Source organism: Xenopus laevis, chromosome 5L, assembly GCF_017654675.1.
Source record: "Xenopus laevis strain J_2021 chromosome 5L, Xenopus_laevis_v10.1, whole genome shotgun sequence".
Lineage (NCBI taxonomy): Eukaryota > Metazoa > Chordata > Amphibia > Anura > Pipidae > Xenopus > Xenopus laevis.
In genome coordinates, this window is record NC_054379.1 from 114,099,609 (window position 1) to 114,241,480 (window position 141,872).

Genomic DNA, 141,872 nt, shown 5'->3' on the forward strand with positions numbered 1-141,872 from the left:
TCACTAGGGCCGTCTTTAGGAGAGTCTCCTGAAGATGGCCCTAGTGAGGGTGCCGAAACGTTGGGAATAAATATATACATATATATATAGATAGATAGATAGATAGATAGATAGTCAAATACAAGAGTCACAATATATTTAAGACAGAGACATTTTGTGCATACTGCTACTGAAAAATGCCTTACCCTTTAAACAAAACAGGGATTGTTTGTCCATATATTGCAATATATTTAAACCGGCCAACTACGTCAAAGTCATCCCATATCTGGCCAGTCCCACGCTCAATTCTATCTGACCCATTAAGAATTCTATTGCTTAACCATACATTCTACAAAGGGACTAGGTTTTACCTGCAACCCACTAGCTGCTTTCAAAGCAAAACTCCCATACTTGGCTGCCCTTTTATTAGACATATATATATCTATTGTGGTAGAGTGACAAGGAAAAGGAGGAAAAAAGGTCACTCTAGCCTTTAGTTTCTCCCCAGGGACTGAGATAGGCTCAAGGAAGGGAATTATGAAACAGAGAATCAGTGCTCTGTTTAAAGACTTTAGTAGCCAGCCGGGCCGGAACTAGGGGTAGGCAGAGTAGGAACGTGCCTTGGGCGCAAAGCTGGGGGGGGGCGCCAGGCATGTACCTGCTCTGACACCTACCCCATTGTCCGGTCCCATCTCTCCCAACTTGCACGCATATATTTTTGGAATTGCGCCTTTGCGCATGTGCGCACAAAGTTTCGCGCATGCGCGCCAGAGCGCCTAGGGCGCCTGGCTGGGTTGGCCCGGCTCTGGTAGCCGGGGACTCCATTCTGCAGATCCAGACCAGACGTTGGAGTTCACCTTCCACAGGAAAGCTGTCCTGTGGAAAGACTATTTAAAGTTAATTAGAATGGGATAGTGTGTCTCTCAGCAGGACACAGCAGGTAGGAGACCTGGCTGTGTTAGGAACTCCCAGAGGAGCTGGGGGTGCTGCCTGTTAGCGCATGAAGCAGAGGGAGCCTGTGACCCTGACAAAGTTGTGCCAGGAGGCTGAACAATCACCACCAGGAAGTGTGAGTACAGGGGTAAGACACAACATTGTTTTGTTTGCTGGTAGTCCACAAGGGGCCCAGCCTAGTCAGGGACTGCTCCAAAGTTTGAAGGTAGTGCCCAGTGGGCTAGGTTTTATTTTATGATTTGTTTGTATGATACAATGGTCACCCCTTTGTCTGTGGATAATGGACTGTTTAAGTTTAAAAAGGGAAAATAAACTGCTGTTTTCCTTGAAGAAGCTGTGTGTCCCTGTCTTTCTTCTCCTTTGTCCTATGCTGCCTAAGGCCTCGAAGAGGCCACAGCGTTAGTCATTCAATAAAACATTTTTATTTATAGATATTCTAAATTTTGGACATGGCACCCAGGCACATTTGAACTAAGTATCGAGAGTGCCAACTCCTCTATGGATGGTTTTATATATATATATATATATAAAACTTTCCCACGATCCTTGATAAAGGCCCCAATGTGGGCCGAAACGTTGGACACGAGAGTGATGTTTTGAATAATCACGTTTGATTTGAAACTTTATTCGTAGTGCTGGTCCATTGTGAAAGTTACATATTATTATTGACCGAAGCACCCACTTTGAACCTTGGAAGAAAGAGTGCAGGTACTTAAAGAACATAATATATATATATATATATATATATATATATATATATATATATATTAGTAAATGGACCCGCACTCTAATGTTTTCATGAAGAAAATTGATAAACTTTATTCACAGATGCATATCCAACGTTTCGGTCCACACTGGGACCTTTGTCAAGGATAAATGGCAAGTGTACAGACAAGTGTTTAAATCCCTTTTGAAATTGGCGCCAAGCATGACGTCATAGCTAGGAAAAACCCTATAGTAAGCAATCAAAACATTCGTATAGTAGTAAATACAAAAATTGTATGTAATACATACAATTCACCACTGGGTGTCACCATTGTGCAGATGGTGGTAGTGCTCAAATGAAACAAAAGTGTCCTTTTTAAAAGCATCCATTCAAGAAGAATTCATGAACAATCTGCAAAGTTATACAAACTTATTATTATGTTGCTAGTTTCAGGCAAATACAAAAAAGATACAAACTTAACTCATTTTCAATAATGTTGCATTAATGTTGAATGCCTATACTCAACAAAAAATTGCTTCATAGTCAATACATTTTTAATATACAACCGCTCGTCGCTACGTTTTTAACTCATATTTGCCTAGGCACGATGGTAGTGGAAGAGGCCTATTCAGGTAAGAAAACAGCTGAGTACCAATTGCCCATTAAGACCTTTAGGTGTCACACAGCCGTGTTCGTGTATCCAAAAGGCTTCTCTTTGCAAGAGCTCCTTATTGTTATCACCCCCTCTTGCTCTGGCTGGTACCTGAATCTGAATGCTGCTGGGCTATGCTTTGCCTCTGCCCAATGTCAGGCCACTAGCTGCTGGGCAATGTCTTGTTTTTTACCTTTAGCTTTGTCTTCTCTTTCTGGGTCTAATGCAGCCCTGATGCTTGCTCTATGCATGCCAATTTGCTCTTTGAGCATTCTGACAGTCTTGCCACAATAGATTAGTCCACAGGGACATTTGATTAAATAAACCACAAACGTGGTTGTGCATGTCATCCTGTGCCGAATGTCATACCGTTTTCCTGTGCGTGGGTGTAAAAAATGACCACCCAAAATGAGACTACTGCACATCACACATCCTGAGCATTTATACACTCCCGGTCGTGGCGAAAGAAAATGTTGTGCTTGTGTGCTAGAATATTTATCTACGGGATCCAAGGGACTTCTCTTTTAAGGAGCTCCCCCGTCAGTAACTGAACTAAGGTCTATGCGGTAATTTTTTACCTAACATATCCTCACTTTTAACCAGTTCCCAATGTTTTAACACACATTCACATGTTAATTTGGAACTCTCGCCATACTGGCACACATAGTACATGTCTTTTTTGTCACTATGTCCACTGGTTGTTTTAGCCTCTAGTAAAACTTCATCACGATTAAGGCTTAAAGGAGAAGGAAACCCCCTGGGCACAAAAACCCTCCCCCCTCCCCTGTGTTGCTTCCCCTCCCTCCTCCCCCCTAGCCTACCTGTCCCGCTGGGCAAATGCCCCTAACTTGTTACTTACCCCTCTGCGCAGGTCCAGTCCACGGAGTTCACAGCGGCCATTTTCTCCAAAGCAATCTTCTTCCTGCTTTGACCGGCGTTTTTGGCGCATGTGCGTTAGGAGCAATTCGCCGGTACGGATCTACTGCGCATGCGCCAAAAGTCACGAAGTTTTCCAATTTCACTATATACTATCCCTGTCTTTTGTCATATATCTTAGCCACATTTCAACCCAAACCCGCCCAACCAGCGGTAGACCCACAGGTCCCCACAAGTTTTGCATCCACATGCACATCACTAGTTGGCACCTACTCAGACAGCCTGGTTTTAGCAATGAAACAAAAATATGTCCTCCAAAAACAGAATGCCTACTGATGCTTGAAATGTTGGAGATTCAATCTCTGTGGTGACTCTGCAGAGACAAAAGCCCAGTTAATTTAAATAGTTAGTGACTTTTGGCCATGCCCATTGTACCCCCAACCTGCATGTTTGTGAGGGTTTTTTACTTGGGGGGGCTGTTAGTGATTTTCAGTGGTGGAGATAACCTTTAATTAAAGTGCAAATTACAGGTGGGGGGCAATGACGGGGCTGTTATTGCAGGTGACCAGGTGATAGAGGGTTGAATCAGTTGAGAATCTGGGTCTGTAATCTGATTCTGAGACCACTGTATGGATTCAACACTCATTGTGACTGATGGCTTTTGGATGCACTTCTGGGACTTTGAGTCAATTAGCAAAATCAGTTAATACAGACTGTACTCTGTACATCTATAAAAAAATCTATAAATATATATACTAGACAATAATATATACCATACTGATTTCCATTTCATCAACATTTTGTTTAACTTTCTGCCACTTTAAACAGCTTAATTTATGGTGAGCCCAAAATATTTAGTGTGGTGCACCTGAAACTTTCTGGTTTGGACAACAAAAGGAGGAATTCCTACAGTAAAGCATTCTAAAGATAGGTTTATGACAGGGGTGTCCAAATTTTTTGTAACGAGGGCCAGATTTAGCGAGGTGAAATGTGTGGGGGAAGACCATTCAGCCTGACATTCTTTGAACCATTAACATAATTTAACTCATTTAAACAAGGCATCGCGTAGCCATAGCAATAATATTTGGGTACATTAGTGAAATGATCTGCCACTTGGTCTATACTGCTGCCTGTGTGCTGAAGGTGTTAGCAATAGACACGTACAGGCACGTAGTGACGTGCCGCTCTCGCATCCTTCTTTATTTTACTGTACTGGCATGTCAGTACGTCTATTGCACCTTCAGCAATAAAGAAGTATGCGACGCATCACTATGTGCCAGTGGTGTATATTGCCAACACCTTCAGCACACAGGCAGCAGTATAGACCAAGTGGTAGATCATTTCACTAATGTGCCCAAATATTACTGCTACGGCTACGTGATTCCTGATTGTACTGTGCTGGAGGGCCGTATTATTATTAATTTCATGATGGAGGCTGAGGGCCGGTGTAAATTTGAAAATGGGCCGCAATTGGCCCCCGGGCCTGACTTTGGACATGCCTGGTTTATGGGAATCATCAGTAATTTATATGATGTATAGTATCGTAACTTGCAGTTAGGTCAATAGATGGCAGCAGCACACAAGGCTGTTGATGTTTAGGACCCTAAGACGTTTCCAGGTCCAGGAACCTTTATAATGCATTTGGAAAAGAAGAGCCTCATTGGTTTGTTGAACATCCGAGGTGGACAAATCTCAAGCCTGAAATAGGAGCTTTCCCAGTCCTGGTCTGGGCGGAGCTTGCTGTTGTCTATTGAAATTGGCTAGTGTGTCAGGTTAGACTTGTTGATTAAAGGCAGTAAACCTAGTATCAGAGGCATCAGTTGCCCCACCCAAGAGGTTAGTGGGGGTTGGGACTTTGGTGATGAAGCCAAAGTTAGGGATAACAGTATAGAGGCTTAGGTAATTATCAGGTTCTGACCTCCTGGTACAGATAAGGGAAATAGAACCTTGCTCCAGGCCTGGACTGGCAATCTGTGGGTTCTGGCAAATGCCAGAGGGGCTGCTATAAGGTGCCATAGAAAGTCAGTATTTAGTGGGCTGGTGAGGACTGTTTGGGCCTCTATATGGGCTTTTTGGGCCTCTGTGTACCTGAAATGCCAGGGCCTATTTTAATTCTCAGTCCGGACCTGGCTCCTTCAAACACATAGTTACATAGTTACATAGTTAAATTGGGTTGAAAAAAGACAAAGTCCATCAAGTTCAACCCCTCCAAATGAAAACCCAGCATCCATACACATACCCCTCCCTACTTTTAATTAAATTCTATATACCCATACCTATACTAACTATAGAGCTTAGTATCACAATAGCCTTTGATTTTATGTCTGTCCAAAAAATCATGTCTGTCCAAGAACACATGTTCTTTGAGAACACACTAAACATAGAGCATTTTTTGGAACCCCAGGCATCACTTTGAGCATATACCCCACATCTTTCGAGACAGACCCACTCATTTGTGTACATTGGGGGGGCAAAGCTGTGTGGGGTAGTGGCAGCATTCATAGTAGTAGGTGCACGTATGTGTTTGGTGGGCCCATGGGGGAGATTTATTAACCTCTTACAACAACTTGTGCCCAGGGACAAAAAAACTTTTTATTCTTGGTGAGTTGTCAGCAATACCCACCCCAACCAAAGCCTCAGCTCCCAAAAGTGATTGTTCTTTTATCACTTTACTAGAGCTCATGCTTATGCAAGGGAACAAAAAAAAAAGTTGTCAGCAATACCCACTACCACCAGCACTTCAGCCTTCGACTCTCAATATTTGATCAACATTTTTCTTCTCTTTTTTTTGCCAGGAAACATATTTTCAATGTTGAGTTGCTAAAAATACCTCCAGCCACCAAAGCCTCTGTTCCTATTTTCACCAAAAAGTAGCTCTGATTTTTATGTACATATTAGAACAGATAAAAATGTGACACTGTACAGTGCAAACAGCAGATAATTTTAAGATATTGGGATGTATCCTAGGAGACCCAAGCTGACAATGAATTTAATTTTAAATATGAAATCATTGGCATTTACACTAGTAATATATTTTAACAAATTAAATTGGCACTGTGTTTCTAAATCTGACAGGCCACAGGTTTCAAGCTGGGCCGCATTCATATCCATCCTGGGCCGCATGTGGACCGCAGGTTGGACACCCCAGATCTAGGTCATAACCCACATACTTTAATCCACTATACCCTGGTATAATAAAAAGTGTTTATGCCAGCAAAATTTTGGGCACATTAGACTAGCAATTGTTACTTCTATTATTATTACTAATGTATTTTTAAAGCACCAACATATTTTGCAGCAATGTACAATAAATGGGTGTATGTATTGATCATAAAGATTACTTGCAAAAATACCAATCTACGAGCCAATAGACAATCAAAACCAATAGTAGTGGTGTAATTAATTTTAAGTGAACACGCAGTAATAAACATCACATATAGATACACCTAAACTACCCCTGACATATAGATGTACTTTGGTTGAGTTGGATGAGGATAGCATTTGTACTTTAGTAAATATGTCCCAAGGTATGGACCGCTTGGAACATGAAGAAGCCTCCTGTATTAAAGGGCAACCTTAGCGCATAAGTCTAGTGATTTCTGTTCAATAGCCAAATTTAGTATGTATAGCTGTTCGTCTTCAACAGTGTGTTTGTGTGTAAGTACCTGGCCTTCATTAAAATGCTGGAGAGGTTTATTTCAACCTTTTTGCATTCCATTCCACTATGGACATGTTTTGGAATGTGCATGAGCTCTGCTGGCATGTGAAGGGTTAAAACACCTGGCTGATTTAGGAGGAGGGGTCTGTATGGAGTTTCTTTGCAGGAGGAGCAGTGGCATGCCTATGTGCTTGTCAGAGAAGGTGTGCACTGTTTAAAAACAGAGCATTTGCCTCTTCAGTGCATAACACAAAGGTTTGCTGGGTGTAGTTACATTGTGCAATTCTCTGCTGATCAGAATCCTGTTGCTTTTGATGGGTGAAGCACACAAAGATGGACACCGGGCATTACTCAATCCAGGAGAGGAAAATGAAATGGTAAGTAACCTTGTAAAGTTGGCCCAGAAGCCTTACCTTAAGGATACCTTTTGTTCTCTTATGGAATATTTTCTTGATTAAGAGATAATTTATGCTTATGTAATGGCAAACCCTTAGTACAGTATTCACTTGTTAATGCTGCTATTGTAAGAATGTGGTTGCAATAAGCAGGGTCCAAGAGGTATATAAACAAATTTATCCCAAGTGTCTATCTATCCAAGGCATAGTTTACACTTACAGTTCTAAAATAAAGATTCTGTTGGATGTTGTTCGTAAAGGAAACTGAAAAGCTGCAGTTTGCCTCGCTGTATGTGAGCAGTAAATCCCAGATGCTGAGCTGGCACTGTGAGATCACTTGCTTGGTAATTTTCTGTGACTGCCGACTAAGAACTGCCTAAGGTGCTAAACTGTATGAACTAGCTGAACTTGCTGCGTTCGATCTCTAGATTACCAGGTTGCACCAAGAGAGAAGTAACTTGGTATGTGATTAAAAATAGGTTACCATGATTTTGCCTTCATTTTGACTTCATTTAATCTATGCAGAATAAATCTTAATCTTGTTATTTAAATTTAGAAGAATTGGTCTATGCTCCACTGAAAATAGCATTTGTTTTGTCTTTAGTAAATACATTTTTCTCAACAATACTTTTTCTGGACCACAGTCTGAGAGAACATTAAAGAATATTCAGAATTACTCAAGATTACAGAATCATTAGAATCCTGTTAATTTGATATGGATTGCCAATCCAGAGATTTAGAAGATGAACTCAGTTCTTATAGTGAAATTCCAATCTTCTAAATAATTTCTAAAAGGACAAGTACAGACGGGTGGCTTGGCCTGCAGGATTCTGCTTTTTAACATGTGCACACCAGCAGCTGAATGCAGGGCCTTCCCCATAAGGGCAGAACTACACAGAAGATTTTATTGCATGTAGTTGGATCGACATATAGCTTCCTACAAGTTGTAGGTTTATACAAAATATGGGACTGAAAAAAATCTAATCTGTGAACTACAGGAATGGCTGGCAATTTAACATGATTGCCAGAAGGGAATACTACATTGCTGCATTTTCATCTAACAAGATAGAAGCCTGACAAATTTTTATTTTGTAATTGAAATACATTGACTTGGATGCAGACACACCAGACGAAGAAGCCATCTGATTTTATCTGATCAGATTTTATTGCATCTATAAATTACCATGAATTTACATTACATTAAGATCATGTAGGTTAGATAAAGTCTGACCCACAAAATCTCACCTCTTATGGTGGGTACCTGTACCTGATTTAGATAGATGCATCTTGCACTTAATCGTTGTGCTCATGCTGCAAAAACTTTACATTTTGTTACTGATCATAAGGACTAGGCCCTGAATTCTGATGTACAGCAAAACACATCTGAATACCTTGCAACCAGAATGCAGGGCAAGTGTCTGATCTGTACATTGATATTATTATTATTATTATTATTATTAATAATAATAATAATAATAATAACATGTATTTTTAGAGTGCATGGATGGTTATCTACAGATGCCCCTGATGCAATTTCCCCTTCCTCTTTCACTTAGGATTTGCGTCTAGGACACTGCTCCACTATTTACTTTGGGCCAAATTTAAAATCTTGAGGGAAGTCCCTTTAGTAGGCAGCAAACACAGAGTTCCTTTGTACCACACTCCCACTGCCCTAAGCTTCTTGTCTGACCAGGGCCGGAACTAGAGTTAGACAGAACAGGCAGCTGTCTAGGCCTAGGCCTAGGCTTCCTTGCTTCTTGCCAAATTAGCAAATTAGCACATTCTGCTAGAATTGATTATTCAAAGTAGATGCAAGTGCATTATGTAAGGCATTTTAATGGGTACAGTTTTGTTCCCATTTTTGTACCTTGTGCACATTAATCAGCCCTAATATGTCTTTACATGTTACACCCAGAGCAAGTCATGACTCCACCCATTTTTGCACAAGGATCATCCCTTCTGCTGGCAATTACAGAACTGTCCATCATGATGACACCTTGTCCCTAAATACCCTGATGCCTTTGTATTCACATTTGCTGTATAATATATGAAGTCATCATCTCTGTGCTTTCTATTAGATACAGTATTAGCTATTTTGGTGATTGGTGATCAGTCTCTGGATGAATAATGATGTTAGCATAATTTAAATTGCCTATCTCTATTGTGAAAACTTGTTGCCAATTTCCCTGTATGAGTTGACTCACTGAAAATATATTGCAAATATTTTTGAACTGGAATTTCTTCTAAATACAGAGCTTGCTCTATAGCTGCCATAAAGGACTACAGTCTCACAAATATTTCTCCCACAATTTACTTTTCTTAATTGAGCAAAATTTGTACATTTCAACATGCTACCAAATTAAAAATGTAATTTGGGTAGTCTGCAGGATATTTCAGCATGTAAAACGCAGGAGGTAATTAGGCAAGGATTATTTGCACACATGATCAACAATCTAATATTAGCAACAGAATTTTTAACACAAAAAACCGTTTATATTAGAATTACTACAGAAAAGGCATTTTAGAATGGTGAGGCTGAGCGACAAAATCTTTTCATTTGAATGACAAATATTGAAATACAGACACACTTTGCCTCTGTTTACATTATCAAAATAAACCGTGTCAAGAAGTGTTTGTGTTAGGATTTTGGTCTGTTTGTTTGTTTTCCAAGTTCGTTAGAGATCTGGCATAGCTGTGTACATTTGTGGGTCAAGTGGTGTTTACTGCTTTACAGCTAATGAGTATTTGCATGCTCACAGCTAAAAGCAGTATATTCAGGACAAAGAAAAGAGTATAAGGCAGTTAAAGGACCAGTAACATCAAAAAATTAAATTGTTTTAAAGTCATAAAAATATAATGCAGTGTTGCCCTGCACTAGTAAAACTGCTGTGTTTTCTTCAGAAACACTACTATTATTTATATAAATAAACTGTTGTGTAGCCATGGGGGCAGCCATTCAAAGGAGAAAAGGCTCAAGTTACACAGCAGACAGCAGATAAGCTCTGTCTGTCTAATGGTGTTATTTGTTATCCATTATCTATCCTGTGCCATTTAGCCGTTTTTCAATTTCCGCCATTGCTACACAGCAGCTTGTTTATATGAACTATAGTAGTGTTTCTGAAGCAAACACATCCGTTTTACCAGTGCAGGGCAAAACTACATGATATTTTCATTACTTTAAAACACTTTCAGTTTTTGGTGTTACTGTTCCTTTAAGGTGATGACACATGGGCACATAGTGCTCGACAATTCCTTGCCATTGGGGATCCCCTCTGGAAAAACACCCAAATCATGTAATTGTGTGAAATTTCTTCCTTCTGCATATTAACCTAAAAATGAGGGTGTCAGTATTCTAATGGCACATATAACATCTCTGCCCCTGAAAACTCTGTAAATTAAGATCTGCTGCTGTAACAGCATAGGCATCAGATGGGCAGGGGCCATAATGCAAAGGGGGGGCCAATGATAGGAAGGGGCCTTCCACTCGCGTGAAGGGGTGGATTGGTGTATTTGTAGTAAAGGCATCAGACTTGGCTGGTATATTACCAGCTAGGTATAATACTGGCCTGTTGGCAACCCTAGAATAAAGGCACAGAGGTACAATCTCATATTGTTAGGAGACAATAGATGAGAGCTATGTTATGGGAATTTGCAATGTAAAAGAAAATATTTGTATACATATGATTTATTCATAGATGCATTGGTGCACATTTAAGGTGACCATATACTGCTGATCCTTAAGTTTAAGGTATATGGCAGAAGGGCCTAAAAGGACAGATAACATATGATGGCCCATATAGGGTATAGCCCCATTTCTTTTGTTCAGGCTGGAATAATCAGAACTGTATTTAGTGAAGAGAACACTCAGCTCCTCCTTACTTCATCATTATCTGATCAACAAACTGAAATGCATACTGACACATCAAAACACAAATACTGCATTTTTTTTTTAAACACAAGTAAGTGCATTTTTTAAGTGTAAAGGAAAGCGATTCTGATAAAACACAGATGTGAATGCTGGTGGGTACACCTAGGAAGAATAAAATGCTCTTAGTTTTGATCAAACATGTGTCTCAAATGTGCGTTAATAATGTACAAAACACGCCCGGGTAGTTCAGAGCTAGTGTCTGAACTTGTTTAACACACAGGGGCAGATGTATTAAGGGTCGAATATCGAGGGTTAATTAACCCTCGATATTCGACTAGGAACTAAAATCCTTCGACTTCGAATATCGAAGTCGAAGGATTTAGCGCAAATGCTGCGATCGAACGAGCAAAGGATTATTCCTTCGATCGAACGATTAAATCCTTCGAATCGAACGATTCGAAGGATTTTAATACAACGATCGAAGGAATATCCTTCGATCAAAAAAACTTAGACAAGCCTATGGGGACCTTCCCCATAGGCTAACATTGACTTCGGTAGCTTTTAGCTGCCGAAGTAGGGGGTCAAAGTTTTTTTTAAAGAGGCAGTACTTCGACTATCGAATGGTCGAATAGTCGAATGATTTTTAGTTCGAATCGTTCGATTCGTAGTCGTAGTCGAAGGTCGAAGTAGCCCATTCGATGGTCGAAGTAGCCCAAAAAACACATTTTTTTTTTAAACACAAGTAAGTGCATTTTTTAAGTGTAAAGGAAAGCGATTCTGATAAAACACAGATGTGAATGCTGGTGGGTACACCTAGGAAGAATAAAATGCTCTTAGTTTTGATCAAACATGTGTCTCAAATGTGCGTTAATAATGTACAAAACACGCCCGGGTAGTTCAGAGCTAGTGTCTGAACTTGTTTAACACACAGGGGCAGATGTATTAAGGGTCGAATATCGAGGGTTAATTAACCCTCGATATTCGACTAGGAACTAAAATCCTTCGACTTCGAATATCGAAGTCGAAGGATTTAGCGCAAATGCTGCGATCGAACGAGCAAAGGATTATTCCTTCGATCGAACGATTAAAGCCTTCGAATCGAACGATTCGAAGGATTTTAATACAACGATCGAAGGAATATCCTTCGATCAAAAAAACTTAGACAAGCCTATGGGGACCTTCCCCATAGGCTAACATTGACTTCGGTAGCTTTTAGCTGCCGAAGTAGGGGGTCAAAGTTTTTTTTAAAGAGGCAGTACTTCGACTATCGAATGGTCGAATAGTCGAATGATTTTTAGTTCGAATCGTTCGATTCGTAGTCGTAGTCGTAGTCGAAGGTCGAAGTAGCCCATTCGATGGTCGAAGTAGCCCAAAAAACACTTCGAAATTCGAAGTTTTTTTACTTCGAATCCTTCACTCGAGCTTCATGAATCGGCCCCACAGACTTGGCAAAATACAACCTCCAATTCCATACACAGGTTTTCAGTTTATATTTGTTTCCTATCAAATAATTACAAAAATCACTGTATTCTGAATAGTTTATCTGTTATTCTGCTAAGTGGGTCTGCTGTGTCCACTACTACAAAAAGTTTAATTTCTGAAGTGGACTCACATTTTGTACAAGTTTCACTTTGTTATTATTGCTACCAGGTCTTTAAAAACAAAGCTTTATTTCTGGTTATTACATTTCAAAAATTATTGGTTGACTTCAATGGTGCTTAAAGGAATTGTTCACCTTTGAGTATGATGTAGATGGCGATATTCTGAGACAATTTGCAGTTGGTTTTAATTTTTTTACAATTTGTGGTTTTTGTCTCCAGTTTCAGCTTCTGCAACTTCAAATTCAGCAAATTTCATCAATCTGGTTGCTAAGCTCCAAATTTCCCTAGCAACCACATATTGATTTGAATTAGAGACTGGAATATGAAATGGAGAGGGCCTAGATAGAAAGATGAGTAATATAAAGAAGAAATAACAATACATGTGTAGCCTTACAGAGCATTTGTTTTTTTAGATGGGGTCATTGACCACCATTTGAAAGCTGGAAAGAGTCAGAAGAAGAAGGCAAATAATTCAAAAACTATAAAAAAAAATATGAAGGCCAATTGAAAACATGGTTAGAATTGGCAATTCTATAACATACTAAAAGTTAACAAAAAGGTAATCACCCTTTATCACCCCTTTAAGATACATTGTCGCATATATATTTTTTGCTTTGGTGGTTAGTTAATGGTGATTTAAGTACTTCCCATCCCCCAAGTGCTAATAGAAATTTAAGCTGTTGATTAAAATTCTTTTGCAGTACTTTGCAGAATGCACGATTTAGTATTTTCTTTTAGCTTATTAAATGAGATTATAATGCTTTAAGTCACATGTTTGTTGCAATTCTGCTTCATGTGTTAATATATTTTGATATATTTAAGTTATGCACCACCGGTGAGCACTTTATTATATTGCTTATTGCATACTTACAGATTAACTTAAATCTTTCAGAATTCTCTGAACTATTTATTGTCCTTTGTGCTTGGCAGATTACATTCATAAGGGATCAGTCTCCTAATGATTTCTGGGAAAGAGGAATGTACAGGAGTGTGTGTAATGTCTCTTTACCAGGTTAAATTATGAATATCATTTTGCCATAGGAATTTATGTAGGATCTACAGAATGGTATGGCATAAACAACCCCTAAGGGGTGGGCAAGACATGTGGGGGCACATTTACTAAGCTCGAGCGAAGGATTCGAAGTAAAAAACCTTCGAATTTCAACGTTTTTTTTGGGTACTTCGACCTTCAACTACGACTTTGAATCGAACGATTTGAACTAAAAATCGTTCGACTATTTGACCATTCAATAGATTCGAAGTACTGTCTCTTTAAAAAAAACTTTGACTACCTACTTCAGCACTTTAAACCTACCGAGCTACAATGTTAGCCTATGGGGACCTTCCCCGTAAGCTTTCTAAGCTTTTTTTGATCTAAGAAAAATCCTTTGGTCGATGGATTAAAATCCTTCAAATCGTTCGTTTAGAAGGATTTAATTGTTCGATCAAAGTATTTGCGGTAAATCCTTCGACTTCGATATTCGAAGTCAAAGGATTTTACTTCGATGGTCGAATATCAAGGGTTAATTAACCCTTGATAAAATCGACCCTTAGTAAATGTGCCCCATGGTGTAAGAGAGCCCAGCCTGTATTTTTATATACAATTAACCCTGTTTAGTGATAAAGTGGGCCCATAACTCCATGGGCAGATCCTGTCTATACAGTATGCAAGTCTCTTTATATACAATATACACTGGTGTTTAGTAAATCTGTTTTGTTTTTTAATGGTCTCTCTGATATGTTTTATGGGGGACACAGGGGGGGCCTGTGCAGGGGTGCTTGTTGAAATTGCTAAGGATTTTAGTCCTCCTTGTGTGTAACAGGATAAAAAGAAGAACCTCTTGTTAAACAGCACAATAACAGGTCATCGCAGTGCTTGTAGCCATTTCTCCTCTATGGGTGCCTATAATTTCCCTAGACGAGTCTGCTTCTACTTAATCTAATTACTGTCGGAATGGCCAAAGCTCCTCCCTTCCTTCCAGCTTAAATAACTTCCTGCAATTAACTTTATTGACAATAAAAATGTAGCCTTGAACAGTGAAAACAAGAAACATTATATATATAGTATTGACATATTCTATAGTGCTTTACAGAAGTTATTCATCATTCAGGTGCTTAAAAGGTCCCTATCACATTCCTATGTAGCCAACTAGCCTTCCTTTATGTTTTTGAGTGTGGGAGGAAACCTGTACAACATTTTCACCTCCTTACAGATGGTGCCCTGTATGGAAATGGAAACCATTGTACTACCTGGCTGCCTAGTATAGCACAATCTACAGCATTCTACAGTTTATCCCAATTCAAAAGGAAGATTTCTCAGAATCAGCATTTTAATTTAATTTAATTTGTTACTTCTAGTTTTGACAGGTCTAAGCAAGCAGGCTTCAGAAATTATCAAAACCCATAAATCCTTCCAGAGGTGGCTATTTAGATAACATAATGGTTTCCTATTGGACATGCAGAAATAAATAAATTGCCCAGAAACTGAAAGTTTTGATTTCTCTTACGTATTTTACCATTATTTGTCCTTTTCTCAATTTCCATATAGAAGTTCCTGCTTAATACTGTATACTGGCCAGGATAGAGTGCAGTCATTTAATGTTTACCACTTCTGAGTCTTGTGACAAGGCCTGTCTGATTCAGTTATTCAGGACATTTACCTGGTTACCATGATCTAGCCCAGCATCTTCTTGTCTTATGCAAGTAGGTGTTATGAACTGGATCTTCATGTTAAAGGGAAGTTAAGTGTTAAAGTGACATTTCTCTAAAATGAGTATCAAATATGAGGAAACACTTGAGGGAAGGTTTATCAATGTCATGTTTTTTCCTTTGTTCAGTTTATGTTACAAATGTTGTTTTCCCTCCAGGTTAAATTTGTTTCAACATTCATGAAAAGTCAGTAGATTTTTTTTTTTTTTTTAACCATTATAATAAATCGGATCTGAGGTGGTGAAAGCTGTTTATAACCTACAGAAAGAACATTTTTCTCAGGTGTCTTAGTATGGGAAAAATTTTTATCATATTTAAGTCAAATCTTACACATTTTTCATAAATGTGACCTCTGGTGTAGTTCAAAGCCATGTAAGAAGTGTAGGAAAATATTATCAATAATAATACTATAAGATCATTAGTAATATACTGCAGTAATAATAATGTATAAGATCATTAATAGTATACTGTAGTATTTTTAAACTCATTTTTTTCAACAAGTCCTCAACCACTAAGCAGTTTTTAATTCTAGCCTTAGGTTGTTGGAAAGTCTTTAACATACACACCCATACTATTTTATATAACTATGTGTAGGGATGTCTTTACCATTGAAGTAAAAATAATTGCAAAACACTGAATAAAGAATGCTTTTTATGTTTTCAGGACATATTTGGATACAGGACTCACATTTGTCGAAAAGTTCTTTGTATTATTGGGTACATTTTCTCACTGGGGTTCCTCCTGCTTTTGTTCTACTGGAAGCCTGAATGGCATGTGTGGGCCAACTATGTTCCATGCTCCCTTGAGGAAGCCAGTGTTGTATTACTCAAAACAACAGTAAGTTGCTTGTATTTACTGCTTATTTTAAGTATATTTGTGTTAATGGTTGAACAAAAGTATATAAGAAGCTCTGCTAACTGGTATCTAGACAGCGTAGACATATCTTCAGCTAACAGTTTCCTTTAGGAAATAAAACTTTTATAAAATATGCTCTCAAATATTTTCTCAAAGTTTTGTCATGCAGTCTTCAATATATTCTCCTATGCTCACAATTTCATTGTGTATTGGGATAGAACATTTTATAATCCATTATAATACACAAAAGCCATGAATATCCTGTAAATTATATCCTTATAAACTGTTCTGATGTCATTTCTGTCACATGACACACTGAAACTTGTTTATTATAATAAATAAAGTACCGCCAGTTGCAAAATATGAGGATATTAGAAGTTACCTTGGAGTTCCATGACCTGTATAAAAACACTCGGCCTTCGGCCTTGTTTGTTTATGTGGTCATGAAACTCCTCTGTAATTTATAATATCCTTATAATTTACAAGAGGGGGTACTTTATTCACTATATTATGCTCAAGTTGATACACAATGCAAATTTAAAAAATGTTTACCTTATCCTTAGTTGCCAGCTGTTCCTAATTTCTAAATTTCCTGTGACGGTCCCTCTTTTAATTTTGTACCCAAAATCGTGTTGCCGTAAGCCAGTTTTTAATGACCAACTGCACAGATGTAGTTCAGCATTGATAGAAATGGAAGACAAATGTTAATGGCTTCTTTCACATGGTAAACTATAGGTCTCTACTCCACTGAGTAAACCAGCACCAAGCAGGGCCGGACTTACATAGAGGGTGCCCCTAGGCCCACTGCCGTTCGTCGCCCTTGCCCCCTCCCCTTTATTTGTGCAAATTTTCATCATCAATGGGGAAATTTAAAAAATGATTGTATCTCCAGCGCATCCCCAGTGTTTTTAAACCAATGTAGGTGTGGTTGGGCAGCATGCCGCCCCCCTAAAATCTTGCCCGGGCCTAGGTGGCCTTTCCACAAATCCGGGCCTGGCACCAAGGCCTTTATGTGCCTCCAGTATATGCAGCCTAGGGGTCTGCTTTTTTTTCAATAATATACTACTTTAGTTTGCTTTTTCACCCAGGTCTGCACACTTTGAGGCAAATTCACGAAACGCAAATTCGCCAGAGTGACGTCATTTTGTTACTTATGGGCGCTGGTGTAAATTCGTTAGCGAAGTAGACCTACTCTAGCGCTACTTCGCACCCTTACGCCAGGTGAAGTTGCTCTATGGCGAAGGGACGTAACTACGCTAATTCACTAACTTGCGGATTTTACGAAATGTTACCTATTGCGCCAGACTTGCCTTTGCCACCTCAGACCAGGCAAAGTGCAATAGAGTATATAGGGCTTGCTTCATAAAAAGTTGACATTTTTTCTAAGTCCCAAAAAACGTTGGCGTCTTTAACTTTTTTTAAGGGTGATAGGCTGAAAAAGGTCGTAAATTTTTTTGGGGGCACCCTCCTTCCCTCCTACATTTCCTAATATATGGCACCTAAACTATACAGTGGGCACATTTATAGGGCGAAATAACAACTCTATTTTATTTTATGAAGCTTTCCCAGGCTTGTGTAGTGTAATGTATTTGCTGCTACATATACTTCCATCGTACTTTAACCTGGCACCGTATCCAAATAAGGCATTGCTAGCGTAACTTCGCTATGCTTGACGAATTAATACTAGCGCAACTTTGCTACCTTTCGCCACCCTGAGCGCAACTTCAGATTTTAGTGAATTAGCGGTGCCCTTGCGAAACTTCGCCTGGCGAAGTGCAGCAAAGGCGTCGCTAGCGTATTTTCGACGCTTAATGAATTTGCCCCTTTGTGTCCAGAATTCTTGTCCTGTGATGATGGAGGTAGCCTAAAATACAGAACCACATATGCCAGTTTTAAATTGATTACATTTTTATTAGATTAACTCTTTGCTCTACTATAATGCAATAATTGATCTGAAAGATAGTCACAGTTTACCCATCTATGATTTTTTAAAATAGTTTTATTATCCATTATGCTCTGTCTGAGCAGTCTTCTGTTGATAATCCTATTGTTATGTAAAAGTGGGATTACACTATTTTGATACAGGCAAGGAGATGCTCTCCTCACTACCAATGCAAAATCATGCCCAACTGCCCCTTGATTTCCTGTAATTTGTGTGTGACCTACAGTATGTCTAATTTTGTGTTTCTCTTACAGGATGAATTTAAACAGACCTCATGGAAAAAAGTGAAGTGGATCCAACTCTCATCTAAAGATTTCATTGCTTACAGTGCAGCTACCAAAGACCCAGATTCAAATATTAACAAGGCAATAATAAAGCCAGATCTCAAAGTAAGTAAATGTTATCAGTTTAAGTTTGATATCTGAGCCTGCTACTGTATTTGCATGAGATCAGTAATTCTGCATAGGAAACTGTTTACTGTTTATTATTCATTAAAATGGTCCATATTATCTTCAGAAAAAACTTTTTAAATACATCTTTACATCTTTACATCTTTGTGAATGATGGGGCACCTATGTAAAGCAATGGGTAAAGTGTGAGAATTCTATAAAACAATAAGATTTGTACCAACATATTGTTCTAAAAATACAAATAGGAATTAATTATTTCCCATATATAGCAAAAGCTTTAGCAAAAATTGTTTCTGTAATCAGTTGTTGTACGTACAACCATTAAATAGGAGAGCTGTCTGATCCCAACCACACAGTGCGCAGATCCATCCATGCTTCTAGTTCATGAGAATGAAAACGAACGTAATTAATCTGGAAAAGTATTAAAACGGGAAAAGGTATATGGCATGATTAATGCTCTAGTACTATCAATTTCCTTTTTGTATATGGCATAGTTAATGGAACATTCTAAATAAATCCTAGTATGCCAGTTGATATGAGATGATTGTGGTGACATTACTGAGACAATGCTTGTGAGAAGTAGAAAGACAATTGTCGTAACCTGTGCAGTATAGACGCCATAGGACATTCATTGTCACAAGAAATGTGCCATGTGCTCTGAAAGCCCTTATTAGGCATACCCTGTATTCATTATTTATTTCTTAGGCTGATTATGTGGAAAAAAGGGGTTCTTCACTTTCACAAACACCTGGACAAATCTCTACGGGACTAGGCAAATATTTGCCTGGCAAGCAAGACATTTCAGCTTGCTGGGATGTCAGTTTTGTCGATAATGTCAATATGTCTTTTTGGCTTTAGCTCCAAACCTACCTTAATATCTGTGTATCAAAAGGGATGAAAATACAGTGTATGGTATTGCTAAAGAATCACTTTGGGTTCCAAATGGCCAAAGATTTCTTCATTCTACTGTAGTAGCAATGTAAAATATTTGAAATACAACACTTCAAATGAGGATTATCTGTCTTTTGAAACCTTTAAGGTTATTTTAAGAGAACATGCCATAAAATATAACAACCTTCTGTTTGTCTGTTAGCCAAGAAGGAAGGCGATATGTTGAAAACAAGAAACATATAACACTTTTCTGTATTGCTCTAAGCAAACATTGTTTTTAGCTGTAAATGACAATGGTTTATTTTAATTAAAGTATCATTTTAACCATCTAAATATAATTTTTTTATCAAAAGTAGTTTATACTGAATGAGATCTGTTGCTATGTAATTGTATATGTAAATATTGAATGTGAAGCATTGTTTAAAGGTTTTTGACCAGTATTCATGTGTATGTTTGCATGTGTCTGCACATTATGAAAGCTAGCACTGCACAATAGAAGCCAGCAGTGCCCACTGCAAAAGGCAGCCTATCATCCTCCCCAGCAGCCATATTAGCTGCCACATATATAGTTAAATAGTTACATAGTTAAATTGGGTTGAAAAAAGACAAAGTCTACACACCCCTCCAAATGAAAACCAGCATCCATACACACACCCCTCTCTACTTTCACATAAATGATATATACCCTTATCTATACTAACTATAGAGTTTAGTATCACAATAGCCTTTGATATTATGTCTATCCAAGAAATCATCCTAGCCCTTCTTAAAGATATTAACAGGATCAGCCATCACAACATCAACCGGCATTGCATTCCACAACCTCACTGTCCTCACTGTGAAGAACCCTCTACGTTGCTTCAAATTAAAGTTCTTTTCTTCTAGTCTAAAGGGGTGGCCTCTGGTACGGTGATCCTCTTTATGGGTAAAAGGTCCCCTGCTATTTGTCTATAATGTCCTTTAATGTACTTGTAAAGTGTAATCATGTCCCCTCGCAAGCACCTTTTTTCCAGAGAAAACAACCCCAACCTTGACAGTCTACCCTCATAATTTAAGTCTTTAACCAGTTTAGTTGCACTTAGTCTCTGCACTCTCTCCAGTTCATTTATATCTCTCTTAAGGACTGGAGTCCAAAACTGCACTGCATGCTCCAGATGAGGCCTTACTAGGGACCTATAAAGAGGCATAATTATGTTTTCATCTCTTGAGTTAATGCCCTTTTTTACGCAAGACAGAACTTTATTTGCTGTAGTAGTCACAGAATGACACTGCCCAGAATTAGACAACTTGTTATCTTGCTGCCCAGTTTCCCAACTTAGACAAATCACTCTGCAAAGTGGCAGCATCCTGCATGGAACCTATAGTTCTGCACAATTTAGTATCATCTGCAAAAATAGAAACAGTACTTTCAATGAAAAGCAAGGGACCTAGTACAGAGCCCTGCGTTACTCCACTAATAACACTGGTCCAAATAGAAAATGTTCCATTTACCACCACTCTTTGTAGTCTATCTTTTAGCCAGTTCTCTATCCAGGTACAAATACTATGTTCCAGGCCAACATTCCTTAATTTAACCAGTAACCTTCTGTGTAGCACTGTATCAAATGCTTTAGCAAAGTCTAAGTAAATCACATCCACTGCCATCCCAGAATCAAGGTCTCTACTTACCTTCTCATGAAAAGAAATTAAGTTAGTCTGGCACGATCTATTACACATAAAACCATGCTGGCACAAACTCATAGTATTATGATTTGCTATGAAGTCCAGTATCTTATCCTTTATTCTTTATCCTCGTTCTTCATTTGTGTAGACAGATGAAAAATATGTGTTCAGAATCTGCGTTTTTTGTTTGTTTTCATCAAGCAGCTGACCCCCCTCTGATATTAAAGGTCCCACCCCTTACTGCTTCATTTTTGTACAATTAACATATTTAAAAAACAATTTTGGATTCTTTCTACTGTTTGCTTCAATATCCTTTTCCATATCAATTTTAGCTTGCTTTATAGCTTTTTTGCATGATTTATTGACCTCCTTGTTCCATATAAATGATTTGGCTGTCCCAGCCAACTTGAAAGTCTTAAAAGCATGTCTTTTCTTACCCACCTCAACACCAACACTTCTATTGAACCAAAAAGGTTTTGTGAAGTTCCTTGCTTACAAGGGGAATATACTGACATGTATATTTATTAAGCAGCATTTTAAAGACTTTAAATTTTTGTTCTGTGTTTAACCCTGTGAAAAGCATTTCCCACTTCATATGTTTCAGAGATGCCCTTATACTGTCAAAGTTTGCACGTCTGAAATTTAGTGTTTTAGTTACTCCCTTATAGAATTGCTTCTGCAACAGAATCTCAAAGGAGACCATGTTATGATCACTATTCCCTTAATGCTCACCCACACAAATGCTAGAGATGAGTTCAGTATTATTAGTTATTACAAGGTCCAAAAGAGAGTTATTCCTAGTAGGTTCTTGAACGAGCTGGAATAAAAAGTTGTCATTCAGCATATTTACAAACCTACTAGCTTTTTCTGTCTTGGCAACATCATTACCCCAGTCAATGTCTGGATAATTGAAGTCACCCATAGCAACAACTTGGCCCAGCTGTGAAGCTGCTTCTATCCGCAAAAGTAGCTGGGCTTCATACTCGTCACTTATACAAGTTGGTTAATAGCATACACCAGGGCTGTTTAACCCCTCTGTCCCTCCTAAAAAGGCTGTAACCATTTAAATTTACAGTCCAGTCACATGTTTCATCCCACCAGGTCTCAGTGATACCAATTATATCATAATTTTTAGATCATGCAATTAATTCTAGGTCTCCCATTTTAACTGACAAACTCCGTGCATTTGCCAGCATACAGCGGAGGTTACTACTTTTACTTTTGAAATTTGCATTACTTAGTGGAGAATTATATGTTAAGTTAGTATTATTCTATTTTCCTTGTAACAGAGGGACCTCCTTAGCCGGTAAACTCACTCCTCCCCCATAACCCCTTACTAATCCCACTGCCCCATCTACCCTAGCTTCCCTATAATTCTTTATCTCACTCACCCATTCCTCGCCGAGTTTAAACACTCCTCCAGCTATGCTGGCTGCTAATCACCTGCACATCAGAAAGCCTACTGCTCACTTATTTTAATCAGTAATACAGATTGCATGATGGGTTTCCTTCCCCTTTAAGGCACCAAACAAATATTTAAACATTAAAAAATATGCTTTCCCTTCAAAATAAATTTATGCAAGCTTAACAGACCTGGAGGTGGGGTGGGTTTGCTTCTCTCTCCCCGCTGTACTTTTAAAGTTCTTCCACCTGTTCCCTCCCTATCATTCTCCTCATTTGAGGCTCACTGCATTAGGCTCTTTTCTCCGGTTTCACTCTGCATTGCTGTTATATATCGACCACCAGGACCAACTGCACAATTTCTGGACAACTTTGCTGCCTGGCTTCCTTACTTTCTTTCATCTAACATACCATCCATCATATTAGGTGACTTTAATATACCCGTTAACAACATTAACAACTCTTCTGTCTCTAAACTTCTTTCACTAACCTCCTCCCTAGGCTTATCTTTGTGCTCAGACTCCCCCTCTCACTCCAATGGTAATGCTCTGGATCTCATATTTACCAGACTCTGTTCAACCACCAATTTTACTAACTCACCATTTCCCCTCTCTGATCACAATATGCTCACATTTCAACTCTCACTAATTCCCTCCTCACCCCCTGCTATTCCCCAAACACGTACTTACCGTGACTTGCAAGCTATAGACGTGTCACATCTCTCTTCTTCCTTTGACTCTCTTCACTCTAATATCTCAGCCATCTCATGTCCTAATGTGGCTACCTCTGTCTACTATAGTACTCTCACCACTGCCCTAAATGAGCTTGCTCCTATAAAAACTAAACGTTCTAGACCCAAACCACTTCAACCTTGGCATACTGCTCATACAAAAGCGCTCCAAAGACATTCACGTGCACTTGAGCGTCGCTGGCGCAAATCCCGTTCAGAATCAGACTTTTGGAGCTACAAATCTGCCCTGCGCTCCTTTAACACCAGCCTCTTCCAAGCCAAACAAACATACTTTACTTCACTCATTAACTCCCTTTCTAAAAAACCAGCACAACTTTTCTCCACCTTTAACACTCTCCTTTCCCCTTCTCCACCCCCTCCATGCACATCTGTCTCTGCTCAAGATATTGCTGAGCACTTCAAAAACAAAATTGACACTATCAGAAGGGACATTACACTACTCAACCCCCCTAGACTTCCACCACCCTCCCTCCACACTCCCCAGTCCCTCCTGTGCTCCTTCACCCCTGTCACTGATGAGGAAGTCTCAAAGCTTCTGGCCTCTTCTCACCTTACCACCTGCCCGCTTGATCCAATTCCCTCAAAACTTCTCCGCAATACCAATCCTTGTCTAATCAAAGCCTTAACTCACCTATTTAATCTTTCCCTCTCAACTGGACTGTTTCCTTCTCAACTAAAACATGCTCTTGTCACCCCCATTCTGAAAAAACCCTCTCTTGATCCCTCCAATCTTGACAACCTCCGACCTATCTCTCTGCTACCTTTCATCTCTAAACTACTTGAGCGCCTAGTCTACAACCGACTTACCTCATTCCTCTCTGACAATAACCTGCTGGACCCCCTACAATCTGGTTTTAAGCCACAACACTCCACGGAAACTGCCCTGACTCGACTGACTAATGACCTTTTAACCGCTAAAGCCAACAATCACTTCTCACTACTAATACTGCTTGATCTCTCAGCCGCATTTGACACTGTAGATCACCCTCTCCTCCTCCAGTCCCTCCAGTCACTTGGCCTTCGTGACACAGCCCTGTCCTGGTTCTCTTCTTACATCACCAATCGTTCCTTCAGTGTCTCCTACAATGGAGTAGCATCTTCTCCCCTACCTCTTTCTGTTGGAGTTCCCCAAGGCTCTGTCCTGGGACCATTACTATTCTCCCTCTATACTTCCTCCCTTGGCAAATTAATAAATTCTTATGGTTTCCACTACCACCTCTATGCTGACGATACTCAGATCTATCTCTCATCTCCTGATCTCAACCCAGAACTCCTAACTCGCGTCTCCTCCTGCCTGTCCGCTATCTCTACCTGGATGTCACAACGCTACCTTAAATTAAACCTCTCTAAAACTGAAATGGTTCTCTTTCCTCCAACTAACACCAGTAGCATCCCCGAAGTATCCATCATAGTTAACAATTCCACTATCACCCCCTCTCCCCAGGCCCGGTGCCTTGGGGTTATCCTAGATTCTGCCCTGTCATTCACTCCTCATATCCAGTCACTTATTAAATCTTGTCACTTCCACCTAAGGAACATATCCAAAATACGATCATTTATCACCCAAGACGCTGCCAAAATTCTTATTCACTCTCTCATCATATCGCGTCTAGACTACTGTAACTCTCTTTTAATTGGCCTCCCCCTCCAGAGACTGTCACCTCTCCAGTCCATAATGAACACTGCTGCGAGGCTCATACACCTCAGCAACCGCTCCTCCTCTGCCTCGCCATTCTGTCAATCCCTGCACTGGCTTCCATTACCTTTCAGAATCAAATTCAAATTAATGACACTGACTTTCAAAGCACTTCATAACTCTGCCCCACCCTACATCTCTGAACTCATCTCTATATACTCACCCACTCGCTTACTACGCTCCTCTACTGACCTGCTACTCAACTCTTCTCTCATTACCTCCTCACATGCTCGCATTCAAGACTTTGCAAGGGCTGCACCCCTCCTCTGGAACGCTCTCCCACGGTCTGTCCGACTTTCTCCCAACCTTTCTACTTTCAAGAAATCTCTGAAAACGCACTTCTTTCGAGAAGCCTACCCTCACTCTGCTTAACTACCAAACGCAATACCACATTTCTCACCCACTTAATTCGATCTTGCCCACTCCCACACCTTGTGTATTACTCCCTTCCCTTTAGACTGTATGCCTATGCATAGGGCCTTCCTCACCTTTTTGTACCTGTATTGATTATGATGTTTGTTACTCCATATATTCTATGTATGTAATTCATGTGATGTAGTTGTATAATCACATTTACTTTACAGTGCTACGCAATATGTCAGCGCTATATAAATACATGTTAATAATAATAATAATATCACTTATAAGGTAAATTAGTAAACATTAAGATTTCTGTACGCTTAAATGGGAATATTGAAAATAACATTCATTTTTCATTTTGTATAATTGATACCATACATATACTTATACATATGTGTACATAGATCAGGGTCACGCCCGCTGGCCCAGATCCGCACCTTGATTTTCTTCCTGCCAAGACTGGCAAAAACACAGTGCGCGTGGTGGGGTTGTTCCTGAGACAGAAGCCCCAGGGAGGGAGGGGGGCTGGAGGGATGGCCCTGAGGCAGAAACCCCGTGGGCCCCCTAGTCCTCTTTATAGGCAGGATGCTGCACACTGGGGAGCTACTCTCACAGGTAATTGGGGCCATTGTCTTTGAAGCTGTGACCAGAGGTGGCCTAGTTCAGTGGACCGGTGGTTAAGGATGCCTGCTTAAAGGGGATGTAATGAAAAAATAGACAGTATATCCACTAAACTTTAATTAAAAAATGGGTACTTGCTCTGACTGCTGCGGATAGGAAACTTCAGATGGTCCCTAACTGCTCTGCAGGAAAACAATCATACTTTCAAATGATCACAGAACTTGAGCAGCTTTGTTGTTTCCCTGTAGAGCAGCTGGCGACCATGTAGAGATTTGTATCCACAACCCCAGTGCAGTTTGCATATTCGGCTTATTAATAAGTCTTGTTGTATCAGCTTTTATGTTAGATATTATTTGACTTGTGCTGGTTTGATCATTTATGACGATCCCTAAGCGTAACCTCCCAACTGAAGCCCAGACCACACTGAGCATGTGCATGGTCTTGGTCTTGCAAAGTTGTTTAACATAGTTACAAGATGACAGCCTCCTGTGGCCAACTTTGAAAACATAAATCATTTGTTTAATTAGGCTTCTGGTGCAGTAAGTTCATGTTTATTTTTTATTATACAAAATTCAGCATTTCTAGCATTATTTTATTTTGGACTTTAGTTCCCCTTTAAGAAGGTTATGCAAGATCTGACTGAGGGAAGGAACTGGATAAGCAAGATACAGTATAGGACAATTAACTTTAAGTAGTGGTATGACGTGTAAAAGAAGGGAAAATTCCATAGCACAGAAAGGAAATAATTAAGGCCAATAAATCATGGACTAACAGCTGCTTAAGTAAACTGGATGTCAGCAGCTTAGCCAGGAAAACATGGTGGGTATGTTTTGCAAAAGCCCAGTAAGAATGCTGAGTGGTTAGGTTATGAGTTTAGTATGATTAGCATATATTCATTGTTTCTGAAGAAAATACTTCAAAGACTAAAGAGGTGGTGTAAAAGGTGAATAATGAAAAAATCTATAATAAAAACAATGATTTGGTGAGTAATACAGTTATTAATTGTTTAGGTGCATAGTAAAGTAAGATACCAATAAAGCTAAGAGCTAAGAGTATAACTTTTTCCAATGCTGCATCACAGAACAGCTTTTCTGTGGCAATAAACCAAGTTAAAAATTTTTTTTATCCTAAGCACATTGGTTATAAAAAATTCCACACAACTGTAAATCCATTTATTTGGTAATTTATCAAATTACTTGAGGGACCAGTTTTTCTCATAAATAGTACAGGTATGGAATCTATTTTCCGGAATGCTTGGGACCAGGGGGTTTCCAGATTAGGGATGTATCTGTAATTTGGATCTCTATACCTTAAGTCTACTAAAAATAAATCCCTTTGACAACAGTTTGTGTGTAGATGCTATTACACTTTGGAGCTGCTTCTTTTTTTTCCAAAAAAATGCACTTGCTTGGAGTGGTACTGATATATATCCTCCAAGAATATATATAGTATAGTAGTATCACCTAGCAAAGACAGAGAGTTATTATTAACTGTATCCCACAAAATTAGTTTTATTCTTGTATCATGGCCATTCTTGCTTGCCCCAAGTATCATAATGATCAGGACCCCACATGGGATGGACTGCTACCATGTGGTATTGAAAAATTCCGGCCTGACCAACTTTTCTGAACTAACTAGTGCATGCCATTATTTTTATAAAGTACTCTTCATCTACTGTATAATATCATTTTCATCCTTGATTTTTGCACTGGGTTTGCATGTAATGACATTACCAATTGTGAAGGTATATCAAATATCCAGTCCCCATGCAGCTCACTAGAATCTAACTGCAAAGTATCAGCAGTCAAGCATGGCGATAATGACAGTGAAGAGGCACTCCACACACAAAAAACACATCCATTTGGGAGGGTTGGTGTATCTGTGTACAGGACAAAGCATTCTGTTCCACCCACCAACTTGACCCCAAGGTATTGTTTAAAAAATGTCAGACAGCGGCACTAGGGCAGTATGCTGGTATCCTCCCTGACGATGGCCCTGCAGGCAGGTGTAGAAACCTGTTTACCCATTATCACCCTGAGACTTTTAGTCAAAGGAGTTGGAAGGCATATAATGCTTTAAGGTGAGGTTGGCTACTGGCAAAAAAAGTTTTTGTGGCAATGGGAATCTCTTATTGCAAATGATATATTACATTGCATTATTATATTACATTACTCCCTAAGTTCCTACAAGTTCAGTGCACATATTAAGGTACAAACCTACAGGCAGAATGCTTTTATATAAGTCCTGGAATTATAAGATGATTCCTAATATTATTATATGATGTTTTCATGTACAAGATACTGGTGCACACAGATTCAGTATGTGGTTTGTTATTGTCAGATCTGCTGCATGAGCAGGCTGATGGGGGTGTTTTGCATGAGAAGGCAGTTCAGCCAAATAATGTGGTTACAATGGCTTTCTGGTTGAACACAGGACATGCTGCCCTTTTGCATATGGGACAATGCCTAGCAACACATACATTATGTACTAAATTATACAGAACCACAGACTGCTTACTGGGAAAGTGTGGTGAGAGTTGAATGCTTAAGAAAATAGAGGTAACATTGTAAAATGACACAAAAAAAGAAGAAGCAGAACAAGCAGGGTTGCTACCTTAAACAAATGACACTTAACCATTCTAACTAGAAAAGCAGATACTGGTCTTTCCAATATCACCTATAATGTGTGGTTCAGACAATAGACTATAACGTACGCCCGCTCGCACCATAAAGGAACCGGCACTGGAAAAATTCAGACGCATGTGGCGGGCGTCCCCGCTAAAGGCACGGTTCACCCCCGCATGCCAATGAGTGGACCACTAGACCACCAGGGTAACTATTCGTTACAAATTCTGTGTGTATTTTTACATCCCATCCCATGTTCACTCTACCTGTTATGCTATATGTCTGTAAAAATAGCCTGATATATTATTCTTACCCCTTTTTAAATGTTATTGTGTCAAAGTAATTTCTGTTGGTTTCCACTTTTCACTTAGGTTCGATATATACAGGTTCAGAAAATCCGTTACATTTGGGATAACAGTGAAAAGCAGTTTACAAAAGCTGGGTATGTTTTTTATGTTTGTCTCTCCACTACCCCTTAACCCAATATAAAATATTTGTGATTCTATTGTACTGAAATTATCATTGCAGAATTCTTGAGGACCACTACTCTTGTGCATCTATACATTCAATGTTTGAGTCTGGGGTTGCAGCAGAGGAAGAAGGTATAAGGTAAGAAGGTATTAAAGATAAATACAAAAATAAAAAGTATATTATAATAATAAAAATAATAATAATAATAATAATAATAATAATGAATGAAAACAAGAATAAAAAGTGTGTACCTAAAAGTTTGGAAATTTTATGGAAGTATTATTGACTGATGTGTGTGCATGAAAATGCATTTCCTGGTATCTACGTGATTATTTTGGTTTCCTTCCTGTCAAACAATAGAAGGTTTATCTTGTTTTATGCACGGCATTGTATACTGTTGAGATCAGACTATTGTTTCACAAAACAAAGTAGGATCAATTACACTTTACCAGACCATCTCCTTCAGGTTAATAGCATGTTATCTAATGAAAGATATGTACCTCACCCATAAGACAAAAGATTTCCATATGCTGAAAGATCCTATCGTACTGTGAGGTCACAAATGAGTGAAATCTTTCCTCATATATGGCTTGTTCCGCTTAAACAGATTCTAAGAGTATGCATAGTTAGGCTATGGCCAGATGGGGCAGAAACCAGCCTGCCAAAATTTGCAGGATGATTTCAGCCCCCAACTGCTAGCCAAATCATCTTATCTGCTCTGTAAGCCTTGGGTCGGCTCCTGAGCGAACAGACTCGGTGGATTTTGAAGAAGAAATGCAAGACTTTGTGTTCGCAACCGAGAAAATGTTTGATTTTTTAGTTCATGACAGACTGCTATAATGCCCTGTTAAATGCAAAAGTGGCATACTCTGTATGAAATGATTCTAACTGATACCATTTTTTTTATTTGCAGAAGACTTATATGTGGACCCAATATCATTGATGTAGGAATTATTCCAATATGGAAACTACTGGTTAAAGAGGTAAAAAAAACAGTAAAATAAATCACATCACAAAATAATAATTAAAACCATTGTTTTGCTCAGCACAGGATTCATTTTGTAAAAATTATATACATGTGAGCAGAATAATAATACGGTAGTAGACATTTGGGCTTGTGCTGCTGTGAGGTTAGGCGAGTGCCACCTAGAAATATGAAAGCAGCCAGCAGGGGGCAGCTGACCAGTGTTATTTGATTAAAATGGAAGAGATCGCCTTCTCATAAATCTGAGATAATAGGTTTCCAGATAACAGATTCCTTACCTGTATCTAATACAAGTGCTGGGAATCAAATAATTCATGCAGTATTTGTACATATTTTATTGCCAAATGGTAGCATTTATGTAGACTGGCAGCCTACATAAGGCTCTGTTTGGCAGTACACTTGGTTTTTGTACCACTAAAACTTGCCTCCAAGCCAGGAACTGAAAAATGTGCACCTGCTTTGAGGCCACTGGGAGCAACATCCAAGAGGTCGGAGAGCAACATGTTGCACACAAGCCACTGGTTGGGGATCACTGCTGGATACAAAAAGAGAGAATGAAGACTTGTCCTGCACTTGGGCATTTTTTCTGCATCCTGATCTCTCTCTTTTTATATACTAAAGAAAAAGTCCAGATGATGAGTATGAAACGTACCTTAGCAGCAACTTATTTGACTCTTTTTGGAGTGCAGCATTACATTTTTCTTGGTGTATGACATATGCATATAGACCTCCTATTAATCAGATAGGAAAGCAAAGAGGGACATTTTTAGTTAACATGGGTGAAGTCCAGTTTTAGCTTTTTTTTCCTTGAATACTGAGACACCTAGTTCTACTGTATATACATATTTGCATACAAATGGTAAGTGCCTGATTTTTGCTAGTTAGTTTAAGGCAAATGTATTAGGATTCTTTGCTAAATTATAAGTATCACACATTATATCATCTAGAAGTATCACTGTGTGGGAAACTGCTCAATAACTTTGAGTCTTTGCAGATGTAGTCTAGAATATACTTGTAATTGTGCATTTTAATACCTGCTTTCTGCAAACAGGTATGTATATATTGCTTTTAATATCAGGTATTTTATATTCATAAATTTAGCACAATATAGAAATTAATTTTAATGCATAAGGTATTTTGTTTTAACCTTTAAACACTTTTAAAATGCGATACTTCTTTAATTGTCATCCTTGTGCAGGTCCTAAATCCATTCTACGTGTTCCAGCTCTTTAGTGTGTGTCTTTGGTTTGCTGAAGAATATATTGAATATTCAGTAGCCATTATACTCATGTCGCTAATTTGCATTGTTTTATCAGTGTACACACTACGGCAGGTAAGGTTTTCATATTACATAATTCATATTTATTTTCTTCTATTTGTTGGTGTGTTTTTTTGTTAGTAGAGAAATACATTATAATGGGTATTGCTGCATCAGAAACCCTTGCCAAATAATAACTTGCCATACATTTTCTAAAGTACATTACCTTTACGAACCTGGACATTGTACATTTTATGTGGATTTGCAAATTTGTTGAAACCAATAATTGCAGCATGTTCTATCCGGTACATTTCGAGCCATTCAAGTTATTTCAGCCTACAACAAAATACTTAATCCTTTCTGATACCAGTTTGTTTCCTGCCAAAACTATTCACCATTCTCTGGTGACTTAATAAAATGCCATGACCATGTGAGCAATATTATGCAATCATGTTTTACTGTCCTAGGCAGCCGCAATGTATTCAAATTAATATACAACTGAAAAACCATCTTTTTGTTCACAGATGATGCAATTTGTCTTTTTGTGTTCTAAAATGTAAATATATGCAAATTAAAGTTTGAATTTGTTTTGGTATAAGGATTCAGTATTTGTCTGAATCTATAAGTTGTAGATTTGTTGCTTCCCAATAATAAAGGTCTGATGACCTTGTCGACTTGTGTGCTGCTATTATTAGAACCCTTGTTAAATTATGTTTGCCCCTAGTATGATGTAGGAAGTGCAGCCGGTCTTCACTTGCTGTTTTTTTTGTGATTTCCTAGTTATAGTCCTTTGGTCAACTTCAAAATAAAAATCCTATTGGTCAATTTAGCATCTAAGGGCTAGGTTTTATTGTTATTATTATATGTTATTAATACAACATGCACTTTTTATTCAGACTCTTTTCTATTCATAGTCTAGTAAAGTCAGTTCTTGTTATATGTCCCAGTTAAGATGGGTATATATGTAGACGTTCACTTATTTGGCGAGGCCAGCGGGGTCCACATATCTGGGACAGTTAGCTGTTGACTTGTTTTGGAGTTGTTCAGTTGGCAGCTTATATTAGACTATCAATGTACAGATTTACTGTAGCTTTAAGCACCAGAATGGAGAGGTGCAAAACAACAAATGTTTTTTATGGAAACCATGCACACACAGACACATACAAGAAATACTCCTATATAACTGAATGTGTAACATATTATACATCTTTGTTTTTTCCAATGTTCAGCAATCAGTAAAACTCCACAAACTAGTTGAATCTCATAATAATATCACAGTTTCAGTATATGGAGAAGACAGAGGTAAGCATATAATTAATTAGGTGGGTGTGTATTAGCTACATTCTGTTAGTGTACACTTCTTTGTTTTATTCCAGAAATCTTTGTTCAATAGTAAATAATTAAATCCTAACAGCGTGTACCTAGACTGGACTGCAAAGAAATCTTCAGAGGGACCCTGGTGCAACTTTAAACTACAACAAACCCATACTCCTGGCCACTTGAATGTCCAGCCAGCCAGCCATCCATGCACACATCCTCTCGTTCACCACCGCTTCACTATGCACCCAGTGAGAGGAAGTTTTCTTAAAGCTATAGAGGAAGGGACCATAGGGTCTGCTTTCTCTATAGTTATGCCACTGAATTATAATAATTGTTACTCTTTATAATAGGAGCATGAACCTGGTACTGTGTCCATTTTGTTTTGTGCTTTGCACTATTAACATACAGAATAAGCAATAATAATACTACTGTATGATGGTATAATGGCTTGCTGTGTTGTGTACTGGTAATACTGATAATCCTCTGGACATTCAAATAAATGACTACTCCAAAACTCCAGGGGGAGAGAGTGATTTATTCCAAAGGAGTAAACCTAGTTTTGTATTATGTTGGATTATACACTTTTAAATAAACCTCAGGCCTTTCTTCCCTTATATCTTTTCTGCAGGAATATTTGAGCTGGAATCTCGGCATTTAGCTCCTGGCGACATTCTTGTGATTAAAAGAAACACCCTTTTACCATGTGATGCTCTTCTTATTAAAGGAGGGTGCATAGTTAATGAAAGTATGCTTACAGGTATCACAATTATTTGGTTATTTTTTTGTTGCAAAACAATAGGATGGTTACATTCTCTTAGTTCACGGACATGCCATAGTATTTCAGAACAATTGTAATATATAGATCTCATCCATAATTATAGGTTATCCATTGCTAGTGTATGTTCTGTGTTAGCAGTGATTGTAGCAGAAAGAAATAGAATTAAAAATGCAGCAGGGCTAATTACTCTAGGTTCCTTCATAAAATATATAATGTTATCAGTCTAGTGATGGGCTAATCTGACCTGTTTAAAAATTTGCAGAACAGCGAAACTTCGGCAAAATGCATTGAAGTCTATGGACGACAATATTTTTTGACACACAACAATTTGCACAACAAATTTTTGACGAGCGACAAATGTTTCCACCCATTAAAGTATATGGGTGTCGTTTTCGCTGGGAAACGTGGTTAAAATTTTCTCTCATATCACAGGGTATCATGTCAATGGCACTTTTCCTTCGTGGCATATATCAACTTGACCATTTATCTTCATTAGACATTTTCTGCAAATGGGATTCGTTATCTGGAAACCCATTATCTAAAAAGTTCTGAAATACGGAAAGACCATGTACCATAGACTCCATTATAATCAAATAATCCACATTTTTAAAACTATTTCCTTTTTTCTGTAATAATAAAACAGTAACTTGTACTTTATCCAAACTAAGATATAATTAATCCTTCATTGAGTCAAAACCAGTATATTGGGTTTATTTAATGTTTACATGATTTTCTAGTAGACTTACAAACTGAACCAGTTGCTAGCCTGTGGGCCTATGGGGACCTGTTGGGTCCACAAATTTTGGCTATGTAAACCCAAGCGCCCCAAACTCACAGCAATAAGCTGCCAAATCTGTCTAGAGGGGCAGAGTCAACAGCTTTTATTGGCCCCTGTATGGGCAGCTTAATGTATATAAAATATACAAAGTAGATGAAACGTGGCAAAAAAATACTGTAGATGCATTTATAAAATGAAACCCTTTTTTATACGTTGTACAGGTGAGAGTATTCCAGTAACCAAGACTCCCCTGCCTAACACAGATAATACTGAGCCATGGAAAGTTCACAGCATACATGATTACAAAAGGCACATTCTTTTCTGTGGAACTCAAGTCATCCAGGTTAAAGCTTCTCATAATAGCCCAGTGAAAGCAGTTGTACTGAGAACAGGTAACAATATAATTCTTTGTGGATTTAGGATAAAACAGAGGTTGGTGTTTTTTGCACGTTGGAGTATGAAGAAAAAACTGCTTTGAATTCTTGCATAGGTGATAAGATCGTTCGTTTTTTTGATAAGATATATTTTTGAATTATTACTCAAGCTTTTTATGATCATTGTTTTGTCTGCAATAAAACATGTTTTTCAATAGTTTTTCTCTTGCATTTTAGGGTTTAACACTGCCAAAGGTGATCTTGTGCGATCCATCCTCTACCCTAAACCAGTGAATTATAAGCTGTACCGAGATGCTGTTATATTTCTTTGCACACTTATTGGAACTGCCTTTATTGGAATGATCTATGCAGTCTGCGTATTTTCTCTATCTGGGGTAATTTAGCTATATATTTAAAATATGATTTACCTTTAACTTTTTGCCTTAGTGTAAGCCAACCAGCTAACCTTGACGTCTGAAAAATCAAGAAATAATTTGTCCGATATATAAATAGTGGGCAACCAACTTTAGCAACCAAACAGTGATTAGATTTTTTTTTAGCCAGCTGCAGGTAGATTGGTTGCTATGGCTTACTACTACAGTTTTTTTAAATGAGTGTATTGTGTTTTTTCAATAGAGCATTATTTTCTTGTGTTTTTGTGTAGAAACATTTTACTGAATTTACTAACCCAGCTCAAGAACAGCATATGAGCATGCATGTACACACCAATGAATTACATTTTATTCAACTTGCACTGACATTGAGTATTAATAGGTAATCAGAGGCAGCTCTGTACTTACCAAACTTTTGTTAACAAACATCCTTACTATTAAGAGTGCAAGTGGAGTGCAAAGTGCAATTCTGAGTTCAAGTCACCATGTTTTTTAACCCACAATGCAGTGTTTTTTTCTCTTGAAAATGCCAGCATCATTTTGGTTCCCGGGTGCAATGCACCTGATGCAATTGAGGTTGATGCATTAAAACAAGAGCAGTTATGCATATACAGTGACGCAAATCGGACACTATTCCACAAAAAAATCTTCAGTGTTTTTCTACATTCAATTCTTTGGGAGTAATTTCGCTGGGTTTACTAATGTAGACCGCTGTGGAAACTGTGGAGCTGCTGCTATCTTTAATTGGCAGTGTATTACTTTAATTAATACTATTATTTCATTTAATTTATCATTCTCATTCATTGGGGCCCAGAAATCATGGTGCACAATACTACAACTTGTTTTTCAAAAAGTTGGGATGCGCGCTACGCAATATGTTGGCGCTATATAAATAAATGTTAAGGGTTCTTACAGACGAGCGTTTGAAGCTACGCTCCTTTGCATTCTGTTTTTATGCGCTCAGCCGAAGGGGAGCACAGGAGTAGACGCATTCAGTTTTTTTCAATGGGGCTGTACTCACACAGGCAAATGTAGGCGCCGAACGCAGGTTGAGACTCAACATGCTGCATTTTTCCTGCGTTCGGCACCTACATGCGCCTGTGTGAGTACAGCTCCATTGAAAAAAACTGAACGAGTCTACCCCTGTGCTCCCCTGCGGCTGAACGCATAAAAACGGAACGCAGCGGAGCGCAGCTTCAAACGCTCGTCTGTAAGAGCCCTAATAATAATAATGGGATGATTTCCAAATCATTCAAACCCTGTATTTAATTGCACAAAGTACAAAGTACAAAAATACAAAGACAACATATCAAATGTTGAAACTGAGAAATGTTATTGTGTTCTGAAAAATCTGTGTTCATTGTGAATTTGATGCAAGATACATGTTTCAAAAAGGTTGTGACAGGGGCAACAAAAGACTGGGAAAGTTCATAATGCTAAAATCCCAGAGAGAGGCTTGGTTTCTCAGATAAAAGAGAAAAGATGGGGTGGGTACCAATATTGCAGCAATATTGTTTCTCAACATAAAATTGCAAAGAATTTGGGGATGCATTATCTACAGTATCATTATATGTAAACTCTTTCTCTTTCACTATTGGTCAGTCTGCTGCTGGCGAGGTGGTACTGAAGGCTCTGGATGTCATCACCATTGCAGTTCCTCCTGCCCTGCCTGCTGCACTCACTGCAGGGATAATGTATGCCCAGAAAAGACTTGAGAAAGCAGGAATCTTCTGTATCAGCCCACAAAGGATCAACCTGTGCGGAACGCTAAACCTTTTCTGCTTTGATAAGGTAGGCAATGGAAAAGTGTGTTTATAGCAAAAGAAAAGCTTTAATAAAGAATGAATGGTCACATGGATTGAGATGAATAAAGGCATTTTGTAGCGATATCAAATATACAAGTTATTGTTTGCACTGCACTTTGATAGGTGCTCTACTTAAGGATGAAACTAAGCAATCAGAAACTAGAACAGGCTGACAGTGATCTCTACCTCATCTCTCCTCCTTATTATTTCGTCTCAATCTGTCTATCCAGGGGCTAGTTAGAACAAGAGCAATACTCATATTAAGTACACCATTTAATACACTCCTTGTGAATACATTATTCCAGCTTTAATATTGTGAGCCCCTGTTGCTTCCTTATCATGATTGGACCATACATTTTAAATATTGCATTGTCTATATATCCATGTATTATGGTGGTTGATTGTTTTGCATTTTAAACCTGTTTTATATTTGTATGCAAATGCAGTGTTGGGACCTGCAGTACCTCCCCCTAAATCCCCCAATGCTCACAATACCAGACACCAAGGGGTAGATTTATCAAAGAGTGAAATTAGAGATCTCCACAGTCCGCAGAGTGAAATACTGCCTCTCTCCATTCATTTCTATGAGATTTTTAAAGGCGCATTTATTAAATGGTGAATTTTCACTATTACCCTTTGATGAATACACCTTTAAAAATCCCATGAAAATGAATGGAGAGAGGCAGTATTTCACTCTGAGGACTGTGGAGATCTCTAACTACACTCTTTGATAAATCTACCTTAAGGTTGGGAAGAAAAGGTTGCAGTCAATGTTCCATCTGTGTGTACAAATAATTGTAGCAAATTTTTATATTTATCCTGGCCTAAGTACACAGTTTTTAAAAATGCACACACAAGTTTAAAATATGCACACAAAATATTTTTTTGGTACACATAGTTAAAAAGGAATTTTAAGTTCAGTTTAACATATGTTAACACATACAGATATATATTATAACATCCCCATTTGTAAATAATAAACAGCAGTAACCAACTCTACCAACCCTCCAAGAGAACCAACTCTGAACATAGGCGTGGAGCCTGGGTCCAGTCTACTATCCAAGTCCCTATCCGAAGTTATGCATCTCCCCCAGAACCCTATCCACTTTTACTAAGCTTGCCCTGCAGACCAACTGTGAAGCGTTTAGGGACCCTTGGTTAATACTGTGAGAATGGCAGCAGGTTCACTTCCCCCATTGAAAGTTAATAGGTGAAATCTGATTGGCTGTTCATAGCTCTGCCCACTTTTGGACATCCAACATATATCATCTTTTAATTCAGGTTGACCCCATGACTGTGTGATTCAAGTTTGATGAGTGTAGCCTCAAAGCTGTAAGAGTGGCAGCAATTTAAATTTCCTCATTGAAAGTTAAGGGGTGAAATTTGATTGGCTGTTATTGGCTCCTTCCACTTTTAGGCATCCAACAAATATCGGCTTTTCATTTGGGTTGACACTATGACTATGTGATCCAAGTTTGGTGAGTGTGGCTGTAACTTTGGCAGCAGTTCAGATTTTCCCATTAAAGTCAACGGGGGTAATTTACTAACCTGAAAAAATTTGCCAGCCGAAAATTCGCTCAGGCAACGCTAATTTACAAAAATGCGAAGTTGCATCCAGGGAGCTGAACCCTGGCGAATTTTCGCTAGCGTTACGTCAGAAATCGAAGAGAAGATGCGCTAGCGTTCAATTATGCCTAGTGCAACTTCGTTAGAGATCTTCACTCAGGCTAATTTGCATATGGCGGGAAATTATAAAGTTAAATGGATGTATATGTTGCAGCAAATACATTAAATTACATAAGTCCAGGGAACCTTAATAAAGAAAATATAGTTGTTATAATGCCCTACACATGAGCCCACTGTATAGTTTGGGTTCCGTATGTTGGAAAATGTATGGGGGAACCTGGTTACCCAAAAAACATTGTTAAAGACTTTTGCAGGCTATCACTCTGAAAAAAGGAAAAGACGCCAGCGTTTTTTGGGACTTAGAAAATTTTTCACAAAAATTGGAGTCTTATGCACTCCATTGTACTTCACCTGGTCTGAGCTGGCGAAGGCAAGTCTGGTGAAAGAGGTAACGTTCAGTAAATCCCCATCTTGAATTTGCGGGGTTATGTCCATTCGCCAGAGTGAAAATTCGCTGGGGTTAGAGTGCGAAGCAACGCTAACGTCTATTTCCTTTGCTAAATCAGTGAAGTAATGAAATGACATCACGCTGGCGAATCATCGGCAGCGTTAGTCACCTCACCCTTTAGTAAATGTGCCCCAAAGGGTGGCATTTGATTAGCTTTTGGCTCCTCCCACTTTGGGTCATACAAAGAATGTTTCTGTTTCATTTATGGGTGAACCCATGATTGTTAGTCAAGTTTGGTGAGTGTAGCTTCAAAGTTGTAAGAGTGGCAGCAGTTTTAATATCTTTCCTGTCAAAGTAAATGGAAAAATTGGGGTGTTCCCACAAAAATATGGAGTACGGGATCGCTTAGAAAAGCACAAGCAACCTGCTTTGCGATAGGATGAAGAAGTGTGGACATTTTGGCTGCTGTACCCCTAAAACTGTAGAAGAAGAAGCATTTAGAATATGGGGACATTTAAAATAATAAGAAGCGGAAGAATAAGCTGAAGTCGAAGCAAAGTATTTTGGTTTTCCAAGAGCAATCATTTTCTGCCCCTATTTAAAAGCTAAAAAAGAGGTATAAGACGTAGGCAAGTAATTCAAAAACTATTGAGAAAAAGAAAAGTTGCTAAAAAACACAGACATTTTACAGATATTGTTAACTTAAAGGCTAACTCCCCATTCAAAGTACTGGGGAAAAAGGGAAAAATGCTGCAAAACCGTATCGGTTAATATAATCTACCCTTCCTGTTTTTTTCTTTTTTTTCATCACAGACTCTACAACAGCAATAATTATCGGTTACCTTTCTCTCTTGCCTATGTCATGAGTAATTATTCCACCTGATTGAGCTAATAAATGTCTAGCTATGCAGGTTTCTATGTATGAAGCAACTGAAGGGACATCATATTCCCATTTCAAGAAAAGGAGACAGTTGTTTACATAGTAGTTGTAATGAGTGGAGTTTTGCCATTTGACTTTAATGGGTGAAAAAATTTGTCACTCGTAAACGGGTCAGATTCACCCATCACTACAGCAGTTAAAAGGGTCCTCTACCCAAAATAAAATTCTAAGCAACCTTCCAATATACATATATTACAAATGCCCAGTCTTCTGAAGGAGAACTGACTCCTGTTGCATTGTTTTGAGAGTCAAAGCCAAAGAAAGAAACAAATACTGCTTTGCAATTTTACATTTTACAATCACATTTACAAATAACTTTAAAATGATTGAAAATATTAAATAAATTGATATTGAGAAAGTTGCATTCTTTTGTTATGCAAGAAAAAATGTTTTGGGTGGAGATAATATAGAAGAAAAATGAAATAAGCACTTGTAAATGTTTGTGTTTATAAATAAATTACTTAATGCCTAGCACAGTTTGAAATCTATGTATTTATTTTTAGACTGGAACCTTAACAGAAGATGGGCTGGATCTTTGGGGTGTAGTTCCTGCCAATGGCTACAGGTATGTGTAATAATGCGTGTGAACATTCAACAGATATTTAAATAATCATTTGTTGTACACTGTTGTTCATAAGTAGGTTTTGAGGTGTTGGTTTTGTTATACTATGATTATTGAAAGCAATTAAGAAATAGGTCATTCATGTAACCTTTTGAAATTAGAGCTGGTTGTACCGTTATAAATTGGAAAAGTCTTAAAGGGAATATAAGAAAATTAATTGGTGTGAACTTTTTCAGAGTGGTCCACTTTTTCAATTTACAATCATTTTTTTTTCTTGTATTGGAGACCCTAACTATCTACCATGCACTGTCTATGCACTTCATGTATTCAATTTAACCTTGGATTGCTGATTTTCAGTTGATCCAAAATCCTGCTAATAAACTACTTAAAATAGGAAATTAACGGAAATTGCAAAAGTGCTCAGAGAAGCACTTTGCATCAATTCATTTTTATGAGTTTAGATCTTCGCTAAAGTCCATCAGAAGGGTATTGTCTATCCATGTTTATTACTATATGTGGGTAAAACTAAAGACCCGTTAAAAAAAAATATAGAAGAATAGGTTACAAAAAGAGATACAGTTTTGGGACCCATTATCCGGAAATCCATTATCCAGAAAGCTCCGAATCACTTACTGAAAAACCATAATGGATTTGTAGCAGTTTAAACTTTTTTTCACAATGAATTTACATATTTATGATACCGTTTGTAAGTTTGTCAAAATATGATCTACTATTCTTTTTCACGGTAGCCATACCAATACATGACCCTCATGGTATCTAAGCAGTTAGCATTGATCTTTAGGTTTTATCATTGTTTTTATTAATCTAAGCTCAATGTTATTTGCTTGAAAACAGATTTCAGAATGTAATTATGTTATCGTCAGACCCCAGCCTCCCATGGGGACCACTCTTTGGAGCTATGGCAACATGCCACTCGCTAATTGTTCTAGATGACAATGTACAAGGAGACCCACTGGACCAGAAGATGTTTGAATCTACTTGCTGGGTAAATTTTCTACTGTAATATTGCACTTTTATACCTCTTAACTACACACTACATTTGCCTAAACACTGAAGCTTGCATTTTAACACATGGCCCATTCAATTATCTGCATCCAAATGTTCATGTCAGACCACACACAGTCTGTCAAAGTTGCAGGAAGACTTTTATAACTTTGAAATGGAAGGTCCAAGCTGACACTGTCCTATCTTAATTAGCACAAATTAATTCAAGTATGGGTCACACAAAGGTTAAACCACTATAGGAACCAGTTCAAGTTATCCACTATGTCTAAGGCAAATCGCACTGCATCAGCAATTTGATAAGATTTTCATGCTTACTATTCCCCGGTTACTCCTTCGCTCCAAAACTGGTTTACTCAAGTGTAGGCAGTTCTTTGGGCTACTTAAAGCCCAGCATGGTAACTTTAAATGCGTTTGATATGTGGTGGTCTTTCCCATCACAGAATGCCAATGCACGTTTCACCCTCTTAGGTTTGCGGACTTCTTCCGGGCTTGACAAGGAGAGTGCTGCTTTGTAGGCTACTATTTGGTTTTGCTTTAAGACCAAAAATTTTTTCTGTGAGGACTACATTCCTATTGTGAGTTCTAGAATCATAAGATAGATAGATATGACTAGGTAGCCAAGCTTCTGTTTGTACACAATGGAAGTAAAGTTCCACATACATGACCCCCAAGAGATAGAAATCTGAGTAGACACTGATCATTCCCATGAAGCCATGAGTCAGATCTATTATAAGGGTTTTATCTGCAATTCATCAAAATATATTGATTTAATTTATTAACAGTAAATAAAACCAATTGTATTGTTTTGCCACCAATATGGATTCATGCAGCTTAGTTACAATCAAGTACAAGCTACTGTTTTTATAGACAAAAAGGAAATCATTTTAAAAATTATTTGCGCAAAGGACAATGAAAGCCAAAAAATGTATATAAGTTACATTACTGCCCCTCATGTGTAGTTTGCTTATCAGCAGCCTGACTCTCTGCTTCCTTCCCTATGTTTGTATAAATACAGTACATATAACACATTTGCATAAGATTTTCATCAAGTTTTTCTTTGTGAAAAACTGGATATGAGGGCTTACGCATGAGCAGATGAGAGTACCCAAGCCCTGCTCATGCACAGTAATCTACCAATCTTTCTCTGTATATAGATGATGTTCAGGTCACATGATGCTCCTGAACATCATCACTGACCTTTCTTGATCCCACGTGTATCGTTGTCAAAAGAATGATAGTTTGTAATGCATTTTCCTTTAATGATGACTGAGACACAGGCTTTCCCCCTACTTACATCTTTTAATGTTTACCACTTGGCCAGAATAAATGGTTAAACTAAATAGAGAAAAAGAATCCAATTTTAGGTGTGTAAAATGATTTATACCAGAAGAAAAAGTGCAAAAATTTTGTAAACAAAATAACTTTTTAAAATAAACTTGTGTGTTTCTTCTTGTGCATGCATCTCAGAAATTAGCATTATTTATAATGGGAGTCATGCTTTACAAAGAGCTAAGTACATTATTTATTAAAGGAAAACTTTACCCCCCCCCCTTAGAGGGGAACTATTGCGAAAATTAATTCAGGAGTTTGGTGTCAGATGAATGATCCAATATATCATATGGGAGCTCCTTTTGCCTAGAAGATGTATTCAAGTTCACCAGAAATCCTGTCTCTCTACATGCAGAATTTGTGCAAAAGGCAGTTATTTTTTTAGATTTAGTTTTTACTGGAATCAGTTATTTGAGTGAGCTCTAATACATCTGAGAGGAAAGAGAGCCCTATCTGACACCCAACTGCTGCATGAAGACAGAATGAAGAGACACAGATGGTGAGAAAGGAATAGTGAATATAAACTTGATTATTTCAGAAACAATGCAGAATTTTTAATTGATTGTATTTAGAAAGTTTCTTACTTCAGTATGAGGAAGCATATATAACATTTTATAGGTCCTTTAAGCAACAGTTCATATCATATTAAGTGGCATATTAAAGAATCTTACCAAACTGGAATATATATCTAAGTATTATTATTGCCCTTTTACATCTCTTAAGTTGAACCACCATTTTGTGATGGTTCCTGTGCTGCCTCAGAGATCACCTGACCAATAACTGAAACAGGAAGAAGTGTGGAAGTAAAAGACAGAAAATCACATTTTCACGTATTTTTCTGACTTTTTCAACCGATTTTCATGATTTTCTCGTAATTTTCACCCGAAGACTCCGAAATCTTTGGGTTATTGCCCGAAACCCAGCGCACATCAAAGAATCATTGGGACTTCTCCCATTGACTTATATGTAACCTCGACAGGTCTGAGATGCCGGATTTTCAGATTCTGACTTTTCCACCCTCGGGGTTTAATAAATTCTGAAAAATTTGTGATTTTTTAAAAGTCAGATTTTATTAAAAAATCACAAATTCTTCATGATTTTTGCATTCGGAGTTTAGTAAATAACCCCCTAAGTGTATGGTGGCATGGTCTCCGCTGTCTCATCAACAGGAATAATCACTTTCTAAATACTTTACTACAATAACATTTTAAACAAGAAAATCTCCTGACAAAATTTACATTATTGACATAATTTTCTCCAGGTACTTGAAGATCCACAGGAAGATAACATGACAGAGAATACGCAACAAAGAATAGTAAAACCTGGTCTCAATACAAGCAGTGTAAGAAATATGATTACTATTTAATTAGTATTTACTGCATGCACCTTAATAGTCTAACATCAGGAAACTGTCATATGTGTTGTCTCATATATGAAGCATAACTGCAGTTGCGGTACTTACAGCCACAGCCGCGCTTTGCATTTGTTTGGATGAATTTCATGCAGTTAGGTACCGTATATACTCGCGTATAAGCCGAGTTTTTCAGCACTGAAAATGTGCTGAAAAAGTCTACCTCGGCTTATACGCGAGTCTCTCCCTGCTGCGTGCTCGTTCACTATTTCCTGTGCCTGTCCGCACAGCAAAGATGTACAGTATAGCATTCTGAGTAATGCTGCTGAAGTGCTGGGACAGGCTGAATAGCATGACAGGCGTGCGCGCCTAACTCACACTGATCCATGCGCGATAGAGCAGGCTGCGTGCAGTTTCAGGCAGAAAACTGGCGGCCATGATGTCATGACATTGCGCATGTTACGTTCCGGCGCCCATGCGCTAAGAGAGGCGCGGTGCCCTTCTTCAATGGCGCCTTCTCGATGCGAAAACAGCCGTTGCTCTCCCTGTCAGTGATCGCTTTCTCCCTCAGGCATAGTACGGTAAGCATGGGGAGCACTACGCTACACTACTGTAGGAGAGAGAGAGGGGAAGGAAGCTGTTCTGCTGCAGAGCAGTGCTTTTGACACTAGGAAGAAAGAGCTGAGGCTGAGCTCAGCACTGAGAAGACAGTGTGGCTACTTTTTTTGCAGGGGGAGGGGGGAGCAGCTTTTAGTAAAATGTAGCTGTGAAGGCAAAAGTGTAGTATAGGCTTATACACGAGTCAATACAGGTTCCCAGTTTTCCTAGGTAAAATTAGGTACCTCGGCTTATACGCGGGTCGGCTTATACACGAGTATATACGGTTATTGCCAAATGGGAACCTGATTGTAGCTTCAGAGTTCCCACTGCTGGCTGTGTCAAATGCACCTAATCTGGGTCAATTTCTTGTGTTTTAACACATCAGAAACAATTGTGTCAACTGCAACTCTACCTGGGGGAGAAATGACACTGAAATTATGGGGGGAAAAGCTGCATTGTGAATTAAAAACACAAGTTGCACCCGATATTGGACTTTAGTAAGTAAGCCTTATAAAGTTCCCCCTCTAAACTGCATAAAAGAAGCCTAGAAAGTGTTATATAACAATATACAATACAAATACTACTGAAATTTCAAGTCAACTTGTTATTTTGGTGTTAATATCTTAAGTGAAGTTGCTAAATCCATAAAATGTGTTTGCAGCTTGTTTTTCATTCCATATCTTAAAATGTTGAAATATTTTTATACAATATACATCTAGTTATTTATTTGTTCATTCAACAATTTTGTGCTAGGAATCAGTGAACAATAGGTTTTCCTTGTGTTGTTCAGAAAGTACAAACTTACAGTATATAGAAGTTTATGTAGAACTAATAAAGCAGAAACATATAGTAGTAAAAGTAGTCAAAGCTTAAAGGAGAACTAAAGTGTAACTAAAGAAGTAGCTAGAAATGTTGTACATTATGTTTTGGCTTTCTATACCAGCCCAAGGCAACCACAGCCCTCTAGCAGTAAAGATCTGTGTCTCCAAAAATGCCCCAGTATCTCCCCATCTTCTTTTCTGCTGATTCACTGCACATGTTCTGTGCTGCTGTCACTTACTGAGCTTAGGAACTGACAAAATATACAGTACACATAGAATAGAAATGTCACAATATAAGGCAGATTAGTAATTAATACAGATAATTACTACATGGCAGCACAGAAACCAGTACAACTAGCATCAGAATTTAATAATCAGCCCTGTAGCATCATCTTACATTACAGACCAACCTCATTTTCTGCTTGATAATTTGTGACAACCCCTAAGCTTAGCTTCTCAACAGCTGCTCATAGAACACTGATCATGTGAGTGTTTCGCAGACACTTTCCAAGATGGTGCCCCCTTGTGACAAGTTTGAAGTCCTGGATCATTGCTGCTATTGAAAAGCTGAAACTTTAAACTGGTGCAATACCTTCAGTATATAAAATATGGCATTTTAGCCATATTCATTTTTAGAGTTTAGTTCTAGTGATGGGCGAATTTGCGCCATTTTGCTTCGCCGGAAAACGGCAAAACTGCGCCGAAATTTTTTTTCCGCCAGCGTCGAAAAAAAACAGACGCCGGGCGTTTCGGCAATTTATTCGCTGGCGGCGAATCGTGCTAATTTGCTGCAAATTCGCGCCTGGCGAATAAATCCACACATAACTATTTAGTTCTCCTTTAAAACAAATAGCAGAACTGGTATATGGTAGATATTGCATAAATCTGACATCAAATAAAGTGATAGATTCCTTTCACTTGTTTCTAAATTCATACATTACATGCTATGTATCTCCTGTTTCCCTAGGATGCAATTGAAGGCATTGTTATTCTACAACAGTTCCCATTCTCCTCTTCACTGCAGAGGATGTCTGTAATCACACAAGTTCTGAATGGTGATGAATATGCAGTTTACATGAAGGGTGCTCCAGAGATGGTGGCTTCATTCTGCAAAACAGAATCTGGTTAGCTGTCTTACAATTTTTTAAATAGTAGAGTCTCCTATCCTAACTATCTAGGCTGTACAGTATGCTGTCAATTACGACTAGTGCCAGGAGTGGGTAATTTCTGATACCTGTTAAATGCACAAATCACACTTCACACAAGTGCAATTATAAATTAGAGCCTTTTTTTAAAAAAAATCAGGCCAGCCAAAGTCTACAAATATAATATTTTCTGTAAATTCAGAATCAGGACACATCACACATTTTTCACAATGACCCCAGGGAAGCCAAGGTCCTGAAGTGGTGCAAAAATATAAATGTGGGGATTAGTTGACAATCTGTAATCTTCATCCATTTGGGAACCTGTGGCACTATTTGAATATGAAAGTACACAACTTCATTGCCAATCTGCCAGGAAGAATGTATCCAACAGTCATCAAAACGTGTTCATACTTATTCCAAAACTGTTATTTCTGCAGAAGGAGAAACACAAAATATTGTGTTTAAAGGTGGCCATAGATGTAGAGATCGACAAATGAGCGGATCTCTCCTAGATATGCCCAGATTGAAGTGGGCAATATCGGGCTGATCCGATCGTGGGCCCTAGGGCCCAACGATGGGATCATAATGTCTCCAATACAGGTGGTCGGATCACGGGACTGCATAAACGCATAGATGCGGCCGCGATCTGACAGAAGCTTTTAAAATGCCCGATCGAAAGTCGGCCAGATATCAATCGGGGAAGCTCGTCAGAGAGCCCCTCACACTGGCCAATAAGCTGCCGACTCGGTCTGTTGGCAGCTTTTATCGCACCGGGTATTGGGGCCTTTAGTTTATATATAATGGGCCAGATTCAGTTCATTGAGAAGAAGCTATATCATGGTGAAAACTCATGGCCAGTTTTTCCCCGTAGACTTCAATAGAGTTTTCAAGTGATAAATCATGAGATACGTTTTTCTGAATTCGATTGCATCTCGAATTGAATCTCGTCCATGATTTTTCACATGATAAACCTTTTCTCACAGAATTGAATCTGTGTATTTAAGCAACAAGTGTATTTCAGGTTTTAACCCTTCTTGTGATTATTTTCAAACATAAACCATTAAGTTTAAGAAACATTTCAGTGATTTCAAATAAAAATATCAAAGGGAAAAAAAATTCAGTGTTGGATTTCCAACAGCCATCAAACTAAAATTTGAATAAAAAAATTCAGCTGGTAAAACTTTGTGAAAGAACTTTGTGAAGAGTCATGGAAAATAAGGAGTTTATGGAGTCATGGAAAAGAAATGAAACAATATAATTTCTGTGATGGTTATTTTTTATCACAAACTAACTCAACTGAGTGTTTTAGATTCAAGTGTTTTTATAAATATGTTAGTAAAAAGATCAACTTTCAAATTAGTAAACAGGCCTCAAGATAGTTAATAATCTACTTTTTTATTTATATTTTTTCTTTTTATATATATTTTTTCCAGTTCCAATAAACTTTTCTGATGAATTGGAGTTTTATACCAAGCAAGGATTCCGAGTCATTGGGTTGGCATATAAAATTCTGGACATGAAAGATCACAAAAAAGTGACTACTCTAAAGAGGTAAGAATAAGTATATTTCTATTGTTATTTAGATGCATCAATAATGTCACATCTTATAGTTTACATGCTGTTTAGGCAAACTGCCTTGTGTGTTTATTTTATCAAGTTTATATGATTTATACCTTCTTCACCTAAAAGTTTATGTTTACACTTTGGCTTTTTTCAAACATTGCCCTAGTCTTTTTTTATATTAGTCTAAATGGCATTGTACATGTTAAATTAATTCTGTATTGGAAACCAGGTTTGATTCCATAAGTGTCCAAATTTGCAGATATCAGGAACAAAATGTTTATATTGCTTGTTGCTCTTAGAATCATATGGCATTTATACTAATGGAGTTTTGGCTTAACTCAAGTATTCATATATCTATATATATATATCTATATCTATCTATCTATCTATCTATCTATCTATATATATATATATATATATATATATATACACTGTATGCATATCATTTCAAATATAGGTTGCATTAGAGATAATCAGCTGGATTTGATTAAAAACATTCCTACAGGTTACAGTGGAGCTTTAGTAAAACAAATCATTATTATTGTTGTCCTAAATGTATACAGCGCCTACTATTTTGCAACCCTTTATTGTCGCCCACATTGTCTCATCAAGCTAAATCTTCCCCAACATTTTCATTATCCTGTGATAATAAATTCATAAAGACATAATATTTAATTATATAATCAGCTAATAAAAGAAATTACAGAAATGTAGGTGTGAGACGTGGAGCAAGCAACATTTGTGTCGATTGTAATAGGTTATGTATCAAGAAATGCATCAGATGACCTATATTATATCCTAAAAAAATGTGGTTCTGAGTGGTCTCTAAACCCTATGTTTTTATAAAGGGAAATAGTAAGGAATATTTACTTTTTAATCCCCTGTTTCCTGGAGCGTCGTGCTTCTTCCGGGTTGTAGGCGCACTCACGCTGGTGTGATGACGCCGGCGCGCAGTGGCGCAAAATTCAAATCTATTTAAAGTGGCAGATTGTATTTTTCAGTGCCCGTGATAGGATTTGTTCCTGATGCTTAGCTGTTGCTATTCTGATCTTGAAAACCTGTTTTTGACTACCTGTTGTGACCCCTGCCTGTTCTTGATGATTCTACTTTCTGTATCCTGACCCTGGCGCCTATTCTGCCTTATCCCTCTGATTGACTTCCTGGTTTGACCCTTACCTGCCTGACTACTTTGTTCTCTGCCTGCTCCGACACTGTTAGCATAATGTAGCAAGTGATATTCTGAGACAATTTGCAACTGGATTTTGCTTTTTATTATTTGTGGTTTTTGAGTTATTTAGCTTTTTTATTCAGCTCTTCAGTTTACAAATTCAGCAATCTGGTTGCTAGGATTCAAATTAGCCTAGCAACCATTTGAAGTCAACGTGGTCATCAAATTACGACAGTAACTTTTCCACACTCAATGATTAAATGAATGCTGTGAGTAATTTTAAATGGAAGCATTATATAAAACACTTTTGCTACTGTACCTTTTGTTTTAATGACCTCTATTCTTACCTCTGGATTTAGTTAAGGGATAAAGGAAGGACAAACCTATGACTCACATTATGAGACAAATTAAACCCTATGTACATGATTTTATTACACAAACCCCTGTAATTAACTTTGGAGACATGCAGAAAGTACTGATTGCACTGACATTACAGCTTCCTGAGATAAGTGAGTGCAAGTCAAAGCTAAATGAGATGTTTGTTCCTGCAGCACACACAAACTATAACTAATTAGCTCTGGCTAAACAGGAAGGTTAAAACAGCACAGTACAAGTATATGCTATAATATCCACATTGCTTGGGACCTGAGGTGTTCTGTATCAGGGATCATTCCGTAATTTGATCACCATACCTTAAGTCTGCTAAAAATGATTTAAACATTAAGGGGGTTATTTATTAAAGCTCAATTTTTTCTGGTCTGGCTTTTAAAGGGGAAAACTCAAATTTTTCGAGGAAAATACCTTGAATTTTTCAAGATTTATTATACCACAAAGTTGCTAAAAGTCAGAATCCAAAAAGACCAACATTTCAAGGTCTTGTAGAAGTAAATGGCAGATCTCCCATTTCAAATTTGAAGATATTGTGGTCTGCACTGGAACATTCAGGATTTTCAGGAGAAAACTCTAAAAAATCCTGCAATTTAGGAGTCAAATCCGAAAAATTCATACAATTCAAATTTTTCGTGATTTTATTGAGACTTTTCCCGAACTGAAATTGTCGAGTTATTTTATTAATAAATAAGGTAAAATTGTGGATAGGAGTTTGGTTGAGTTTGTTTTATTGAAATTAAGAGAAAAATTGAGGTTTAGTAAATAACCCCTTAAATAATACCAAAAGGATTGTGATTCCACCTATTTCAATTTAAGATAATTTAAAGACTCTATGGGAGATGACCTTCCTATAATTTTGAGCTTTCTGTAATAACAGGTTTCTGGATAAGGGATTCCATAACTGTATCAAGTACATTTGCATTTGCATTGATCTCAATGTTATTTTACCTTTAAGGGGCAGATCTATCAAAATGTGAGATAAGAACTCACCACAATTAAACATCAAACTCACTCACTTTCTATTCATTCTTATGGCATTTTTAGAATCATATTTATCAATGGAGTTCACCATATTGATAAACATTTGATAAACATGCTTTTAAAAATCCAGTAGGATTGAATAGAAAGTGGGTGAGTTAATTGTGGTGAGTTCTTATCTCAAATTTTGATAAATCTGCTTAAGGGTTATCTAATCTTACATTGTATCTTAATAAAAGTTATTGGGAACCAGGCCTGTGTATTAAACATTGGGCCAGATTCAATTAAGTGAGAAAACTTTTTCTCACTGAAATGAATCTGGCCCATTGTTACCCTGTTCTTAGACGATAGCAGCAGTATTTCAGTATTACCTGCTGAATGCAACTTATCTACAGTATGTTACTTGAACATAACATTTCATGAAAGCATTGGATTCTTAGGGGCCTATTAATTAAACCTTGAAGTTTTCTGCTAAAGCTGCTAAAAATCAGAATCCGAAAATACTCCATCGCAATCCTGTTGAGGTCATGTAGAAGTCAATGGCAGATGTCCTGAAGATGTTTATTTACGTCGTGATCTGCACTGGTTTTCATCCGATTATCTGGTGAATTAGAGTTGTTGCGGCAACAATTCAATAACGTAGAGTTTTCAGGGCATCAATTCGAAGTTGGACAATTTAAATTGTCGCACAAATTTTTCGCACTGACTTTTTCAAGAAGAATTCTTGATAAATGAGTTAAATTTGTAGATGGGAGTTAGGCTTTGTTTTAATTTAAAAAAATTAGATCAATTCAAGTTTTATAAATACCCCCTTTATGTTAAATTATCTTTTTTTAAGCCCACTAAAGATTTCATACATCGGTGTGCAGAGTATCAATTTTTTAAAAATGTACATGTTATACAAAATGTGTTTTATGGCTGGGCTTTCCTCAGATTAATGCTTCAACTTGTGTTTTTATGGAGAATTAATAGATTGACTGTGGGGTTTATCCCACTCATATTGTAACACAAGATCTGGAGTGTAACTGTGGTCTGTGCATATCACTCTTTTAATATACTTACAATCCTTACTTTACTTAATTTGTTATTATTTTACCAGGTTCTCTTTGTGTTCACATTTGGTGAGTAGGTAAAGAGGTGTTACTGAACTTCCTTTCAGAAGGTTAGAATATAAATGGTTTTGTACTTTCATTCGGGTTGATTGTAAAGTTAAATAAAGTGGAATATCAAATCAACTCATTGCTAATTGTGTATTTTCAATATTAGGGAAGAAGTGGAGTCGGATCTAATTTTCCTTGGATTACTAGTGCTGGAGAACCGATTAAAATTGGAGACCAGGCCAGTCTTGAAAGAGCTTAACCGTGCCAAGATCAGATCAGTTATGATCACAGGTATCTCTTTAATAATCAAATATTCAATTTGACATTGATGTCTTTAGCAATGACAGATTTCAAGCTAAGAAATATTGATCCGTAAGTGATATTGCAAGGTGAGGCTATGAGATAAGTGTATTGTCTTATTTATCATATATTTGATGGGCTAAAATGTAATTTACGATGCAAGAAAATGTCTACCATAATGTAAGATGTAATAAAAGCAAGATGGATGCATTTTTTACAGTCATCACGTGCACAATAACATTTTTTCGCAATACAGAAGATGAGATTCTTGTGTTTTTCTTGCAGGAGACAATCTTCAGACAGCTATCACAGTTGCTAAGAACTCTGGAATGATAAGCGAAGGCAGCAATGTAATTTTGATTGAGGCCAAGGAACCAACTGGGTCTGATCTGGCCACCATCGCATGGACATTAGTGGAAGGCATTAAACCTAAAGATTCTGACATCATGGTAGGAGTCATCAAATGCTATGAGATTCTTTTTGGTATTTAGCTGTTAAAAATTATGTGTCAATTGCATAAGAGAGTAGGGGTAATTTATGAAGTGCAGGGAAGGGTGCAAAGTGTGCAATATGTGAGCAGGCTGCACCTACTAGTACTGCACTCTGCACCTCACAGTATGCCCTATAAAGTGCTGACCGAATCAACACTAAGGAATGTGATTTTGTGCCATTCAGTAAATTCATGTAGTAGCAATCCCATAACTTTACACAGAATATCTAGTTTTACATATTTAGCACGTGTGACTACTGTGACTTAAGCACAACTCCCAAAATCTTTAGGTTTTGTAACTCATCAGCGGCTAAAGAGCTACATGTTGCAGATCCCTGTTGAAATGTATAGGCAAAGCATATCTGGCAAAGTAGCATCATATGTAAGCTTTAATAGCAACTCGTATTTCAGCTTTAAATGGCTTTAAATTAAACCCTATGTATATGATTTTATCACACACACCCCTGTAATGAACTTTGAAAACATGCAGGCAGTACTGATTGCACTGACATTACAGGTTCCTGAGATAAGTGAGTGCAAGTCAAAGCTAAGTGAGATGCTTGTTCCTGCAGCACACACAAACTATAATTAATTAGCGCTGGCTAAACAGGAAGATTAAAACAGCACAGTACAAGTATAGAGGTGTTCTGTATCAGAGATCATTTCGTAATTTGTTCACCATACCTTAAGTCTGCTAAAAATGATTTAAACATTAAGGGGGTTATTTATTAAAGCTCACATTTTTCTGGTCGGGCTTTTATAGGGGAAAACTCAAATTTTTCGAGGAAAAAACCTTACATTTTTCAAGATTTATTATACCACGAAGTTGCTAAAAGTCCAAATCCGAAAATACTCCATCTCAAACCTGTCAAAGTCTTGTAGAAGTCAATGGCAGATCTCCCTTTTTAAATTTGAAGATATCGTGGTCTGCACTGGGTTTCATATGATAATCCGGAAAATTCAGGGTTTTCGACAAATCAAAAAAAGCGAGTGAGTCGGGAGTCAAATGTGAAAAATGTCTACAATTCAAGTATTTTCACGATTTTATGGGGACTTTTCCCGAACTGAAATTTTCGAGTTATTTTATTAATAAAAAAGATACAATTGTGGATAGGCGTTTGGTCCAGTTTGTTGCATTGAAATTAAGAGAAAAATTGGAGTTTTAGTAAATAATCCCTTAAATAATCCCAAAAAGAGTGTGATGCCACCTATTTCATTTAAGATAGTTTAAAGACTCTAAGGGAGATGGCTTTCTGTAATTTGGAGCTTTCTGGATAACAGGTTTTTGGATAAGGGATTCCATACCTGTATCAAGTGCATTTCGACACAATGTTATTTTACCTTTAAGGGGCAGATGGAGTTCACCATTTAATAAATATGCTTTTAAAAATCCAGTAGGATTGACTAGAAAGTGGGTGAGTTTACTTTTGGAAAGTTCTTATCTCACATTTTGATAAATCTGCCTATGAGGGTTATCTAATCTTACATTGTATCTTGATAGAAGTTATTGGGAACCAGGCCTGTGTATATAACCTTATGCAAAATGTCTATTTTTACATATTTAGCACATGTGTAGTTTAGAAGAAGCCATTTTCCAGTGCTAGTCTTTTCTTCTGCTTATAATAATATAATGAAATGCAAATATCTGAAACCTGTGACTTTCCCCTACTGTAACTAAAGCACAACACCCAAAATCTTTAGGGTTTTATAACTCATCAGCCGCTAAAGCGCTACATGCTGCAGATCCCTGTTGAAATGTGTAGGCAAAACATATCTGGCAAAGTAGCATCATATGTAAGCTTTAACAGCAACTTGTATTTCACCTTTGATATTACTTTAAAGGGATCCTGTCATCTGAAAACATGTTTTTTTCAAAATCAGTTTATAGTGCTACTCCAGCAGAATTCTGCACTGAAATCCATTTCTCAAAAGAGCAAAGAGATTTTTTTATATTCAATTTTGAAATCTGACATGGGGCTAGACATTTTGTCGATTTCCCAGCTGCTCCAAGTCATGTGACTTGTGCCTGCACTTTAGGAGAGAAATGCTTTCTGGCAGGCTGCTGTTTTTCCTTCTCAATGTAACTGAATGTGTCTCAGTTGGACATGGGTTTTTACTAGTGAGTGTTGTTCTTAGATCTACCAGGCAGCTGTTATCTTGTGGTAGGGAGCTGCTATCTGTACTGCAGTACAGCAGTAAAGAGTGATTGAAGTTTATCAGAGCACAAGTCACATGATTTGGGACAGCTGGGAAATTGACAATATGTCTAGCCCAATGTCAGATTTCAAAATTGAATGTAAAAAAATCAGTTTGCTCTTTTGAGAAATGGATTTCAGTGCAGAATTCTGCTGGCGCAGCACTATTAACTGATTCATTATGAAAAATTGTTTTTTTCCCATGACAGTATCCCTTTAAATAATTTTTTTTTTGGGTAGCATTAGTGCGACTTGTTCTATAATGATGACATTTGTGCAGATGATGAGTAAAGTATTTCCCTTTTTTTTTATTTGTAGAATATTTGTATCAGCATGGAAGATGTATCCAAACCTGCAGATGAAAATCTTCATTACCATTTTGCAATGAATGGAAGTACCTACCAAGTTATAATTCAGCATTTCAACAATTTGTTACAAAAGGTAGCCACTCACTCATGCTCTGTATATGCTTTGACTCATTACCTGGGTGACAGCACTGATTTCTCTTTAATTCAGTCAAGATTAAAACATGTTTTTTTAATTTAATAAGAATGTATTACACATAGTTTGTAGCCTGCTGGGATAGGAGTGCCAGCAAGTCTGTGACGCTCATGATCTATTTCCAATTTGCTAAAAGGAAAATTTGTTTCTAACACCTACAGATACTAATACATGGAACAGTGTTTGCCCGAATGTCTCCAGGGCAAAAATCTAATCTTGTTGAAGAATTTCAAAAATTGGGGTAAGCTCTGCATATTTTTCATATGTTTTTCAGATTTTATTCCTGTTACTTTTATCTGCGTCAGATTTTGTTTCTAATTATTTGCATCTCCTAATTAATGCATATTGTGTAAAAGCAGGAGGGCGTATTTTTAGTAAGAATCTTTCCCCAACTTAAGGGAACAGTAAAGAAACCATTATTTGTTCATTTGAATCACATTAGCAGTATATATTGAGCTTTATTGGTACCATTAACTTGATGACTTGAAATGACCTGAAAAGTAGTGATGGGCGAATTTGCGCCGTTTCGAAATTCGCGAAACGGCGAAAAATTCACGAAATGGCGCCGGCGTCTCATTTTTGACGCCGGCGTCTCATTTTTGGAGCCGGCGCACGTTTTTTACGTTTTTCCGGAATTTTTTTGGACGCCGGCGAATTTTTGCCGCAAATTTTCGCGGGTGTTTCGCGAATTTATTCGCTGGTGGCAAATCGCGCAAATTCGTGGCGAATTTGCGCCTGCCGAATAAATTCGCCCATCACTACTGAAAAGCTATTCAGCACATTGCTTTATTCAGTGAGACATCTAGTTACAGGTACTTTATACCCTGAGGCGTGATTTTTTTTTCCTGAAAATAAATTAAGACCTGGTTGTATTTAAAGTGCATTAGTGCTGGGGAATTTTAAAATCACAGGTTTCTATGCAACCATGCTGAATGCATCTGTATGAATTACAAATAAGCTGCAGAGTACTCTCAAAAGGTGGAATCCAAAACCTACACTGTTCTATGAAAATAATGTAAATCTTCATTTTTTTCCTAAATCATAACATATATGTAGTTTTGGGTAATACATCTTATGTGGTTATGTCTTACCTTGAACTAAAGCACATGGAGAATTTGAGTTGCAGTCAGAAATATCCAAATCTAATAACTATTATTATCTTGCATTTAGTAGATCATTATCTTTACTACTGTACAATACACTTTAATTTTTTCTACAGATAAGGTTGACTTTAATATCAGTTTTATCATTTCATGTTTATTTTGCAACATTTTTTGGATTCAGGTTGTTGTTCGTGTAATGATGCATGCCATTCCAAATAACAGAAAATGGCTGAGCCTGTAGTACCTTAAGGGAGGGCACACTGCACTTTGAATTTTAGTTTGATATATTGCTGTTGTTTTTACACAATAATACATCCTCCATTACTGCTACGACATGCAATATATTTTTCATGTCAAAAAAACTGCATTGGGTTTGTGTACAGCACCTGCTGCCATTGTATATACAGGTATAGGATCCGTTATCCAGAAACCCATTATCCAGAAAGCTTCAAATTATAGACTCCATTTTATCCAAATAATCAACATTTTTTTAAAGTGATTTCCCTTTTCTCTGTAATAATAAAACAGTGGATTGCACTTGATCCAAACCAAGATATAATGAATCCTTATTGGAAGCAAAACCAGCCTATTGGGTTTATTTAATGTTTATATGAATTTCTAGTAGACATCAGGTATGAAGATCCAAATTATAGAAAAATATGTTATCTGGAAAACCCTAGGTCCCAAGCATTCTGGATAATAGGTCCCATACCTGTACATGGGTGGGAAGAAGGTGGAATGCAGGCATTGTTTAGCACGCCCTACTAAGTTACTCTTCATTCACACAAAGCTGGAGTTTGCCAGGGGATGCTAGGTGCAGGAGCCATGTACTGTACCTACCACCTGTCAAAGCTGCATTCTTCACCTTGTGCCTGTAGGAGGTACGCCCTTCATCTTATGACTGTTTTTTTTTTAAAACTGGCGTAAGATGCATAGCACAGTGTATACCTGCAAGTGCTGTAAGCGCAAATCCTCCCTCAGGCCAATTGTGCACCTCGTAGAATAAAACTACAAGCCAGGTTTCTTTATTCATGTTGGACCTAATACAGTATTTTGAGCACCACTGATTAAGGGGAATAATGTACCAAGAGGCAGTAGAAAAAGTGGCATAAACCATTGTGTTTATTGTCATCTGTCAACTGGACAACAAATCATAATGAATGTCTCTTCTCCTGTTACATTTTTGCTTAGTGCTGTGTGGGGCCTTTCCTCTTAACCTCAAGTTCCTCCTTTACCTTTCCCACAGGTAAACTTTCCTGATATTTTCTATCCTGCACATGATCAGTATCTTTTCCTTTAAACACTTCCTTTTGTTTACACATAATCTCTCTGTTCCTCTGCCGGAACTAATCAATCCACCCTACTACCTACCCTACTCAATCTTCCACTTTCTTTCTATGAGCTCAATATTGTACATTAGGTGGCAGATCTATCAAAGGTAGAGGTGAATTTTTGAACTGTAAAAATTCGAATTTAGCTATTTTTGTGTACTTCAACTAGGGAATAGTCCAAATTCTATTCAAATTTGCAAAAAATTTGAAAATTCTAATTTCGACATTTATCATGTACGGTCTCTTTAAAAATTCGACTTCAACCATTCACCATCTAAAACCGAATTGCTGTTTTAGCAATGGGGGACTCCCTAGAACCTATTTGGAGTCAATTGGTGGACTTTGAAAAATCCACGTTTTTTTTGGGAAAAACTTTGAATCGAATTTGATCAAATGCACTATTCCTTTGATTCGAACGATTCGAATTTGGTCAAATACGGACCTATTCGATCGAAAACAGAGCTATTTGACCGAAAAAAACTTTGACTTAATTTCAGTTGGTCTTTTTGAATTTTTTGAAGTTTTTTCAATTCGAAATTCGACCCTTGATAAATCTGCCCCTAGAAGTTCCAAGAACTGCACATTGTCTCAATTAATATTCTTCTTATTATTTTTTTAGTTACTCAGTTGGTATGTGCGGTGATGGTGCCAATGACTGTGGTGTAAGTACATTATTCAAATATTATATAACTTCTTGAGTTAGAAAAACTTACATCTAAATTGCTAACTTTGAAATGATTTAAATATTTTTAAATGGGTACTACCTGAAATTTTAAATTCTTGGAGAAGTAACACAGGACAATTAGGCTATTAATGACTTTTTTCCCTTTGAACATCTTGCTAGTGACTACTCCGTGCCAAAGGACATTGGGCCAATCAAATGCAGCATGCAGTATTAATTAAGTGCTTGCTACTCTATCTTAATAAACTATTCTCAGAAAAGGAATTGTTCCCTAAGCAGCTTTTTTCCTTTATTCAGGCTCTGAAAATGGCACATGTTGGAATTTCTTTATCTGAACAAGAAGCTTCTGTTTCATCACCATTTACATCAAACACCCCAAATATTGAGTGTGTTCCACATTTAATAAAGTAAGTTATGATTTCTTTTTTTATTTGAAACTCATGTTAGTTGGGTAAATGTCCCAGAAAGAGATTAACGCTCATGGTAAAGGATGCCATATTTCTTTTTACTATATCTGGCCAGACACAAAGTACAGTATATTGCTAAAAGCATCCATACACATTCCTAGCTAAAAGTAATTGGACAGTCAAAACATTCTGTGAAAGCAATGTCAGTACAAGAACCATTCATGGGGATTATTGGGTTTTTATAGGTTATCATCGGCAGACAAATATAATATCATTATGTACAATGTCAGGTCTAATGGTCTAAAGATTGTTTTACATGGTTGTGGTTAAGATTCCTGTTACCACTGATTGCAAACTTAAAGGCTAGATAATACAATGACAATCTTCACAATGGCATTCTTCCTACATTGTGACAACAGTTTGTGGAAGTCTCTTTACTGTTTCTGCACAATAATGCCCCATGTACAAAATGAGGACTGTACAGAATAGGTTTCCTGAGATGGGAGTAGAACATGGACTACCAGTCCTGATCGCCAACAGCAGTGCCCAACCTCACAAATCCTACCAACAATTTTACAAAATGTGGTGGAAAGCCTTCCCAGAAGAGAAGAAACCATTACATTGCAAAAGAAGGACCAGCTTTATATTAATACCTATGGTTTGATGATAACATGTTGGAGAGGCATGTGCCCAGATAGTTTTGCCCATATATTGTATGAGTAAATGTCAGAAGTGAACACAAACTGCCTACATAAAATTAGATGTGGTAGTCCATTGAGCAGACCTGATGGAATGATCTAATAAGAAAGCACAGATTACTTAGCAGATAACATATACTTTCTGTAGAAAACAGTGGGATTGTATACAGTATCTGTTGTTTACTGTGTAACCTGTGCCTTTTCTCCTTTTTCACTTTGAAACTGCTGCCCCCATGGCTACAAACAAACACACCAGTTTTGCCAGTGCAGAGCAACCAGAACTACAATACATTATATTTGAATTACTTTAAAACCTTTTAATTTTTTTGTTACTGTTCATTTAAAAAACAATAATATGTTCATGATAGCTATGGGGAATAAAACAAGAGAAAAAAATACTCATCTATTGCTCAATAATTCTTATTAGGCAAATACAGGCACAGTTAAACCCTGAAGGTATAGTTAAAGTAAAAAGATCATTTGGCAGGAGGCACAGGAAAGGGTGGCGTGATATAGATATGAGTGCAGTCTGCACACTTAATCGGGTCGAAATTATTTAATAATATCAAGTTTTAATGGGAAACAAAATTAGTTTAGCACTGTCTATGAATCATGTTATTGTGATAAGCCATGGAGCATTTATAAACTTATATTTATAATCTTAATTATTGTCTCAATATTCTACAGTTTTAGGAGGTAATTATAAATAGGATATATATTTCTTTTCAACAGGATTGTTTTTTTAATATTTGTGTTTACACAGAGCAGTTCTTGATTTTATTTCACATTTTTCCTAGGGAAGGAAGAGCTGCTTTGGTCACGTCATTCTGTGTATTCAAATACATGGCTCTTTATAGTATGATTCAGTACATAGGAGTTCTACTGCTCTACTGGGTAAGTTTCTGCCTCTAGCCTCTGCTATTAAACCTTATTTATTTTTCTTCTGTATTCCTATAGCAATATTAAGAGGTGAAAAAATAAGGATTTTGCTTTGTTTTCCTTGCTTCTAAAAAGTTATTGATAAGACTCCATTATTTATCATAGATCTATAGATCATAGATCTATTTATCTCTAAAACTGTACCTGTTCTGTTCCATAATGTGCCTGTAGTGCAATATGCCCTCACAAAGTTCCATATGGGAAATGGTCAGCAAATGTGAGCTATGGAAGCAAAAGGAGCAACCCCATAAGTCTGTACAAAAAAATGATGTAAAACAACATGTTTTTCCCTGTGCTAAGGACAATTAGGCAAGAATTGTTTTTATTACTCTAGGCCCTGTAAATACAGAAATCATTTTTAAAATGTTTAAATATTTGATTAAAATGAAGTCTATATATTGCATACAACAGCTCATATGTAAAACGCTGCTTCATGTAAATAAACAATTTTTATAATAATATACTTTTTAGTAGGATGTGTCATTGAGTAATCCTAGAAAATTGCTATTTCAAAAAAATAAGGGCCGCCCCCTGGGATCATAGGATTCGTGGTGCACACAAACAAACCATACATGTTAGATCACATGAGCCAATTAACAGGCAGAGTTCTGTCTTTTGCTTCCATACTTCTTTCTGTTATAGTTAGGGGCCGATTCACTAAATTCGAGTGAAGGATTCTAAGTAAAAAAACTTCGAATTTCAAAGTATTTTTTGGGCTACTTCGACCATCGAATGGGCTACTTCGACCTTTGACTACGACTTCGAATCAAAGGATTCGAACTAAAAATTGTTCGACTATTCGACCATTCGATAGTCGAAGTACTGTCTCTTTAAAAAAAACTTCGACCCCCTACTTCGGCAGCTAAAAGCTACCGAAGTCAATGTTAGCCTATGGGGAAGGTCCCCATAGGCTTTCCTAAGTTTTTTTGATCGAAGGATATTCCTTCGATCGTTGGATTAAAATCCTTCGAATCGTTCGATTCGAAGGATTTAATCGTTCGATCGAAGGAATAATCCTTCGATCGTACGATCGCAGTATTTGCGCTAAATCCTTCGACTTCGATATTCGAAGTCGAAGGATTTTAATTCCTAGTCGAATATCGAGGGTTAATTAACCCTCAATATTCAACCCTTAGTGAATCAGCCCCCCAGAGTTGTAGTATTTCTGGTCAGGTGATCTCTGAGGTAGCACACAGACCATCAAGAAATGGTGGTTCAAGGCAAGAGATGTAAAAAGACAATATTTACTTAAATATATGTAACAGTTTGGTAAGAATCTTTAATATTCCACTTAATATAATATAAACTATATAAACTTAATATAATATAACTATCAAATAGTTCAACGGGTTGTTCACCTTTAAATTAACTTTTAGTATGATGTAGAGAGTGATATTCTGAGACAATTTGCAATTGGTTTTCATTTTTTATTATTTGTGGGTTTTGAGTTATTTAGCTTTTTATCCAGCAGCTCTACAGTTTGCAATTTTAAAAAAGTAGCAATAACAATACATTTGTAACCTTAAAGAGCATTTGTTTTTAGATGTCGTCAGTGACCCCCATTTGAAAACTGGGAAGAGTCAGAAGAAGAAGGCACATAATTGAAAACCAATTGAAAAGTTGCTTAGAAATGGTCATCCTACAACATATTAAATGTTGCCCTTTAAAAAAGTTTAAAAAAGTATTTAACAGTAACAACTTTTAAACATGATCCCTCATTAAAATATGAAAAGACACCAGTGTTTTGTCTTTTTTTTTTATGATTTTTTGGGGATACAGCATATGATGTCACTGACATAATAATGTTGAGGATGTAGCAGGTAGATCCTGATGAAACAGATTCTGGTGAAAAGGGTAACGGATTAGAAAGTTCACACTTTGATAGATTTGCGGAGTTTGCCTGAACGAAAATTCATCTGGCGAAACCCTTCAGTAAATGTGCCCCTTTGTGATATGGCCTTCCCATAATTTGGAGCTTTCTGGGTAATGGGTTTATGGATAATGAATCCCATACTTCTATATATAAATGTGTGTCTGAAATGCAACTGTATTCCTATGTGTTAACAATTTTTCCTTTCACTGTAAAACCACAAAATAATTAGCAACCCATTCCACCAGTGAGGAGAAAAAAAATACAATAAACTCATTGGGTCTAATCTAATCTTGAATCTAATGAAGAATATTACACTGAGAAATGCAAATTTTTGTTCTTATTTATGCACATTTTATTCCATTTATGACTTTTATAAAATTTTTCCAATTAGTAATGAATGGACTAGCGCACCTGAAATAATTAATGTAAATGCTTGATTGCTATCGGTCACTTGAATAAGCCTTGAATGCTCTCTAGAGAAGTTGGTGACATTTAGGCAGTTTTAGGGAAATTTACTCCATTTCCTATAATTTTGTAAATGGTGGATTTCAGATTCTACACTGATTCTAATCAGTTATGAACATATTTACAGTTAGGAATAAATCTCTTTATCTCAGTCTGATAGATTTAATGTTTTCATTTTTCAGCAACAGACAACATATGCCAATTATCAGTTTCTCTTCCAGGATCTGGCTATAACCACTGTAATCAGTGTTACAAGTAAGTATAATGAAATGCATATGACACCTACAGACCTAAGTGGTCTTTCCATAATTTAAGTCTACTAAAAAATAATTTAAACAAGATATAAACCAAATAGGATTCTTTTACCTCCAGTAGGGATTAATTGTATTTTAGCTGGGAACCAGTACAAGATACTATTTTATTATTACAGATTTTCTAGTAGACTTAAGGTGTAAATATCCAAATTATGGAAAGATTTCTCGTTTAAACTTTTTTATTGTATTTTCAAAAGGTAAATAGCATAATTTAAAGTAGAGAAACCTACATTGTATTGTATGCTTGTTATTACAAAATGGGTATACAAATATCATTATTCCATGAGTTTGTTAATCAACATCAGTCACTTTTAACAAGGTTTCTTTATATCAGTATAACACAATAAAATTTGAAAATATACAAATGGGGGGTAGGAGACAGAATAGAAAGAAAGAGGGGAAGGGGAAAGAGTAAGAAACATTTGTGAAGGGGAATTGAGGGGGGAGAGAGAGCTTCATTATCATGTCATTTGCGACAGTTAGGAGGTAGCTTCCATTGATGCAGGTATTGGTATTGGGGAGAAAGAAGGAGGAGGGGGTGAGTCTCTTTTTTGTCTTCTTGCTCTTGAGTTGCTAGGTAAGTTCTCCTCTGAGAGAGTTTTCTGCCCACCATTTAGTATATCTGAAGGGGGCTAGTAATTTTTGTTGTTTTTGTCCTTCCAATGTGTCTAGGTATTTGCTCCAAATATCAAAGAAAAGTGAGCCTTTGAGCTCCTTCTCTTGTAAAGCCAAGACCCATTGGAGTTGCATTGTGTACAGTAATTTGCGTTCCCATAATTGTTTTGGAGGTGGTTGTGTGTTAGTCCAATATTCCAAGATGGTCTTAACTGTGGTTAGTACCATTATATCTGCAAGTCTGATGTTTCCTTTGATGGTGTTGTCAGTGGGTGCTGGATATAATCCCAAAAGTATTTGTGGGTTTGTCCGAGTTATTGTGATGTCGCACCAACTTGCGATATGTGATAGAAATGTACTCCGTAGAGCATTTAATTTAGTACATGACCACAGTGCATGTTCTAAAGTGGCGTCAGCGTGATTGCACTTTGCGCATTTGGGTGTCTGTGTTAGGCCGATTTTGTGTGCTATTTTGTGTGACACATATGCTCTATGGAGTAGTCTAAGGGCCACATCTTGGAAGTATACTGCTGATAAGGCTTTTGTGCGTTTCATATATGCTGTTGTAATTTGGGTTATTGTTGTGTTTGGTATGACATTTGGCCATCTCGATATTCCTTCTGTACGTAAGTTGTAGTCTATATTTGGTCTAATGATAGCATATACTCCAGATGTTGTAAGAAGCCATCCCTTATTTGCCTTTATTAAGACATCCAATGGATTATTTGTTAATTGTGCTTTTATACCCCGAATCCCTAACTCTGCATAGCTTTTGACTTGCAGTTATGCAAAGATATGGCTGTTAGGGAGGCCATATTTGGATTGTAATTCTGGGAATTTATATATTGTGCTCGTGTTGGGGTTAAGGAGTGAACCAATCATGGTTAAATGGAAAGATATCTTATCCGGAAAACCCCAGGACCCGAGCATTCTGGATAACAGGCCAGAATGCTCACCAACATATTGCGCAGTGCTGTAAAATAAATGTGTTTATAAAAGAAATCACATGAATTGCATACAAAGAAGATACAGAGTTACATGCGTAATGACCAGTACCGGTACAAAAGGTGAGGCAGACCCTGTGCAAAAGAGCTTACAATCTATTGGTTCTGTTATCCAGAAACCCACAAGTCCCAAGCATTCTGGATAACATTCTGGATAACCAGTTCCATAACTGTACTGAAAGTATTCAGACACTGACTTCATGTTTTAACATCTCAGTCTGAAGTTAAGCCAATAAGGGGGTTATTTACTAAACTCAGAATGCAAAAATCACAAAAAAATCGTGATTTTTTTATATAAAATCAGACTTATTAAAAATCAGAAATTTATTAAACCCCGAGGATGGAAAAGTCTGAATCTGAAAATCCGGCATCTCAGACCTGTCGCTAATTTATTAGCACGCGGCAATTGCGCAAACTGTTATTGAAACTGTTATTTCATCTATTTGACTGAACGAAATTATTATTTTATAAAATAATAAAGAGATCTGAAACAGATATTTCTAGCATATTTGGGAGGTTATCTACTACAGCTCGATTTTTTTTTCTGGTCAGGCTTTTTGGGACCAAAACTGTTGGAAAAAAAACTCAAATTCTTCCAGATTTATTATACCCGATGCTGCAAAAAGCCCAAATCTGAAAATCAGCCATCTCAAACCTGTCGAGGTCATGTATGTCCCTATCCAAATTTGAAAATATTGTGGCTTGCACTGGGTTTAGCCCGATAATCAGCAAAAATTGTGGTTTTCGGCAATAACTCATAAATCATACGATTTGGGTTTTCGCTCGATTTTATATTTTTTTCCCAATCCGGTTTTTTAGAGTTATTTTAATTATAAATAAGGCAAAATCGTGGATGGGAGTTTGGTTGAGCTTTTTTGTTTAAAAAAAAATGACATAAAATCGGATTTTAGTAAATAACCCCCTTGTTGTTACCTGATTTTCTGGCATAGATGTTTTACTCCAATTTTGTCATTGCCCTTAGAGCTGCCCAAACTTTACATTGTGTCTGTTTTATTTCAGTGAGTTTGAACCATGCATATCCCAAGCTTTCTTCATATAAGCCACCAGCCCAACTCATCTCTCCTCCTCTGCTGCTTTCTGTGTTGATTAATATCATCCTGAGTCTAATTCTACAAATATGTGGCTTTATCATCGTTCAGAAACAGCAATGGTACATGTCTGGCCTCAGCTCCATTTATAGGTAAGCCAAAGTAGGCAAGCAACCATTTATTTCAGCTATATAAAATGCAGTTAATTAGTAGGCAAAATTACAGTTTACTAGTATGCAAAAAGGTTCCATTTAGTAATAAGTCAAATCAACTGGACTAGATATGTCATGACCTGGATGAATGAGAGCCTTCACAGACAAAATTACTTTCTAGTATGGCTACACCAAAATAAATTGGATAAACATAATAAATTTCTATCATTAGCTGAGGTTAGCAATGCCATAAATGCCTAACCTTCCTAGCAGTGTTGTTATAAATCACTTGCTATTGACATATAGCTAGTGATGGGCGAATCAGACCCGTTTCGCTTCACCAAAAATTCTCGACCACAGAAAATTTGCCAAAATGCACCCGTTTCGCTTCACCAAAAATTCTCGAACCACGGAAAATTTGCCAAAATACATTAAAGTCTAAGGGTGTCATTTTTGTTCTCCCATTGGAGTCTATGGGCATCATTTTTGCGCCGAAAAATTTCACTCATCACGTAAAGGAAACCCCTGGGCTTATCCGAAAGCCATCCTATGATGGATGATTATTTTACTGAAAAATCCTATAAAGAGCAATACACAGAGTTTTGATATGATCTGGAAGGACAATGAGAGTGTGTTGCCATAGTGTAATGCTAAAACTAAAAAAAAAAGAAAGGAGCTCAAAAATAATCTCAATGTCACATTCCTGTTAGAGGTCTCTAGAAAATATAGGCGTGCTGGTTCCAGTAGTAATAAGGATTATTTATTATGGTATGCTGTAGAAGAAAATAGGCTATGCATATAAAAAGACTGTCAGTACCATATCACACTTGCAATGTGTAAATCAGAGTCTTGATTTCAGAAAAGTATAAATGAATTAAAATGTAACCTTCAGTATAAACGATTAAAACCCTGGATTTGTAATAGTTTTTTTCAAAAATGTTTCTATTAAACTCTAGGGGGCACATTTACTTAGGGTCGAATATCGAAGTTGAAGGATTTTTCGCAATTCATTCTTTTTCGATTTTAATCCATCGATCGAACGAAATTCCTTCGATAAAAAAAGCTTAGAAAGCCTATGGGGACCTTCGGTAGGTTTTAGGTGGCGAAGTAGGGGGCCGAAGTTTTTTTTAAAGAGACAGTACTTAGACTATCGAATGGTTGAGTAGTCGAACGATTTTTAGTTCGATTCTTTCGAGTCGTAGTTGAAGGTTGAAGTAGCCAATTCGATGGTCGAAGTAGCCAAAAAAACATTCGAAATTCAAAGTATTTTTTATTCTATTCCTTCACTCGAGCTTAGAAAATGTGCCCCTAGGTGTTTTTAATCCATCTGTTGTATTTAAAGGGAATGTAAAGGCAAAAACATAAAATCGCATTTTTACTTTCTTTAATGAAAAATAAATCTATCTCCAATATACTTTAATTTAAAAAAGTCTACAATTTTTATAAGAAACCTGACTGTTTGCAGTGAAATTCCCACTTAATTTACTTGCTCTGACTGCTGCAGATAGGAAACATCAGATGGTCCCTAACTGCTCCGCAGGGAAACGATCATACTTTCAAACAGCAGGGGGAAGGGACTTCCCAGAACTCAAGCAACTTTGTTTCTTTCCCTGTAGAGCAGCCGACGACTGTGTAGAGATTTTTATCCACAGACCCAGTGCAGTCTGCATATTCTGTTTATTAATCAGTCTTGTTGTATCGGCTTCTATGGCAGATATTATTTGACTTGAGCTGTTTTGATAATTTATGATGATCTCTAAGCTTAACCTCCCAACTGAAACCAAGACCAAACTGAGCATGTGCGTAGTCTTGGTCTTGCAAAGATTTTTAACAAAGTTACAAGACCCTCTGAGGCCAAGTTTGAAAGCATAATCATTTGTTTTATTAGGCTGTTTATATTTAGCATACAAAAGTATACAAATGAGGTGTGTGGTATTTGGGCATCATAATGGTCACACCCTAGCTTGCGCATTGTTTTGAGAACAATCTAGGAAGCAGAAACAAGTACAAGATGCAGCAGGGCCTAATACAGGACTGAGTTGTGCCCACATTGCTGCACTTTGCACAGGTTTCAACACAAGGTGCAATGGGCAGACAGAAGTGCTCCAAGAATGGGTCCCAGCGGGTGAATTATGTGCCCCTTTAGGCTCCAGCACTTGCCTCCATGGAAATAATGAATGAAGCCTTCGGAATATACATTTTGCTTCACATATAGGGGATTTTGTGCATACATTTTGTTGCTACTTATAAGCAGTTGGCTTTGTACTTTTTGTGTTGTGAATGCTCTAATAGTCAGAATACATGCAGGTTTAACCTTGTGAAGCTTATATATCCTGAATAGCTGCAAATGTAATTATTACTACTGAAAAGTACTTTTTATAGCTCCTGAGACTAATGGACCTTTCTCTCCACAGTGCCTGTGTCCCAACCAATGTGAGCGAAACAAATAGTCTGCTCATAAACAACAATATTAACCTAACGGCTACTGTCAATTCAGCTGAAATCAGTGAATTCCAAACCTATGAAAACACCACAATTTGGCTGCTAGCCACTTTAAATTGTCTCATTGTTGCACTTGTAGTCTCAAAAGGAAAGCCATTCAGACAGCCTATATATACCAACTGTAAGTATCATGACATTTTTCAGTTCAGCTTTTGCAAACTAAACTATTTTTAAGGTGATTTACCACCATTTTGTTAAAGAGATAGTTCAAAAGAAAATCAACTTTTAGTACGGTATGTTGTAGACATCGGCATCCTAAAACTATTTGCCATTAGTCTTTCCTTTTTGGTTCTTTTTTTAATTATTTACATTATCCAGTTTGAAATTTGCATTTTAATATTGTTTATCGGCCTATAAATCATCTAGTTGCTTAGTCTTCATTACTTTGTACATATTACAGTGCTCAGAACTATTTTATTTAAAATCTGTTAAACTGTGCCTAAAGACAAGGCTTTTCTTTTTCAGACATATTTATAATTGTGATCACCATCCAGTTTGCAGTTTGTCTATTTCTTTTGTTTGTGGATATTCATAATCTTTACAAGGCTTTGGATGTGAGTATTATAATCCCTGTCTTGCAAATGTCTTTAAATAAGTCTGATACAAAACAAGAAAACATAAATAATATTTTCATAAAGGTCCCATCTTTCTTTTTTTTTTTTGCAAGTTTCCATCATCGTTGAGGTATTCTAAATCATTTGTTAGCTAAAATTTTGCATAAAAAGCAATGTTATCATATGTTTTAATGAAAATATTTCAGTGGTTTAAAATGCATTTGTAAATGTCTTTTTTAATGACAAACTGTATTTTCTACTGTCCTCTAAACAAGGCAGCAGAAATCAGTTTTCCTCCAATTCTCATATTCAACTAACTTCTGCTACATTGTTTCAGGATTTATACACCCAGACACATAGGGGCAAATTCACTAACCTCCGAAAATTTGGCAGAGATGGCTTCGCTCACAGCGCAACACTTTGCCAGGTGTAGATTGACCAGGACAACGCTAATTCACTAAAATCCGAAGTTGCGTCCAAGGCGCTGAACAATGGCGAAGTTGCATTAGCGTTACTGCGCCAAGCGAATCGTAGTTGCGCTAGCGTTGGCTAATTTGCATATGGCGGGAAGCAGTGGCGTAACTAGATATTACTGGGCCCCACAGCAAATTATTTTTCAGGCCCCCAAAATGTTTAGAGGTTGACTTGTTTCTCCAATATTTATTGAAATTGTTTATGAATTAGGGCCTCATGGGGCACCTATACCTCCTGGGCCCCCCTGCAGCCGTAGGGTCTGCTTCCTCTTTAGTTACGCCCCTGGCGGGAAGTTAAAGTTGAATTCATGTATATGTTGCAGCCAATACATTACACTACACAAGCCCAGGGAACCTTAATGAAATAAAATAAAGTTGTTATATTGCCCTACACATGAGCTAAGTGTATAGTTTATGTGCCATATGTTAGGAAAAGTAGGGGGGAAGCCAGTTACCCCAAAAAAATTACGCTATTTTTCAGCCTATCACCCTGAAAAAGGAAAAGACGCTAGCGTTTTTGAAAAAAATTTCAACTATTTTTTGAGGAAGTCCTATTTACTCTATTGCACTTCGCCTGGTCTGAGGTAGCGAAGGCAAGTCTGGCACAAGAGGTAACGTTCAGTAAAATCCACATCTTAGTGAATTTGCGTAGTTACGTCCATTCGCCAGAGTGCAAATTCGCCAGGCGTTAGGGAGTGAAGTACTGCTAGAGTCTATCTCCTTCGCTAGTGAAGTTATGCCAGCGACCGGCGAAGTACTGAAATGAAGACACGCTGGCAAATTTTAACCCGCATTAGTCACTTCGCCCTTTAGTAAATTTGCCCCATAGTACTTTCAATAGTAAACACATATAAATACAAGTTAAAACCCCATGCATTTATTTAAATTAATATTGCAGGTTTCTTAGAATTGCTTTTTTTTCTTTTCATTTCAACTGACTTTCCCTTTAACTATGAAGTTGTAGAGACTGTGGTGTTGCATTCATTCCTTGTGTCTTCAAGATAAGTTCATTTTAATTGTCCCTCAGATAAAAAAATAAATAAATCTCTTTTTGTCTGAGTGCCTTTCCTTGTTTTGTACCTCTCAGTGTGTATCTGAGTACAGCCCAACTTGATTGTGGCAAACAAGGATATAATTGTAATTGAGTATGTAGCCAATGATACTAGACTTCAGCTGCCAAAAAATGGTCTGGTACAATAGGCATAGAAGACCCATTTTAGTTACAGTAGGCCACTAGGCAGGCTAATTTGGAAACACGTGGTTGGCCAACTAGCTAAAAAAAAGAATACATATCCTTAGGAACAATCATCTGAATTTTTTTTGTATAGATTGAACGTATGCTTAATTCTATGTTCAACAGTGTAATTCTTGCTTAAATAGCATTTACACGATACGTTGGCCCGCACACATAATGGTGCTAAACCAGTTTGGCTAGTACTGTACATACATATGTATTGGCCAACAAAGCTACCATTGTACAACAATGCCTGAAAAAGGAACAACCAACTCCGATGGAAATTATGGATTTTTATTGATAGCTTTACTGTCCCTTTATTTGTTCTAAATTAGGTAAATATTCACTAAGCAAACTTACATTCTCCTTGTGTGCACTCACAGTATAAGATGCATCATTGCAATGCAATACCAAGAGCTGATTTTGATTCTTTCCTTGTTATACTCAGCTGGTCTGCACTCCTCTCATATGGAGGGGAGCTCTTCTAATCATGCTGCTTATCGCATTCGCAGTGTCTTACATTGCAGAGGTAAGTATTTCTGCATGGGCATAAATTGTCATAATTAATATATAATATGTTATAATTATACATAATAAGTTATCTAAAGGAACAAAGGAAGGCCACACATTCACCATGCCTTAGAATAAAAGAAGAATTGGAGGAGAATGAATGTAGCAATGATGCTAAAAAAATCCAATTGCCTTGAGAAAGCTTAAGTGAGACGCGTGTTGGCAGAACCTTTATTTTTTTTTTAACTTTAAGTTGATTTACAGGGGTTGGATTTTTTTTTAATTTGTTGAATTTATATTGGGACACTGCAGGGTTAATTTACTTCTATTTCTGTTCAATCTACTATATTTAATAGTAATTAAATTAAGCCACCAAGAGAATCTTCCATTTTTGTGAATCATGTCCCTTTAAAAGTCACATTTCATTCATATTTGTTAATATGTGTGATTTCTGTATGGTATATTATGATAAAGTACTGTGCCGTCTACAGGTAGTGCATGATTAAAGTATAACAATTATAATGAACAGGAAAGGTGCAAATTCCACACTTTATATATATATAGAGAGAGAGAGAGAGAGAGAGAGAGAGAGAGAGAGAGAGAGAGAGAGAGAGAGAGAGAGAGAGAGAGAGAGAGAGAGAGAGAGAGAGAGAGAGAGAGAGAGAGAGAGAGAAAACAAAAGCAGGACGTAACCGATAAGCAAACTAATACTTTTATTTATTTTATTGTACCATGAATGTGAATTTTATTTTCCAGGAAGCTATCATTGAAAATAGATCACTCTGGAATGCAATGAAAAAAATCTTCCATTATAAATCCAAAAGTCCTTACAAGAGGCTACAGCGCTTGCTAAAGAAAGATGCAGAGTGGCCTCCACTCAACAGAAAGGACTTTGCTGCCCAAGGGAATGCTGCTTTAAATGGAGAAAGGGGATACTATGTCAATCCAACTTTTGAAAGCAATGAACACAGTTGACGTGGCTAAACAGAAAATGTGTATTTTTGATAAGTCAGCTTTGTTTGAAAATATATGTGTGTTCTATATGTGGGACTGTGATTTTAGATTTTGATAAATTTTATACTGTAATAAATTTTATTAAGCGTATTATGCAGCCTAGTGTTTTTTAATTTCTCTTAAACTTTTGCTTGAATTTAGGAACTACAGGAATTTCATATCCAACAAATATCAATCTTAGGGGCAAATTCATTAACCTCCGAAAATTCGCCTGGCGTAGATTCTCCAGGACAACGTTAAATCACTAAAATCCAAAGTTGCGTCCAGGGCGCCAAACACTGCCGAAGTTGCACTAGCTTTACTGTGCCAAGCGAAGTGAAGTTACGCTAGCGTTGCCTAATTTGCATACGGTGGGAAGTCAAAGTTGAATGGACATATATGTTGCAGCAAATACATTACACTACATAAGCAGGAAATGTAGGGGGAAGCCGGTTACCCCCCAAAAAAATTACTCTATTTTTCAGCCTATCACCCTGAAAAGGGAAAAGACACTAATGTTTTTTGGGACTTTTTTTTATTTTTTGAGGAACTCCTATCTACTACTGCACTTCGCCTGGTCTGAGGTGGTGAAGGCAAGTCTGGCGCAAGAGGTAACGTTCAGTAAAATCCGCATCTTAGTGAATTGGCGTAGTTACGTCCATTCACCAGAGTGCAAATTCGTCAGGCGTTAGGGAGCGAAGTACTGCTATAGTCGCTAGCGAAGTTACGCCTGCGCCCATTAGTAAATCGGCGAAGTACCATAATGACGTCACACTGGCGAATTTTCGCCCGTGTTAGTCACTTCACTCTTTAGTAAATTTGCCCCTTAAAATGCAAGTCAACCCCAAAATAAAAATCTACTTAATAAAAGAAAACATAATTCTAAACAACTTTTAAAGTTATTTATAAAAAACAATTGCTATTGAAAGCAGCATTTGCTTAACTCCTGGTTGTTACTTTTTAAACACTGTTGCAAAAGTCTTAGGTGGTTATTTATGAAAGTCTGAAATGATCTCAATATGTTCTGCTGCAAAATCCGATCAAATCCGCTCGGGTTTTTTTGCGCTTATTTATTATTACATTTTCCTGAAAATTTGCATACGGGAGAAAATCCGATTTTCTAAATGTTTTGGGATTTTTCACCAGATTTGCACATATATTTTTTTTCCATCCGATTTTCCAGATTTTTTTGGATTTTTCAGTTTAGACAGGTCTGCTTGTTTTACATAGGTTTACAGCTGCTTGTCTTACATTGTATAAACAGTCTGAGCCAACAGGGAAGAGAATAGAAAGGGACAAACACTGCTTTCAATAGCAATACATAACTGTATATTTTGCTTAAAAACCATAGGAAATTTGTAATGAATGTATATTGCAAATTTCCTTAGAATTATTTTTTCTTTTACTAGGCAAAACAAATTTTTTGAGTTGTCATTTCTTTTAAAGCATGTTTTCATATGCTCAGGCCTATGTCCAGGGCTTGGGTTAGGATTCCTTTCGGGTCATTAAATTTGTTTTTCCCAGAGCTGTCTCAGTGGCCAGTGTCTTATCTGATGATATTATTATAACAATGGAGATTACTTTTTGGGTTGGGCTGCTCTTCATGTTGGTTCACTGTGGGTTTTGCCAGCCTCCCCCCCTCACTGGAAGGTAGTTTAATTCTAAAGTAAGAAAGATACAAAGAAAATTAGCCTGCTTTTGCAAGTGGACTTTGTTTACTCCATTTACAGCTAAATTAGAGGATTGAGAAACTGCAGAATTAGGCAATAAGGAAGTTCTGCATCACCTTCCTTTTATTGTGAGTGCATCCATGACAAAGGTTTTTTATAGTGTCTGGATCACAAGCTATATAGATGGTGTTATAAAAGGGACAAAAACAACACCTATATGCCCCAAATTATCTTTTGATATTTTAAAAGTAGGATTAGATGAACTAGATTGGAAGTGGTGTTTCACAAACACATTATAAACTTGAAAGGGTCACCTTCATTCCCAATAACAGATTAAAAGGTGTTTTTTCTATATACTTCTATCTCAGAGTATTACCGTACTATGCATGTATATGCATAGTAACCCTGATAAGAGTTCTTTCTATAATATGAAGCACAAGAAATTGCTGGACTGATATCTGAAGTCCAGCTGTTTAGGCATCTGCTGATGTGCTGTAAACTTAGCTTAAATTGTACAAAATAGATAAAAAGCTTGCATGGATCATTTGCAAACTTATATAAATATAATATAAATAAAATATAAATCTCAGAACCTTTTAAACTACTTTTCAACTCTCCTGGTTGACCACCCCCTCAGAGTATATATGCCTGTTTGCATTTGTTAATAATTCTATACTGCTGCATTATTTAGTAGTTTAACTCTGGTAACACAAGAGTAAACAAGTAAATGAAATGCTGTAGCAGAAGCAATACAGGAAGACAAACAAAAGAAAACAGGAGTAAGCAGAGAAACGGTAATAGCACATTGTACATTACAAAAACAAAACAAACCTACAATAAAAAAACTTTAACATAGTCAGGGAAAGTAAAGTCAGTTCTCCTCTTTATGCCCCACAGGCAGACCCATCAGTTCCTAAGCACAATGTTCAACATAAACAAAGGAAAGTACATCTATAATATAACTGAAAGCTCTGTGTCTTTAACTTTGGCACAAAGGTCATTCAGTAATAATATTAACACCCAGTGTGCACACGTAGAGGCACATTTACTAAGGGTCGAATATCGAGGGTTAATTAACCCTCGATATTCGACCATCGAAGTAAAATCCTTCGACTTGGAATATCGAAGTCAAAGGATTTACCGCATTTAGTTCGATCAAACGATTTTAATCCATCGATGGAACGATTTTCCTTCTATCAGAAATTGCTAGGAAAGCTTATGGGGAAGGTCCCCATAAGCTAACATTGGTGCTCGGTAGGTTTTATGTGGCGAAGTAGGTAGTCAACGTATTTTTTAGTCGAAGGTTGAAGTAGCCAATCAGAGGTCGAGGTAGCAAAAAAAAATCTGAGAAATTCAAAGTTTTTTTCCTTCACTCGAGCTAAGTAAATGTGACCCGTACTGTCAATTTAATGAATAATATTTTTTAAAACTTTTTTTTTTTTAAATCAGGTATTTGTCGGAAGTGAGGAAGAATATGACCAGAATGAAATACTTTCTTACTATCTTCTTACCCTGATGTAAGATTCTCTTGATTCTTTGGACTACCTTGGCTTTTAGAAAAACCTGGGGTTTTTAATATAAAGGGTCTTTCTGTAATTTGGAACTTCTTACCTTAAGTCTGATAAAAATCATTTAAACATTAAACCCAATATGATTGTTTTCCCTACCAATAAGGATTCATAATATCTTGGTTGGGATTAAGTACATGATACTGACAACCTTCCCATAATTTGGAGATTTCTCGATAATGGGTTTCCAGAAAATGGATCCTATACCTGTACCAGTATGTTCCTAGACAGATGAGTTATGATTATGCCCAACCAAAAATGCACCCACTTGCTCAACCCTGGCAAAAGGGAGATTGAAAAATATTCAGTTGTAGTGATCATGGCAACAGATGACCCTGTTTTCCTAATAACGGTATTTCCTATATAACCATGATCTGCTTAGACCTAGACCTGGTCTCATTCCCATCCACAGCTAGAGGTCTCCCAGCTGTTTGGAGTTTAGTCTCAGCTAAGACTGCCACACTTGCCTTTACTCACCTTTTAACTTTATCATATACATCAAAACAATAATAAAAATTCCTTGTGGAGAAATGTTTGAAAATGAATGCATCCCTACAAAATCCCTACAAAAAGTAGTTCATTCTGAGATTGAGGAGAATATTATATATTTGGAGCAGCATATACAGTATTTCAGCAGGTGTTTTGGGTACCATATACTATAGTGAATAGAATCCCATAGAAATGCAGACTGCCTTAAGCTCTAAATTCACTTTTTGGTAAACATGCCCCTAGGAGTACTTCTATTTGCAGTTTAACTGTGTCTACATAGTAACCTTGAAGATTACCGGCTGAGGCCCTTTCACTTGGTTTGACTGAGGTGGGTCAATCCTGTGGACCATGTTTATGTTAGTTGAAGACACTGTCCATTGGATCAGACCAGGTAAGGTGAGTGTGACAAATTCCCATAGGTCTTTCCCTTTCATTGTTTCTGGAAGACCTGTAGCAAAAAATGTACCACATCAAAAAAATTTGGGTGCGCATCCAAATAGTCAAAATTATTTGGACGTCCGTTGACTTTGTGAAATCCAAGCGAAAATTTGGTAGTGATCTTGCGCTTAGGTCAATTTGCATACGGCGGGTAATTTAAAGTTGTATGGAGGTCTTTATTATAAGTGTTGGTGAAAATGCTTGAAGTTTACACTTTTTCTTATACGTACATGTCCAGGAAACCTTAATAAAGATAAGAAAGTTAATATAATGCCCTACACATGAGCCCACTGTAAAATGAATGTTCCATATGTTATGAAATGTGTGGAGAAAACAGGTTACCCAAAAAAAGTTTTTCAGCCAAAAAAAGTTTGTCAATACTTTTGCAGGCAATTTCGCTTAAAAAAAAAGGGAAAAGTCACCAGCGTTTTTTTAACTTTGATGCATTTTCGGCTCACAGGATATGATGTAAGTGAAAGAAGATTTAGGAAGATCTACTGTAGCTGCTTTATAGCACTTCGCCTGGTCTGAGATGGCAAAAGCAACTCTGGAGAAAGAGCTAACATTCAGTAAAATCCGAACTTTAGTAAAGTCTGTTCGCCAGAGCGACAACTCACCTGGCAATAGAATGCAAATGAACGCTAGCGACAGTCCCGTTCGCTAGTGAATTGGCACCAGCACCTGGCGGTGTCCCTGCGGGTGGCAACACTGGCAAAAAGTCACTAGCGTTAGCCACTTCGCCCCTTTAGTGAATCTACCCCTTTGGCGGCAGATTTATCAAAGATCGAGGTGAATTCAAATTTCAAGCTATTTTTTGTGTACTTCGACTAGGGAATAGTCCAAAATCGATTTGAATATAAAACTCTAATATCGAAATTTATCATGTTCTGTCTCCATTCGCCATCTAAAACCTGCCGTATTGCTATTGAAGCCTATGGGAGACCTCCTAGAACCTATTTGGAGTTAATTGGTGCACTTTGAAAAATCAAAGTTTTTTTGGGAAAAACTTTGATTCGAATTCGATCGAATGCGCTATTACTTTGATTTGTACTATTCCAATACGGACCTATTCAATCAAAAATGGACCTATTTGGCCAAAAAAAACTTCAACTTAATTTCTGTTGGTCTTCTTGAATTCGAATTTTGAACCTTGATAAATATGCCCCTAAATGTAATTATAAATTGGAATGCATTCAGTATCGTGTTTGAATAAATGTAGCATAGCAAGTGTAAGGTTTGTCCACTTACTGATGGTATTTTGCAGTAGTTTATGGTAAATTTTTGTTGCAGTGCTTTAGTTTTCCCTTCCTCCTTTATACATTTTAATTTTATCTAAACAGAGTGACTTGGACTGTGCCTTGCAGGGTATTCAGGGCTGAATTATATGGATGAAAGAAGTGGATGTGATAAGTGTGCTTCTGCGTGTATAATTTGTGTCACGTACCAGACACAGTGAGCGACACCACTTTCTCTTGCAGTTTCTAGCTACACTTGATTTATTGTAGGTAGTAGCAGTTGTGCAACGTCTCTAGGTATCTCTGCTGTACTGTTCAGGATCGGGGACTCCGCAATGCTACTACAGGATCCAGACTGTGTAGGCCACACTAGGCCTCAATTATCCATGCCAGTAATTTAACTTGGCTGTATGAAGCAATGGGTGAGTTGGCTTGGTGCCTTGAACTACAGTTTGTCAATGGACTGGAATAGTGTCCTTATCACGGGGAGTTCTCGGCTGTTCATCTGCTCTGGCTCCTGGTTAAGCCATGCCCCCCACTAACTTACTTACTTACCCAGACTCATTCCATGGACATGCACTGGGTTATATGCCATTTGGGACAAAGTTTTAGCACAACTTGTTGATTTATGTGGCATTCCGATGACTTGAACAAATCCACAAATATTGTTAGGGCTATTTCCTAAACCCACAGACAACCCTATTAAAGGCAATATTAGATTGGCACACATCTTTGTTCTTTCAATACTTGAAACCATCTTAGAATTTTGGACTGTCACACAACAACCCCCCAAAATAATTATGGGAACATAAGTTGCTGTATACAGGGCAGCCATCAGGGGGGGACAGGGGGGAGAGTTGTAGAGGGCCCCGAGGGTAAGGGGGGCCGGCCACGCCACACTTACTTCATTAGCGGGCCCTCTGCCTTTCTGAGAGCTGCTGACTTCGGGAAGGCATGGATGTTTAAGGGGCCCTGGCCACCAATTTTCTTATAATGTGGGGGGAAGCGCCATGTGTGCTTTAGCGCAAGCGACTTTTCATCATAGCGAACGGGAAGACACGTGGAGGCAGTTCAGGGAGATTGATGCCCAGACGAAGAGGCAATTAGTCGCCAGGCGACTAAATATCCCCAAATCTGCCCGTGTCTCAACCCTTAAGGTTGCTTATTTTATGATATGTGGAATAAATACCTAGAAACACTGGAATCACAGAAACAACACAGACTGTTAGCAACCTTTCGATACACTAAATGGTGGGCTGAAATATCTCTTCTAAAAGATCTCACTCACTAACTCTTCAGAAGAGCGATAAATAAACTTGCCTCCTCCTCCACCCTTACTTGGAAAAATGCATTGTGCTACTCATGAGTACTTAATTTTAGACATCTTCTTTTCTCCTCTCTCCCTCTCTCTCTCTACTTCTTACCTTCTCCTCCTCCTTTGTTTCTTCCTTTCTCTTTTATTTGGTCTTGTTTTATATGATACTCATATGTTGTCATATTTTTGAAATGTGATCTATTGACATCACTCAGGAATTACATGCTGTAAAAACAGATATATTCTCGGAATACTGAACACGGAAACAACAGCTTTTTCTGCCTATCCATACTCACAACCTGTCAATTGTTTTATTTCTGACTAATAATTTGTTAAAACAATAAATAGTTTGAACAAAGTAAGTAAATATGTGTATGACAATTAACAATTTGATAGAAATGGAACGCGATGCCAACAATATGGCAAAAAGACATTCGTATAAAACGGCTTATAGGTCAATGTGTTTAAGTCATATGGCTAAATCTCAAAACACTGCCTGAAGCCAACATGTTTTTAGAAGTAGCATTATAATATATTTCCCAAAACATGACAAAATAAATTTATAAATAAATCCTGCCTGGACAAATTATAAGCTTCATCCAATCTATAAGAGCTGCCTCAAAGACCAATAAGCTACAATGCATCAAAAAAGGAAAGCAAATAAAAAAATAAGAAAAATAAAACTTGAAGAACATTTGGAAGTTGCTAAGAATTGGCTGTACTAAAGGCGAAGAACCCCTTTAATCATAAGTTGCACACATCATCTTTTCATTGTGCTGGCAAAACTCAGAGCTGTTAAAGGGATTCTGTCATGATTTTTATGGTGTAGTTTTTATTCCTAAATTACATTGTTTACACTGTAAATAATTTACTCTACAATATATAATTTCATTCCTGAACCTGGAATGAACCTGTATTTTTTTAGTTGTAATATTGGTGTGTAAGCAGTAGGGATGTAGCGAACGTCGGAAAAAAAGTTTGCGAACATATTCGCGAACTTGCGCAAAAACGCGAGCGGTTCGCGAACGGTTCGCGAACCCCATAGACTTCAATGGGAAGGCGAACTTTAACATCTAGAAAAGACATTTCTGGCCAGAAAAATGATTTTAAAGTTGTTTAAAGGGTGTAACGACCTGGACAGTGGCATGCCAGAGGGGGATCAAGGGCAAAAATGTATCTGAAAAATCTGCCTGTGTGTGCTTGGAAGAGATAGTGTAGGGGGAGAGCTGTTAGTGATTTCAGGGACAGATGATAGTAAGTTTGCTGGCTAGTAATCTGCTTGATACTGCTCTGTATTGGAGGGACAGAAGTCTGCAGGGATTTGAGGGACATTTTAGCTTAGGTAGCTTTGCTGGCTAGTAATCTACTGTTCTCTTTAAACAACTGCCATACGTTGACCTTGTAGGCATTGTTTGCCCAGTTTTTTTGGACGCAGCCACTGAAGCACAGTTGCCATAAAAAATATGCCATATAAATGCTGAAAATAGTCATTTTTCGCCATACGTTGACCTTGTAGACATTGTTTGCCCAGTTTTTTTGGTTGCAGCCACTGAAGCACAGTTGCCAGAAAAAATATGCCATATAAATGCTGAAAATAGTCATTTTTCGCCATACGTTGACCTTGTAGACATTGTTTGCCCAGTTTTTTTGGTTGCAGCCACTGAAGCACAGTTGCCAGAAAAAATATGCCATATAAATGCTGAAAATAGTCATTTTTTGCCATACGTTGACCTTGTAGGCATTGTTTGCCCAGTTTTTTTGGTCGCAGCCACTGAAGCACAGTTGCCAGAAAAAATATGCCATATAAATGCTGAAAATAGTCATTTTTTGCCATATACGTTGAGTCAACGTATGGCAAAAAATTACTATTTTCAGCATTTATATGGCATATTTTTTCTGGCCTCTGTGCTTCAGTGGCTGCGGCCAAAAAAACTGGGCAAACAATGCCTACAAGGTCAACGTCGTTGACCTTGTAGGCATTGTTTGCCCAGTTTTTTTGGCCGCAGCCACTGAAGCACAGAGGCCAGAAAAAATATGCCATATAAATGCTGAAAATAGTCATTTTTTTGGTCGCAGCCACTGAAGCACAGTTGCCAGAAAAATTATGCCATATAAATGCTGAAAATATGCATTTTTTTGGTTGCAGCCACTGAAGCACAGAGGCCAGAAAAATTATGCCATATAAATGCTGAAAATATACATTTTTTTGGTTGCAGCCACTGAAGCACAGAGGCCAGAAAAATTATGCCATATAAATGCTGAAAATATGCATTTTTTTGGTCGCAGCCACTGAAGCACAGTTGCCAGAAAAATTATGCCATATAAATGCTGAAAATATGCATTTTTTTGGTCGCAGCCACTGAAGCACAGTTGCCAGAAAAATTATGCCATATAAATGCTGAAAATATAAATTTTTTTGGTTGCAGCCACTGAAGCACAGAGGCCAGAAAAATTATGCCATATAAATGCTGAAAATATGCATTTTTTTGGTTGCAGCCACTGAAGCACAGAGGCCAGAAAAATTATGCCATATAAATGCAGAAAATATGCATTTTTTTGGACGCAGCCACTGAAGCACAGTTGCCAGAAAAAATATGCCATATAAATGCTGAAAATAGTCATTTTTTGCCATACGTTGACCTTGTAGACATTGTTTGCCCAGTTTTTTTGGTTGCAGCCACTGAAGCACAGAGGCCAGAAAAAATTAAACCAGTAGGGTTTGCACCCTAGTTTGTAACGGTGGCGGAGGGAGGAGGAGGACGCTAAAGGACAGCTGTGTGTGGAGTCATGAGGCTTGAAGAGAAGGACAGCTGCATAGAAGTCAGAACAAGTCTTCCGGCGTGCAGTAACCCTCCGAGATCCACCCCTCATTCATTTTAATAAAGGTCAGGTAATCGACACTTTTGTGACCTAGGCGAGTTCTCTTCTCAGTTACAATCCCTCCTGCTGCACTGAAGGTCCTTTCTGAGAGCACACTTGAGGCTGGGCAAGACAAGAGGTTCATGGCAAATTGTGACAGCTCTGGCCACAGATCAAGCCTGCACACCCAGTAGTCCAGGGGTTCATCGCTCCTCAGAGTGTCGATATCTGCAGTTAATGCCAGGTAGTCCGCTACCTGCCGGTCGAGGCGTTCTTTGAGGGTGGATCCAGAAGGGTTGTGGCGCTGCCTTGGACAGAAAAACATTTGCATGTCTGACGTTACAGACTGGCCAAAGGGCTTTGTCCTTGCAGGTGTGCTCGTGGCAGGATTACTGGCACCTCTGCCCCTGGAATGTTGATGAGTTCCTGAAGTGACATCACCCTTAAAAGCATTGTACAACATGTTTTGCAGGCTGGTTTGTAAATGCCGCATCTTTTCGGACTTGTGGTATGTTGGTAACATTTCTGACACTTTATGCTTGTACCGAGGGTCTAGTAGCGTTGCGACCCAGTACAGGTCCTTCTCCTTAAGCCTCTTGATACGGGGGTCCTTCAACAGGCATGACAGCATGAAAGACCCCATTCTCACAAGGTTGGATGCAGAGCTATCCATCTCCGCTTCCTCATTATCAAGGACTGCATCATCCACGGTCTCCTCCCCCCAGCCACGTACAAGACCAGGGGTCCCCAAAAGGTCACCACTAGCCCCCTGGGAAGCCTGCTCCTGTTGGTCCTCCTCCTCCTCCTCCACAAAGCCACCTTCCTCCTCTGACTCCACTTCTGGCACCTCTCCCTGCGTTGCAGCAGGTGCCTGGGTTCGTTCTGGTGATTCCGACCAGAAATCGTGCGCTTCCAGCTCCTCGTCACGCTGGTCTACAGCCTCATCTGTCACTCGTCGCACGGCACGCTCCAGGAAGAAAGCGAAGGGTATTAGGTCGCTGATGGTGCCTTCGGTGCGACTGACCATATTTGTCACCTCTTCAAAAGGTCGCATGAGCCTGCAGGCATCGCGCATAAGCACCCAGTAACGGGGGAAAAAAATCCCCAGCTGTGCAGATCCAGTCCTACCACCCAGTTCAAAAAGGTACTCGTTGACGGCCCTTTGTTGTTGCAGCAGACGTTCCAACATAAGGAGCGTTGAATTCCAGCGAGTCTGGCTGTCAGAAATCAAACGCCTGACTGGCATGTTGTAGCGCTGCTGAATGTCAGCAAGGCGTGCCATGGCTGTGTAGGAACGTCTGAAATGGGCCGACACCTTTCTGGACTGGGTGAGAACGTCCTGGAATCCTGGGTACTTGGAGACAAAACGTTGGACTATTAAATTTAACACATGTGCCATGCAGGGCACATGTGTTAAATTGCCTAGTCTCAACGCTGCCAACAGATTGCTTCCATTGTCACACACCACTTTTCCGATCTGCAGTTGGTGTGGGGTCAGCCACCGATCGGCCTGTGACTGCAGAGATGACAGGAGTACAGATCCGGTATGGTTTTTGCTTTCCAGGCACGTCATCCCCAAGACAGCGTGACAACGGCGTACCTGGCACGTCGAATAGCCTAGGGGAGCTGGGGGTGCACAGGTGTGGAGGAGGAGAAGGAGGACCCAGCAGCAGAGTAAGAAGAAGAAGAAGACGAGGTAGAGAGCGATGGAGGAGTAGAGGTGGTGGCAGAACCGCGTGCAATCCGTGGCGGTGACACCAACTCCACTGTTGTTGTTGAGCTACCCATTCCCTGCTTCCCAGCCATTACCAAGTTCACCCAGTGGGCAGTGTAGGTGACATACCTGCCCTGACCATGCTTGGAGGACCATGCGTCAGTAGTCATATGGACCTTTGGCCCAACACTAAGTGACAGAGATGCGGTAACTTGGCTCTGCACATGTTGGTACAGGTGTGGTATTCCCTTTTTAGAAAAAAAATTGCGGCTGGGTACCTTCCACTGCGGTGTCCCAATTGCTACAAATTTGCGGAAGGCCTCAGAGTCCACCAGCTGGTATGGTAAAAGCTGGCGGGCTAAGAGTGCAGACAAGCCAGCTGTCAGACGCCGGGCAAGGGGGTGACAGTCAGACATTGGCTTCTTACGCTCAAACATGGCCTTCACAGAAACTTGGCTGGTGGCAGATGACTGGGAATGGGAACAGGTGGTCAAGGTGGAAGGCGGAGTGGAGGGTGGTTCAGACGGGTCAAGGAGAGCAGAGGTAGAGCAGTAAGATGCTGGACCAGAAGGAGTGTGGCTTTTAGTTTGCCTGTTGCCTTTGAGGTGTTGCTCCCAAAGTGCTTTGTGCTTGCCGCTCATGTGCCTTCGCATAGAAGTTGTACCTATGTGGCTGTTGGGCTTACCAAGGCTCAGTTTCTGACTGCACTCATTGCAAATTACAATGCTTTTGTCAGAGGCACACACATTAAAAAAATCCCACACTGCTGACTTTTTGGAAGTGTGCGATCTGGCGGTAACAGTAGAAGTTGGCGGCATTGGCGGCAATGGCGGGTGCGTTGGCCGGCTGAACACAGGTGCCGATACATGTTGTTGCCCTACTGATCCCTGCGGGCTGTCCTCCCTGCTTCTTCTAAGTCTTATTCTCCTACTGCCTCTCTGACTCTCCGTCTCTCCATCTGAACTACCCTCCTCTTGCTCTCTTCTACTAGGCACCCACAAAACATCAATCTCCTCATCATCATTCTCCTCAGATGCATCAATTTCTTCTGACACATCACAGAAGGAAGCAGCAGCGGGGACCTCCTCCTCATCACTCATTATGTCCATCTCTATCGTGTTCTCTGCCAGAATTAAATCTGGTGTAAGGTCCTCATCTCCTTCATCTTCTTCTGGCAATAATGGTTGCGCATTACTCAGTTCAAGAAACTCATGGGAAAATAACTCCACTGACCCCAGTGAAGAAGGGGCACCGGTGGTGGAGGAAGTGTTACGTGGGGTGGCCATAGCAGTGGAGGATGAGGAGGATGTTGTGGTAAAGTTAGAAACGGTAGAGGATGGGGTGTGCTGTGTAAGCCAGTCAACTACCTCTTCAGCATTTTGGGAGTTCAGGGTCATTGGCTTTTTAAAACTGGGCAATTTGCTAGGGCCACAGGATTGCATAGCAGCACGGCCCCTAGCACGGCCTCTGCGTGGCGGCCTGCCTTTGCCTGGCATTATTTTTAAAAAAACAACAACAAAAACTCAGTTGGTTTTTCTGGAAACGATAATACACACAGCTAGATGGCGGGTTGAAGAAAACAGTGTGCAAATAATGCCTACAAGGTCAACGTATACACTACTACAGCGGTGGATACGGATTACGTAAAATATATGAATGCTGCTTGAAAAAAAGTAACTCAAGTGGTTTTTCTAGAGACGATAATATTATCAATATTTAGACAAAATGTGAACAAGCTCACACAGCTAGATGGCGGGTTGAAGAAAACAGTGTGCAAATAATGCCTACAAGGTCAACGTATACACTACTACAGCGGTGGATACGGATTACATAAAATATATGAATGCTGCTTGAAAAAAAGTAACTCAAGTGGTTTTTCTAGAGACGATAATATTATCAATATTTAGACAAAATGTGAACAAGCTCACACAGCTAGATGGCGGGTTGAAGAAAACAGTGTGCAAATAATGCCTACAAGGTCAACGTATACACTACTACAGCGGTGGATACGGATTACGTAAAATATATTATGGCTGCTTGAAAAAAGTCACTCCGGTGTTTTTTCTGGAGACGGTAATATTATGGATATTTAGACAGAATGTGAACAAGGTCACACAGCTAGATGGCGGGTTGAAGAAAACAGTGTGCAAATAATGCCTACAAGGTCAACGTATACACTACTACAGCGGTGGATACGGATTACGTAAAATATATGAATGCTGCTTGAAAAAAAGTAACTCAAGTGGTTTTTCTAGAGACGATAATATTATCAATATTTAGACAAAATGTGAACAAGGTCACACAGCTAGATGGCGGGTTGAAGAAAACACTGTGCAAATAATGCCTACAAGGTCAACGTATACACTACTACAGCGGTGGATACGGATTACGTAAAATATATGAATGCTGCTTGAAAAAAAGTAACTCAAGTGGTTTTTCTAGAGACGATAATATTATCAATATTTAGACAAAATGTGAACAAGGTCACACAGCTAGATGGCGGGTTGAAGAAAACACTGTGCAAATAATGCCTACAAGGTCAACGTATACACTACTACAGCGGTGGATACGGATTACGTAAAATATATGAATGCTGCTTGAAAAAAGTCACTCCGGTGTTTTTTCTGGAGACGGTAATATTATGGATATTTAGACAGAATGTGAACAAGGTCACACAGCTAGATGGCGGGTTGAAGAAAACAGTGTGCAAATAATGCCTACAAGGTCAACGTATACACTACTACAGCGGTGGATACGGATTACGTAAAATATATTATGGCTGCTTGAAAAAAGTCACTCCGGTGTTTTTTCCTGGAGACGGTAATATTATGGATATTTAGACAGAATGTGAACAAGGTCACACAGCTAGATGGCGGGTTGAAGAAAACAGTGTGCAAATAATGCCTACAAGGTCAACGTATACACTACTACAGCGGTGGATACGGATTACGTAAAATATATTATGGCTGCTTGAAAAAAGTCACTCCGGTGTTTTTTCTGGAGACGGTAATATTATGGATATTTAGACAGAATGTGAACAAGGTCACACAGCTAGATGACGGGTTGAAGAAAACAGTGTGCAAATAATGCCTACAAGGTCAACGTATACACTACTACAGCGGTGGATACGGATTACGTAAAATATATTATGGCTGCTTGAAAAAAGTCACTCCGGTGTTTTTTCTGGAGACGGTAATATTATGGATATTTAGACAGAATGTGAACAAGGTCACACAGCTAGATGGCGGGTTGAAGAAAACAGTGTGCAAATAATGCCTACAAGGTCAACGTATACACTACTACAGCGGTGGATACGGATTACGTAAAATATATGAATGCTGCTTGAAAAAAGTCACTCCGGTGTTTTTTCTGGAGACGGTAATATTATGGATATTTAGACAGAATGTGAACAAGGTCACACAGCTAGATGGCAGGTTGAAGAAAACAGTGTGCAAATAATGCCTACAGGGCAAATAATGCCTAAAAGGTCAACTTATACACTACTACAGCGGTAGTAAAATAAAAAAAGTAAAATAAAAAAAAAATGAATATTAAAAAAAAAAAATTAAAGTTGGTGCTGCTGAACTACTAGGAGCAGCAGATTAGCACACCAGTCCCACTCCCCAACACTGCTAGACTAATAGCACTGGGCTCTTATAGTAGTAGTAGTAGTAGTAGTAAAACAACAAAAAAATAAATAAAAGCAGTCCTTACAAGGACTACTGTTATTGCAGCAGTCAGCAGATGAGATCAGAAGCAGGACAGCTGCCCACTGCAGCTACATACAGAGCACTGCAGTAGAAGGTAGATTACTAGCCAGCAAAGCTACCTAAGCTTAAATGTCCCTCAAACCCCTGCAGACTTCTGTCCCTCCAATAACAGAGCAGTATCAAAACGATTACTAGCCAGCAAACTTTCAACTGTCCCTGAAATCACTAACAGGCAGCAGCTCTCTCCCTACACTATCTCTTCAGCACACACAGGCAGAGTGAAAAAACGCTGCAGGGCTTCGGTTTTTATAGGGAAGGGGAGTGGTCCAGGGGAGAGCTTCCTGATTGGCTGCCATGTACCTGCTGGTCTGGGGTGAGAGGGCAAAAAAAAGCGCCAACAATGGCGAACCCAAAATGGCGAACGTCGCGCGACGTTCGCGAACTTCCGGCGAGCGCGAACACCCGATGTTCGCGCGAACAAGTTCGCCGGCGAACAGTTCGCGACATCTCTAGTAAGCAGCCATCTTAGGTCATTTTGCCTGGTCGTGTGCTTTCAGAAAGAGCCAGCACTTAAGGATGGAACTGCTTTCTGGCAGGCTGTTGTTTCTCCTACTCAATGTAACTGAATGTGTCACAGTGGGACCTGGATTTTACTATTAAGTGCTGTTCTTATATCTACCCTGGAGCTGTTATCTTGTGTTAGGGACCTGTTATCTGGTTACCTTCCCATTGTTCTGTTGTTTGGCTGCTGGGGTAAAGGGAGGGGGGTGATATCAGTCCAACTTGCAGTACAGCAGTAAAGAGTGACTAAAGTTTATCAGAGCACAAGTCACATGACTGGGGGCAGCTGGGAAACTGACAATATGTCTAGCCCCATGTCAGATTTCAAAATGAAATATACATAAATCTGCTCTTTCAAGAAATGGATTTCAGTGCAGAATTCAGCTGGAGCAGCACTATTAACTGATGTGTTTCCAAAAGAAAACACGTTTTCCCATGACAGTATCCCTTTTAGTAAATAAGTAATACAGGCAGTCAATATTTTCAGCAGAAACACAATTTATTTACTTTATCAGAGAGTGCATATTTGCTGATGAAAAACCACATTTTCTGCTGTTATACTGAGGGAGGTCCTTGAAGAGCAAAAAAAAAGAAATTCACAGTTGCAGTTTCTATATTACATATAAATGCAGACAACTGCAATATCGGTGTATTCTTGAAGTATAGGCTATTCTATGTAGAAGTTATAATAATGCTTTAGTAACAATTATTTTAAAGCATGCTGTGTCTTCTCACTACTCTGCTTCAGTGTAAAGTAAACCAGTGAAGTTTCTTTTTAGCCCCGTGTAGTGTCTATAATAAGGACAAAACCATTTAGCAGTGGCTGTTTTAATAATTATATTCAAATCATGGGCTGGCATAATTAGTGCGGATTTGCAGCTCTAAATTCCAGAGCAGATTTTCTCAATTAAACAACTTCATTAAATATTTTAGGCCTCATTATACATCATAGGGTTCATTATATGAACACAAGTGCAATGTGTAAAGTGCAATTCTGGTCACAAGTCCACAGTACACCATTTTTTCACTAGATTTTCAGCACAATGGTGGGGGGTGAAGTGGCAATGAGTGATAAAATACACTTAATGGAACAGGCACTTTAAAGTGATTTGTACACAATTACACTGAAAATATTTGGTATCTGGATTTCATTTCCAGTGCTCTGTGTCAAAATGGCATCTGCACCTAATTCCTTAGCTGCAACGAACGTTGGGTGCACAACTGCGGTTGTGGTTCAAAATGAACCTTTACTTTTTTTTTTGCTCGGTTTCAATGACTGAGGTACCTATCTTATTTTCTCAATGATCTACTAACCGACAATGTATTTTTGTTTCCTATTTTTCTACAAATAGTGATGGGCGAATTTGCGCGAAAAATTCTCGAAACGGCGCCAGCGTCTCGATTTTGACGCTGGTGCCCGTTTCCGACGCCGGCGCCCGTTTTTTTGAAAAAAAAATTTTTTACGCCGGTGAATTCGCGCCTGGCGAATTAATTCGCCCATCACTATTTACAAATAAGCCAAGTCCGTGTTTTTTTATTGTAAATGGCACACAGGGAGATTTGTCGCCTGTGTGAAAAAACACATCTCCTGAAAATGCTTTCCCACCAGCAATAATGTAAATTGCTGGTGGGAAAACATAGGCATCACTTAGTTTTCTAAAGTTGGCGAAAGTTGCAAAAGCACTTGTATGATTTTCACCTGCAATAGTGCAGATTTAAACGCTGGCGACAAACCAATTGCCCTAAAGTTAATCATCTCCTTGGACCACATCGGTGGATCCACCCATATCCATAGGCTGCAAGTCTGTTAGCATCTCTAGGTCTTTGCTGTATCTATTATGCCCTTCTGACCTGTTGCTCCTTTTTCTGCAGGCGTTTTTCTCTTCACTTCCTCAACTGCTACCCCCATAATGGCAGATTGTAATTGTAAGCCTAATACCCATGTCTAATATCTTGACCAATCCATGCACCTCCTACCCCCATAATGGCAGATTGTAATTGTAAGCCTAATACCCATGTCTAATATCTTGACCAATCCATGCACCTCCTACCCCCATAATGGCAGATTGTAATTGTAAGCCTAATACCCATGTCTAATATCTTGACCATTTATGTCATAATAGATGGGTATTATGTGGAGAATTCACAATAATTTTTTGGTTTTAAAAAATGTTGAAATGAGACCTATTGGTTGCCTCAACTGATTTATAATGTATAGGGTGGCTAATGTTTGTTAGTCCATCCACATTCTAGTATTTAGCAAGTACTGCAAACCTATTAATTGATGCTGTTGGCTATAAAATGGTGCTGGTGCTTATAAACAGACTTTAAAGGAGAAGGAAAGTCATCGTACACTTGGGGGTGCCAAATGTTAGGCACCCCCAAGTGACGGTAATTACTTACCTGAAACCCCGGGCCGATGCTCCTATCGGCAGAAAACTGCACCGTCCCGGGGTTATACCAGTGAGCATCATGGTGAAATCTTCTTCCTGCTTCCTCTTGCGCATGCCCAGCAGAACGAAAAGCCGAACTTTGAATAAAAAGTCGGCTATTTCATTCTACTGCTCATGTTTTTGCCCAGGGAAATTTGAAGAAAGAAGAAGACGGAAGAATATCTCTCCGTGGTGCTCACTAGAAAACTTTCGGGCCAGTGCAGTTTTCTGCTGATAGGAGCACCCAGGGTTTCATTTAAGTCAATACAATCACTTGGGGGTGCCTAACATTTGGCACCCCCAAGTGTATGATGACTTTCCTTCTCCTTTAAAGCCTTGTTTTTGAACTACTAGTCCCAGTAAGCTCTAACCTTTGACCATATTTGTTTAAGGAATGCTGGGAGTTGTATTTTAGTACCATTGGAGATGCACAGTTAAGAAACAGAGCTCAAAATAATACATGCATATAGTTGCCCTCAAGCATCACATACAATTCACAGGTGCCGAGTATTTTTCCATCTGATAAAAGTAAAAAAAAAATGTTGCCATTAAAGGAGAAATAAACCCTTAATAAAAGAAAACCCTACCCCCTACCCTACATAGACCCCCTCTTCCCCTCCTCAGCCTAGCTACCCCCCCCGGGCAAATGCCCCTAACTCTTTACTTACCCATCCGTGCAGATTCTGTCCAGTGGAGTTCACGGGCGCCATCTTCTTCCCTACAACTACATATGCGCCGAAACTCACAAAAGTTGCTGAAGCACCGGTCTCATTCCGAAGATTACCGAATCGGCTCAAGATGGTGCCTGTGAACTCCGCTGGACAGATTCTGCACGGAGGGTTAAGTAAAGAGTTAGGGGCATTTGCCCAGGCAGCAGCTAGGCTGGGTCAGAGGAGGGAGGGGGGTCTGTGTAGGGTAGGGGATAGGGTTTTTTTTTAATAAGGGTTTGTTTCTTCTTTAAACTGGAATGTTTTCTTTGTGCTATTGTCCATGAGTCATTGATTAAGAAAGGATTTATTATCTCTTAAAACTAAAACCGAACCCTTTTTGGTACACATTGTTCTCTTTCCTATTTTTACAATATATATTCTTCATTCCATGTATCTATTTATTCCATTGTCTGAAAATTACTTTGTAGATGCAGTATATTAGCATTTACACAGTGCATAGTGCTTCTTGATCTCTCTTTTTACTTCTTCCCTATTGTTTCCCACAATGGGCAAATAGAGATAGTAAATAGTTCTGATGGTAAAATGGTAAAACAGTGGCATACAAGGAATGGAAACTACCTAGATGAGCTTACAAACTAAATTATTAACCAATGCATTTGTATCAAACTTTATATATTTAGATGTATTAACAAATCTATCTAACCCTAGTTTACTGAAATCACACATTATGTCAATAATTTTCTGGAGAGTGAGTAAATGGTACAAAATGATGTGCAGGTGGTAGAAAAATTGGCATCATGGTGACAGGCCATGGTTTATATGTTTACAACTCTTAACTGTGTGTCAGGTTTAAATATTGTCCCACGGGTACACCAACTGCACAGAACACCCTGTATATAACTCCTGGTCACTGGAATAGAACTCCCATGCCATATCCCTCTATAAGCTTCAGGCTAAGCTTGCACCTTGTTCTTTATTGACATTAATAGATGCTATGGGTGCATTAGTGCTATTCATGAAAAAATCTACATATAAGCTCTTAATATCTGGTGTTTTGCATGCTCGTTAATGCCTGACCATATTGTTTCCACTGCTTTGTCAGCTAGTGTCATCTTTAATAAAAAAAATATGGTTTGAAACAGAGATATTCTATTCGGTCCTCAGAGGAGGATAAGAGAGCGTGAATGTCTAAATGTTATTCAGTTTGATTATTTATAAATTAAATGTGCATTACTGTCAATTATTATGTGTCATTGGATAGAAAAAATCCTTTATTGAGGTATATACTGCTCTACTTGAACAGGGGTGAAAGCAATACAGCACAAAGTCCTTGTACTTTTCACTTGCACCCCTGTTTGCTGTCAGGTGCAAAGGAACCCTTTACGTTCCTAATTGCCATAAGTGAGTATACAGCTCTGACGTGTATTCTATCCCACAGCAAACAAAATTAGGTGAGTCTCATTGTGCTGAAAATTACTGCACCTTAGGGGACAAAAAGTGGACTTCTATGTCAGTTCTTTAAATTATTTGCACTCTCCACTGCCATAAAAAAATACCTTTATTGTGTTACGCATTCTTTATTTAAAAGGCTGTAGTTGTGAAATGTTGGTTTATGCCAGTTAATGCAATACATGCTTCCCTGTGCAAATCCATCCCAGCACTTATTTGGTATAGCTCCACCCCACCTGCTCCCATTAGAAGGACTCTTCCCAAAGCTATAAAAGAAAAAAAACACCCCTCTGGCATATTTTTGTCCTTCTGCAAGTCTTTTTAGCCTTGGAAAAGCATTAGACCTGCCATCAAATCATCCCTAGAGACTGAGATTTTAGTCCTTTCATTCCCTCAGCACATTAGCTCATTTGTATGGAGTCCTGATTGCTTCATCACCTGGATCAGGTAGGGCATTGTGGTGCTATGCTTAATATCACTTCTTTGTATTTGATGCATGTGCACTTCCGACTTGCTGACAGTGTGACCAGTGGACAAGTGCCGGTCTCCCCATCTGTGTGCCGATTTTTACAGATGGAAAAGGAAGATGGAAGTTAGCTTAAGTTCAACTATTCATTTTTCCTTAGTAGTAATGTCTGCACTTCTTGTCCTTGTTTCTGTTCGGGTGAACGATCAAACACCAGCATACACTTAAACTTTGGAATAATTAATTCCTGAATCAGCACTCCTATTTCTCGTGATATAATGTTGTTTTATTTATACACACATGTTATAGTGTTCCAACATTTCGGACCTTTTTCAAAGATCTTTCTTCGGTATCTATCCTCTGGAATGTTGCTCCAATCAGCATAATCTGTTTATCATAATCCACAATGATGTCATTAAGTTAGGTCTTGATTGTATGGAGCAACATTTCAGAGGATATAGACCAAAGAAAGATCCTATGTACAAGGTATTCTGAATTGAGAAAGCCAGTTGGATGACTGGTGAAAGTCTTCAAGGAAAAAACACAGCTCAGTTGATTTGACTTTTTTCTACAGATATACCATGACCTGGATGAATAAGAATCTTCACAAGGACTATTGTTCTACATACCTCTGATTACACTGAGAAAGCCATTAGGCAGCAGTATAAACATCATCATTATACAATTCTCCCTGGTAATCTGATTTTATCAGAAAAGATTACATTGGATCTCAATTATATTATGTAATATGCCAAAGATACCAGAGATGTTTATTTCCTGCCTAAAATCTAAACATCTATGGTATATCCTTTGGGGAGACCCATGACCGTAGACATATGGACACTATTGCAACTTTTATGCAATTTATGCAGCTAGTACCTTACAAAAAGTAATACAAACTCTATAAAGCTTTCAGAATGCAAGCTTTTCTATTGCTGCTTATGTGTTTATTTTACCAGATCAAATAAAGACTTAACAAAGAATCAATATTACCAGGGAAAATGTATTGTCCTTGATAGGATTCATAAAATATTGTGCTGCAATATGAAGATTGTAAACAGGAAGATAATAAATTACTGAAAAAGAGCAGATATAGACAATCTCTAGGAGTGCTATCTTGACAAGAAGAGGACTCACCAGCATAAAGGATGCTTTGCTTTTGCACAGGACACTAACTATAAACAACAACACAATTAAAGCATAGGAGAGTAATCAAAACCAGTCCTAACTTGGGAAAGTAATTTGCCAACAACTGACATGAGGTGATATTTCCCCTTTATTATATAGAGTTACCAAAAAATACAATACTGCACATTTTAACCAGTGCTCTAAATAATATGCACTTTTATTATTAGCTGCAGATCTGTAAGTCTTTATAAAGTAGCCCAAGGGTACATAACATGTAGCATAGCAATGCATGAGGTACATATGTACAATTAACTACAATCACTAATGTTCTGAGCACTCATGATCCAAAAGAAGCACATTCCTTTAGCGGATACTCTGCATATATTAATGAGAATATTATAATAGCCTGTTTTTCAGATATTTATTTGGCCTGTAATGTATATATAGTCCACAGTTCATTGAAAAATATCCCCTATGGCATTACTGCAGTGTAGCTGAAAGTACTCTGTTAATGATTGCTCATTATAAATTATCTATCAGACTTGGCTACCCTTAGTACAGGTATGGGACCTTTTATCCAGAATGCTTGGGACCTGGGTTTTTCTAGATAAGGGGTAATTTGGATTTCCATACTTTGAGTTTGCTAAACAATTATTTGTTAATGTTGATTACATTGCAGAACAAAGAATGTATAGTATTTGTATTTATGCTCCTGTTTTAAATGACTGTCTGTCCCATTGTTAATTATTCCAGTACATATATTTTTTGGCAGCTAGTGTTTGGTTTGCAGCCAAATCCAACAGGTAGTCAGGTAAACCATTATGCAATGTGTTGCTCCCTTTTGATGACCTAATAAATGCATAATGCTTGTAATAAAAGGTGTGTTGCTGAGACATTCTCTATAAACAAGAAAACTAAACTACAAGATCTCAAAGGGAAGCTACCAAAGATCAATTCACTTCTGCTACCTCTTCTGCCTGCTCTGTCTCATGGGAGAAGCAAATCAAGATGGCCACAGGGCATTGCTCAATGAAGAAATGGAAAATGAAATGGTAATATTTCAGCTTTCACTCTCTATCCACTTCCTAATTGTCTTCACATAATGCTAGGTTTATGTTGTTGCAAGAAGAAAAGCAAATGGTAGGATGTTTTAGTCACAGTATTTGAAATTATATATTCAAAGGCACATTTTTTAATCTTATTTTTATTTTTGAATTTAACATTTTACTCAAAAATTGTGATAGGTAGAGAACAGAAAGGTTATTTATATACTGTTAAACTGAGTACAAATCATACAGGTAGCTGTTATACTTAGATTTTAAAGTTTATTTGCCATTAAAACCCACCGAGTGCCAATGGGTAGTGCCTGGAATGCCAGTGCATTGTAGAGAAGGCTCTACAAATGAGCACAGTTGCAATTTACATGAATTATTTCTTAGCAGTTGCTTTACTTCCATCATGAATGTAAAAAAGGTGCAGCAGGTTCTGAACAGAATGGCAAAAGTTTAAGGTAATAGTTTCTCTGCTCAGTTCTATCACTCGATTCTATCACAGGAGTGACATGGTTTTTTGACCATAACCCTTACCCTACAATTTTCCATATTTAGGTTCTTGCCCCAAATATTAATCACCTCTAATTTTATCATTTTTTCTCCCCCTTTATCTGCTATTTTTTATATTTTTATATTTTTTGCTCTCTTGCTATTAGTTTATGTTCCATGTTTTCACGAAACCCTCCATCAAATTTACTGCAGTGCTTTTTAGGGCAGCAGCAAAAGCTGCCAATGTAGATCTACTCTCTTAAACAAAAACTAACTTGCCAGCCTCATTTATTTTACAGGAGAGAACATTTGCTAAATCTGTGGTGTACAACTTTTCACCTGGCATACCCCATTATTTTATGTTAGTTTGTATTAAAATGATGTTAGACAAAGGATCCATGAGCAGGCTGACAGATATAGAGAACCCTTGCAGGGCCACAACCAGCCGGTTTTTCCTTCAGCTACATAGTACTGTATAATACTAAGTGCTTGTGGATAAAGGGCTCATTTAACATCATGGGTACAGAAGCAATTAGTGTCCCATAATTTAAGGGTTGTGACCTCAAATTACAAAGCTATAGGTGCCATCAGAAAGGTTTAGGTACAGTAGCTAGCAAAATTTCTTACATGACTTAGTTTGCTAGATAGATGATGTAAAAATATTGAGTTGTATTCTGATGTACCGTATTTATTTAAATGCAAACAGTTGTGTAAAACCTTTTTTTTTAATGTTTATGTCTCTTTAAGCTTTGTTATATAAAAACAAGTTTAGCATGTTGAATTCATATTAGGGATGCACCAAATCCACTATTTTGTATTCGGCCAAACCCCAGAATCCTTTGCGAGAGATTCGGCCCAATACTGAAACCGAATCTTAATCTTAATTTGCATATGCAAATTAGGGGTGGGAAGTGGAACATTTTTTTACTTCCTTGTTTTGAAACAAAAAGTCACGCGATTTCCCTCCCAGTCCCTAATTTGTATATGCAAATTAGAATTCAGATTCAGTTGGGCAGGGCAGATGGATTCGGCCGAATCCTGCTGAAAAAAGCCGAATCCTGGCCAAATCCCGAACTGAATCCTGTATTCGGTGTATCCCTTATTGATATGGTTATGGTAAGCCCTTAAAAACAAACACAATAGGGTTATAGGATTATACATGAAATATTTAGTAGCCATGAATATCCAAGAATATATGAGGTGGTGCAAATGATAGCAGCCCATTTTTTTTTTTTTAATGTGCCAACTTCTGTAGTTTGGCAACTGTACTCTAATGTGTAGAGATGGAGACTCTTTAATGTGAAAAACTTTATGGTAAGGGAACATAGTTACATTTCTGAAGTTTTGCCCACTGTGTTTCAAGAGGTTATTGTAGGGGCAGTGAAGGGTTTTTTTGATGCCATGTGTTTGGGCAAATGAAATATTCATACAAATTAGAGTAATATACAACTATACATTCCTACTCCTCATCTATCATACATTGGGTATAGGAAGGAAGCATTGACGCATTACCTCACACATAACTTATGTTACATGATTTTATCCACCAAGTTTCTACTATTCTTCTGTAGCTCCCCCCCCTGCTAAGTTTTGCCTAAATCATATGTTTAACATTTAAAACATCTAGCCCTAATGGCTTATGGAATGTCTTATCAACAGCTACTATCTGAACATTGCTCTGGTCAAACTTGAAATATAACCTTAAATCCAACACTGTTCCACAATTAAAATTCAAATGGCTTCCAGTTAGCTGACAAAAGCTGTTATACTTAGGGATGAAATGTTCAAGGAAATCTCATGTTTTAATGCAAAGGAGGCATTTATTTGAGAATAAAGCAGATTTACTCTTTTAACATCCTACCCAATGCAGAAAGGCTTGGTATATCATGAATTATATGCAATTAAAAAAAGCAATAGTAAAACCCTTTTTTGACATACAGTAAGACTCAGATAACTGGAAATACTCCTCACTCCTGCAACAAGGAAACCTTTCTTAAATGGATTCTGTCACGGGAAAGCAAAACACATCAGTGCTGCTCCAGCAGACTTCTGCACTGAAATCCATTTTTCAAAATAGCAAACACATTTTTATATTTAGTTTTGAAATCTGATATGGGGCTAGAAATGTTGTTAGTTTCCCAGGTGCCCTCAGTCATGTGACTGGAGTGATATCAACCCCCTCTCTTTCCCCACAGCAGCCGATGAACAGAATAATGGGAAGGTAACAAGATAACAGTTCCCAAACACAAGATAACAACAGCTATATGAGAATAGCACTCAATAGTAAAAGTCCAAGTCCCACTGCGACTCCTTCAGTTACATTGAGTATGAGAAACAATAGCTTATCTGGAATCAGTTCCATCATGAAATACTGGCTGTGCCTGAAAACACATGATCAGGCACAATGACCTGAGATGGCTGCCTACACACCAATATTACAACAAAACAAAATATACTTGGTTCCGGAATAACATTTTATATGGCAGAGTGAATTATTTGCAGAGTAAACAGTATAATTTAGAAATAAAAACTACACCATAAAAATCATGACAGAACACTTTTAAACCTTATTGCCCCTTTAGGTGCGCAATACGTAAAGCTGGCCCTGTGTTTTGCTTTTCCATGACTACCCTTTTTTTAATGTGAAAATCTAAATAGAGGTCCAGCTTTTTGTCTGCCTTTTTATCTGCTTTTATGTTGAGGAATTGTTCATCTTGCTGATAGTCAGCAGCATGTGCACCTAGACCCCACATTGCAAGTTGTTAATTGCATATCTCACTTTGGCTAACCTATACTTTATGGTGTTATTACCATATAACTATTTACAATTCCAAAGATATTAGAGGTCACCATTAAAGGTTGATTTATTTTCCTTTCCTTAGTCTCTCTACAAGACAAAATCTCATATAACAAATAACTATATCAGATCTGTAAATTTGGAATGCATTTAATAATATCATAATCTTAATTTAGATATCAGAACAGTAAGAAATGCTAAAATAACCTCCAAAGCTATAAGAAGCCAGCTAGGTCAAAACATAAGAGAGGTTATTGCATTTCATTGGAGATTTTAGGAGAAGTGTCTACCCCAACCAATGTTCTGTGCTATATATAAAAGTCATTGTCATAGTATTGAAATTGCATGCTCACATATTATAAAAGTGTATCACAAAAACAACTAACTCAATATCATCTAACATGCATGTATGCTGTTTCATAGGAAATATTTGGATACAGGACTATTCTATGGCGTAAAGGACTTTGCATTATGGGATACATCTTTTCCCTTGGATTATTATGGCTTCTATTTTACTGGAAGCCAGAATGGGAGGTCTGGGCATACTGTGAACCCTGCTTACTGGAAAATGCAAATGCTTTTTTGCTGAGGTCAACGGTGAGCAATAAGTGTCTACAAGATCTTTTTCATTTTTGTTTATGTATTTTTCGCTTACCTAGAATTGTTTTTAGCCATTCTATCATTATTTATAAACTATGGAACCTTAGTCATGTCTGACACCCCATCTGTGCACCAACCGGCAGATACCACGCCTTTCAATGCACAGTGATATCTGGGTTGAAGAAAGTGTTTTCTCCCCTAGCATAGATACTCCAGTGGAGAAATGCCTCAACTAACATGGCTTTTAGAGGTTTAAAGCCATATTATGGCTAAGGTATGCATTTAAAGTGCTGTAAGTGAAGGATTGTTTATGAACTGCTGATAATGCTGTGTATCATGTTACTGTTGATTAGGGAAAGGAGAGATTGGTGCACCAGAAATATCTTGTGTGCCGCAAAGGACCTTTTATCAGTCTACAGGAACCTTTTAACTATACATGGCAGCCTATAGATGTAATCCTTGTTTGCTTGTGTTAATAACTGCTTACTTTTACCAACAGGATGAATTTAAGCAATGCTCAAGAAAGAATCTTTTATGGACTCATCTTTCAGAACCAGATTCAATGCTGACTGGGACATCAGACAATATCAACATGAAAGATGAACATTCCATCATCAATAGATCAATTATGATGCCAGAACATAAAGTATTTATTTTTCATTTTTTATAGTATATATGTGGTTTATTTTGAATATACAGGTCTCAGTAATTATAAAGAATAAATAGTATTTTTTTGTCATTTAGTCTTATTCACCATTACACTGAACATGGGCAAAAAAAGCCAATACAGATGAAAATACTCCTGGTGATATTTCCTTCATATGTGGATAATGCTTATGATGGTTTAATTGTATCTTTTTTAAGGCTGAAGCTGGACATAAGGGCCCCATGTAATGAAGGGGGCTCAGTTTTTGATTAGTCAGTATTCAATCGCCACTGCCAGCCAGCAGAGTGGCGCTGTGAATTTGAATCACACCATTGTGAATTATACAAGTGCTTGCCCCTGCATCTGACAGCTGGAGTAAATTCCATTGTCCCTCTGATAAAATTTGCATTGCATAAACTAATATGTGTGGAGGGGGTTCAGAAAGCTCCAGTTGTGACGCTATTAGGGTTGTACATAATCTTATAAGGCCCCATTACGACGAGGTAGGCACAAGTTCTGGATGCTAATAAGGTCAACATTCATTTACACCTATACAAAGAGAAATGCAAAGTGTGCTCTGCATGTTGCACTGGTTGTGCCTTTGTTAGCACATTTGGTGCAAAGGAACCCTGAACTCAAGTCTCTACTGTGCCTTACGCCCATAGATGCTTCTTCTTGTATATCAGTAATGATCATTTATTTACCCCTATCCATATGAATTTGGCACGTACCAAAGAGCAGTGCAATGTGTGAGCTGCACCTTGCACTGGTTACTTTTTAAGGCACATGCAGCACAAGTTGTAGTGCAAAGTGCAATTCAGCAAGCAGTAAGTGCAGGACTCCCAATGTGCCTTACACTAGTAGGTGATATTTCTTTCATGCCAGGAATGACACACACACACATATGGACCCTATGGGCTGCTGATTTGCTGACAATTACGTGTCTATGCCTGTGAAGAAGCAGGGCTGACCAGCACACAAATGAATCCACAGGACCAGATTATTTTTTATTTATACAAAGTTAAAAAATGTATATCTGCATCTCCATCCGCCCTACGCGTTTCGCACCCACTTAGGGCACTCAGTCATGGGCTCAGGGGTCTGGTGCACCCGGACCACACTCTCTACTCTGTGAGTCATTTACAATTTATTCTGGAGCACGAGTCTTCCCTATTATTGAAATGTCATCTATGCCTGCCTGTGCAACATTCACAAACAGGCACAAATCTTTAGATGTCACATCTCCAAATGGTTCGCACCTTAAAGCAGCCAACTATTTGTAAATGGGATATTTTATGTAATGGTCATGCCATTTTTAGCTGGCTATTGCGGCAATGATTTTCAGAGAGGCTGAACCTGTCTGGTAGGAGGATTACAATGATATGAGACGGCTGTGGGAGGTGATGAAGAAGTCTGAGAGTAAAAAACAATACTTAAATATCTTATGCAAGTGTGAAACTTGGTTGAGGTAGTAACACAAACAATAAGTTAAAGGAGGATACTATGCAATCACCTATTCTTGTTTACTTCTATGAAGCAATAAATTAATTTATTCTCATTTCATATGTGTGCTGACATATACAAATGTAAATCAAGGCTCTAACTGGTTTCTAGAGATATGTAATCTTGAGTAAGCATCATTATCCTTAATTTACCATACACACATCAAATCTGAGTCATCTATAATGTTGAGAGAGAGAGAGAGAGAGAGAGAGAGAGAGGGAGAGAGGGAGAGGGAGAGAGTGTATTGTTTGCTGTGTATTTTGCATAGAAATTCAATATCAACATCCTCTTTCTAGACAAAAGCATATGACCCTGTTCATGTTTGTCTGTTTCAGATTTTATTTTTCTATACTAGCAGAATATTCATTTATTCTTGACTTCTGGCTTGGTTTCCAGATGGAAACTTGTAGAGATTATGCTATAAACATATTCTATTATGATTCTCATTGTTTTTTTCCACTTGTCTCTGTAGTAAAAGCACCAGAAAGATAAAACTTTTATGCAAATGCTATTGTCTCACATAATGCACATAAAATCATCTGTAACTTAGCCAAGTGTATGGGACACTACTTGGGTAGGAAACTGCTATGGGAGAAGTGATAATGTCTTATTTCTGCCCTTTAACCCACTGCTCATATAAGACAAATGTTATTACTGAATCCTGAATGAGAAAAATCCCCATAGCCATAGTTATAATGTATATTCTGTTTGCTTTACTTTAACAGGTTAGATACATTCGAGTCCAGAAGATAAAGTATGTCTGGCTACTTTCAGAAAAAAAGTTCCAAAAAGCTGGGTATGTGGAAAATCAATAGGAGTTAAAGATACCATTTAGAAAAGTGATACACTTTATATTACAGGGCTCGTTTACAAAGATATTAAATCGTTTTTACTGGTCAACCATCCTCCATCTAACGCCTTGCATGCTTCTTCACAAGTCTTTTGGGTTCTGCTACATTCTGTTACACCAGAACTATTTGCACAGCACACACTTTGCGTAATATTCAACTATTTTATTTTAAGAAGGGAGCTTCCACTGAAATGGAATAAGGCAGCCAAAGTCAGTATTACAGTAGCATGTAAAACAACCCAGTCCCGTGAAAGGGGGCAAAATATATATGTATTTTTCCATTTACAGTAAATGTTTTTGCTATATTTTGCAGAGCACTTGAGGATCTCTATTCATGTTCACAGATACATTCAAGGTTTGGGTCTGGACTTACACAAGAAGAACAAACATTAAGGTACCTTTATTTAATAGCAATGTTTTGTTTTCAGGTGGCCCTAACACCATAGCAAATCGTAATGATTTTATACTGGACAAAGAGGGCTACAAATTGCAAGGGGGTTGGGTGGATTAGTTAGACTATTAAAGCAAGTTCTGTCTTGCATACAAAAAACGGCCTTAACTCAAGGGATGAAAACATAATTTTACCTCTTTATAGGTTTCTGGTAAGGTCTCAGCTGGAGTATGAAGTGCAGTTTTGGGCTCTAGTCCTTAAGAGGGATTTAAATGAGCTGGAGAGAGTGCAGAGACTTGCAACTAAACTGGTTAGAGGGAATGAAGATTTAAATTATGAGGGTAGACTCAGATTGAGCCTGTTTTCTCTGGAGAAAATGCTTTTGTAAGGGAACATGATTACTTTTTACAAGATCTACAGCTAGGTTGTACAGATATTGGTATTAGGGATGCACCGAATCCACTATTTTGGATTCGGCCGAACCCCGGAATCCTTTGTGAAAGATGCAAATGCAAATTAGGGTTGGGAAGGGAAAAACATTTTTTACTTCCTTGTTTTGTGACAAAAAGTCACATTTGCATATGCAAATTAGGATTCAGATTCGGTTCAGCCGGGCAGAAGGATTTGGCTGAATCCAAATCCTGCTGAAAAAGGCCGAATCCTGGTCGAATCCTGAACTAAATCCTGGATTCTGTGCATCCCTAATTGCTATATATAATTAGATATGTGTGTATATAGGTAGGTTTGTATAAATATGTGTATTTTTGTGTACTGGGGTTTTTTGGAGGGTTGAACTTTTTTCAATCCAGCTTAACTATGTACATTTACATTTGATTCCTTTAAACTGGACTTTATTAACTTATACATTATGCCAGGCCAGTACTCCTTGACAACCAACCAACTTTTCTCTAATGAGAGCAAATATTGTGTTGGTAAAGTGTATATTAATATTGTGTATTGTATTGTTGCAAACGTTCCGACTGTCAGTAAATGATCACCTCTGTCTGTGCTGGCTCCTGCTTTGTGATTGGTCTCTCTTCTTTTCCAGGGGCAGAGTTATTCACGAACAGTTAGGTTTTGTTTATAATTATGTAACACCCTCTTGGTCAACCACCTGTGCCTAGGTTATACAGTTTTACCATATACCAGGCACTGAGTCCCCTTTTCTAAGTGAAAGGGTACTGGGAATTACCTCTCATGGCAGCACCTCCACCTAACGGGACCCTGGAATACATCTGTGGGTGGCTCCATTAGGAAAACAATCAAACACACCAAAAACACAAACTTTATATAATAGAGAAAAGAGCAAATTAAATATGCATTCACATATTAATGACCCACTACCCTGGGGATAATTGCAGTCCTATCCTGGCACCTTCCTGCCAGGCAAAGTCCCACACTCCACTCTTGGCGGACAAAGAGTCTAAGTCCCTTTTCTCTAAAGAGCTTGTAGTTTACCCAGGTAGCGCTACCTGCCCAAATACCTATCTGGCTGGACAAAGGTATTTGCTCCCATGTGGCAGCCTGTGGGCAGGCTCACATAGAGCTGGAACAGGCATCCACAGCGATGAAATCCTACAGCGAAGCACACGTAGCTTGCTTTATCCTTACGTATAGTTCCCAGAACTCTCCATACTGCAAGCACATAAAGTCCTCTGCTGAACCACAGCACTCTCCATAGTGCAAACACATAAAAGTCCAATTTTTGTATTTGGAGCTTCAGACCCTCCTGGTCTAGCTTGTCTGCTTGGGGTTCCCACTCCCCAGCCCGCAGGGCTATAAAACTCCTTTTAAGCCCTTACATCCTGCAGCACTTCTAATCACTCCGTCCTCAATTAAATAGAATGCAGCAATGGCTGTGTGAGCAAGTGGCTCTGCCTATATCAAATAGTTATGCAGCATCAACACCTTGTGACACACTTCGGTTTCTGCCAGACATACTGCAGAGGGACAAGGGCTCCTGCCCCTCCCTTCACTCTAAGTTCAACCTGTAGCTGCACAGGCAGGGGATTTGTGGTTTCAGACCGTAGGGGAATTAACCCTACGGATTCCTACAAATATAATAGTAAGGGGTTTATCTGAGGCATGACATGGAACACTGCAGGTGATTGGAGCCATAAAAATGCTTTGTTTTATCCTCCAGATGCATGAGTAGTTAAAAGAACTGTTGCTTGATCTTTCTATAGAGTTCTATAGAGTTACTATAGAATTCAATTTTGATAAGTGGTTTTCATTAGGTGTATTAAGTTTTTCCTACTGAATATATGTAAATCTGCACAGTTATTTCTTATGGAGCTAAACACCATACCTGCTATCTTGGAACCCTCTGTGGTATTAAAGGGACTTGGAAACCTTGTACTTTATTGCATATGTGTAGTGTCTTCACCTGGACTCTCAGTGATATCCCCCACTAAGAACAAAAATGCTATCAAACTAGCCATACTATAATGGTATGCTTTATATAAGACACTGAAAATAAAAATGCTATCAAATCAGCTCTACTGTAATGGTATATTTTATATAAGAAAGAGAATAAATAAATATTGCATTGACTACAACAATACAGTCTTGCTTGCCAAGACTCACATATATTACCATATTACCATAACATATTGGACCTCTTAGTAGGTTTGGTAACTTGCATGCAAATAATATATAATTATGAGTTTATAATTAACCATAATTATTTAAAGATTAGTAACGACAAAAAGTAAAGGGTTTTAAATATAAATATTTAATCACCTTGCACTTTGGGTGTTTGTGTTTACTACTACAGTTTCAGCTTATATAATTAAGCTACTGTTTAGCCATGGGGCAGCCATTAAAGTGGAACAGGACAAAAATAATAGTTTTTAGTTTTAATACAGGAAGATAAAAGGGGTTAAATGTATGAAAAAACTTTTCCTATGAAGAAGCACATTTGTTTCCAGCAATAGTTTATTAGCAATTTCTAAATTATACAGTTTACAGTTTCTATTTTTGATATGTTTGTTTTTTTTTAACTTTTTATCTTGTGATTTCTATAACTTCATGTATTGTTCACATACATTCATCCTTTAAAGGGGTTGCTCACCTTCCAAACACTTTTTTCAAATCAGTTGTTTTTAGATTTTTCCCTAGAAATAAAGACTTTTTTCAATTACTTTCCATTATTTATTTTTTAAGTTTTTTCCAAAATCAAAGTTTAAAGTTGAATGTTCGTGTCTCTGGTGTTTGAGTCTGGCAGCTCAGTAATTCAGGCGCAGATTCTGAACTGTTACAGTTTTGCAACATTTAGTTGATACATTTCTCAGCAGCATCTCTGGAGTATTAGCAACTATTGTATCAATTCTCACAGCTGCCTGTAATGAAACCAGGAGATTCTGCTCAACAGGGACACAGATAAGAAATGTATCAAATAAATGTATCCATTTAGAACAGTTTACAGGATCGGCGACCCCCCCCCCCTCCCAGAGCTGCTTCAGAAGGAGAGAAATGACACTTTACACTTCAATATTAGAAAAACCGTCACACATAGAAAGTCATTGGAAAAAGTCGTTATTTCTGCTGATCTATCTGAAAACAACTAGTTGTTTGAAGGTGAACAACCCCTTTAAATGTAATATCATGATGAATGTTGTTCAAATAACTATAGTATCATTAAAATAATCTCAGAGCTGTAAATATGCAGAATACTAGCCAGTCATTTTGCATTACTGAGAAAAAGAAAGGCAGATTTCATTAATTATATTGTTTTCTGTATACCGATAGAAAATAATAATGCTTCACTATTATGGGCTATTGCTAGTGAAGGGCGAATTTATTAGCCAGGTGCGAATTTGTGGCCGGATTTGCACGTTTCGCCGCAGCAGTTCTGACGCCAGCGACAAATTTGACGCCGGTGACGATTAACGGACGCCCATTGACTTTAATGGACGCTGCCGTTAAAATCACAGTTTCGCAAATTTCTCGCCAGTTTCACGAATTTTGCGTAAAAATTTACGAAATTCATGGCGAATCGAAACGGGACACTATATCAAATAGATGTAGTGTATCTTTATTTAAGTATCTAAATAAATACCTTCTGCATATGTCTTTTCCTATTGTGTGAAAAGTGTGAAAAGTTTTTTTTTAAATATATAAAATATATATTTTCTATGTATTTAATGAATTCATCAAAAAAACAAATATTCATGATGGAAATTATGTTACATTCGGAGGCAGATTTAGCAAAGGGTCGAATTTCGAATTCATGTGAGTTTTTTTTAACTCACATGATTTTGATTTTACTTGAAATTCGATCGGGGGGGGATAATTTATTGAAAAAAATCGAATATGTAAAAGTCGGACAAATTTTACCGACCCCAAAACTCTATTCAGCCAAACTCTATTCGAGTTTTTTCTCCGAAAAAAAACTCGAATATCAGTAAGGCTGCAAACATCTCCAAATTGGTCATTGGACCTCTCCCATTGACATATACAGGAATTCGGCAGGTTTTAGGTTGCAAGTAGTCAAATTCGAATTCTTAAAGGGCCAGAGCATGATAAATCTCAAAAATCAAATTGAAATTTGAATCGAGTTTGGATAATTCCCTAGTCGAATCTGACAGTTTTGACCATAAAAAGAATTTGAAAATTTGAATTCAAATTTTTAATTCGACCCTTAATAAATCTGCCCCTCAGTGTAAAAGTATTGCCACTGAGAAATTAATTGACATTAACACTGTCAAATTAAATGTGTACCTGTCCTTAGTTGTCCTGTATTGTTCTTATCTGAAATGTATAGTGTGAGAGATTACTAACTGCCACATCTTGTTCAATTACAGCTTGTACACATTGACAGATTTCACACTTTTATTATTTGTCATGAAAATAATGTGTCAGTGGGTTTTATATTATGAGTAATGTACTCTTGCATGTTAATTATTTTTCTCTGGAACGTTGAATGGTCAAAATAAGGCAACATCAACATATATTATACGCAAACAAGTTAATTAAATCTTTTGTTAAGAACAAGAAGAACTGCTTTTATAAATTAGGGGAAAGTGTTAACAACATGTGATCTTTGCAGAGAAATATTTATATAACAGGGCTGTGGGCAGGCCCAAGGGACATGTATGTCACTCTAGGAGATTTTACCACTCACACCCTGCCATTGGGTTTCAATGACTCCATTGAGTGGCAGCAGCATTGTATGGTAATCTTATCTAAGATACTGCTATAGGAAATAATGGGCCTTTTAAATTAAAGTGTTTGGTAACAAAATAAAGAGACGTGGAAGCACTCCAAGGATAATAAGGAAGTGCAACGAGCATGTTTGAATACAATTACCTTTAATCACTAAGAGCAAAATTGACACACTTTTGCATGACTGCATTTGTGGCTGCATTCTTAATGACACTTTATTGTCATTAGCAAGAGGCACTCTACTAACAGCTTTAGTAGAGTAGAAACTGACCCCACAACTGCTTGTTATACTGGGATCACTAACTCATTTCTAGGTAGCTGTACTTTGCATACAGCCTCCTCACTCTGTCCTTAAACCATGTGTCTAAACTTGACATACATCCGCATATGCAGTATGGTGGTATCTGCTGTCAATGGGCACATGGGGCAGATTTAAAACAGAACATTCACACACAAGTGTTTCATGGCTAAAATTTGCACCATTTGAGCAGTGATAGGATACTGTACATGTCAGTGACTGCACACGGGGCAGCATTGGGTGCAACTGGTAATTTAGCATTTTTGCAATTTGCATTTTTCACAAGTTGAGAAAGTATACCTAGTGTGACATTCGCATAATTGCTGAGTACCCAGGGGCAGCATAACTGAGCTTTTGTAAAATTATTTTGATAATGCATGTACAAAATGAATATATTGATATTAATCCATAAAATGATAATCATTGAAGTAATATGCCATCAATAAATAATTGTGTCAAGAAAAATATCAACTAATGATGAATTTTAATCTAATTTTCTAAACGTAAAATGTAGAACTAAATCTTGGAAACTGTTTACAAATTTTTTTACAGAAGGCAAATTTGCGGACAAAATGCAATTGAAGTTGAAGTTGTTCCAGTTTGGAAATTACTTTTTAAAGAGGTTATGCTTATATTCGTATTTAATATTTTCAGTTCATATTATTGTTTGTATTTTTATAGCATCATTATAAAAATTAAATGATATTGTTTTCATCTTACAGCTGCAACTGTAAAAACTGTGATAAATGACATGAATGCATTACAGTTGTGACACTGCTGGTGTCTACAACCGTGTAGCCCACCTAAAGCGAAGGTGTCCATTTGCACCACCTACTCATAAGACCTCAGATCCATTACATAGATCAGAGCTGTTCAACTGGAGGCAAGTGATGGGCGAATCTGTGCCGTGAAATTCGGAAAATTCGCAAAACTCATTGAAGTCAATGGGCATCAAAATAATTTTGATGTCCGTCAATTATGACACAAACGACAATTTTTATACCAGCAATTATTTGGTCCAAATGCATTAAAGTCAATTTGGCATCTGAATAATTTTGACGCGATCGACAATTCTGAGTCAATCGACAATTTTGACGAATTGGCCAAAGTTTTGTGAGTTAATTGCTTGCGGTGAAACACAGAAATTTGCTACAAATTTGTGTATGGCGAATTTATTCGCCCATCACTACTTTAGGCCCATGGGTTGTTTTCTACCTTCAAGGGCTCCATTGGCTATATGGTATTGGGAATAATGTACAAAGATAATTGCTTCCATCATTAATTAGTTCATAAAAGGGTGCACATCTACAGATCGCTTACTTCCCGTATTTTCAGAACTCCCAAATTCATTAAAATGTTTACCTTAAAGGGATGCTGTCATGGGAAAAAAAATTTTTTTCAAAATGAATCAGTTAACAGTGCTGCTCCAGCAGAATTCTGCACTGAAATCCATTTCTCAAAAGAGCAAACAGATTTTTTTAAATTAAATTTTGAAATCTGACATGGGGCTAGACATATTGTCAATTTCCCAGCTGCCCCAAGTCATGTGACTTGTGCTCTAATAAACTTCAATCACTCTTTACTGCTGTACTGCAAGTTGGAATGATATCACCCCTCTCCCTTTCCCCCCCAGCAGCCAAACAAAAGAACAATGGGAAGGTAACCAGATAACAGCTCCCTAACACAAGATAACAGCTGCCTGGTAGATCTAAGAACAGCACTCAATAGTAAAATCCCATGTCCCACTGAGACTCCTTCAGTTACATTGAGAAGGAAAAACAGCAGCCTGCCAGAAAGCATTTCTCTCCTAAAGTGCAGGCACAAGTCACATGACTTGGGGCAGCTGGGAAATTGACAAAATGTCTAGCCCCATGTCAGATTTCATATTTGAATTTAAAAAAATCTGTTTGCTCTTTTGAGAAATGGATTTCAGTGCAGAATTCTGCTGGAGTAGCACTATTAACTGGTGTGTTTTGAAAAAAAACATGTTTTCCGATGACAGGATCCCTACCACTATGGCAGCACAACAGTGTTTTCAGTCACACTCCACTTGTCAAGAAAAATAGCATCATAAAAACCCTGCTTAATGTACAGTTTCAATTAGTGGCATCTAGAGACATCTCATTCAAATGCAACAATAATAATGCATATAGCACAATTATCTATTTGATCAGTGCCAATCTAGATAATCAAACTTTGAAACTATTGAGTAGTACTGTATGTTCAAGGTTTTCAAAGGATGGCATATTTCACAAGAAAATATTGTCACTGTAAAAGTCAGACTTTTTTTAAAAACAGAATTATACTGTATATAACAAATAATTGTGTTACATCAACAAAAAAAGCCTGCATTTTAATCTTCATTTTAGGAAGATTCAAGCCCAGATATAATTCTAGTCTGAAATAAGAAGCATTTGAGTTAATATATAAATACTCTAGCCTAGTCTAAAGCAGCATATGGGAAATAGGAAAGGTTTTATACAGACACATTGGGCCAGATTCAGTTCAGTGATAAAAAAGTTAATCACATGACAACTCATGGACGAGATTCAATTTGAGATGCCATTCAATTCAGAAAAACTTATCTCATGGTTTACCATGTGAAAACTGAATTAGGAGAAAAGTTTTTTTCCTTGAATTGAATCACACCCATGAGTTTTCAAGTGATAAACCATGAGATAACATTTTTTCACTGAATTGAATCTGGCCCATTGTATAAATATGGTATTTGCAATTAACTTGTCTCCTCTTTATACCATTATTATTATTTTATGTGGTGCTTATTTTCATCCAATATTCTCTTTCTGTTTTACAGGTTTTAAATCCATTTTACCTTTTTCAAATTGCCAGTCTTGGCTTATGGCTGTCTGAAGGATACATTGAATATTCTATTGTTATCATTATTATAACCCTGATTTCTGTCATGCTTACTGTATATGACCTTAGACAGGTATGTCACATTTTATAGAAAAATGAACAATGTATTTTTACAGCCTAATAAAACGTAAAACTGCAAAATAATGTCATTATCTTTGTTTCTCTCCTCAATATGCATTAAGATACTCAGTACTGATTCTCTAAAATCACAATATGTTTCTTTTTTGAAGAAATGATCCATGATTATCCATATTTTATCCACAGCAATCGGTAAAGCTTAACAAACTGGTTGAATCCAATAACAGTGCCAGCGTCACAGTCCTAATGAAGAATGGAGGTGAGTATTTTTCTAGTCTTTTGCTAGTTTGCGAGTCAGGCAACAGGAAGTTGGTTCTCTAAATGTTGCACAAAAGTACAGTTTGAGTAGTGTGTCCTTGTCAAGTGACTAACAAGGAAAGAGTAAGAACTTAATAGTAAGAACAAGGGAGGGTCACAAAAGCTATTTTAGGGTGGAGCTGGGATCTCCCATCAATTAATTAACAAAAGTTCTTAAAAGTTAATAAAAGTTACCCACAATACAACATCCAGTTTCTACTATAGTTAACCCACTTTTATATAATCTTAAAGTCAGATAGGACATATTTGAGTTGAAAAATAAAATATAAAAAATAGATTATTTGGATAATTTTAATTAAAATTTTAGGAGTACGATTTAATAATCTGGAATATAGTGTACTATAATTAAGCACAAAAGACCAAATGAGATACAGTATGCTTAATAATGAATGTGCAGCCAGAAGAGAAGGGGTTGCAGCACATCCAAAAATTAAACTGAGTTATACAGTACCTTCCAACAATTCACTACATTAGTGAAAACTACAAGAGAGACAAATTAGGTTGGTCCAAATCCAGGGGTGATCCTGCCCATTTTGCCGCCCGATCCTCCAAATCCAGGGGCAATCCTGCCCATTTTGTGGCCTTCGTTTTGCGCCCGTCCCCACGGCACTCACCCGCCAGACAGGGGTCGGAAGGGGGACCACAAAGCTAGTGGAAACAGCGTGATTGCACTCTCTGCACTAGATGAGCCTAATTCCCGGTTGAAAATTTGAAATTCAGCTCTTAAAGTTACCAGAGTGGCAACCAGGGTGTCTCCACTGTCTCCACTCACCTCATTGGCGGAGCGCCCTTGTCCAAATCCTAAAACTCCCTGGGCAATGTTGTTCATACTCATGGGCAAAGAACTTTATTGATGTATCATAAAATAATATATCAGTACAGCTAAGGATACAATAACTCTATCCCCCTTACAGCTATGAAATTATATGTTAAAAAACAAATGAAGAGATTTTGTTTTCATATTTTGTTAGACAGTTTTGATGTGGAATCCCGGCAGTTAGTCCCTGGAGATATAATCGTCCTCACAGGAAAGAGATTTTTCCTCCCTTGCGACTGCATCCTGCTGAAAGGCAGCTGTATTGTAAACGAAGGAATGCTTACAGGTTAGTAGCTTTCTTATGTCACAGCCCATGTATTGGCTTTTGTATTGTTTACATAGCTTTACAGGGTTATACATGGGCCAACCATGTACAGTATTCAGCCCATGTACAGCCACCTTATACTGGTTCTTATATTTCTGCATGCAAGTTGTGAACTTGGACTGCTTCTGAAATTGACCTTGTTTGTGGTGTTCTTTGACCAGCTGTTCAATGACTGCCACTGTTTTTTATCCATAAACAATTTCTAGCCGCTGTTAATTTGAGTCACAGTGGAGGAAAAGAAAATATAATACAGTATATATAATATACAATAGCCCACTATGTATATATAAATAATAATGTATAAACAGGTGTTATATTTTTTTTACTCACAGTTTTTGAGATTCTAGCACAAAACTACCTTTTTATAAGTACAGAAATGGCATTTGTTTAGCAAACAATAATGTTTATCTAATTATCCTAAAGGAGAAAGCATTCCTGTCACAAAAACTCCCCTAGACTGTGCTGAGAGCTCCAAACCATGGAAAATCCACAGCGGGGAAGATTACAAAAGACATGTGCTGTTCTGTGGGACTGAAGTTATTCAGGCAACATCAGCTGGATCTGCCCCTGTCACTGCTTTGGTGATGCAAACAGGTTGGTTTAATACAATAAGTACAGTACATTAAACCACTTTTAATACAGTTTATTTTACAAGAACATAACATCTTGCAAGGTTCATTATCATTCAGTATCTATAATACTGTAGAAAAGCACCACTGAAATAGAGATTAATTAACAGCCCCTTCGGCTGCCACACTCTAGAGATGTTGTAAATACAGTACCTTCTAGATTCTGGCTTTTTGTACATGTATGAGGATTATAAACAACTCAATGCTAAAGTAAAAAGAACATAGCCCTTTACCAAGCAATTCCTTTGGCAAGAACAGAAGCTTGAGATTTTGCTTCCAGTAATGTAAACATACAGGAGTATGGGGAATTCTGACCCTCAAATGATTATTGTTTTTAACAATAGACCTGTAAGCAAAATATGTGAATATTCATGGAGGTCCTGCCCTTGACCCCTTTCTCTCTCATCAGTGGTGGTATTTTTAAAATGAAAAGAGGATAATAAAAAAGGATTAATTGGGGTTGCAACTGGAGACAGCCTAATAAATTGGTTTCTCTAGTTTCTATACCCTTTTTGGTAAGGAGTACTGCAATCAGTGGTAGCCTGGGGTCCCTCGTATCTTAACACACAGTATATGTCCCACCATCCTGCCAACTTAACTGGTTTGATGGGGAGTCCTAAACATTTATACCCATCCTATTTATTACGCTCATGGTTGGTTTGTTAGTAAGAAAAAGGTTTTGCCATACCAAAGTGCTTTCATCCAGTTACTGTAAATTCTATAATCTAAATAACAGTTTCATTTCTACAATAAACCTCACCAGCACCTATTAGTAGTGAGCTGAAGCTCCAAAAACAAACAAAAATGCACACAAACATTGTATTGATAATTATCTCTAACCCTGCCAATGTTCAGGTTTTAACACAGCTAAAGGAGATATGGTGAGGTCAATCCTATATCCGAAACCCATGAACTTCAAGTTGTATCAAGATGCTCTCCGGTTCCTTATGTGTCTAGTTGTGATTGCTGCTGTTGGTTTTATCTACTCTGTGGTAGTATTCAAAGTTAAAGGGGTAAGTCATTCCTCAATAAATTTCTCTAAATTAATTTACATTTTTTTCTACAAAATAATTACTTACTGTGAGTTTCCCCACCTCTGACTCTTATAATATACAGTATATCAGTAACTTAGCCTTATAGGGGGCTGGCCAGCCACCTAGCAAACTAGAACAGCAAGGGTACATCTGTCACAAAATAATGAGATTAGCAGTGTAAATTTTCTTGTATGAAAACTGAAATAAAAAAATATGTGAGAAATAAGAAGTGCTCAAAATCATTGTATAATTTGTTTAGTAGTATTGCTTTAATTTTTCAAAATATAAATACTATACATACATACAAAGTAAAGACTTCAAAATAATTATTGGAAAAAAATCACAACTGTTATATATATATATATATATAAATACTATGGAACCAAATTTTCTTATGATTTTTTTTTTTTTAAGGCATCAGTACGAGACATAGTTGTCAAGTCGATAATTGCAATTACAGTGGCAATACCTCCCATTCTTCCAGCAGCAGTGGCAACGGCTCTTATGTACTCACAAAAGAGGCTTAAGAAAAAGAAGATCTTTTGTATCAGCCCTCAAAGAATTAATGTTTGTGGACGAGTAAACCTGGTTTGTTTTGATAAGGTAATGTCTAAGTTAATTTAAATATATTTGAAACCATTGCTCTATGGCACACAACTCATTTATTTAGCAGATGTAAACTGTTAGAAAACAACACAAAACCTTCGGATTTTAAGAAAAACTTTGATGACATGGGATAACAAATTAAGACCAACCTTCCAACTGAAGCACAAAATGTATTAGTTTGACTATAGTGGTCTAAATTAAATTTTATTAGAAAAAACTTCTTATGGTATAAGTCAATAAAAGTCTATAGGGTATTTGGAATTATATGAGCAGCAATGTCTTTCTAATTGAATTAAATCTGGCCCATTTAGTGAAATTCAGTTTGAATATCTTATATTTTCTATAGTGAGAAGCCAATTTGTCCTGAAAAAATTTGCAAAACTGCGAAAAAATTTGGACAAGGATATAGAAAGCCTCAGTCACTGGGGGGTTGCCAATTTGTTGCTTACTTTTCTTGGGCTGGCGCCCTACTTCTTTAAAAAAAAACATGGAACACAGTAGTTTTTTGCAGGGAGGGGCACTGTCATATTACCCCAGCGACCCAGGATTTCCTTGTCCTTTAATTTTGTGGCATCAAGTATTCATTAAAGATATATATTCTATATTTTAGACAGGCACATTAACAGAGGACGGCCTTGATCTCTGGGGTGTTATTCCATGTACTGAAAACAGGTATTTATCTCACCCATGTTTTTCTTTTATGTAATGTTTCTCCAAATACTGACGATGGAGGGTATTTCACAACTGCAATTAATCAAAACACAGCATGTGCCTTTGAGCTAAAAGTAGTATAAATGTTACTGTGAATCATGTAATAGTAAATATAAACAACACTTCAATTAACCAGGATCTACACAGTACACAGTGTAAATTACTCACAGCTGCAGGGTCAAAATGTAGAATGTGATCTACAAGTAGTTCTTCAGCTGCTGACTGGTATATCCCAGCAACATTAGACCACTGTTTCCAATCATAACCCCCAATGTGATAACTTAACTAAAAGGGAGATGCCCATATAGCTAAAGTGAGGAGGCCCCTGTACCCATATATGAGGTTTTATAATGAAGAGCCAAGTCCCACATGTTAATTATAATTGAGGAAAAAGTAACAAAATTACATGATTTGATAATGATTATCAAATATCATAACATTTCTTATATCAATTATCTCCCAATAGTATCAATAATATAAGTATTGTATTTAGATTTCAGAAGGTTCACATGTTTTCAGCTGGAAAAGATTTGCCCTGGTGCCCTCTACTTGGAGCAATGGCAAGCTGTCATTCTTTGTTAATATTAGATGGAAAGATTCAAGGAGATCCCCTGGACGTGAAGATGTTTGAAGGCACAAATTGGGTAATACTGCCATTCACAAAAGATAAGCCTCTTCTGTATCTTCATGTTAAAACTGTGATTTTGGCATGTGGCTTGCTAACTTCAGATAACTACGCTGAATGCTAAAAAAATACTTTTTTATATACAGCATTGAAAAGGCTGATACATGCAACACATGTTAAACTGATATTATGCTTATAGAATATTACATTTTTGTAATGTTTTTCTTTTCTTCTACATTTAATACCTACCAAATGTTGCTGTTTTTCCATTTTATGGTCTACTTTTACCTTATGTGTTTTATACCTTCTCATGTTTATGTTTTACGTTATGTTTTGTACTTCTGTACCAGCCCAAGGCAACCACAGCCTTTTAGCAGCAAGATCTATGTCTCCAAAGATGCCCCAGTAGCTCCCCATCTTCTTTTCTGCTGATTAACTGCACATGCTCTGTGCTGCTGTCACTCACTGAGCTTAGGGACCCACTCACAATATACAGTACACATAGAATATTAATATCACAATATAAGGCGATTAGTAATTAATATAGATAATTACTACATGGCAGTACAGAAACCAGTGCAACAAGCACACTATGTTTGGCTTCCCAACAGCTGCTCAGAACCCAGTGAGCATGTGAGGGTTGCAGCCACTTTCCAAGATGGTGGCCCCTTGGGACAAGTTTGAAGTCCTGGATCATTGCTGCTATTGAGAAGCTGAAACTTTAGGCTGGTGCAATACGTTCAGTATATAAAATACTAGACATTAAGCCCGTTAAATTAACGGGCGCTAGAACATATGTAGAAAATTCGCCAGAGACGGTCCGTGGGGCACATGCGCAGTAGCGCAATCCCACGGACACAGGGACTGGACACAGAGACACTTCAACTTTATTATATAGGATGGCATTTTTAGCCATATTCATTTGTAGGGTTTAGTTCTCCTTTAAGCTGTTACATTCCCCATTCTGTTTTCTCTTTCTGTAATCCCCTATTCTTTTTTCTTCCACAATCATTGTTCTTCCAATCTGAATAGAAATCAATTAGCATAGATTTATAATGGATGTTGTATCAGACATAGCATTATGCCCTTAGCAGAGAATAATGTGTGAGTATTTCAGGTATTAAACAAATTCTGACACATGCATTCCTTTTACAGATCATAGAAGATTCAAATAAAGAGAATAACCAAAATGAAGTTTCTACAGAAAAACGTCTCCTACTAAAACCTGATCCTAGGTGCAGTGCAGTAAGTATGAGAGACTTTGGAGGTAGATGTGGTTGGTGTCCTGCTTATAGGGTTTGCATTTATGTGTTCTTGACTTTGAAACCAAGGACTCTTGTACAACAATTTCTGAATAAATCTTATTTAATACTGAATGAAAGAGATTTTTTATTTAGGTTTGCCTAATATTCTGTAACAAGTCTACTAAATCTCTTAAATGGTTGGAAAAAATACTCTTTCGTTATTCGGTTTAATCATTTCGGTTTCAAACTTGCTTCCGTGGCATTTATTCCATATGAAACTGCCTATTGTATCTGCTGAACTCCAGGGAATATGTGCTAGGACATAATTGTTTTCATTATTAAAAAGTTAAACATATTACATTTCTTAATTGGCAGTAAGCAGCCCTGATTGGGAACTATAGTATATTTTCCCTGTATTCTTCCGTTCCTGAGCACCAAGGACAGCTGCCACATTGTCACCTTCTAAATGTGAAATATTATATTTGTTTGAGTTGTGATGGTGATACTCAAATCTGCTCTGTTTTTTACACTTATTTATTATAAAAATTTCCCAAAAATTTGCTGTGCAGGAAAAAAAATCTGATTTTCACAATTTTTTCAGATTTTTTCATCAGTTTTTCATGAATTTCATGATTTTTTTGGAATTTTGACCCGAAAACTTTGGGGTATTGCACGAAACCCAGCACACATCAAAAAATCATTGGGACTTCTCCCATTGACTTATATGCAACCTCGACAGGTCTGAGATGCCGGATTTTCAGATTCTGACTTTTCCATCCTCAGGGTTTAATAATTCTGAAAAATTTGTTATTTTTTTAAAAAAATCAAAATTTTTTTGTGTTTTTTGCATTCTGAGTTTAGTAAATAACCCCCTAAATGCAACAGACCATAGACTCTACAATACACCTAAAACAACAATACCATGAAATAAATATCATGAAACTGTGAACTTTTTGCCAAAAAATGTTATTATGAAATGTATTGTATCCAACTATGTAGCAGAATATAATTTTATTTTTAAAGTGTACAAAGTACTTCCTGGCACATGCATATGTACCCAATTGTTTCAAATATAACTGGTTGATATATGAGCAGCTTTCAGAACAAATAGCTTAAGTGGGAGCACTTACCGGACTTTAACTGGCTTCAGCGTGCTGCACGTGCACCGCAATCCCCTGCAGTGATGTCTTGTCCATAATAGATTCAAAGAATAGAGCACCGAGGAGGCCAGTTGTTAAAAACCTTTAAAAAGTCAAAATTTATTCAAAAATCCTTTTAAAATCTCCATAATTGCAGTAAAACACACACTTTAAATAATTTAGTATTTGTATTATTTTAACCCTTTCCACTTTTGTCCATATTTAATCCTTATTTATAATTTAAAAGGACTAATATTACAAAGAGTCACAAATGAGATGTAGTCTATACATATAGCATTTTCTTTTACTACATTATTAGAGATTAGTATATTTCTCCAAAAATGTAAGTTGTAAGCTGGGATTCATGATCATTCATTATAACCCAATAACTGTCTTTATGTCTTTATTGCTGCCTTAATTTTCATATTTTGTTGTGAGTGATTTTTGATCCTGCATAAAAAAACAGTTTATTCTTTTTGTTCTTTAGGTTCCATTGGAAGGAATTACCATTCTGCAACAGTTTCCATTTTCCTCCAGCCTGCAACGTATGTCAGTAATAGCACAGGTTATCGGAAGCGAGGAGATATTCGTATACATGAAGGGAGCTCCAGAGATGGTAACACAATTTTGCCTTCCAGAATCAGGTAATGTATTAGTGTTGGTAACCTAGTTCTAAATTAATAGTGCAATTGAGTGTAATTAGAAGAGTAAAATGTTTATAAACCCTTATCCTCACTTACTGCACATTAGAATTTGCATTGAAGTCATAAGGAGATACAATAAAATTGCAACCTAATTATATCAATGGTGTCTGTTGGAGAGGGCAGGACTGTAGGTTTGGATACCAGGAGTATGACCCTTATATATCTGAAATCTTGGCTTCCATCTTTCCTACTATTCTCAGATGGTAAGAGCACAAGAGACCAAGACATTCCTAGTTTTTGTCACTTTAATATGGGGTATTTGAGTAAAGTGAATGAATACATTGCAAGATAATTTATAAGTTAAGTTGCTGGCCATCAATATTATTATTAAAACATGCCTTGGACTGACATGGCTAGTCTTCCATCTTTATAGTTTTTGTAATAAAGTAACACATGTTTTGTTGTACTGGCTTGTTACAGTTATAACATCCAAATAACAGGGGTGAAAGATGGTGGTGGTGGGGGCTTTATAAGGAGCCTTCAAGTCAGTAAGCTCTAAGCCCCTTCAGTTACTGATATAACAGACACTGTATTGTGCCACTGCCGAATATCTTCCAGCAGCCCCTGTCGTTGAAGATAAACCAGCGTGTGAAGCATGGAGAAGTGGGGGCGGGGGGAGAAAAATTTAGTGTTGTAGATTTGGTGTGTGAAATGCGTTGGAGAGTGCTGACATCACTGAGGAGGCAAGAACATAAGCAGGAACTGTTGCCACACACAGAGGCATCGAGGTGAAAAGTTTATTAGAGACCCAGAAACCACCGGGGAGCTGTCTCTAATATCCCTGCGGACTCTAGATGTGGACATAGTTTATACAGGCTTTGATTGCCTAAACTTGTTAGTTTTATTCAGCTTTTGTAAAAATGGGGTTTATCTAGGATGCCTCCCTCCTTTTTTTTATTAGTATATACTGTTATAAGAGGTTATAAGAAGACGTCTATTGTGGCCCTGCAGTAACAAACAACAATGATGTTGTTAAACTCTCTGTACTGTATTTTTTGAAAACTAGATGAATGTATGCACTTGTACTACAGGTATTTGTATTTCTGTGAAAGGTGTAACTGGCAGTTTATACAGTATACAGTATACATTTTGCACTGTATTATATGACAACTAAAGTAGTTGTTAAACTATCACTATCTACACAGAATTTAAAGTGGTATGGTATAAATCACTTAAATATATAATCATAAGTCAGTAAATCGAATCTACTGCACTATATTTTTCCTTTTTTCTTTGTTTTCTTTTTTTTCCCTTTATTTAATCTCCTGTAAATTTCCAACAGCCCCTGTAGTTTATCACTGTGTCTGTGTCTAACAATGAGCCCAAGACCTGATCTACCCATAGCTATAATCTCTGGATCCTGTAATTGACCTGAAAAAAATTCTGAATGAGAGTGTTTGGGGTCAACTAGGAGATTTGTTTTTTGTTCTTCTCTTTACTTTCTATGTTGAAACCATGTTTCTTTAGAGGCAATATGTGTGGCTAACAACACTAATACATTTGTGCTTTCCAACCAAATATCTCTGCTCCAGCTGTTGAAATATAATCCCTAGCATAGTCATATATTATGCTATACAGGTGTTCATTAACTTTGGCACAGATAGACTGATGACTGCTGTAAGTCACATCATTTCAACAGCTAGAAAGAAAGAAATGAATGAATCCTTTAGTTAGTTCTGCACTGAGATTCCAAAGGCGCCCAGGCACAGAATGTATGTTAGCAGCAAGTACATTTTTTAAATGTCTTATAGAAACAATCTTACATGCGTGTTTTTGAACAACATCTATAGCACATTAAATTTAGCATTTTGCTCAATGTGTTAGTATTAAATTCAAAAGCTGTTTGGGAATATCAGTCAAAAACTAGAAAGTAGACTAATTTCAAAGCAAGAGGTTTAGGGGCTTATTTATCACGCTGTGTAAAAATTGCAGGAAAACTTCACCAGTGGTCTTGCCCACAGCAGTGGTGTAACTATAGAGAAAGAAGACACGTGGTCACAGGGGGGCCAGGGGAAAAGGGGGGCCCGGACCGCAGGGTCTTTTTCCTCTATAGCATTCAAATCCCCATCCCTCCTCTTTCTTCTTCTTTTGACGAGCATGTGGATTGCAGAGGGCTCGAGCATGCTGGGCCCTCCGAAAAATGTTTATCACATATTTGTTCTAACTTGTAGGTGATTATTGAAATCTAATTGCTAATTGATTGCTATGGGCAGCATCACGGTTCATGCTTTCTGCCAATTTTTACACAGCATGATAAATAATGTTTTTTTGAATAGTGATGTGCAGGTCGAGAATTTCTTGACCTGCACCCGACCCTAACCCGCCCCTTCTGGAACTGTACCCGGCCTGGGCCTGCTCCTGCCCTCTTTTTATAGACCCACGCCCAGCCCACAGTGACATCACAAAAGGGGCGGGACAGGCGGAAGCCTATAAATTCTGGTGCCGGAAGCCAGCAGTACTAGGTTGCATGTGGAGAGGGCAGGAGAAGAGTTCGACCTGCCCACTACCCGAATACTTTGTGCAGGAGTCGGCCCGAACCTGCCCGACCCACGGGTAAACCACACATCACTATTACTGAACTATTATTACTACTTTTAATTCTGATCCTCTCTGGTTCATCCTCTAGTCTGTCATTCAAACCTCTACCTCTTTACTAGTGTATTTAGTACCTTACACACAGATAACTCTTTGGCGGTAATGTAATTAAAGGTAGTACATCAGAGCAGGAAAGAAAGATACATATATAATACATATTTAATTAGAAAATATTTTCATTTTCCAGTACCAGCAAACTTTTCAAATGAACTTCAGATGTACACACAACAGGGATTTCGAGTTATAGGTCTGGCATATAAACTGTTGCAGGTGTGCGACAATGAATACAAAGATAGTTACCTAAGGTGAGCCTTTATCATTTATGTTGTACTAATGACAATGCAAATACCTGTAGTTGTTTTTATTTGAAGATTCAATAGAAAACTTAAATATTAACACATTGCATATCAAATTTGATTATTTCTAAAGCACGAATCTTTAATATTTTTATGCAAGGACATGTCAATTTTTACTGCATAGCTATTTAACCACCTTGTATTGAAATAGGTTACCAGCTGGGTTGCTGTAGATTATTGCAATGGTGAAAACTGACAATGTAATATAAAGAAAGCAGGTTCCATCTGTGTACATTTTCCTATATACTTTGTTCTCTTGTTGTTAGCCCTTCCTCTGCTTACCATGAGACTTAAAGGAACAGTAACACCAAACAATGATAGTGTTAATAAATGATTTAAATTATAACACACTGGTAAAGGATTGTGTGTTTGATGAAAAAACATGCTCTCTTATATAAAATAGGATATATGCTGACAAGAAATGGTTTAGTTGTAGGTTCTAAATCAATAGATATAATGCTGGTTATTATCATCCACTCATTACTTCTCCCAGTGGTCTTCCCTACTGCCTGGGCTTAGGTCTACTCTACTTCCCTCAGCCTGCCTTGGGAACCGCAGCCATGAGTAACGCAAAAAAAGCAATATTTCTATACAGTGCCTTGTGTGTGTCTGGACTCTGAACTGCTTAACCCATTTGGGAACTTGCTCTGCCTGCCTGCCTGTACCTGAACCCCCAGACTGCTTAAAGGACACCTATCTTAGAAAATATGTTTTCCCCCACCAGAGGGTTGAGCTAATAGAACCAGCACTCCAGTTGGGGGAAAACAATACTGTTTGGAACAGAAAATTCTCCTAAATAATAACCAATTTAATGATCTCATGTCAAAAAGGGGATTTATTCTCTCTTTAAATGACCTGTAAAAATCTGTGCATGCTATATAATGTAATGCAAAAGTCTCACCACATGGTGTCACTATTGTGCATTCTTAATGAATCCACAGCTAATGACTATAGATTAAATAGTAACAGTTTCCAAAAACAACAGATACACATACTGTTGCATCTTGTGAAACAAGATAAACTCAGCATAAATCCATAGATCCATACACCTATATGAAAGGGGCTGATTTGATTCTGTTAAGGATTGCTTATACATTTGCTGGCAGGAGGATTGCAGTCCTTACCAAATTCAAATAACTGTCGGTAGTTATCATTATCCAATTGACTATCAACAGTTAGTCTAGTCTGGTCAGGAAAATTGCAGTTGGCTTATGGTGACCTCATAAGGCAACAAAAAGACGAGACAGCGTAATACTGAGACAAAAGAAAGAGTAAAAATGAGCAGATATTTTTGTGAGGGAGAGAAGACAGAATGGAATCCAGCCTGTATCTGTGATATGATGAAGAATAAGGCAACATAGAATACATTTTCTGAAAGGTTTGACTGAGAATATAACGATACATAAATACAGTTTACCATGACGCCAGTTTTGAAAATGCTGAACCAAAGGTTTTAACAAACCTGTATAGTCTGCTCATCAATCTGCAATATTGTACCTAGCATTGTGTACTGGCAGTTGCATTGTTCTGCATTTATGCATCAGTTTCTTGTATGCTCCTATATAAAATAAATGTGACTGTATATCAGATCTGATTTGTTAATTAGCTATCTTGCACAATGAATATTAATACACATTTTTCATAGCTGCCTGTAAAATTCTGGTTTCTTTTCCTGGAAGGGAGGAGGTGGAATGCAGCCTAACATTTCTTGGCCTTCTCATATTAGAAAACCGGTTGAAAACTGAAACCATCCCAGCATTAAATGAGCTGAACAATGCTTTAATTAAGACAGTGATGATCACAGGTACATTTTACATTACCTATTTGCCAAACTAAACTGCATTTATTATGAGGGTGTGGCATGGAAAGCTACCATACAGCTTTGCCTTCATGATTGATTTGTGATCAAATTACTAAGAACTGCACACTGTTTAGTAGCTCAGTGTGTAACCCTCCCCTGTGTTAAAACTGGTTGGTATCCGACATACCAGCATAATGCCCAATTTGAAATCGCAGGGGAATGTACTGTACCAAGAGACTAAATTGAGTGCTTCATAAATGATATAGGTAATAGTCATGGTGATATAAGCTACTTATTGGGGCCAAACCGAAAGCCTGCCCATCCGGTGTCTGACCAGGGATCAGTCATCATCTGTCTATCAAGAATGTTCAAAAATTGCATGTGGTCAATTCCACAAAAGGCCATGATGCGATCCACTATCAATGCATGGGCTTCTATGATATTATGATCATATTTTCTGTTTTTTTCCATTCCAGGAGACAATCTTCAGACAGCAATAACCGTTGCAAGAAATTGTGGCATTGTACAAAGCCATGGCAGAGTGATACTAGCTGAAGCCTCAGAGCCAAATGGAAGTATGCCTGCCACCATTACATGGAAGGAAGTGGATACAAAAATCCATAATATGGAGGATAACCAAGTAAGTATTGCTATTCAATAAATACCATCTTTGATACATTTGACACAAACACAGGTCCATGAGAAAGGTCACACTGTAGTAACTGACCCTATATATATATATATATATATATATATATATATATATATATATATATATATATATATATATATATATATATATATATATATATATATAGTATATGTTCAGTGTGAGCACTCTTGCCGTATCAAATTCTTTTAAATGGGTGCATTGGTCAAGTAAATTCATACAGCATAGCAAATGGACCAGCTCTGGCACCTATTTTTATATCCTCGAAATTCTCGCTTTTAGGAACACGTGGTCCATGGGGTCCAATCGTGCCCTGAGATAAACTTGCCCTTTTGACATCATAACCCTAGCAACAGTAGTTTTCTGTGGTAAACAAAAAAGTGACAGCTCTCATACTCTCCTTACAACATTAACCAATGCACTGCCAGCAGTCTCCCATGCAGGCCCAGGGGGAAATGAATTCCCCTATACCTCACAGGGGAGCTGCTTTGTGACCTCACAGAAGCTCGGATTCACAAAAAGGTTGGGACTCTGTGTTTCTTTATATTTCGAAGACAGGCAGTAGGCCTACTCCTGGTTAGTTAGGACAACTGACCTGCTAGTTTAGAAGCCCATTAAGAGGCAAGGATTTAATTTTGAACTGTTTGTTTTGGTTTATTTCTTTCTAGTGAAAATAAACTGGCTGAAACATACTACACTCTCATGAGTTGTGATTGTGCCGTGGGCTGGTTCACCCCAGAAAGCTGGTCCCAGCTACCCAACTCCTGACTATATATATATATATATATATATATATATATATATATATATATATATATATATATATATATATACCCGTGCACAGATGGGATAACTGTCTACTGAAGAATATTACATTATGTAATTGTGTTATTTATGCATATTTTTTTCAATTGCAGCTTTTGTTACATTCACCAATAAAAGGTTGTTTGCCTTTCAAAACTTATCAGTTTTTTTAGATAGTAGATAAGAAATAAACAGTTGCTTTCTAGTTTTTGTTTTGTTATTTTTGACTGTTTTTCTATATTTGAATTCTAATGTTTAAGGGGTTATTTATCAAAGCTCTAATTTTTTTTCATATCTCGAATGGTTTCTAATTTAAAAAAAAAACCTCAAATGTAAAAAAACTGCAATCATTGTAGTCAGGGTGAAAAACTCGAATATGCGGATTAGTTGAGTTTTTGAACAAAACCACCAAAAAAAACTTGAACATCATGAAGGCTATTAACATCTTCATTTGGTTCAAGGGACCTCTGCCATTGACTTCTACAAGACCTTTAGATTTTTGTGTTTTTGGATTCAAGCTATTTCCAGCCTCAGGGTATAATAAAAAAAAATTAAACTTTTAAAACTAAAAAAAAAAACTAGAAAAATTAGAGGGTTTTTTTAACCTGATTTTTTACTTAAAAACACCCTTAATAAATCTGCCCCTTAATGTTCCTCCCTGGTGTTTCAGTCTGGAAGTGATCCAGGAGCAGATTCAGAACTGTTACAATTTGCTACATTAATTGATACATTTCTCAGCAACATCTGTGGAATATTAGTAATTATTGTATTAATAACAGCTGCCTGATAAAATAAGAAGTGTATCAACTAATATTACAAATCAGTGACCTCCCTTCCCCCATCAGTTCTGCTCTAGGCAAGAGAAGGTGAAAACGAAAAGTACGTTTTAATGTTATAAAAACAGTCGAAAATAAAAAGCAATCAAAAAAGTCTTTCTGGTCTATCTGGTGTGATAGCTGAAAGACCCGAACTGTTTTTGGAAGGTGGAAGGTAAACAACCCTTTTAATTAATCCATTCAAGTCAATTTATGTGAAATAATGCATGGGAACCAAGAACTTTTATTTAGCCAAAGTCTTGTGGTCCAATGTGCTGTAGAATTTTATAAGTAATGAGCTGAATGCTAGCAGGATACTGGCACTATTCCAGTAAAATAATAATGTGTTTATATGCTGTTGCAACTGATATCCTGTTTTATTTGCCATCCTACTGTATATAATGCTTCATCTAACATTTGCATTCATTTACACTTGCAGTAAGAGACTTGAAAACGCAATGTTTAAATCACTTTTTTTTGTATTATTAGGACAAGAAAATTGACCCAGAAAAAAACAGTGAAGCTCGGAGACACTTTTCATATTATTTTGCCATGTCTGGAAAAACGTATGGAATTATAGTTCAGTATTTCTACAGTTTACTTCCAAAGGTATGCAGGGAGTTTTCTTTTTAAATAGGTAATGCTCTAATCTATGGAAAAGTAGGTTATAAATAATACATATTTATATCTAATACATATGCAGTTGTAGCAAGTGTTCAAAAAGGCACTGTCCTGGTGCTAACAAAAATTTTAATTAAGAAGCATCCATAATGAAATCAAGTTAACAATTCAGTCCACTCTGGGACCGTTCTCAAGACAAACAGGGCAATCAAGCCCCACCTACATCTTAAATAATTATTCACTTACTTAAGGAGGGGTAGGTTATATAGCTATATTATAAATAAATTGATTGCACTATTTTGGGATTTGGCCAAATCCAGAATCCTTCATGAAAGATTTGGCCAAATCCTGAAGTGAATCCATTTAAAGAGAGAGAATAGAGAAAAAATTTGAACTTCCTTGTTTGTGTGACAAAAATAAATCACTTGATTTTAAGGACTCGCATTCAATTTGGTCAGGCATTTGGATTTGGCTGAATCCAAATCCTGCTGAAAAAGGCCAAATCCCAAACCAAATCCTGGATTTGGTGCATCCCTAATATAAGCAATAGAACCAGCCCTTCCATTACATTTATTTAATCACATCTTGTACATGAACATAATTGTTTTTTACCCCATGAAAGTGCTGGTACTATTGCATCTGTTACCTAACTATTTTTGACATTGCACATCTATTGTTACGTCGAAAGAAGCAGAGTGTACTCTCAGTTTGGTTATTTAGTATGCTTTTCTATTTTTTCTTTCTATATGTAGTTGCTGTTAAATGGAGCTATATTTGCAAGAATGTCCCCGGGGCAGAAAGCAAACCTTATAGAAGAATTTCAGAAATTAGAGTAAGTGCCATTCCTTCATTCAATTTAAAGATTAAACGATAACGATAACCATGAAGCAGTTTATTGGCATGAAAATGGCTCATTGGCTGATCGCAGCTACACATCATGGCATTTCTATGATTCATTTGTATTTTATTCTTGCACAGACAGGAGTTCTGTTTTATTATTTCCAAAAATCAGAGTTTAAAGCTCATAGTTCATATTTGTAGAAATTTTGCAGCTCGCATTTAGGGCAAATGCTTCTCACCACCCAAAGGACTTATAAAATAAAAAAAGAGTTATTGGATAATGTATTTTATATACTACAAGGAAACCATTACACATAAAAACTAGAATCTTTCTACCTGATTAAAATGTTCCAACCCAAGCTATTCGGGAACCCCAGATACTGTTGCTTTCTTAATTTAGTTTTTCCTTTTTTATCTTTGTTTTGTCACATGGAGTTTGTAACTTGGTCCTGTTGGAAGTGTACATGTACAGGCTTCTTGTAGGAGCAGGAACGGTTGATGACAACCCTTTTTGCCATTTGCTGCTCTTTGTAGAATAGCTGTAGCTACATTTTACATTCCAGTAGTAGTGATGGGCAAATCTATTCGCCAGGTGTGAATTCCCTGCGAATTCCCCAATTTCGCCGCCGGCAAATAAATTCGGGAAACTCGTCCAAAATTCATGGACATCCAAAAAAAATGGACGCCGGCATCAGGTCCAAAATGAGAACGAAACGGGACATATTCGCCCATCACTATCCAGTAGACAGGGTCAGCAGTTATTCAATAAAAGCAAGGAATCTTGTATGGTTCTTCTACTACAAATCTGTAAAAATGAGTCACAGTAACCAACAATACAGCTCAGAGATGTATAAATAAGGGAAATTAACATAAAACTCTTGTTTTTACAGTTATTACGTCGCCATGTGTGGAGATGGAGCAAATGATTGTGGAGTAAGTGAACTATTTTTTTAATTATTATGACTATTTTCTGAAGCAAGCTGTTCAACCTTTAAGGTGTTGCTGGTATTGAAACCCATACCTTTGCAAGACTAAACATTTTAACAATCCTATCCATTTATGTTATAGGCTTTGAAAATGGCCCATGCTGGGATATCCCTTTCTGAACAAGAGGCCAGTGTGGCTTCACCTTTTACATCACAAGCAACAAATATTCTCTGTGTGCCACAGCTTATCAAGTAAGGATTCCTTGGTTATGCTCAGGCTGCCATTTGTGATTCTCTTATTTGTTCTTATGTAACTAAGCCTTTGGAAAGAGGAAAGACTTTGTAGTGCAACACAAATTTTATACCTGAGGCAAAAAGTTGTAGGGAGCACATGCCACTGCAGTCAAAACCCGTTTGCAGTTTATAGCTCCTGTGGCGTTTGCTCCTCCCTTATTTGAGGTCTTACTGTGGTAGCCTTTGGTGATGGTGGTCAAATAGGGAAAAGTGAGTTGGGTGAAAGCTATTTTTTGAGAGAATATTTTTTGCTGCCGTAGCGCTATAATTAATTATGAGCTTACTTTCAAATATAATGCCAATATAGTGCCACGGATGAGACCTTTTTCTCAGGTGCAAGCCCTTACAACGGTGTGGAGGCAGGGTGTAGTGCAACTGTAACAATGTGCTTATGCACAAGAACTGGGCACCAGTGGTTCTTTTATGCTTAAACAGGAACAGAGTTTATTTACAGGATGATCCACATCGGAGTACATAGAACATATTGCATAAAGGATAGCAGTATACTCACAGCACCAAGAACACAGCTTGATCCCTGCAGGCAAGGGAACAGTTACAGCAGTAATTGAGAAGGTAACCCAGCTTTCAGCCTGTGCCCTAAGTGGGACCTAGGGGAATTTCTACCATCCCTAAGTCTATACACTTAGTCCCTACTTCTGGGTTATTAGTACTCGGGATATTAATCCCTGTGACTCTCCTTGTCTGAGCCATGAGCTGCTCAACTATATAACCTATCACTCCTAGAGTGATCTATGAAAGAGTATAGCTATCCATTTTACTAGGGCCTGAGCGCCTAGGTTCCATTACCCATTGCCTTCCTGCCTGCTTGGTAAGGGCTAAGGCAATGGACCCAGACCATATGATTACCTAGACCTTTATACTATAGCACAGTGCCATCTACAGTACACAGTGAGAACAACAGGGGCTTACATGAGCAGCACAATGACACAAGTCCCCATTAGGACCCATTTAGGTGTCGAAAACCTTTAGGATGTGCCTGCCAATATTATGTGAGGGTGTCTAAATTATCACATCCCTACACTGATATCTGCCTATTGGGTGCTTATACCAATAATTTAGTTAATACAAATTTGTAAATTTGTAATTTAGTAAAAAATGTGTATTGAAATGCTATTGCACACCTACAACATATATAAACAACACCAGATACATACTGTATTTAATTATGCAGTCAAAATGTACAGGGTAATACATCCAATACATAAAAATAGATCCAAACCTGGGGTTGTGGTTTAAATACTTTATGTATTTTTGTTTCTAAACAGGGAAGGCAGAGCTGCTCTTGTGTCTTCATTTGCTGTTTTCAAATATGTAACCCTTTACTCTATGATACAATTCATATGTATGCTGCTTCTTTATTGGGTAAGTAATTTCATATTTTACCCAACACTGGAGTAACTAGTCATCACAGCCCCCCCATAAAAAAGTTTTAGATAGATTAGAGTGATACTGTTTATTGGCTAATATACAGTAGTAGATTATAAAGTGCAAGCTTTTGGGACTGCCTAGGTTCCTGCTCTGGGCATGGTATCATACAGCAACTCACAGACCATTACATTTATACAAACTGGCACATGGTAAAAAGACAATTATATTTTGCTGCCCTTGGTAGAACAGTAAGATGGCTGTTAGGGAAGCTGTGAAGGCAAGATTTCTTCTATTATTTTAACTTTTAGAGGCATACTGTATTTTTCAAGGGTCGAATATGTCAGTTTTCGATTGAATAGGTCCATATACAGCTGAATTGGAACAGAAGGAATAGCAATCGAATTCCATTCAATGTTTTTCCCCAAAAAACTTTGAATTTGCCCCTAAGGGTGTTATTTATTAAGGCGTGTTTTTTTTTTGCGGTATCCGTTTTGACGCTGAAAACCTGAAAAAGTTACCATCAAAAAAGACTCAATTTATTATGCCCCGAATCTGTTCCAAGTCCAAATCTGCAAAATTCATGTAAATTAAATGTTCGGAGTTTTCTGGGTTTTTCCACATTTTTCGTGGTTTTCAGATGTCAAACATGATAAATTCGGGTTTTGTATGCGTCAATCTGAAAAAGTCATTGTTTTTCAAGTTTTGTTTTATTGATAAATAAGGGCAAATCATAGATTCTAGTTTGGTCTGACTTTTTTATTTAAAAAATCTGAAAAATTTAAATTTTGATAAATAACCAACTAAGTGATTTGAAATCAATGCTCTGGTCTAAAGCAACAGTAATCAGAATTGAACTATAAAACTATCGGAATAATAGTTTTTATCCTGTTTAATCCATGCTTTTATTAGTATATTTAAGATGGTGATATATAGTTTATTGCGTACTTGTTCCCTTTACTTAACAAAAAAAGCTAATTGTCATCAATTTCTGTAGGAACTGAAAATGGTGGGACTTTACCAATACCTTGTTCAAGATGTGGGAATAACCATACTGGTCTCCTTAACATGCAAGTGCATCCATCTCTTTTTTAATGGTTTAGTAAATAAATAAATAATGAAAATTGTACAACAGATTTTAAAATACAGCATCTTCTCTTATTTCAGTGAGTTTAACTCATCCCTACCAGAAACTGGCTCCCTATAGACCTCCAGCACAGCTTATATCTCCACCACTGTTGCTCTCAATTATCTTCAATGTTCTTCTTAGCCTGGCCTGTCAAGTTTGTGGCTTTTTATTGGTACAGAGGCAACCATGGTACAGCACATCAAACTACAGGTACGTAGTGTTTATTACCCCTTCCAAAAGTTTTCCTACCACTGATGCCAGATATTTTGGAATAGTGGGACCACATTAGCAATGCACCAATCTCTCAGCACCATGCCAAACACCAAGGAATCCTGAACACTTTTTGTTTTGTTTACATGTTGTAGTCTATTTTTAATTGCCTCCTGAGTCACCCATGCATTAATAGTTATACAGGTATGGGACCAATTATCCATAAACCCATTGTCCAGAAAACTCCAATTTATGGAAAGGCCATCTCCCATAGACTCCATGTTATCCAAATAATCCAAATTTTTAAAAGTGATTTCCCTTTTCTCTGTAATAATAAAACAGTACTTTATGCTCTTGTACTTTATCCAAACTAAGATACAATTAATCCTTATTGGAGGCAAAACCAGCATCTCTGCTTTTTCCCTCCTCCCATCAATAAATTGACCTCCCTCTGATAATCAGGGTCTCGTCCCTTTTTGCTTTATTTTATTACTATTTACATATTAAATGGATAAATGGATGGCTTTGAAAAATATATGAAGTTATACAGTATAGCTAGCTCTACAGACAAGTTTAAAAACCAAAAACCTTTGTTGCACATCAGATTAAAAGAACAGCGGACACTAATATTTCTTGCTACACTGTGCTCAGTACAGGAGAATAAACATATAAAAAAAGGGGGGGGCTGATCAATGCACATTCCCTGGTCCCAGATTTTACTGGAGATCAATTCCTTACAGAATGATCCTTTCCTGCTGTGGCTTTTTATATGGGAGATCTCCAAGACCATAGCACATTATAAAGGCATATTCTTTCCACCATTAAGGTGGAGGTTAGGGGTGGTCAGCAAATATGCACTTAGATAGAATGATTTTTTTAAAGATTTTAGAGCCTGGGGAATACAAAGCAAGATCAAAATATGTTTGTTTGGTGCTTACTATATTAAATAGAACGAAAAATAAAAACATGAATGCAAAGTGGTCTTTCAAGGTGCCAGACTTTATAGGGACAGTTGCCACAAAAAAATGAGTAACACTGGTGTATGATTCAAGCATGGAACTGTACATTTGTTGAAATCAAAAAGAAAAGCTCCTAACTGAAAATTATCTAACTGACTTCAGTTGTTTTGATATTGGTTGATAATGTATTATAACACACAAAAGCCATGAATATCTTGTAAATTATAGCCTTATAAAAGGTGAGTTCTGATGTCATTTCTGTCACATGACTCACTGAAACTTGTGTATTATAATAAATAAAGTACCCCCAGTTGCAAAATATGAGGATATTAGAAGTTACCTCGGCATTCCATAACCTGTATAAAAACACTCGGCCTTCGGTAACTTATAATATCCTTATATTTTACAAGAGGGGGTACTTTATTCACTATATAATGATTAGTGTGCTGTATATATTTTAGAGCCTGTGCACTAACAACTACAAACATTACCACCGGTGGATTCAACAACTCAAACACAAACAGTACCGAAATTGAAGAGAATACTGAATTTGAAAACTATGAATCTACAACCCTATGGCCAATAACAACAATCAACCTTATTATTGTAGCATTTGTGTTCTCCAAAGGAAAGCCTTTTCGAAAACCAATCTATACAAACTGTAAGTATTCTGCTCTAGTACTGCTAGGGCTCCTGTAGCTCATAAAAAGGTGTACAGATAGCAACAAAGAAAGCACCAATCTGCCTTGATTCAACCCGTATTTTTCCACTTTTTTTTTGTATCTGAAGCTCCAGAGCATGTTTAGGTTATTACAATCAATCAATTGATTTCCAGCCCTTTTACAATTCTTGTACTTGGTATATATTCAGAAAATATTGCATTTATGAATGCCATAATATTGTTTATTCACATTTCCTATTTGAGTGAATGCTAACTTTGATCTTTGCCCCTACAGATTTATTTTTTATTTTGTTGCCAATACAGCTAGCTGCCTGCCTTTTCATCCTTTTTGCTGATTTAAAAGGTCTTTACAGAGCATTTCAAGTAAGTAATCATTATATACTACACCAGGCTTCACCTTTCAAACAAGCTGGCCTGATCTTAAACTAGGAGCAGTAGCTAAAATGTTTTCAGGCATGGGACCAGTTATCCATGGGGTTTTCTGGATAAGGGGGTCTTTCTGTAATTTGGATCTCCATAGACTACAAAAAAATCATGAAAACATGAAATAAACCCAACAGGATTGTGTTGCCTCCAATAAGGATTAATTATATCCTAGTTGGGATGAAGTGCAAGGTACTGTTTTATTATTACAGAGAAAGAGGAAATGTGTTTTAAATGTTTAAATTATTTGATTAAAATGGAGTCTATGGGAGATGTCCTTCCTGTAATTTGAAGCTTTCTGAATAATGGGTTTCCAGATAACCATGATAATTCATGTATTTAAAATGTCTTAAAGGGATCCTGTCATCGGAAAACATGTTTTTTTCAAAACGCATCAGTTAATAGTGCTACTCCAGCAGAATTCTGCACTGAAATCCATTTCTCAAAAGACCAAACAGATTTTTTTATATTCAATTTTGAAATCTGACATGGGGCTAGACATATTGTCAATTTCCCAGCTGCCCCCAGCAGCATCTGCCCAGCAACTAGGGAGATCAGGAAGTGTAGCGATTTAAAGGGGCACACTAAGCCTATGGGTCCCTACATTACATTCTCAGTGTAAATATATATATATATATATATATATATATATATATATATATGTTGGAGTTACTGTATGTTATAAATGTACACTGTGCACATTGCATGTATATATATGTATATAACTTTATATTTCTGATTCTATTATCTCTAGCTTATCTGCACTCCCACTATATGGAGGATTTCCATTCTTATTATTTTACTTATATGCTTTCTGGTGTCTCTTGCTGTAGAGGTAAGTAAAGGGTTTTCAAAGCTGCTTTGCAAATATGAATGAATATGGATAGTGATTGAGGAGAAACGTTATGTTGTCATATTTTAAATGTATAAATCATTTGCAGAAATCCGACGTACATAATTTTTGTTTTAGCACTATGTCACACTAGGCACTTTGGCAACACAAGTAGCTTGTACAGCCTCTATATTTAAAAAAATATACATTTCTTTTTGCAGGAGCTCTTCATTGAAAATAGACGCGTCTGGCTACACTTAAAGAAGATTTTTAAATACCATTCAAGCAGCAAGTACAGGGTGTTGTACAGGATGATACAAAATGACTGCGGATGGCCACCGGTGGATACAAAACAATATGCTGACTCAAGCAATACAGAAAGCAGTTATGCCGTCTATGCCAATGCATGCTTTATAAAGGATGAGAATTAAATTAAACAATAATCAGTTAAAGGGGAACTCCACAAAAACATAACTTAAGCTTTCTGAAAAGTAAACACAATTTCAAGAAACTTTGCAATATAGATCAATTAAAAAATATGCAGACTTTTCATGATTTGTAATGGTTTGGAACAGTTCCCTAAGTCTAGCCCCCTGCTCTCCTTCTGATCTCTCTGACTACTTTGCTGAGCTGGCTGACTACTGTTACTTTGAATCAACAGCCAGTTGTTCTTTTATCCTCCAAACCCCACAATTCCCTGCACATGTGATTTCAATAAGGAACAATGCAATGCATTGTGGATTATGCAGTTCCTGCATGCTGTCTGTAAACTGTAGAGAAGTTTTTTAGTCCCTCCTTCCCTGCCAGGATTTCATATGAGATAAAAAGGGAATGTAAAGTATACAGTTTCAATGAGCAAATGCTTGCAACGAGCATCCTTAATGGGGAACTGTAGCGAAAATTTTAATTTGATATAAGCTTCAGCAAACTGGAATAAGAAACTTTCTAAATACAATCAATTAAATATGCTGCATTGTTTCTGAAATAATCAAGTTTATCTTCACTATCCCTTTCTTAGCATCTGTTTCTCTTCATTCTGTCTTCATGCAGCAGTTGGGTGTCAGATATTCATTGACACTTAGATACAATGGAGCTTCTTTTACCTAGAAGATGAATTAGAGCTCACTCTATTAAAATCACCAGAAATCCTGTCTCTCTACGTTTAGGATTTATGCTAAAGGCAATTATTTTGTTAGATTTTGTTTGTACTGGAATCAGTTTTTTGAGTGAGCTCTAATACATCTGCTAGGAAAGAAAGCACCCCTATAAGAGATATTGGATCATTCATCTGACACCAAACTACTGCATGAAGACAGAATGAAGATAAACAGATGCTGAGAGCAATAGTGAATATAAACTTGATTGTTTCAGAAACAATGCAGAATTTTTAATTGATTGTATTTAGAAAGTTTATTACTTCAGTATGAGGAAACATATTCAATTTCCATTTTTGTGATAGTTCCCCTTTAAGGCTAATGCCACACAATTTGTTATTAAAACAACCAGAGCAGAAAATCCACTGCCTTTATTCCCGAATGTGTTTTCAATGATGGGCACATCAGCCTGTCAGCACAGACAGGGAGTGGAAACACTTAATGCAAATGCATTAAGGGTCAATAATTTCTTAATACAAATAAAAACACAAAAATAAACATTATTTATATCTTAAAGAAAATGAAGAGTAAATACTTTATAGGTGTTTTTTTATACCCAGTAGTAAATATAAGTTTACTTACTTTACTTAAGTTTACTTATCACTCCACTCACCTGATACACCATAACAATAAACAATGGACTATGCAGAAATAAAATGTTTTTTAATTAACAAAAAAAAAAACCACATTATGTCATAAGAAGTAGTGCCTGTAATAGTCTTGTCTGCCAGCAGGAGTCCTGAGAGGAAATCCAACAGGTCGTTTTATACATAGTAATACTGACAGTATTTTGTTTACACTTATAAGAATGAACAAATGATATTAATAATCTTTATTAAAAAGAAATATTTCTGATAAACATATTTGCTTGCTTATTATTTCATGGTGAAATATGTGTGGTCTCATAATGCTTTAAAGTTATGTAAAACATGATGGTCTCATAATGGTTATGTAAAACTGATCAGCATGATTATGTATTACTAACTTTACAACAATGCCAGAAATAACTTTTGGATCTCTCTGCAAATGGAACACTCAAAGTATTTTTGGTTAAAAAACTAAAAATAAAAACTGTGGTCTCACACGCCAGTTATGATTGTGGAGTCTGGGATACAATAAGGCACATTTGCCACCCTTAGTATGGCCCCTAGTAGGAGCTTGCATGCTAATCACTGACATACATAATGCCCTTGAGAGAAATGTAAATAAAGTAGTGTTTGCAGATCCTTGAATGCAGGCAAAAACGTCAGCAAACTATCTTTGACAATACATGATGCATAACCATCTCTCCCTAACACAAGCAATTTTTACTTTAATAACCACAGTTTTCCCAGATTTGCTTTCTCTTATATCTGATTACTTCTGACCACCAAATACTGATTTTGATGAAGATATCAAGCTATTACTATACACAGGAGGGTATTCTAAGCTGACAGGTAAAGCCTGTATGGCAATGCTGTTATTATTATTGTCCTTTATTTATATATGGCCAACATTAACTCCAAGTTTACCAGTAATTAGTGTTGGGGAATTTCTTCGTTTCGCCGCCAGCGTATAAATTTTCCTGTGAAAATTCGCTGGTGAAAATTCACCGGCGTCAATTTCCGATTTTCACGATTTTTTCGTGAAAATGTCAGATTTTCAAAAAAATTTTGTGAAAACCTTCAAATGTCACGATTTTTGAGTGAAATCCTTCAAATTTCATGATTATTGAGTGAAATCTTTCAAATTTCACGATTTTTGAGTGAAAACCTTCAAATTTCAAGATTTATTGATTTGCACGAATTTCACAAAATTTTCGGGAACTTTCAGATTTCACAATTTTTCACGTATTTTTCAAAGCTTCACGAATTTTGAGGGAAATTCGCTCATTTTTCGTCAAAACGGGAGATATTCGCCCATCACTACCAGTAATGTTTCCAAAATAAACATCTGTTTCATAATATGTTTTTTTTTGTGTTTACTTACAAATCCATGTAGTACGTTTCAAAAGTCAGGATATATGCTGTCAAACCCATTTACTACTATGTACAGTATTTCCATGTTTCATTTAAAGAGGTGGTGGAAAACTCTTCAGCGCTGAGGTGGTAAAACTAAAGAACATCATATACAAAAAATCTACAATAAAATACACGTCTTGTTACTGAGGCTTGTTTTGAAACAGGTTTGAGAATAATCTCTAAATAAAGTATGACTAGTCTATTTTGCCAAACTCTGTAAACATTTTATCAGGTTTTTTATGCTTTGCAGGACAAAATAAGATTTCCACGATTTTTCTATGTGATTTTCATGGTTTTTTTCATATTTTTCACCTGAAAACTCCAAAAACTTCTGGGTATTGCATGAAACCCAGCACATCAAAAAATCATTGGGACTTCTCCCATTGACTGATATGCAACCTCGACAGCTCTGAGATGTCGGATTTTCTGATTCTGACTTTTCCATCCTCAGGGTTCAATAAATTCTGAAAAATTCAGAGTTTTCGGGTAAAAAAGCATAAGTAATTGGAGTTTTCAGAGGAAAAATCTGAAAAAATCATGAAAATCTGATAACTCAATAACCACAAATAATAAAATATGAAAACCAATTGCAAATTGTCTTAGCATATTATTCTCTGCATCATACTAAACGTTACCTCAAAGGTGAACAACCCCTTTAAAAGTAAGTTCCCCTAAATTTCTTTATGTATAGCATTTGCAGTTGATGCCTTTGTTGGTTCGAAAAAAAACAGAACATAAAACAAACATTGTTTTACAAATTGACTAAATACCTCCCAGATCTTAGTGTAGCTCAGTGTGAGACATAACTCAGTAAATCAATGTCTTTGCTAATTAGTGCCAGAGAAAGACACATTCTCACAGTTGATAGCTATTACCTTGGAACAGCCTCAACCCTCCAACAGTGTTTTTTTGTGAACGGAACTGGTGGAACAGGCTTTTCCTGCAATAGAACATATTTATGAAGCTGGAGGCTGCATGGACATGCTGTATGTACCAAAATATGGACACTATGGGGCACATTTACTTAGCTCGAGTGAAGGAATAGAATAAAAAATACTTCGAATTTCGAATGTTTTTTTGGCTACTTCGACCATCGAATTGGCTACTTCGACCTTCGACTACGACTTTGACCTGAACGATTCAAACTAAAAATCGTTCGACTATTCGATCATTCGATAGCCGAAGTACTGTCTCTTTAAAAAAAACTTCAACCAACTACTTTGCCACCTAAAACCTACTGAGCACCAATGTTAGCCCCATAGGTCCCCATAGGCTTTCTAACAAATTTCTGAACAAAAGAAAATCGTTTGATCTATGGATTAAAATCCTTCAAATCGTTCGATTCGAAGGATTTAATCAATTTTTCCTACGATCGTTCGAACGAACGAATAGCGGTAAATCCTTCATCTTCGATATTCGAAGTATTTTACTTCGACGGTCGAATATCGAGGGTTAATTAACCCTCGATATTCGACCCCGACTTCTTTCACCTCTCTCTCTCTCTCTCTCTCTCTCTCTCTTACTTCTTACCCCACCTTTATTTTCATCTTCTAGGACAGGGCAAAGGAAATAGAAAAAAAGTAATAATTGATAAATTATAGTAAACTCCACTTGCTTTGTGAAAGGACCAATAATGTCAAAAGTCAAAATACTTTTTTTCACATGGGGGGTTATTTACTAAACCTCAAATTTTTCTGGTCAGGCTTTTTTTTTCATGGAATCCAAAAATCAACCATCTCAGACCTGTCAAGGTCATGTATAAGTCAATGGCAGATGTCCCAATTCCAACTGGAAGATATTGTGGTCTGCGCTTTATCAAGTTTTTTCTCGATCCAATTTATCTAGTTATTTTAATGATAAATAAGGAAAAATCATGGATGGGAGTTTGGCAGAGCTTTTTTTCATTTAAAATATGACATTAAATTGGACTTAAGTAAATAACCCACTTACAGTATGCTTTTTTTGATCAAGCATCTACAATTATTACCTATCAACTATTCCTTGACGACAAAAATCTTATTTTACAGGAGAGATACTATACATTATAGTCCTGTCCTGCAGAGATAAATAAATTACATTTCACATCTGTTTATCTTTCAGTGTTAAGATGGCCATAGACGCAAAGATCCGATCGTAGGTGATAGGATTATCCAATGTGTCATGCAACTCCTAGAAAGAGGTGTTACTTGTGAGAGTTGCATGAATGGATGTGTGAAGTGCTCTGAAACCGCCAGGGTACAGATGTTAGAACAGCATTGTATGTAGCAGACAGATGGTGTCGAAGGACCCCGCCTCTGTTCAGGGAAGGTTTCTCCACCTTGACATGAATCGCCTCTTTCACGTCTCGTTCAAACCAGCGGTCTTCTTTATCCAAGATTTGGACCATTTATCTTCAAAGGAATGTCCCTTGTCTTTTAAGTGTAGAAAGACAGCTGAGTTTTGCCCCATAGAGTTCGCCCTCCTATGCTGAGCCATTCGCTTGGAGAGCAGTTGTTTTGTCTCCCCAATGTATAGATCTGTGCACTCCTCACTACACTGGACTCCGTATACCACATTGCTTTGTTTTTCTTTAGGGGTTGGATCCTTTGGCTGTACCAGTTTTTGTTTGTTAACCACGTTTGTTTGTTTCTACACAAAAAATTCGTGATTTTTATTATATAAAATCAGACATTTTTCGGAAATTTATTAAACCCTGAGGATGGAAAAGTCAGAATCTGAAAATCCAGCATCTCAGACCGTCAAGGTTGCATATAAGTCAATGGGAGAAGTCCCAATGATTTTTAATGTTTCCTTGGTTTCATGCAATGCCCCAACGTTTTCAGAGTTTTCGGGTGAAAATTCCAAAATAACATGAAATTTCGTGAAAATCGGATGAAAAAATCTGAAAAAGTCTTGAAAATCTGATTTTCGGGAAAATTTAATAAATAAGCATAAAAAACCAGAGTGGATTTGATCGGAGTTTGTAGCAGAAAATATTGAGATAAATTCGGACTTTGATAAATAACCCCCCTAGTTTTTAGCACTACAGGGTAACAGTACATTATCTTTAAATTTATATAAAACATCTAAATTTTTTTGGTGGGGCTGTTCCACATGCTTAACTGTATAAAAAATGTTTGCTGAGTTTAAATAAATACTTAAAAATCTAATGGAATCATATTGTGCCATTTATACTGACACATTATCCTGAATTGCTACAAATTCCAGGACAGCAATGTTTGCTAACCTCAGTCATGTGAGTTTTTTCTTTCTGTTTGGCGGCCAATTCAAATGTACATATTAAAAGCATCCAGTGCAGCCAGGGGGGAAAAAAACTTGAATTTGTATCTATTATAAAAAGATCAGATAAATTCGAGATTTAGTAAATAACCCCCTAAATATAGCCAATAGGGTGGTTTTGCTTCCAAAAAGGATTAATTTTATCTTAGTTTTCAAATCCATTAATTATTGACTATGGGACATTTGTTTTTGGATTACCAGACTGTGGGTTTTACTTCTAATGGGAGGAAAGCATTGGTAGTTAATTTAAAAAATTAGGGATGCGCTGAATCCACTATTTTGGATTCGGCCAAACCCCCAAAACCTTCGCGAAAGATTCGACCGAATACCGAACCAAATCCAAATTCTAATTTGCATATGCAAATTAAGGGTGGGAAGGAGAAACATTTTTTAATTCCTTGTTTTGTGACAAAAAGTCACGGGATTTCCCTCCCCGCCCCATTTACGGTTCGGCCAGGCAGAAGGATTCGGCTGAATCCGAATCCTGCTGAAAAAAAGGCAGAATCCTGGCCGAATCCCGAACCGAATCCTAGATTCGGTGCATCTGTAAAAAAAAATACCTGCAAATTTTTAACCAGTGCCCTCTATCAAAAAAGCATAGGATTTTGATGGTTTCTCTTAGGGGCAGATTTATCAAGGGTCGAATTTCGAAGTACAAAAAAACGACAAAATTCGATAATCGAATTAAAAAACTTTGAATTTGAATATCGAATTCAAAGTTTTTTCACCGAATTTGGCAATCCTACTATCGAATAAAAAACGTTCTAATTGAGCGATTCAAATGATTTTTGTGTACGATTGAAGGATTTTTATTCGATGTGTAAAGACTTAGAAAAAGTTTGTAGACGGTCCCCATAGGCTAATATAGCAATTCGGCAGGTTTAATTTGGCGAAGTATTGAAGTCAAAGTTTTTTTAAAGAGACAGTACTTCAATTATCGAATGGTCGGATATTCGAACGATTTTTACTTCGAAACGAAGTCAAAGTAAATTCGAAGTCGTAGTATCCTATTCGATGGTCGAAGTATCCAAAAAAATACTTCGAAATTCAAATTTTTTGTACTTCCAAAATTCACTCGAATCTTAGTAAATCTGCCCCTAAATGTTGAAGCTCTTAATGGTATGTACTCCTTTATAAAGAAGGGTAAATAAGACATACAGGGCCAGATTCATTTTAGTGAGAAAAAGTTTATAAAATGGTTTATAAAGTGAAAACTCATGCCTAAGATTCAATTTGAGGAGAAATTCAGATTCAGTTTTTTCCCCATAGACTTCAATAGAGTTTCACAT

General features: G+C 37.4%; 2 protein-coding genes across 3 annotated transcripts; both read left to right on the plus strand.

Annotated features, from left to right (window-relative positions):
* The first annotated feature begins 6,972 nt into the window (after positions 1 to 6,972).
* On the plus strand, positions 6,973 to 72,314 carry atp13a4.L (ATPase type 13A4 L homeolog). The gene is made up of 30 exons (XM_018263658.2): positions 6,973 to 7,202; positions 16,062 to 16,235; positions 18,450 to 18,584; positions 28,983 to 29,053; positions 29,140 to 29,220; positions 29,996 to 30,065; positions 31,266 to 31,400; positions 32,555 to 32,627; positions 33,274 to 33,402; positions 34,423 to 34,593; positions 34,813 to 34,970; positions 36,570 to 36,758; positions 40,290 to 40,351; positions 41,204 to 41,354; positions 43,965 to 44,045; positions 46,443 to 46,599; positions 48,054 to 48,171; positions 51,986 to 52,110; positions 52,405 to 52,568; positions 55,123 to 55,245; positions 55,467 to 55,546; positions 58,359 to 58,401; positions 58,719 to 58,828; positions 60,324 to 60,420; positions 62,986 to 63,058; positions 65,757 to 65,937; positions 68,352 to 68,560; positions 68,905 to 68,993; positions 71,149 to 71,229; positions 71,967 to 72,314. Exons 1-30 carry the CDS (start codon positions 7,140 to 7,142, stop codon positions 72,183 to 72,185), a joined length of 3,612 nt encoding a protein of 1,203 aa, XP_018119147.1. The 5' UTR covers positions 6,973 to 7,139; the 3' UTR covers positions 72,186 to 72,314.
* Positions 72,315 to 92,631: 20,317 nt separating this feature from the next.
* atp13a5.L (ATPase type 13A5 L homeolog) lies at positions 92,632 to 134,700 on the plus strand. 2 transcript variants are annotated; one of them, XM_018263661.2, is made up of 31 exons: positions 92,632 to 92,761; positions 94,788 to 94,960; positions 98,670 to 98,843; positions 99,346 to 99,492; positions 101,721 to 101,791; positions 102,159 to 102,239; positions 108,253 to 108,322; positions 110,516 to 110,650; positions 110,842 to 110,914; positions 111,945 to 112,076; positions 112,539 to 112,709; positions 113,600 to 113,757; positions 114,193 to 114,381; positions 114,995 to 115,056; positions 115,589 to 115,739; positions 116,876 to 116,965; positions 118,591 to 118,747; positions 121,590 to 121,707; positions 123,438 to 123,562; positions 124,036 to 124,199; positions 126,338 to 126,457; positions 127,222 to 127,301; positions 128,200 to 128,242; positions 128,378 to 128,487; positions 129,816 to 129,912; positions 130,913 to 130,985; positions 131,083 to 131,254; positions 132,675 to 132,874; positions 133,170 to 133,258; positions 134,073 to 134,153; positions 134,372 to 134,700. In XM_018263661.2, exons 2-31 carry the CDS (start codon positions 94,898 to 94,900, stop codon positions 134,579 to 134,581), a joined length of 3,606 nt encoding a protein of 1,201 aa, XP_018119150.2. In that variant the 5' UTR covers positions 92,632 to 92,761; positions 94,788 to 94,897; the 3' UTR covers positions 134,582 to 134,700. The 2 variants fall into 2 exon arrangements, with proteins under 2 accessions (XP_018119150.2, XP_041419243.1); XM_041563309.1 differs by lacking the exon at positions 92,632 to 92,761 and having other exon boundaries at positions 94,138 to 94,960.
* Positions 134,701 to 141,872: the final 7,172 nt, after the last annotated feature.

What these genes read in the sequence shown, in the direction of transcription:
- atp13a5.L (XM_018263661.2), top strand. Translation starts at nt 94,898, where the DNA reads ATGGGAGAAGCAAATCAAGATGGCCACAGGGCATTGCTCAATGAAGAA. An exon ending in AAAAAGTTCCAAAAAGCTGG is followed by an intron (nt 101,792 to 102,158) that starts GTATGTGGAAAA and finishes TATATTTTGCAG; the next exon opens with AGCACTTGAGGATCTCTATT. An exon ending in TAAGACAGTGATGATCACAG is followed by an intron (nt 123,563 to 124,035) that starts GTACATTTTACA and finishes TTTCCATTCCAG; the next exon opens with GAGACAATCTTCAGACAGCA.
- atp13a4.L (XM_018263658.2), top strand. Translation starts at nt 7,140, where the DNA reads ATGGGTGAAGCACACAAAGATGGACACCGGGCATTACTCAATCCAGGA. An exon ending in CTGGTCTCAATACAAGCAGT is followed by an intron (nt 44,046 to 46,442) that starts GTAAGAAATATG and finishes CTGTTTCCCTAG; the next exon opens with GATGCAATTGAAGGCATTGT. An exon ending in CAGATCAGTTATGATCACAG is followed by an intron (nt 52,111 to 52,404) that starts GTATCTCTTTAA and finishes TTTTTCTTGCAG; the next exon opens with GAGACAATCTTCAGACAGCT.